At 45.8% G+C, this 144,179-nt stretch overlaps 1 non-coding gene and 1 pseudogene across 2 annotated transcripts; one reads left to right on the top strand and one right to left on the bottom strand.

The window, feature by feature from the left end:
- The first annotated feature begins 55,772 nt into the window (after positions 1–55,772).
- On the top strand, positions 55,773–143,946 carry LOC124000329 (annotated as a pseudogene). Its single transcript, XR_006832576.1, has 23 exons — positions 55,773–56,194; positions 70,036–70,053; positions 70,437–70,519; positions 81,462–81,566; positions 84,545–84,683; positions 94,828–94,908; positions 95,298–95,383; positions 95,711–95,866; positions 96,033–96,175; positions 100,742–100,908; positions 117,345–117,433; positions 122,627–122,729; positions 125,624–125,755; positions 128,918–129,037; positions 129,323–129,541; positions 129,914–130,249; positions 130,555–130,775; positions 130,884–131,086; positions 131,325–131,410; positions 132,358–132,491; positions 138,018–138,135; positions 138,236–138,353; positions 140,291–143,946. The product of XR_006832576.1 is annotated as a sarcoplasmic/endoplasmic reticulum calcium ATPase 1-like (transcript).
- On the bottom strand, positions 78,574–78,649 carry trnaa-ugc. Its single transcript has one exon. It is a non-coding gene; the product is annotated as a tRNA-Ala (tRNA).
- Positions 143,947–144,179: the final 233 nt, after the last annotated feature.

The raw sequence follows: 144,179 nt of genomic DNA, 5'->3' as shown, positions 1-144,179 counted from the left end.
TCCTTGAGTGGCCCAACCAGAGGCCGGACTTGAACCCGATCAAACATTTCTGGAGAGACCTGAAAATAGCTGTGCAGCAACGCTCCCCATCCAACCTGACAGAGCTTGATCTGCAGAGAAGAATGGGAGAAACTCCCCAAATACAGGTGTACCAAGCTTGTAGCGTCATACCCAAGAAGACTCAAGGCTGTAATCCCTGCAAAAGGTGCTTCAACAAAGTGCTGAGTAACGGGTCTGAATATTTATTTATTCTCTAGGAAGAGAATATTTATGTAAATGTGATATTTCAGTACAAAAAAATAAGAAAAAAGAAAATTCTAAAGACCTGTTTTTGCTTTGTCATTATGGGGTATTGTGTGTAGATTTAAGAGGGGAAAAAATTATTATATAATATAATAAGGACGTAATGTAACAAAATGTGGAAAACGTCAAGGGGTCTGAATACTTTCCGAATGCACTGTAAATAATAATTTGATCTTATTTGACTTGCCTAGTTACATAAAGGTAAAATCAAACATTTTACAAAAACACAGACAGTGTCTGTCTTCAGTCTGTGTGATCGCAGCCAAGAGCTGCAAACCGCAGATTCTCTGCTTTACTCTGCTTTACTCCATTTCAGTTTCCCCCATCTGATATGGGCACTGTGACTGTATGAATCTGTATGAATCTGTCGTGGTAGAATAAGAGCATCTTGTTTTTTTCCCCCCATCACAGAGAAATCAAACATTAAGAACACCTTTCTAATCGAGAGTTTTTTTCACTGTAATAATCTTAAACAAGTGACATCAATAAGGGATTATAGCGTTAACCTGGATTCACCTGGTCTGTCTATGTCATGGAAAGAGCAGGTGATCTTAATGTTTTGTACACTCAAGTGTAGATGTCAATATTGCAGTATTGTTATCTTGAATATCATGGATGTAGTTTGTCACAGAAAAAATATAAATACATAAATATATATACAGTACCGTTCAAAAGTTTGGGGTGACTTAAAACATTTCCTTGTTTTTTTGTTCATTAAAATAACATCAAATTCATCAGAAATACAGTGTAGACATCGTTAACAACATGATTGCTGATAATGGGCCTCCTTTGGCCTATGTAGATATTCCATAAAAAAAATCCAGCTACAATAGTCATTAACAATAACATTAACAACGTCGACACTGTATTTCTGATCAATTTGATGTTATTTTAACGCACAGAAAAAAAGTGAATTTCTTTCAAAAACACGGACATTTCTAAGTGACCCCAAAATTTAGAACAATAGTGTATGTATTTGAATATATATTGTCAATATTCATTCCATAAAACATGAATACAAGGCTGAACTGCTGAGGGTGATTTCATGTTCTCTCTCATCTCCCTTTCCACTTGTTCTACATTCCCCCCCTGGATTCAGGTCACACTTGGCTGAGCAGAACAGAAATGTGCTGCAGAGCAGCGGTGCTGTACACTACTTTATCATGGAGGTGCGTAAGCTGGAGAAATGTACTTTGTCGTCAGGAGACACAGTGTAACTCTATCAGATGGCACCCTATTCCCAATATAGTGCACTGCTTTTGACCAGAGCCCTATAGTGCCCTGTAGTGCACTATATCGGGAATAGGGTATATGGGCCAGGGTCAAAAATGGTGGTCTGTATAGGGAATAGGGTGCCATTTGAAACACAGGGAGTGTAACAATATCAGATGTCAGCCTGTGGCTCTGTGTCTGTGCTGTAGTATGGTCATCTAATAGTCTTTCTTGGTACATACCACATACACACAACAGACAGACCACAGACACACAATAGGATGGACAAAGTCAGAAGATGAAAAGAAAGACGTCGCTGAGAGATTTTAATTTGGTATTTTTTCCAGCCCCGAGGAGCGATCAGTGTTGTTTTCATTCATCAGAACTTGGGAGACAATGCAGCCGTCACATTGATGAACTGGAGCTGGTTAATACTTAATGACCCTGTCTATAACTGTGTTAACTTGAGCGTGTAGTCTGTACCGGCGCGAGGATATAATACTAATACACAGGGTGTGGAACAGTGCCAAATCCAATACAATTGTATTTGTCACATCCTTCGTAAACAGAAAGTGTAGACTAACAGTGAAATAGTGGTGTTTAAAGTATCCAATCGTCATACTTGAATAAAAGTAAAGATACCTTAATAGAAAATGCACAAGTAAAAGTGAAAAGTCACCCAATACAATACAACTTGAGTAAAAGTCTAAATATACTTAAATGTCAAATGCAAATGTAATTGCTAAAGTATAAATAATTTCACATTTCTTATATTAAGCAAACCAGACTGCAGCATTTTCTTTTTTTCCTTTTCTTACGGGTAGGCAGGGGCACACTCCAACACTCAGACATCAATTACAAACGAAGCATGTGTGTTTATTGAGTCCGCCAGATCAGAGGCAGTAGGAATGATCAGGGATGTTCTTTTGATAAGTGCGTGAATTGGACAATTTTCCTGTCCTACTAAGCATTCAAAATGTAACAAGTACTTTTCCGTGTCAGGGAAAATGTATGGAGTAAAAAGTACATTATTCTCTTGAGGAATGTTGTGGAGTAAATGAAGGAAAATAGAGAAAAAATAGAAGTGTAAAACACATAATAATAAAAGTAATAGAAAATACACAAGGAGTGATGTACTGGGCCTTACGCACTGCCCTCTGTAGTGCCAAGCAGTTGCCATACCAAGCGGTGATGGATCGGAGAGCCCATGCCAAAACTTCTCAACCTCCTGAGGGGAAGAGGCGTTGTCGTGCTCTCTTCACAACTGTATTGGTGTGTGTAGACCATGATAGACTCTTAGTGATGTGAACACAGAGGAATTTGAAGCTCTCGACCCGCTCCACTACAGCCCTGCTGATATGAATGGGGGCTTGCTCGGCCCTCCGTTTACTGTAGTCCACCATCAGCTCCTTTGTCTTACCGGCGTTGAGGGAGAGGTTGTTGTCCTGGCACCAATGTTACTAGGCAACAGGACAGATACTAAACAGTAACATCAGCGTATGTGATGACTCAAATGAGTTAGTGCAAAAAGGATCTTGTCCAGGTAGGAATGGGCAGTGTGGAGTGCAATAGAGATTGTCATCTGTGGATCTGTTGGGGCGTTATGTGAATTGGAGTGGGTTCAAGGTGTCTGGGATGATGGTGTAGATGTGAGCCACGACCAGCCTTTCAAAGCATTTCATGGCTACAAAACAGAGTCTTTATTCCAGTAAAACTCAAGACGAAAACAAAACAGGAAAAAACTTAAATCCACTCGTAGTAACGAGGACAGACTGGAGACTCGAGCATTGACTGCAGGTTGCTTCGGGAAGGCACCGACCGTAGCAGACTAAGGCACCTGCTCACACGCAGCATCTGAAGGAGACAAGACACGACAGGGCGAGACAAGGACACAGCACAGCGAACATCATACAAGGATCCGACAAGGACAGAAGCGGAAAACAAGGGGAGAAATAGGGACTCTAATCAGAGGACAAAATAGGGGACAGGTGTGAAAAGACTAAATGAGTGAGTTAGGAGAATGAGGAACAGCTGGGAGCAGGAACGGAACGATAGAGAGAGGAGAGAGAGGGAGGGGGAGAGAGAGGGATATAAAAAGGGAACGAACCTAATAAGACCAGCAGGGGGAAACGAACAGAAGGGAAAGCATAATGACAAGACAATATAAGACAAAACATGACAGCCACAGGGCAATAGTAATTTAGACAGGTTACCTTGGCGTTCTCGGGCACAGGGTCTGCTTGAGACATGTAAGTATTACAGACAGGGTCAGGGAGAGGTTGAAAATGTCAGTGAAGACACTTACCAGCTGGTCAGTGCATGCTCTGAGTACCTGTCCTGGTAATCCATCTGGCCCTGCAGCCTGGTGAATGGTAACCTGTTTAAAGGTCTTACTCACATTGGCTACGGCGAGAGTGGTCACCACCATCCCAGAAACCACTCCAATTTGCATACTGCACCAACAAATCCACAGATGATGGAATCTCTATTGCACTCCACACTGCCCTTTCCCACCTGGACAAAAGGACTGTGGGGGAAAAAAGGACAGTGGGGCAAAAAAGTATTTAGTCAGCCACCAATTGCGCAAGTTCTCCCACTTAAAAAGATGAGGCCTGTAATTTTCACCATAGGTACACTTCAACTATGACAGACAAAATGAGAAATAAAAATCCATCAAATCACATTGTTTGCAAATTATGGTGGAAAATAAGTATTTGGTCACCTACAAACAAGCAAGATTTCTGAGTCTCACAGACCTGTAACCTCTTCTTTAAGAGGCTCATCTGTCCTCCACTCGTTACCTGTATTAATGGCACCTGTTTGAACTTGTTATCAGTATAAAGGACACCTGTCCACAACCTCAAACAGTCACACTCCAAACTCCACTATGGCCAAGACCAAAGAGCTGTCAAAGAACACCAGAAACAAAGTTGTAGACCTGCACCAGGTTGGGAAGACTGAATCTGCAACAGCTTGGTTTGAATAAATCAACTGTGGGAGCAATTATTAGGAAATGGAAGACATACAAGACCACTGATAATCTCCCTTGATCTGAGGCTCCACGCAAGATCTCACCCCGTGGGGTCAAAAGGATCACAAGAACGGTGAGCAAAAATCCCAGAACCACACGGTGGGGACCTAGTGAATGACCTGCAGAGAGCTGGGACCAAAGTAACAGAGCCTACCATCAGTAACACACTACGCCGCCAGGGACTCAAATCCTGCAATGCCATACATGTCCCCCTGCTTAAGCCAGTACATGTCCAGGCCCGTCTGAAGTTTGCTAGGGAGCATTTGGATGATCCAGAAGAAGATTGGGAGAATGTTATATGGTCAGATGAAACCAAAATATAACTTTTTGGTAAAAACTCAACTCATCGTGTTTGGAGGACAAAGAATGCTGAGTTGCATTCAAAGAACACCATACCTACTGTGAAGCATGGGGGTGGAAACATCATGCTTTGGGGCTGTTTTTCTGCAAAGGGACCAGGACGACTGATCCGTGTAAAGAAAAGAATTAAGGGGGCCATGTATCGTGAGATTTTGAGTGAAAACCTCCTTCCATGAGCAAGGGCATTGAAGATGAAACGTGGCTGGGTCTTTCAGCATGACAATGATCCCAAACACACCGCCCGGGCAATGAAGGAGTGGCTTCGTAAGAAGCATTTCAAGGTCTTGGAGTGGCCTAGCCAGTCTCCAGATCTCAACCCCATAGAAAATCTTTGGAGGGAGTTGAAAGTCCGTGTTGCCCAGCAACAGCCCCAAAACATCACTGCTCTAGAGGAGATCTGCATGGAGGAATGGGCCAAAATACTAGCAACAGTGTGTGAAAACCTTGTGAAGACTTACAGAAAATGTTTGACCGCTGTCATTGCCAACAAAGGGTATATAACAAAGTATTGAGATAAACTTTTGTTATTGACCAAATACTTATTTTCCACCATCATTTATTTCTTTTTTTCTAATTTTGTCTGTCATAATTAAAGTGTACCTATGATGAAAATTACAGGCCTCTCTCATCTTTTTAAGTGGGCGAACTTGCACAATTGGTGGCTGACTAAATACCTTTTTGCCCCACTGTATGTGAGAATGCTATTCATTGACTACAGCTCAGTGTTCAACACCATAGGTTCCTTTGCGTAGTGATGAGCTTTGAGGGAACTGAGACTAAACACCTCCCTCTGCAACTGGATCCTGGACTTCCTGATGGGCCGCCCCCAGGTGGTGAGGGTAGGTAGCAACACATCTGCCACACTGATCCTCAGCACTGGAGCTCCCCAGGGGTGCGTGCTCAGTCCCCTCCTGTACTCCCTGTTCACCCATGACTGCATGGCCAGGCACGACTCCAACACCATCATTAAGTTTGCTGACGACACAACAGTGGTAGAACTGATCACCGACAACGACGAGACAGCCTATAGGGAGGAGGTCAGAGACCTGGCCAGGTGGTGCCAGAATAACAACCTATCCCTCAACGTAACCAAAACTAAGGATATGATTGTGGACTACAGGAAAAGGAGCAGCGAGGCCGTCCCCATTCTCATCGACGGGGCTGTAGAGGAGCAGTTTGAGAGCTTCAAATTCCTTGGTGTCCACATCAACAACAAACTAGAATGGTACAAACACACCAAGACAGGCGTGAAGAGGGTACGACAAAGCCTATTCCCCCTCAGGAAACTACAAAGATTTGGCATGGGTCCTGAGATCCTCCAAAGGTTCTACAGCTGCAACATTGAGAGCATCCAGACCGGTTTCATCACTGCCTGGTATGGCAATTGCTCGGCCTCTGACCGCAAGGCACTTCAGAGGGGCGTGAGTACGGCCCAGTACATCACTGGAGCAAAGCTACCTGCCATCCACGACTTCTACACCAGGCGATGTCAGAAGAAGGCCCTAAAAATTGTCAAAGACCCTAGCCACCCCAGTCATACCGCATGGTAAGCAGTACCGGAGTGCAAAGTCTAGGACAAAAAGTATTCTAAACAGTTTTTACTCCTAAGCCATAAGACTCCTGAACAGGTAACCAAATGGTTACCCGGACTATTTGCATTGTGCCCCCCCCCAACCTCTCTTTCCCTCTTTTACGCTGCTTCTATTCTCTGTTTATCTTATATGCATAGTCACTTTAACTATACATTCATGTACATACTACCTCAATTGGCCCGACCAACCAGTGCTCCCGCACATTGGCTAACCGGGCAATCTGCATTGTTTCCCACCACCCGCCAACCCCTCTTTTTACGCTACTGCTACTCTCTGTTCATCATATATGCATAGTCACTTTAACCATATCTACATGTACATACTACCTCAATCAGCCTGACTAACCGGTGTCTGTATATAGCCTTGCTACTCTTATTTTAAAATGTCTTTTTACTGTTGTTTTATGTCTTTACTTACCTACACACACACACACACATACTTTTTCTCCGCACTATTGGTTAGAGCTTGTAAGTAAGCATTTCACTGTAAGATCTACACCTGTTGTATTCGGCGCACGTGACAAATCACCTTTGATTTGACTATTCGATGCTAGTGCAGTACGCCACAGGATGTTTTTGTGCTGGTTGAGGGCAGTCAGTTCTGGAGTGAACCAAAGGCTATATATGTTCTTAGTTCTACATCTTTTGAAAGGGGCATGCTTATTTAAGATGGTGAGGAAATTACTTTTAAAGAATGACCAGGCATCCTCGACTGACGGGATGAGGTCAATATCCTTCCAGGATACCCTGGCCAGGTCAATTAGAAAGGCCTGCTCGCAGAAGTGTTTTAGTGAGCGTTTGACAGTGATGAGGGGTGGTCGTTTGACCACGGACCCATAACGGATGCAGGCAATGAGGCAGTGATCACGGAGATCCTGATTGAAAACAGCAGAGGTGTATTTGGAGGGCAAGTTGGTCAGGAAAATATCTATGAGTGTGCCCATGTTTACAGATTTAGGGTTGTATTTGGTGGGTTCCTTGATAATTTGTGTGAGATCGAGGGCATCTAGCTTAGATTGTAGGACGGCCGGGGTGTTATGTATATCAAATCAAACATCAAATCAAATGTATTTGTCACATACACATGGTTAGCAGATGTTAATGCGAGTGTAGCGAAATGCTTGTGCTTCTAGTTCCGACAATGCAGTAATAACCAACGAGTAGTCTAACCTAACAATTCCAAAATTACTACCTTATACACACAAGTGTAAAGGGATAAAGAATATGTACACAAAGATATATGAATGTGTGATGGTACAGAACGGCATAGGCAAAATGGAGTAGATGGTATAGAGTACAGTATATACATATGAGATGAGTAATGTAGGGTATGTAAACAAAGTGGCATAGTTTAAAGTGGCTAGTGATAAATGTATTACATAAAGATGCAGTAGATGATATAGAGTTCAGTATATACATATGAGATGAGTAATGTAGTGTATGTAAACATTATATTAAGTAGCATTGTTTAAAGTGGCTAGTGATATATTTTCCATCAATTTCCATCTATTTCCATTATTAAAGTGGCTGGAGTTGAGTCAGTGTGTTGGCAGCAGCCACTCAATGCCAGAGCGGCATAGACTAAGATACAGTAGAATAGGACAGAATACAGTATATACATGAGATGAGTAATGTAAAATATGTAAACATTATTAAAGTGACTGGTGTTCCAAATATTAAAGTGGCCAGTGATTTCAAGTCTATGTATATAGGGCAGCAGTCTCTAATGTGCTAGTGATGGCAATTTAACAGTCTGATGGCCTTGAGATAGAAGCTGTTTTTCAGTCTCTTGGTCCCTGCTTTGATGCACCTGTACTGACCTCGCCTTCTGGATGTTAGCGGGTGAACAGGCAGTGGCTCGGGTGGTTGTTGCCCTTGATGATCTTTATGGCCTTCCTGTGACATTGGGTGGTGTCGGTGTCCTGGAGGGCAGGTAGTTTGCCCCCGGTGATGCGTTGTGCAGACCTCACTACCCTCTGGAGAGCCTTACGGTTGTAGGCGGAGCAGGCGGAGCGGAGCAACTTAAAACATACTACCCTCTCCACTACTGTCCTGTCGATGTGGATAGGGGGGTGCTCCCTCCCAGTTTAGGTCACCTAACAGAACGAACTCTGAAGACAGATGGGGGGAAATCAATCCACATATGGTGTCCAGGACACAGCTGGGAGCTGAGGGGGGTCTATAACAGGCAGCAACAGTGAGAGACTTATTTCTGGAGAGGCTCGAACTGTTTGGGCAGGGTAGCCTAGTGGTTACAGCGTTGGACTAGTAACCGGAAGGTTGCAAGTTCAAATCCACGAGCTGACAAGGTACAAATCTGTCGTTCTGCCCTGAACAGGCAGTTAACCCACTGTTCCTAGGCCGTCATTGAAAATAAGAATTTGTTCTTAACTGACTTGCCTAGTAAAATAAAGGTAAAATAAAATAAAAAATAGACCTGGAAAGTATGACAGAACTTTGCAGGCTAATACTCTCACAGACAGCTAGTCTATCCCTCTGCTCAAGGGTCTGCTGTCTCTCGCTCTCGCTCTAGTGGTCTTTTGCCAAGAATAATTATCGTTCAAACAGACAATAGCAAGTGGCCAAATGTCAATACCGCTGCCTCACGATTGGGTGCTAATGACATAATCAAAGCAATTAGTTACTGTACAGCATTAACCTGGCATGCTCTGGAATACAAGACAGATAGCCTTTTTTATGTTATTTATTATTTGTATTATTTATTTTTATGTTAGTTAGTCCACTCAGTAACATTTGGTACTGCTTCTCCTCAATGTAGGATCTGAGGGTGTGCTTGTTCTTCTTGTCTGTATTGAGACAACAAAGATGTACAGTTAGCTGTTAAATGAGTTAACCTACTTGACCTTTCTCTCTCTCAATTCAAGGGCTTTATTGGCATGGGAAACATCTCTCTCAAATGTATCTCTCATATTTTCTCATGTCTCGCTCATATCTCTGGCAGGGAGAGGTTGGTCCTAGCACACATTAGTGAAATGGAGCAATATTCACTTTGGATTCCAGGCAACCTTTCACAAACCACTCTCATCTCAACCCTTTACTCTTTTGCATGGCTCTCCCAGTCTGCCATTGTTTGCCAGGCAAATATTATGCATCGATCTGACCAGTCAACCTTCCCCTCACTCCCTGTTACACAGGCAGTCAGTCTGCTCTAGAATGATGATTCACCCTAGCCTGGTCTCAGACTAGACGTAACATAGTAAATGTAAATCCAGGACACTCAAATGAGTATGATATGATATGTTATGTTTGGTATGGTTACATAAGACAGATGGTTTCTTAAGGCAACCTCAAAGGTTGCGAGTTCGAATCTCATCACATGCAAGTTCCGCATTTGAGCTATTTAGCAACTTTTTAACTACTTACTACTTTTTAGCTACTTTACAAAGAGTTAGCATGTTAGCTAACACTTCCTCTAACCTTAACCCTTCCCCTAACCTTAACCGTTTTAGCTAACCCTTTCCCTAACCATTTAACATAACACCTAAACTTAAACCTAACCTTAGCCACCTAGCTAGAATCCATAAGATATCATACTTCATGCAAATTTGTAACATATAGTAAGTTTTGAAAATGTGTAAGATATTGTACGCTTTGAAAATTCGTAAGATATAATACAAATTGTAATTCGTTACATATCATAAGAAATTGGTGACGGACATCCACAAATGAATACATACCATATGAAACGTAACATATCATACTAAATGGATTGTTCAGAATTTACGTACAGAATAATACCATATGTTCTGAGACCAGGTTGTTTGCTCTTATTCTCACAGGTTGGCTGTCAATGTTGTTCTTGTTTTTTAACCACCAACCAAGCAAGGTCATAGAAAGGTCAACTGTTGATGTAAAGCTACAAGAGTCTGTATGTTCAACGAACAAAGGTGAGGCTTTGGTCCTTCTTACCCTGATTATACAGTACCAGTCAAAAGTTGACACACCTACTCATTTAAGGGTTTTTCTTAAAATATATATTTTTTAAACAAATCTAAATATATTTTAGATTTGAGATTCTTTAAAGTAGCCATCCTTTGCCTTAATGACAGCTTGCACAATCTTGGCATTCTCTCAACCAGCTTCATGAGGTAATCACCTAGAATGCATTTCAATTAACAGGTGTGCCTTGTTAAAAGTTATTTTCTGGAATTTCTTTTCTTCTTAATGCATTTGAGCCAATCAGATGTGTTGTGTCATGTTTTGTCATTGGTTATCATGTCTTGTCTCTGTGCTTCCCTTCTATTTGTTTCCCTATGCTGGTCTTATTAGGTTCTTTCCCTCTTTCTATCCCTCTCTCCCCTTCCCTCTCTCCCTCTCTCGCTCTCTCTCTCTATCGTTCCGTTCCTGCTCCCAGCTGTTCCTCATTCTCCTAACTACCTCATTTACTCTTTTCACACCTGTCCCCTATTTTGCCCTCTGATTAGAGTCCCTATTTCTCCCTCTGTTTTCCGCTTCTGTCCTTGTCGGATCCTTGTATGATGTTCGCTGTTCTGTGTCCTTGTTCCGCCCTGTCGTGTTTTACCTTCTTCAGATGCTGCGTGTGAGCAGGTGTCATTGTCAGCTACGGCCGATGCCTTCCCGAAGCGACCTGCAGTCTGTGGTCGCGTCTCCAGTCATTCCTCTCTACTGACGAGTGGATTTCAGTTTTCCTGTGTTTGCTTTCACCTAGATAATATCCAGGATTATCGCTTTTGTCTATACTGGAATAAAGACTCTGTTTTCGTTAAGTCGCTTTTGGGTCCTCATTCACCTGCATAACAGAAGGATCCGACCAAGAATGGACCCAGCGACTACGGATTCTCGCAACACTGCCGTCGAGATCCAGGGAGCAATGCTCGGCAGACACGAGCAGGAATTATCTGCTGCTCGTCATGCCGTTGAGACCCTGGCCGCTCAGGTTTCCGACCTCTCAGGACAGTTTCAGAGTCTTCGTCTCGTGCCACCAGCTACTTCCTGGTCTTCAGAGTCTCCGGAACCTAGGGTTAATAACCCACCATGTTACTCTGGGCAGCCCACTGAGTGCCGCTCCTTTCTCACCCAGTGTGATATTGTGTTCTCTCTCCAACCCAACACATACTCAAGAGAGAGAGCTCGGATTGCTTACGTCATTTCACTCCTTACTGGTCGGGCTCGGGAGTGGGGCACAGCTATCTGGGAGGCAAGAGCTGAGTGTTCTAACAATTATCTGAACTTTAAAGAGGAGATGATACGGGTTTTTGATCGTTCAGTTTTTGGTAAGGAGGCTTCTAGGGCCCTGGCTTCTCTATGTCAAGGTGATCGATCCATAACGGATTACTCTATAGAGTTTCGCACTCTTGCTGCCTCCAGTGACTGGAACGAGCCGGCGTTGCTCGCTCGTTTTCTGGAGGGACTCCACGCTGAGGTTAAAGATGAGATTCTCTCCCGGGAGGTTCCTTCCAGCGTGGACTCTTTGATTGCACTCGCCATCCGCATAGAACGACGGGTAGATCTTCGTCACCGAGCTCGTGGAAGAGAGCTCGCGTTAACGGTGTTCCCCCTCTCCGCATCTCAACCATCTCCTCCCTCCGGCTCAGAGACTGAGCCCATACAGCTGGGAGGTATTCGCATCTCGACTAAGGAGAGGGAACGGAGGATCACCAACCGCCTTTGCCTCTATTGCGGTTCTGCTGGACATTTTGTCATTTCATGTCCAGTAAAAGCCAGAGCTCATCAGTAAGCGGAGGGCTACTGGTGAGCGCTACTACTCAGGTCTCTCCATCAAGATCCTGTACTACCTTGTCGGTCCATCTACGCTGGACCGGTTCGGCTGCTTCCTGCAGTGCCTTGATAGACTCTGGGGCTGAGGGTTGTTTTATGGACGAAGAATGGGCTCGGAAACATGACATTCCTCTCAGGCAGTTAGGGAAGCCCACGCCCATGTTCGCCTTAGATGGTAGTCTTCTCCCCAGTATCAGATGTGAGACACTACCTTTAACCCTCACAGTATCTGGTAACCACAGTGAGACCATTTCCTTTTTGATTTTTCGTTCACCTTTTACACCTGTTGTTTTGGGTCATCCCTGGCTAGTATGTCATAATCCTTCTATTAATTGGTCTAGTAATTCTATCCTATCCTGGAACGTTTCTTGTCATGTGAAGTGTTTAATGTCTGCTATCCCTCCTGTTTCTTCTGTCCCCTCTTCTCAGGAGGAACCTGGTGATTTGACAGGAGTGCCGGAGGAATATCATGATCTGCGCACGGTCTTCAGTCGGTCCAGAGCCAACTCCCTTCCTCCTCACCGGTCGTATGATTGTTGTATTGATCTCCTTCCGGGGACCACTCCCCCTCGGGGTAGACTATACTCTCTGTCGGCTCCCGAACGTAAGGCTCTCGAGGATTATTTGTCTGTTTCTCTCGACGCCGGTACCGTGGTGCCTTCTTCCTCTCCCGCCGGATCGGGGTTTTTTTTTGTTAAGAAGAAGGACGGTACTCTGCGCCCCTGCGTGGATTATCGAGGGCTGAATGACATAACGGTTAAGAATCGTTATCCGCTTCCCCTTATGTCGTCAGCCTTCGAAATTCTGCAGGGAGCCAGGTTCTTTACTAAGTTGGACCTTCGTAACGCTTACCATCTCGTGCGCATCAGAGAGGGGGACGAGTGGAAAACGGCGTTTAACACTCCGTTAGGGCATTTTGAATACCGGGTTCTGCCGTTCGGTCTCGCTAATGCTCCAGCTGTCTTTCAGGCATTAGTTAATGATGTACTGAGAGACATGCTGAACATCTTTGTTTTCGTCTACCTTGACGATATCCTGATTTTTTCACCGTCACTCGAGATTCATGTTCAGCACGTTCGACGTGTACTCCAGCGCCTTTTAGAGAATTGTCTCTACGTGAAGGCTGAGAAGTGCGCCTTTCATGTCTCCTCTGTCACATTTCTCGGTTCTGTTATTTCCGCTGAAGGCATTCAGATGGATCCCGCTAAGGTCCAGGCTGTTAGTGATTGGCCCGTTCCAAAGTCACGTGTCGAGTTGCAGCGCTTTCTAGGTTTCGCTAATTTCTATCGGCGTTTCATTCGTAATTTCGGTCAAGTTGCTGCCCCTCTCACAGCTCTTACTTCTGTCAAGACGTGCTTTAAGTGGTCCGGTTCCGCCCAGGGAGCTTTTGATCTCCTCAAGAAGCGTTTTACATCCGCTCCTATCCTTGTTACTCCTGACGTCACTAAACAATTCATTGTCGAGGTTGACGCTTCAGAGGTGGGCGTGGGAGCCATTCTATCCCAGCGCTTCCATTCTGACGATAAGGTCCATCCTCGCGCTTATTTTTCTCATCGCCTGTCGCCATCGGAACGCAACTATGATGTGGGTAACCGCGAACTGCTCGCCATCCGCTTAGCCCTAGGCGAATGGCGACAGTGGTTGGAGGGGGCGACCGTTCCTTTTGTCGTTTGGACTGACCATAAGAACCTTGAGTACATCCGTTCTGCCAAACGACTTAATGCACGTCAAGCTCGTTGGGCGTTGTTTTTCGCTCGTTTCGAGTTCGTGATTTCTTATCGCCCGGGTAATAAGAACACCAAGCCTGATGCCTTATCCCGTCTCTTTAGTTCTTCTGTGGCTTCTACCGACCCCGAGGGGATTCTCCCTGAAGGGCGTGTTGTCGGGTTGACTGTCTGGGGAATTGAGAGACAGGTAAAGCAAGCACTCACTCACACTGCGTCGCCGCGCGCTTGTCCTAGTAACCTTCTTTTCGTTCCTGTCTCTACTCGTCTGGCTGTTCTTCAGTGGGCTCACTCTGCCAAGTTAGCTGGCCACCCCGGCGTTCGGGGCACGCTTGCTTCTATTCGCCAGCGGTTTTGGTGGCCGACTCAGGAGCGTGACACGCGCCGTTTCGTGGCTGCTTGTTCGGACTGCGCGCAGACTAAGTCAGGTAACTCTCCTCCTGCCGGTCGTCTCAGACCGCTTCCCATTCCTTCTCGACCATGGTCTCACATCGCCTTAGACTTTATTACCGGTCTGCCTTCATCTGCGGGGAAGACTGTGATTCTTACGGTTGTCGATAGGTTCTCTAAGGCGGCACATTTCATTCCCCTCGCTAAGCTTCCTTCCGCTAAGGAGACGGCACAAATCATCATTGAGAATGTGTTCAGAATTCATGGCCTCCCGTTAGACGCCGTTTCAGACAGAGGTCCGCAATTCACGTCACAGTTTTGGAGGGAGTTCTGTCGTTTGATTGGTGCTTCCGTCAGTCTCTCTTCCGGTTTTCATCCCCAGTCTAACGGTCAAGCAGAAAGGGCCAATCAGACGATTGGTCGCATATTACGCAGCCTTTCTTTTAGAAACCCTGCGTCTTGGGCAGAACAGCTCCCCTGGGCAGAATACGCTCACAACTCGCTTCCTTCGTCTGCTACCGGGCTATCTCCGTTTCAGAGTAGTCTTGGGTACCAGCCTCCTCTGTTCTCGTCCCAGCTCGCCGAGTCCAGCGTTCCCTCCGCTCAGGCTTTTGTCCAACGTTGTGAGCGCACCTGGAGGAGGGTCAGGTCTGCACTTTGCCGTTACAGGGCGCAGACTGTGAGAGCCGCCAATAAACGTAGGATTAAGAGTCCTAGGTATTGTCGCGGTCAGAGAGTGTGGCTTTCCACTCGTAACCTTCCCCTTACGACAGCTTCTCGCAAGTTGACTCCGCGGTTCATTGGTCCGTTCCGTGTCTCTCAGGTCGTCAATCCTGTCGCTGTGCGACTGCTTCTTCCGCGACATCTTCGTCGCGTCCACCCTGTCTTCCATGTCTCCTGTGTCAAGCCTTTTCTTCGCGCCCCGTTCGTCTCCCCCCCCGTCCTTGTCGAGGGCGCACCTATTTACAAGGTACGGAAGATCATGGACATGCGTTCTCGGGGACGTGGTCACCAGTACTTAGTGGATTGGGAGGGTTACGGTCCTGAGGAGAGGAGTTGGGTTCCATCTCGGGACGTGCTGGACCGTTCGTTGATTGATGATTTCCTCCGTTGCCGCCAGGGTTCCTCCTCGAGTGCGCCAGGAGGCGCTCGGTGAGTGGGGGGGTACTGTCATGTTTTGTCATTGGTTATCATGTCTTGTCTCTGTGCTTCCCTTCTATTCGTTTCCCTCTGCTGGTCTTATTAGGTTCTTTCCCTCTTTCTATCCCTCTCTCCCCCTCCCTCTCTCCCTCTCTCGCTCTCTCTCTCTATCGCTCCGTTCCTGCTCCCAGCTGTTCCTCATTCTCCTAACTACCTCATTTACTCTTTTCACACCTGTCCCCTATTTTGCCCTCTGATTAGAGTCCCTATTTCTCCCTCTGTTTTCCGCTTCTGTCCTTGTCGGATCCTTGTATGATGTTCGCTGTTCTGTGTCCTTGTTCCGCCCTGTCGTGTTTCACCTTCTTCAGATGCTGCGTGTGAGCAGGTGTCATTGTCAGCTACGGCCGATGCCTTCCCGAAGCGACCTGCAGTCTGTGGTCGCGTCTCCAGTCATTCCTCTCTACTGACAAGTGGATTTCAGTTTTCCTGTGTTTGCTTTCACCTAGATAATATCCAGGATTATCGCTTTTGTCTATACTGGAATAAAGACTCTGTTTTCGTTAAGTCGCTTTTGGGTCCTCATTCATCTGCATAACATGTTGTGACAAGGTAGGGGTTGTATACAGAACATAGCCCTACTTGGTAAAAGACCAAGTCCATATTATGGCAAGAACAGCTCAAATAAGCAAAGAGAAATGACAGTCCATCATTACTTTAAGGCCCTAGTTGTCAATGCACAGACGGAGGGTCTTGTCCTTCTTCTCAACAAAAGAGGAAGCTGGTGCCGGCGGGGGAGGCAGATAATCCCTGCAGAGAGACAGTGCTCAATGTACCCATCCATCGCTTTGGTCTCCGGACCCGACAGGGAACGAAGTCGCCGAGGTGGCACGGTGCCCAGGAGAAGGTCGATTTCACAGTCGTAAGGCTGATGTGGAGGACGAGATATGGCGCGGGCAGAGTTGAAAACCTCCTGGAAGTCCTGGTACTCCATGGAAACAGCGGAGAGAGCCAAGCCCTCCGGCAGCCCACCTGGGGAAAGCAGTGCCGACTTCAGACAATGTGCATGACAAAACGGACTCCAACCTATGATGGAACCCATCGCCTAGTCGACAAGGGGGTTGTGCCTATGGAGCCATGAAAACCCCAAAACCATGGGTACATGAGGAGACTCCAGGAGCAGAAACTGCATAACCTCAATGTGGGTGCCTGACACTCGCAGGTTAATAGGAACCGTATTGTGGGTGGCTCTGCCAACAGAGCTCCCATTAAGCGTTCTGACATCCATCGGGATGGAAAGGTGTTGAATGGAGATACCCAGCTCCGACACCAGGGTAGTGTCCATAAAGGTCTCATCGGCCCCAGAGTCAACAAGCACCCGGATGGATTTGGACTGGTCTCCCCACAACAGAGTAGTGTAGAGGGGGTTACGAGTAGTGAGAGATTGGAAACTCCCCGTACAGCTCACCTGTGTACTCGTAAATACTGATGAGCCTGGTCTTTTATTTATTTAACTTTTATTTATCTAGGCAAGTCAATAAAGAAAAAAATGTATTTACAATGACGGCCTACCCCGGACTAACCCAGACGACGCTGGGCCAATTGTGTGTCGCCCTATGGGACTCCCAGTCATGGCCGGATGTGATACAGCCTGGATTCGAACCAGGGACTGTGGTGATGAGATGCAGTACCTTAGACTGTTGCACCACTCGGGACCAATAGGTAGGTAGATAAGAAATGTCCTGTAGCTTCTCGGCATTCAGTCTACATAATCGCTCAGGAGGAGTCATTCTAGCCCTGCCCAGTTGCATGGGCTCCAGAGGAGGAGAGTCGACAGCCCTTGTGATTTCCGAGGGAACTCGGGTGACACTGGATTCTCTCATAAACTTCGGGGATTTCCCGGGATTCGTCAGAGGTGAGGTGGAATTCGAGGACGAGCGAGGGCGTTCCCTTAGTCTTGACCATCCGGATCGATGGGTGGCTATGAGGGAGTTGAAGTCAATGGGCAGCTCCTGGGCTGCAAACTAGTCTTTAATCACCTCCAATAATCCGTGAAGGAATGTGTTAAACAGGCCTTCCAGGCATTCTTAGCCGCCATCGTGCAAAAATCCACAGCGTAGTCTTGACATAGTTGGAGCAGCTTACGAGCAGCCTTTCTCCCGAACAACGGAGAATCAGAAATTTTTCGGAGCACTGCCACAAACTCCTCCAGACTGAGGCAAACGGTTGATTGTTGCTCCCAAACAGGCGAGCGCCCTCCTGGACATCAGCGTTATCAAGTACGCCATTTTCGAGCGGTCCGAAGGGAACGAAGAAGGCTGCAGCTCAAAGATGAGGGAGCACTGGGAGTCTCCAGTGAAGCTCTCTGGAGGAGGTAAGCAAGGTTCTCGGGACATCAGGGTTTGCTGGGAGGAAGTGCCGCTGGTGGCGGGGTTGATGGGAGTCTTGGGGATTACTGTTGTGGCTTGTTGCCTAGTCAGGAATCCGCGGAATTACTCCAGCAATGTATTGAACACATGGTCATTGCGTTCTGACAGGGTATGGAGTTCCTCCATAAGGCTTTGCAGTAACTCCTCATGTCTTCCAATGGTGGCTCCTTAGGAGGAGACAGCTTTGTGGAGCTTGTCCGAGTCTGCTGGCTTAGTCATGGCCAGTTTGCACGATCACAGCTCAGGCTAAGACCCAGATTAAGACACAGGAGGTGGATAGTATGAGTCTTAGAGTTTATTAAAATAAGACATGAATGTCAGTCAATCCAGAAAATTTCAAGAACATTTCAAGTTCTTTCAAGTGCAGTCGCAAAAACATCAAGCGCTATGATGAAACTGCCTCTCATGAGGACTGCCACAGGAAAGGAAGACCCAGACTTACCTCTGCTGCAGAGGATAAACTCATTAGAGGTAACTGCACCTCAGAATGCAGCCCAAATAAATGCTTCAAGTAACACACATCTCAACATCAACTGTTCAAAGGAGACTATGAATCAGGCCTTCATGGTCGAATTGCTGCAAAGAAACCACTACTAGGACACCAATAATAATAAGAGACTTGCTTTGGCCAAGAAATACGAGCAATGGACATTAGACCGGTGGAAATCTGTCCTTTGGTCTGATGAGTCCAAATTTGAGATTGTTGGTTCCAACCACAGTGTCTTTGTGAGACGCAGAGTAGCTGAACGGATGATTTCCGCATGTGTGGTTCCCACCGTGAAGCATGGAGGAGGTGGTGTGATGGTGCGGGGGTGCTTTGCTGGTGACACTGGCTTCAGCAATCACCCAACCTCAACCCAATTGAGATAGGTTGGACCACAGAGTGATGGAAAAGCAGCCAACAAGCGTGGGAACTCCTTCAAGACTGTTGGATAAGCATTCCTTATGAAGCTGGTTGAGAGAATGCCAGGAGTGTGCAAAGCTGTCATCAAGGCAAAGGGTGGCTACTTTGAAGCATCTCAAATATAAAATATATTTTTATTTGTTTAACACTTTTTTGGTTACTACATGATGCCATGTCTTATTTCATAGTTATGATGTCTTCACTATTATTCTACAATGTAGAAAATAGTAAAAATAAAGAGTAACCCTGGAGTAGGTGTGTCCAAACTTTTGACTGGTACTGTATATAACATGATTATAACAATACCAGCCACCCTCTTCCCACCACAAACCCCAGCCTACATGAACGACCATTACCACCCCCATAACCCACCCCCAGCCCACATGAACAACAATTACCACCCCCATAACCTCTCTATTACCCTCTCTATGTCTCCCTCTCCACGTTGTGCTAGCTAGAGCACCTGTGGTTAGCTGGGCTGTGATGAATTTAGGCCAGCCTGCCTGTAGTGCCTGTGTGTGTTGGTGTGTGCGTGTTTCTGTAAGACTGTAATCAGGACAGTGCTTTATTTCAAGTCTGTTATCGTGGGCGGCAGTCCTTTGGGGCTTCACAGTTTCACTGCACAGCCCTTATAGAGGTGACGACAGTGACCTTAAAACTCACTGAGCACTTTCACCACCTCAGCCCTTTTCTCTCTGCTAACTTTTGGCCTGATGTAATCAGAGCTGTTGTGTTCAGGGCTTGGATTTGCGTTTCTTTGCTCTACAGTGTTTCTGCATCTTTATTTGCGATCTCTTTTCCTGTTTCATCAAAACATTCAACGCCATTCACTCTAACCCCTTTAGTATAGTTACGTGGCCAGATCAGTTATGATCCAGATCTCATACATATACTGGATATTGGTTTCATAACCACTACATACATAAATATCTCAGCAGCACGTAGATAAACAGCCTGTCCTCTGCCAAGCTGTAATTTGGCCGACTCTTGGATAAAAACCTACTCAGGCATGCTGTACGATTACTAACTGTTACTGCAAAACCCACACTGGCCACTGTCAGATGACTGTGTGTGTGTGTGTGTGTGTGTGTGTGTGTGTGTGTGTGTGTGTGTGTGTGTGTGTGTGTGTGTGTGTGTGTGTGTGTGTGTGTGTGTGTGTGTGTGTGTGTGTGTGTGTGTGTGTGTGTGTGTGTGTGTCTGAATGAAAAAGAGAGAAGGAAAGAGAAAGGAAGAGAGGGAAAGAGCAGTGAGCTACTATCCTGGCCTGAGCAGTAGCTGTGATGGGGCTTGAATAAAGAAAAATACATCTACTGTACTTTGCCTATGTTTGCATATAAATGCAGTAATGAAAACGTGTTGGAGTAAATATGTGTGGGTGTGTACAGAGTCAGTGACTTTATTTGCTCATGTGCTCATAGCTTGTGGGTATGTGTGAATGTGTGTGAGTGTGAATGTGTGTGAGTATGGATGTGTGCTCATGCAGTTGTGCATACATGCACATTTGTGTGTGTGTGTGTGTGTGTGCCATCTGTGTGATGCTGGCAGCTCTGTGAATCACTGGCCCCTAATCGATAATGGACCCTCCAGGTGAGAGGGAAGGCCCACCCACCTAGTCACTGTAAAACAACAACAACACAAAACACCCCAGAAATGACCGCCAGACATTATGCGCAGGAGGAGGGAGGCAGGGATGTGTTAGAGTTTTTGAGGGAGAGATGGCGGAATGGAGGGAGGGAGGGATGGAGCAAGGAGGGATCTGTGAGGGAGGACTGGACAAAAAAAACAATGAGCCTATGTCTGTAGTGACCCATACTTAGAAGAGGGGCTCTGGCAGGATGATTTGATAATGGAGATAGATTGGCATTTTAGGTGGGTTCTGCAACTGTATGTGTTTGTGTGTGTTGTAAGTTACAGGCCCTGCCTTCACACAACAGAAGGAGCCTGAAGGAGGTAGTGTCTTGATAACTGTGAGACGCATCATGAAGAGATGGAGAACATTAATTTGTCTCATAATCCACTTCTCTGAGATGGGATTGCCTCCAGACAGCACTCTGTTCCATCACATGTATAATGTCTTTGTCTCAGTGTACTACACATTGTGGTGGAAAAGGACGAGATCCTTGGGTTTCTGCTTTTTAGTTTTTCCATTGATCCAATCAATAGTTCAACTAATGGTCCTACCTAATCATAAGTGATTACAATCACCCCAGCCACCCAGTGTGTGTTGGACTTTGGACTTGAAAGATGATCTGATGTGAAAGCTTCATGATGAGTAATGATTAGTTGGATGTAAATGCAGTGGTCAAATTGCAGGTTAATAACTGGCATTGGCCTGTACTATGTTCAGTGGTCTCCATAATATCTGTTCTGTACCATGTTCAGTTCAGTGGGGGACCAGCGGACTGTCAGGAACCCTGAGGAGCTCTGATGAGTAGATCTACCCTGAGTATCACTGAGCTCCAGTTAATCAGACACATGACTGCTTCCTGCTGTACTTCCCTCGAGGGTGTCAACAGCCAACTAACTCTCTATAACTCTCCAGAGCCAGCCTGGTGTCAGTTTATGTCTAACTTTTTTATGCTTTTGCAAAAAGACATGCATCACAGTTAGAACCAACACATCAACAGAGAACCAACATGTCAACAGTCTGTCAGCAGCCTCCCTCGGACTGGCTTTTTACAGACCAATCAACCAACCGCCTTTGGAGAAATTCCAGAAATATATTCCTCTTCTTGGTCATTCGTGAACTGCTGCATAAATGTTGGCTTTGGATAAGACCTTGCTTGAACATTGCTGCAAATTCCTCCCTCTGCATGGCAGCATGTGCATATGTGCTTCAGGTTATTGAAAACAACCCTGAAAATAAATATAAAAATCATTTTACAACCTGTTTGCAACCTGACTATGACCTCATGACCAAAATAAAGTCATTGCAGACAATTTTGCCAACTGGGAGTGTGTGTGTGTGTGTGTGTGTGTGTGTGTGTGTGTGTGTGTGTGTGTGTGTGTGTGTGTGTGTGTGTGTGTGTGTGTGTGTGTGTGTGTGTGTGTGTGTGTGTGTGTGTGTGTGTGTGTGTGTGTGTGTGTGTGTGTGTGTGTGTGCAAAAATATGAGCCTGGTGACAGAAAGATACCCAAGTGCACAGGTTATGTAGGGCCATCTGCGGCTAGGCTACTTTGCATGCTGTGTTTTGTTTGCCTTTCCATAAAGAATCCTGTTTGTGTAGGGAGACATCCTCATAGGCAGCGAGGGAGGGTTTGTGTGCGTGAGACTGTGTTGTATAATTGACTGAGCTCTTGTATTGAACATGATATCCACTTGGACTGTGTTAGGTGTGCCTAACTAAACGACTTGCTCACCTCTGGCGAACCTACTTGTATTCTCCAAGACTAATGTTCAAATTCAATTATTCTCTCTGCTGTCTTGAAAAGTTGTGATGTACGTGCGTGCCACTGTTTCTAGCTTTGTATCTATAATCAATTCCCTTCCATTCCCACACATAACGTCTATAATTTTCTTTAAAAAATATATACTTATGTGCTTTGCATTACAACAGAAACAGTAAGGTACCTATCCACCCATACCCTGTAGAATACACGAGAAGAGACTGTTACCATATATACACATACAGGGCATTCGGGAAGTATTATTTTGAAATGGATTTAAATAGTCCCCCCCCCCCCCTCATCAATCTACACACAATATCCCATAATAACAAAGCAATAATTGTTTTTGACATTTTGCAAATGTATTAAAAATAAAAAACTGAAATATCACATTTACATAAGTATTCAGACCCTTTACAGTGCCTTGCAAAAGTATTCATCCCCTTGGCGTTTTCCTATTTAGTTGCATTACAACCAGTAATTTTTATTTGGAATTCATGTAATGACATACGCAATCTAGTCCAAATTGGTGAATTGAAATGAAAAAAAAAAGTTTAAAAAATGTCTAAAAAATGAAAAGTGGTTTGTGTATATGTATTCCCTGCCTCTGCTATGAAGCCCCTAAATAACATCTGGTGCAACCAATTACCTTCAGAATCACATCATTAGTTCAATAAAGTCCACCTGTGTGCAATCTAAGTGTCACATGATCTTTCACATAATTGTAGTATATATACACACACTTGTTCTGAAAGACCCCAGAGTCTGCAACACCACTAAGCAAGGGGCACCACCAAGCAAGCAGCACCATGTAGACCGAGGAGCTCTCCAAACAGGTCAGGGACAAAGTTGTGGAGAAGTACAAATTAGGGTTGGATTATAAAAAAATATCATAAACTTTGAACATCCCACGGAGCACCATTAAATCCATTATTAAAAGAATATGGCACCACAACAAACCTGCCAAGAGAGGGCCGCCCAGCAAAACACACGGACCAGGCAAGGAGGGCATTAATCAGAGAGGCAACAAAGATAACTCTGAAGGAGCTGCAAAGCTCCACAGCGGAGATTGGAGTATCTGTCCATAGGACCACTTTAAGCCGTACACTTCACAGAGCTGGGCTTTACGGAAGAGTGGCCAAAAAAAAGACATTGCTTAACCTCTTGAAGCTAGGGGGCACTATTTTTATGTTTGGAACAATAACGTTCCCAAAGTTAACGGCCTATTTCTCAGGACCAGATGCTAGAATAAGCATAGAATTGACAGATTAGGATAGAAATCACTCTAAAGTTTCCAAAACGGTCAAAGTATTGTCTGGAAGTGGCTTCTATTTTGAAAACTCCATGTTCCATAGCCTCCCATTGCTCCATTTAAAGGGATATCAACCAGATTCCTTTTCCTATCGCTTCCTCAAAGTGTCAACAGTCTTCAGACATAGTTTCAGGCTTTTATTTTGAAGAATGAGCGTGAACGACCACATTGCATAAGTGGATAGGTGGGGTCTTTCAGAGTGAATTGTGTGCAAAAGAGAAAGGCGGCCATTGTTACTCCCGGTCCTAGTGAAAAGCCAACTGTCCCGGTTGATATATTATCGAATAGATATTTGAAAAACACCCTGAGGATTGATTATAAAAAACATCTGACATATTTATGTGGTAATTATGGATATAATGTTGAATTTTTGTCTGAGTTGTCGTGACCGCTCTTTCCGGTGGATTCCTGGGCATAACGTACCAAATTAACGGAGGTATTTGGATATAAAAAATATCTTTATGGAACATTTGTTGTCTAACTGGGAGTCTTGTGAGTGAAAACATCCGAAGATCAAAGGTAAACGATTAATTTGATTGCTTTTCTGATTTTCATGACCAAGTTACCTGATGCTAAGTGTACTTATTGTTTTGTCGAGCGAACGATAAACTTACACAAACGCTTGTACTGCTTTCGCTGTAAAGCATAATAAAAAATCTGAGACGACAGGTGGATTAACAAAAGGCTAAGCTGTGTTTTACAATATTGCACTTGTGATTTCATGAATATGAATATTTTCTAGTAATATTATTTGACTGTGGTGCTATGCTATTCAGCGTTGCTGATGACAATTATCCCGGATCCGGTATGGGTGGTTCAGTGAGGTTAAAGAAAAAAGTAGGCCAACACATTTGGTGTTAGCCAAAAGGCATGTGGGAGGCTCCCGAAACATATGGAAGAAGTTATTCTGGTCAGATGAGACTAAAATTGAGCTTTTTGGCCATCAAGGAGAACGCTATGTCTGGCTAAAACCAAACACTTCTCATCACCCTGAGAACACCATTCCCATGGGGATTGGGAAACTCAGAATTGAAGGAATGATGGATGGAGCTAAATACAGGAAAATTCTTGAGGGAAACCTGTTTCAGTCTTCCAGAGATTTGAGACTGGAACGGAGGTTCACCTTCCAGCAGGACAATGACCCTATGCATACTGCTAAAGCAACACTCGGGTGGTTTAAGGGGAAACATTTACATGTCTTGGAATGGCCTAGTCAAAGCCCAGACCTCAATCCAATTGAGGATCCGCTGTACATCAGCGGAACACATCCATCTTGAAGGAGCTGGAGCAGTTTGCCTTGAAGAATGGGCAAAAATCTCAGTGGCTAGATGTGCCAAGTTTATAGAGAAATACCCCAAGAGACTTGCAGCTGTAATTGATGCAGAAGGTGGCTCTACAAAGTATTGACTTTGGGGGAGGGGGGTGAATAGTTATGCAAGCTCAAGTTTTTTGTCATATTTTGTGTTTGTTTCACAAGAAAAAATATTTTGCATCTTCAAAGTGTTGTGTAAATTAAATGATACAACCCCCCCAAAAATATATATTTAATTCCAGGTTGTAAGGCAGCCAAATAGGAAACATGCCAAAGGGGTAAATCCTGTCGCAAGCCACTGTACTCAGTACTTTGTTGAAGCACCTTTGGCAGCAATTACTCCCATTCCTCTCTGCAGAACCTCTGTCAGGTTGGATGGGGAGCATCGCTGCACAGCTATTTTCAGGTCTCTCCAGAGATGTTCAATTGGGTTCAAGTCCGAGCTCTGGCTGGGCAACTCGAGGACATTCAGAGACTTGTCCCGAAGCCACTCCTGTGTTGTCTTGGCTGTGTGCGTAGGGTCGTTGTCCTGTTGGAAGGTGAACCTTCGCCCCAGCATGAGGTCCTGAGCGCACTGGAGCAGGTTTTCATCAAGGATCTCTCTGTACCTTGCTCCGTTCATCTTTCCCTCGGTCCTGACTAGTCTCCCAGTTCCTGCCGCTGAAAAACATCCCCATAGCATGATGCTGCCACGACCATGCTTCACCATAGGGATGGTGCCAGGTTTCCTCCAGACGTGGCATTTGGCATTCAGGCCAAAGAGTTCAATTTAGGTGTTATAAGACCAGAGAATCTTGTTTCTTATGGTCTGAGAGTCCTTTAGGTGCCCTTTTCCTTTACTGAGGAGTGGTTTCAGTCTGGCCACTCTACCATAAAGGCCTGATTGGTGGAGTGCTGCAGAGATGGTTGTCTTTCTAGAAGGTTCTCCCATCTCCACAGAGGAACTCCAGAGCTCTATCAGAGTGACCATCGGGTTCTTCTTCCAAGGGCCTTCTCCCCTGAAACTTCCTCCATGTAAGAATGATGGAGGCCGCTCTGTTCTTGGGGAACTTCAATTGTACACTTACCCAGATCTGTGCCTCGACACAATCCTGTCTCAGAGCTCTATGGACAATTCCTTCGGCCTCATGGCTTGGGTTTTGCTCTGACATGCACTGTCAAATGTGGGAGCTTAAATAGATAGGAGTGTGCCTTTCCAAATCATGTCCAATCAATTGAATTTACCACAGGTGGACTCCAAGTTGTAGAAACATCTCAACGATGATCAATGGAAACAGGATGCACCTGTTATAGCAAATGGGCTGAACAATTATGTAAATAAGCTATTTCTGTTTTTTATTTTTTATATATTTGCACAATTTTCTGAAAACCTGCTTTCACTTCGTCATTATGGGGTATTGTTTGTAGATTGAGAATAAGGCTGTAACGTAACAAAATGTGGAAAAAGGGTAGGCACTGTCGATTCCATAAATACACAGTTCAATGCAATGCTCTGCCCCAAACTGTCCGGTAAATAAAGCACAATGAACCAGACGAAGAATGGCATGCATAATGTCATTGAGAGACACAAGATAGCTGGAGTATTATAAAGCCTTTATCTTTGAGGGCTGCTGTGTGTTGGTACTGTATGCAGGCCCTCAACTGTGTCTATAAATGTCATTCAGACTCTCTCTTGACAGTTACTTTCTGATGATCTCTGTGTAGCTGAGATAAAGGAAACAACACAGGGTTATAGAGCTCACCAGTTTGTAGTCCTAAAAACCGGAAGTGAGTTACCTCTGGTTCGTTCAGACAATCCTATGGGGAAAATGAATAGGGAAAGATGAGGTTTTTGTGATAAAAGACTAATAAGACTAAAATAAGGTCTGAGGTTAACACAGGCTTAGGAGATCGTATACATTTTGTTCTATGAGATATCAGTCAGTTAATGCTATTCATTTCCCTATAGGGTTTGTCCAATGAACCATTGCGGAGTTAGTGCCTACAAAAAGACGGCATTACTGTTTATCTCTATTCTATTCCCTCTCTCACAGAGCTCATTCTGCATAACTCTGGAGGTAAGTGTGAGCTGTATTAGAGCTGGGAGAAGAGAATGGAAAAGAAAGAGATGAGAAACAGCGAGAAAAGAGAAAAGGAGTCACCTGTCTAGCTGTTCCATCGAACAGTGCTACCAGAGAGCCGTGAGCCAAACCTAAACCCATCTCAGCTCTGCCCACTCATCTGGACCCACCCACAAACAAGATGTGGGCTGTTCCTGTACAGACGTAGGATCTTAATTTGATCACCCCGTTGCAGGAGAACTTGTAGTGTATTTGAGATTTAAAAAAGCTTCCGAAGTTTATAATTCCCACATTGAAATTTCCATTCATTATTGCCCACATAATAATTCACATTTCCTCTCGTGGCAGGATTTTTTTCCTGCTGTAGCAAACTGGCTCAAATAAAGATCCTACATCTGTACTGTGTGTGGTGGACTGTGCTCTGGGGGATGTTTTTGTGTGTGTGTTAGATGTGTGACTTTTTGTGTGTGTCCTATTTGTATTCATGAGTGTAGACTAGATGACTGTTTCAATGCCCTCAAGTTTGCCCATTTTTTAGATGTACAATATTTTGTAAAAAGACATTCATTTTTTGAAAAGACAATCCTTACATAACCAACGACCATTCCACTGTTCTTCTTGTATACAATCTCTCAAGGGTTTCAACAATTGCCCTCTCAAGTGCAGTGCAATAAAGAATGTTTATTTCTTACACCAGTAAGCTGTTGTCTGGCAGGGGAACAGAGTGCACTAATGGTACTGTATCACAGAGGGTTGGTACATCGGTCGGGTACAGAGGTGTTTATTTTACTCGTCCTCTCCCTAACATACACACTATGTCAACCACTGAGAGAGCAATGATGGTGAGACTGGAGCCCATTCAGAACCCTGCCTGCTTTCTGACACAAACATTAATTAACGTCAGACTGTACTACACTCCTTAACACTGATCTCTTTAGTCTAGATGGAGATCCATAGGTGTTTATGACACAAGGATGAAGGGGGCACCGGTCCGGACATAACCTGCTCCCAGATCTGTTTGTACTGTTTTGCCAACTCTTATATTATAATCCTTTAATATATATGAGTTGGCAAGACAGCACAAACAGATCTGGGACCAGGTATAAACAGGCTACTGCATTCATGGTGAACACTGCATATTTCGGCTCAATAGGAAATTACTTTAACATTTTTACGCGGATCTTCTGCGATACTTCTGCGATACGGATTGAATCCAGCCCAAAGCAGCCGTGGAACTAAAAACAGACCTAAGGACTAGAAACAGTGTGTCACAACGTGACACATCCCAGAAGACAACTGAAAGCTTAAGAATCCACATCTGCTGATCTCATCTCTGACCTTAATCATCAGTATTTATTTTCCCTCTCTCATGACACAATCCCCGGTTCCTTCATCCAGGTTACATTATATGAACTTTAGCAGGAAAGAGGTGAAGCATCAGATGTATAAAAGCTCGTGAGATTGTTTAAAAAGATCTGTATCTCCACAAATGAGGACTACTTCTACTTTACTTTGATTACAGTACAACTTGCCTAATTACTCTTGCCGCCAGGCAACCAAAATATACAGTACCAGTCAAACGTTTGGACACACCTACTCATTCAAGGGTTTTTTCTTTATTTTTACTATTTTCTACATTGTAGAATAATAGTGAATACATCAAAACTATGAAATAACACATATGGAATCATGTAGTAACCAAAAAAGTTAAACAAATCAAAATATATTTTATATTTGAGATTCTTCAAAGTAGCCACCCTTTGTCTTGATGACAGGTTTGCACACTCTTGGCATTCTCTCAACCAGCTTCACGAGGTAGTCACCTGGAATGCTTAATTTGTGGAATTTCTTTCCTTCTTCATGCGTTTTAGCCAATCAGTTGTGTTGTGACAAGGTAGGATTGGTATTCAGAAGGAGACTGCGTGAATCAGGCCTTGTGTAGAAAATAGTAAAAATAAAGAAAAGCCCTTGAATGAGTAGGTGTGTCCAAACTTTTGACTGGTACTGTATATGATCATTATGACTTATTATTAGTCCTGTGTCACATTGTCAGAGTAAATAGTGTTCTCTCTCTCTCTCTCTCTCTGTCCAAAGTGTATGTAAATTGTAAAGTATTTTGTCTGTAATGTATTCTTTGTTACATGTCGGCTATTGGGGATCCTAATAAATCAAATCAGAGTACAGAGAAATCATCACAAGCAGGACATAAGAAATCAGAGAGTAAAACACTACCGCATGATAAGGCAGCAGCAGAACCATCAATCTCAGACACAGAATAGGCTGGATTTCAGAATAGAAATTACCTCTTGAATTTCCTTTCAAAAGACGTTCTCTGAGCTACAAGATGTAGAGAAAGGCAGAGACAGAAAGGGCAGTTGCCTGGTTTTTAGACATAACCCTGACATTCAGGTCTTTCTTTGGGGTGTTCTGCCCCAAACATAACCATGCAGAGATGATGTTGACTTCAGGTCTGAGTGGATGTGCTTTGCTGCTCTGCTGTATTCAGACAGACTCAGGCACCAGAAAGGGTCTCCCCATCGCTCCCATATCACAGGTTGTCCTTTTGCAGCCTGTGTTCATTTCTGTTTCTTCAAAACATCCCTCCCTCCCTGAGAGGTCTGGCCAGAGGCTATTATTTCCCTCTTGATCCCCCAGACATCATGGTTGCGTCCCAAATGATACTCTATTCCCTAAGACGATCCTCACGCTGTTAGAATGTAATAGAAAAGAAAGAATCACTTGTGGTTTTTTATTGTAGGGTTTGTTAACTTTCTGTTGTACCAGGTGCAATGGTGCAATTTCCCCAATCTGAAGACAGAAATGACAGCTGGGGGGAAAAAAACACAGGCTATGTTTATTGTGCATCTCTCAAGCGGAACCCCTCCACCGCTACCCTGCTATCCACTGTTGCTATTGACACTTGCTGCAAGGTAACACTGCTGTTTGAAGACTGTCAAGTGAACATGAAGGACATTGTTCAGGTATGAGTCCCCCCTATTCACCTTTAAGAACACCTTCCTGATATTGAGTTGCACCTCCTTTTGCCCTCGGATCAGCCTCAATTCGTCGGGGCATGGGGATTCTACAAGGTGTCTAAAGCGTTTCACAGGGATGTTCTTTGGATGGTGGACCATTATTGATACACACAGGAAACTGTTGAGTGTGAAAATCCCTGCCGCGTTGCAGTTCCTGACACAAACCGGTGCGCCTGGTACCTACTACCATACTCCGTTCAAAGGCACTTCAATCTTTTGTTTTGCCCATTCACCCTCAATGGCACACTTTCACAATCCATGTCTCAATTGCCTCGAGGCTTAAAAATCCTCCTTTAACCTGTCTCCTCCGCTTCATCTACACTATTGAAGTGGATTTAACAAGTGACATCAATAAGGGATCATAGCTTTCACTTGGATTCACCTGGTCAGCCTGTCATTGAAAGAGCACATCAGTTGTATACTCAGTGCATGTCTCTGACCTTACCTACAGTATATTCACCTATTTCACTCTCTGATTGAAACTCACACATCCCAAGATGAGTATGAGCGAGTCTCCTCCCCTTTCCGTTGTTGCCGCTACGGTCGACTGCCTGTACAACTTAGAGTGACAGTACCCAACCCTCCCATAGCTGGGTTATAACAAACAACTCTGGGGTGCTTGAACAGATCCAATCACACACAAAAAAATAGACCTACTATAGGTCCTCCGGGAGAGCAGTTTGGCAGTGTACTGCAATTGGCTAGACGAACGTGAATAAACACTCCTTAAAGTGTACAACACAGGAGTACAGTATGATTCCCTGCAGTGCTGTTGATAAGCAACAGCTCCTTTAGACAAAGGGGAAGTCTGTCTCTATTGGCTCAAAAAGAGGAAGTGCTCCATACACAAAAACAAGGATATTCAAAAATATTAGTTTACCCATCCGCCTCCTCATGTGCTGCTGTGTGAGGCATTAATGTCCTCACAGACAGTGGCAATTTTAGCATGTACATCTTGGTGGGGCAAACTTTATTTTTGATTTTTATGCATGCCAGCAAAGCCACAACACTAAACAATACATTTATTGCACCATAACGCTGACAAACAGTGCCCACAAACGTTTAGGGCCTACTGTACATAAAGCTGTCGCAACAGCAGAGTTATCTTTTCAGCACCATGGAGTGAATCCTTACCACCACTACACCTGGCTTTCAGCGGAGCCTTGTCTGGCAGCTGCTGCCTTTAAAAAAAACATAGCTGATATGGCTGACTTTATTAAACAAATGTGGTTTCTTCTGACAATTGAGATGTACAAACTATGGCATAAGGGAACGATGAGCGGATACGAGGCCATCCGTAATTTCGATTAAGACATTAATGAGCGAGCTAAGACATATGTAGTCAAAATAACTATTTGTTCAGCACTTTTGAAATGTACAGTGACAGTATTCAGAAGATGGACCGTTCTTACAGTGTTCTCCCTATACACCACAGGATAAATAAAAGGTTCCTATAAGCAGACAATGAAAGCTCTTACAATATCCAATGATGATGACATTTCTCGAAAACAGGTTATAGGCAACATGTGCACCACCAAGTCAGAACAGTAAGCTAAGTTATGAGGGGGGAAGGCAACAAAGTATTAGAGTGAGGCACATGGACTACTAACAGCTTACTACACAACATACACTGTAGCTATGAAAGTAATCCTATCTCCCTGGCGTATTACATAATTTATGCAGCAGCATACGAGACATTTTTGGACTCACCGTTGCGCTGTGCTCACTTGAACAGGGAGGTGGCACGGCGGTTCTTCTTGTGGGCAAATTTTGTCAAGTCTGGCATTCTCTGGATTTATGGTGTTTCGAAGACAACTGGGAACTCTGAAAAAAACTAAGTAGAATCATGACATCAGTGAACTTCAGGTCGGAGCCCTAGAAAGAGACCTAAGTTCCCGACTTGGAATTCCGAGTTGGATAACTTTTACCGATACAGGTATCCTGTGTCTGTGTGTATATGTATCCTGTGTTGTTTTCTCTCCTTCTCCCCTCACAGGTGAAAATCATCACTCCCCAATCAGTCACCAATCCAATCATCAATCAGAAGACACACCTCCTCCTGTTTCCTACCCAATCACAGTTCCTTTCCCTTGGTTTAAAAACCCCATCAGTTGTTTGCTCTAGAGCTCAATCTTACTCTAAATGCCATGTCTGTAGGGCGCTGTGGTTCAATCTCTCGTTGTGTATTGACCTCTCTTTTGTTTGAGCACATCCATAGCACTTTGTCATCACCTGTGAGTATTGTTTTGGTTATGGTGTTTGTTTGTTTGCTGGTGGGAAAAGGGGGAAACCAAGACAAGTCGCCCATGGGCATACACTACCCGTAGGTAAAACTTTGTTAAATACACTAGTTAGAACTGGGTGGACCACCCGCTGTATTTTTGGTTAGTTAGCTGTTAAAGTAGGCTAGTCTAGCTTAGGGGTGTTTTTGAATACTTATTGTTTCTTTCCTTGGGTCCAGCTCAGCCCCTTTCTGCTCCCCCCATTACCGTGTGTTTATTAATAAACCCTGAGTTTGACGGTAGATTTCAGTTGTCGTGGTTATTCCGTTCTCACTTTTACTTTGTCACTATTATAAATTGCATGAGTTATGTTACGGGTCTCATTACCATCCCCCCCTAGACTGTCGGGGCAAAAGGGATTCGTAACAACCATTCAAAACATATTTTCACAGTCGGAGCTCATTTTTATCCGAGTTCCCATTTGTCTTGAACTCACTGAAGTAATGCTGGATTGACAGCATGGCCAATGTATTCAACCTTTTCTTGCCCATCATGTTGCGTGTGAATGTTTATCCATTTAAGCTTGGAAAAGAGACCATTATACCCAAACTTGGACCACACACCCTCTCCACCAAATAGCAGGCAGGGCAAGATAAATAGTAATTGCTTTATGGTGCTGGAGGAGATGGATGCCATTTTACGATCCCCTAACCAATTGCGGTAGTGTTCTTTTCACGTTATTTGTATCTTTTTTTGTGCATAATGTTTCTGCCACCATGTCTTATGACCGAAATGTGCTTCTAGATATCAGGACAGCCATTACTCAGCCCATACTGGAGGAATACTTTTTATTTAACGAGTCGGACAGGAAGGATTTACTTCAGACGCCCGACAAGGCCCACATCCCTATCATTCGCAGGAGGAAGAGACAGAGATCAGGGACAAAGGACTGGGTGCCTTGCAATGACTCAACAGCGAGTGGGTAATCTCCCTTTACCATCTGTACTATTAGCCTGCATACAATCAATGGATAATAAAATAGACAAACTACGACCACGTACGTGTATCCTACCAATGGGACATTAAACTGTAATATCTTATGTTTCACGGAGTCGTGGCTGAATGACGACATGAATAACATACAGCTGGCAGGTTTTACGCTTTTTCGGCAGGATGGAACAGCGGCCACTGGTAAGACAAGGGGTGGTGGTCTATGTATAAATGTAAACAACAGCTGGTGCATGAAATCTAAGGAATTCTCAAGGTTTTGCTCGCCTGAGGTAGAGTATCTCATGTTAAGCTGTAGACTACACAATTTACCAAGAGTTTTCATATATATTCTTTGTAGCTGTCTATTTACCACCACAAAACAATGCTGGCACTAAGACCACACTCAATGGGCTGTATACGGGAATAAGCAAACAGGAAAACACTCATCGTTTTACCTAATTTCTACCAGAAGGTTAAATGTGCAACCAGAGGGGGAAAAAACTCAAGACCACCTTACTCAACACACAGAGACTTGTACAAACTCTCCCTTGCCCTCCATTTGGTGAATCTGACCATAATTCTATCCTCCTGATTCCTGCTTACAAGCAAAAACTAAAGCAGGAAGCACCAGTGACTCGGTCAATAAAGTGGTCAGATGAAGCAGATGCTTAGTTACAGGACTGTTTTGCTAGCACAGACTGGAATATGTTCCGGGATTCTTCTGATAGCATTGAGGAGTAAACCACATCAGTCACTGGCTTCCTCAATAAGTGCATCGATGACATCCCCCCACCGTGACCATAGGTACATACACCAACCAGAAGCCATGGGTTACAGGCAACATCCGCACTGAGCTAAAGGGTAGAGCTGCCACATTCAAGGAGCGGGACTCTAACACGGAAGCTTATAAGAAATCCCGCTATGCAAAGTGTCAATACAGGATCAAGATTGAATTGTACTACACCAGCGCTGACGCTCGTTGGATGTGGCATGGCGAGCTGCCCAGTGACACGAGCCTACCAGACGAGCTGTATTACTTCTATGCTCGCTTCAAGGCAAGTAACACTGAAACATGCATGAGGACATCAGCTGTTCCAGACTACTGTGTAGTCACGCTCTCCGTAGCTGATGGGAGTAAGACCTTTAAACAGGTCAACATTCACAAGGCTGCAGGGCCAGACGCACTACCAAGATGTGTACTCTGTCCATGCGCTGACCAACTTGCAAGTGTCTTCACTGACATTTTCAACTGGTCCCTGACTGAGTCTGTAATACCAACATGTTTCAAGCAGACCACCATAGTACCTGTGCCCAAGAACACTAAGGTAACCTGCCTAAATGACTACCGTTGAGTAGCACTCACGTATGTAGCCATGAAGTGCTTTGAAAGGCTGATGGCTCACATAAACACAATTATCCCAGAAACCCTACATCCACTCTAATTTGCATACCACCCCAACAGATCCACAGATGATGCAATCTCTATTGCACTCAACACTGCCCTTTCCCACCTGGACAAAAGGAACACCTATGTGAGAATGCTATTCAATGACTACAGCTCAGCATTCAACCCCATTGGGCCCTCAAAGCTCATTACTAAGCTAAGGTCCCTGGAACTAAACAACTCCCTCTGCAACTAGATCCTGGACTTCCTGACGGGCCGCCCCCAGGTGGTAAGGGTAGGTAACAACACACCCGCCATGCTGATCCTCAACACGGGGTCCCTCAGGAGATGCGTGCTCAGTCCCCTCATGCATGGCCAGGCACAACTCCAACACCATCATAAAGTTTGCCTAGGACACAACATTGGTAGGCCTGATCACCGACAACAATAAGACAGCCTATGAGGTGGAGGTCAGAGACCTGGCGGTGTGGTGCAAGGACAACCTCCCCCTCAATGTAAACAAGACAAAGGAGATGATTGTGGACTACAGGAAAAGGAGGACCGAGCACGCCCCCCATTCTTATCGACGGGGCTGTAGTGGTGCAGGTTGAGAGCTTCAAGTTCCTTGGTGTCCAAATCGTCAATAAATTTAGGATTATTTTTTTAAACCTTTATTTTACTAGGCAAGTCAGTTAAGAACAAATTCTTATTTTCAATGACGGCCTAGGAACAGTGGGTTAACTGCCTGTTCAGGGGCAGAACGACAGATTTGTACCTTGTCAGCTCGGGGATTCAAACTTGCAACCTTTCGGTTACTAGTCCAACGCTCTAACCACTAGGCTACCCTGCCGCCCCAATGGGAGTACTTTCATGGTCCAAACACACTAAGAGTCATGAAGAGGGTACGACAAAGCCTATTCCCCCTCAGGAGACTGAAAAGATTTGGCATGGGTCCTCAGATCCTCAAAAAAGGTTCTACAGCTGCACCATCGAGAGCATCCTAACTGGTTGCATCACTACCTGATGTGGCAACTGCTCGGCCTCTGACCGCAAGGCCCTACAGAGCGTAGTGCGTACCACCCAATACATCACTGGGGCCAAGCTTCCTGCCATCCAGGACCTCTATACCAGGCGGTTTGTCAAAGACTCCAGCCACCCTAGTCATAGACTGTTCTCTCTGCTACCGCACGGCAAGCGGTACCGAAGCGCCAAGTCTAGGGCCAAAAGGCTTTTAAACAGCTTCTACACCCAAGCCATAAGACTCCTGAACAGCTAATCAAAGGGCTATCCAGACCCCTATTTAACACTGCTGCTACTCTCTGTTTATTATCCATTTATAGTTCCTTTAACCTATATGTACATTTTACTGGTTGTTATTTTACTGCTGCTGTTTAATTATTTGTTACTTTTATTTTCTCTTTTTTACTTAACACTTATTTTTCTTAAAACTGCATTGTTGGTTTAAGGCTTGTAAGTAAGCATTTCACTTTAAGGTCTACCTACACCTGCTGTATTTGGCACGTGACAAATACAATTTGATTGGATTGGCAACGCTTGCAGATAGCCCCTGAATCCTTCCAACCCACTCATTGTTGAATTTGTGATTTCCAGATTGTACATGAACATTACACAACAATGGCCCATGAGCACCGATATGATTTATTCATCATTTCTCTTCACATGACAAAGCTTGAGAAAGATTTACCAGTAGATTGTAAACATGATTCATGATGATGACTGCTTGTCTAGCTTGCTAGCTAAGATTTTGTAAGTGTGATGGTCAGTACAATCAAAGCTACGGTAGACATAACGTGATTTGATGTAATTTTATCTGTGGCCAATGACCTTGAGCCTTCTTGGATGGGCACTTTTAATGTAAATCTATGGCAGCACCCAAGGGGGCTTGAACTTTCTCACTCTCCCTGCAGATTTTGCGGTGATGAAGTGTCCCCATGAGTGACAACACTGAGCAACTAGAGAAGATTACCAACCCCTCCTCTCTGTATTTTCCACTGGCTGCCCCTCCACCACAAAAAACACTGAGCAAGGATGAAACACCTGCATTTTGGAGCTGCCTAACTTAATAAAGCAAAAAATAGACTGTTTGTACGCGGCTTTATTAACTCCATTTTTTTACATGTTTGCAAACACTTATTACTGACAAAATGGCATTCATCCTGCCCTGAATGACTGGTCGCCGCTGCTCATAAGATCATAACACAACATTATGTAACCAACTGTAGAGTTAGGCTGCAGTGCTTGAGTTGGGCCAGTGCTCACTGGAGTACAGAGTAACAGCACCTACTGTTGGATCCAAAATATGACGAGTACCGACACCTATACCAGCACCCAATATGCAGTGGTGTAAAGTGCTAAGTAAAAATACTTTAAAGTACTACTTAAGTAGTTTATCTGGGTATCTGTATTTGACTTTACTATTTAGATTTTTTTACAACTTTTACTTTACTGCATTCCTAAATTGTGCCGTCTGGTTTGCCTAATATAAAGAATGTGAAATGATTTGCAGTGAGGGGAAAAAAGTATTTGATCCCCTGCTGATTTTGTACATTTGCCCACTGACAAAGAAATGATCAGTCTATCATTTTAATGGTAGGTTTATTTGAACAGTGAGAGACAGAATAACAACAAAAATCCAGAAAAACCCACGTCAAAAATGTTATATATTGATTTGCATTTTAATGAGGGAAATAAGTATTTGACCCCTCTGCAAAACATGACTTAGTACTTGGTGGCAAAACCCTTGTTGGCAATCACAGAGGTCAGACGTTTCTTGTAGTTGGCCACCAGGTTTGCACACATCTCAGGAGGGATTTTGTCCCACTCCTTTTTGTAGATCTTCTCGAAGTCATTAAGGTTTTCGAGGCTGACGTTTGGCAACTCGAACCTGAAGCTCCCTCCAGATTTTCTATGGGATTAAGGTCTGGAGACTGGCTAGGCCACTCCAGGACCTTAATGTGCTTCTTCTTGAGCCACTCTTTTCTTTCCTTGGCTGTGTGTTTTGGGTCATTGTCATGCTGGAATACCCATCCATGACCCATTTTCAATGCACTGGCTGAGGGAAGGAGGTTCTCACACAAGATTTTACGGTACATGGCCCTGTCCATCATCCCGTAGCAGAAAAACACTCCAAAGCATGTTTCCACCTCCATTATTGACGGTGGGGATCGTGTTCTTGGGGTCATAGGCAGCATTCCTCCAAACACGTTGAGTTGATGCCAAAGAGCTCCATTTTGGTCTCATCTGACCACAACACTTTTACCCAGTTGTCCTCTGAATCATTCAGATGTTCATTGGCAAACTTCAGATGGGCATGTATATGTGCTTTCTTGAGCAGGGGGACCTTGCGGGTGCTGCAGGATTTCAGTCCTTCACAGCATAGTGTGTTACCAATTGTTTTCTTGGTGTCTATGGTCCCAGCTGCCTTGATCATTGACAAGATAGTAGTTCTGGGCTGATTCTCCACCGTTCTCATGATCCTTGCAACTCCACAAGGTGAGATTTTGCATGGAGCCCCAGGCCGAGGGAGATTGACAGTCATTTTGTGTTTCTTCCATTTTGCGAATAATCGCACCAACTGTTGTCACCTTCTCACCAAGCTGCTTGGTGATGGTCTTGTAGCCCATTCCAGCCTTGTGTAGGTCTACAATCTTGTCCCTGACATCCTTGGAGAGCTCTTTGGTCTTGGCCATGGTGGAGAGTTTGGAATCTGATTGCTTCAAACTGAGATTAGGAGCACTCCCTTTAAGTGTGCTCCTAATCTCAGCTCGTTACCTGTATAAAAGACACCTGGGAGCCAGAAATCTTTCTGATTGAGAGGAGTTCAAATACTTATTCACCTCCTTAAAATGCAAATCAATTTATAACATTTTTGACATGTGTTTTTCAGGATTTTTTTGTTCTTATTCTGTCTCTCACTGTTCAAATAAACCTACCATTAAAATTATAGACTGATAATTTCTTTGTCAGTGGGCAAATGTACAAAATCAGCAGGGGATCAAATACTTTTTTCCCTCACTGTATACTCACTGTATATTTTAGCAATTACATTTACTTTTGAAACTTAAATATATTTTAAAGCAAATACTTTTAGACTTTTACCCAAGTAGTATTTTGCTGGGTTACTGAGTCATTTTCTATTAAGGTATCGTTACTTTTACTGAAGTATGACAATTAGGTACTTTTTCCACCACTGTCAAAATGAGTACTGACACCTATACCTGTCATGTTTTGTCATTGGTTATCATGTCTTGTCTCTGTGCTTCCCTTCTATTCGTTTCCCTCTGCTGGTCTTATTTGGTTCTTTCCCTCTTTCTATCCCTCTCTTCCCCTCCCTCTCTCCCTCTCGCTCTCTCTCCCTATCGTTCCGTTCCTGCTCCCAGCTGTTCCTCATTCTCCTAACTACCTCATTTACTCTTTTCACACCTGTCCCCTATTTTGCCCTCTGATTAGAGCCACTATTTCTCCCTCTGTTTTCCGCTTCTGTCCTTGTCGGATCCTTGTATGATGTTCGCTGTTCTGTGTCCTTGTCTCGCCCTGTCGTGTTTTACCTTCTTCAGATGCTGCGTGTGAGCAGGTGTCTTAGTCTGCTACGGTCGGTGCCTTCCCGAAGCAACCTGCAGTCTATGGTCGAGTCTCCAGTCAGTCCTCGCTACTGACGAGTGGATTTCAGTTTTCCTGTTTTGTTTTCTCCTTGATAATATCCAGGATTATTACTTTTGTCAAATACTGGAATAAAGACTCTGTTTTCGTTAAGTCGCTTTTGGGTCCTCATTCACCAGCATAACAATACCAGCACCCAAAATGAGTACTGACACCTATACCAGCACCCAAAATGAGTACGGCCACCCAGTGTTGTAGTACTCGAGACCGGTCTCGAGTCCGGTTTTGAGACCACATATTAAGTGTCTCGGTCTTGTCTCTGTGTTGGATACATTTGTGCTTGGTCTTGACCCAGTCTCTGACAGTGAGTACTCATAATTTCTTCCCGAGACCGGCCCGAGACCCGCAGAGTAAAATAACTTATAATTATCAGCTTCCATTCAGTCAGAGCATAAAATCGCTTCGCCAGGCCAAATATATAAACCAAATATATATATAAATCAAATACTGTAAACCATATACCCACTTTTTTCAGTGGGCATTACGTACTTCTTAATCCCCACTGATGTGTATCAAAGTAGCGTAGTGGAGGAAAATTATTCATCAATTATGTAGGACAATAGAGAAATCATGCACAATGTAGCCTACACAAACTAGCCTAGTTTCAGCGGAATGCAGGCAGCACAAGTTTGCAGCTCTCAACTGATTTTGGCAAGGAGCAGCTCACAGAAGAATGACATCGGTAGCCGGTAGGGTAGGAAAGACGTTTCAACTTGTGATATCTACCAGTAAATGCTAACTAAGGCAACAATGGGTATGCAAACCAGTGTTGATTAGTAGGCTATTTTTGATGAGCAATTGTCATCATCCATTGTTTCCATCAGGGGTGCAGACATAGGTGGGCCTTGGTGGACACAGGCCCACCAAATGGGGAGCCAGGCCTTGACACGCCCACCCACAATCTGATTGGTTTAACCATTGTTGTGGACTTATATAACAAAAAAATGTGAGATTTTGAGAGTGAAAATCAGACAAATCTATAAGACATTTCATTAAAAAACGATAGGATTTTTCACACAGGGTGGCTTTTGATGGGAGGGCTGTTTGGGAACTTTTTGTCCAAATGATAGTATACCCACTTCTCCAGGCACCACTACACCGCTGCATAGGGCAGATGGGAAGACAGCAGTCACACATAGCATGATGTTAAAGGATACATAGTCCATAAACTCTGACAAAATAAACCAGCAGGTCCCAATTATAAGAATACAAAAACACAACCATTAAGCATTTCCCAATCGAAAGGTACAACAATTACTTCCCGTCACAAAAAACATTTCACGTTTAGCAAGTAACCGGTGACCTAAAGGTTAAACAGGAACGGACACCATTTGAACTACTTTGCAGATAGTAATTGCTCCTCAGTGTGTTTGGGTTAGTAATAATTTGTAGAGTGGCTCTATTTTTCCTCTGCATGCATTTTTTTTCCAATATTCTGAATGTCTAAAGAATCCATACACTGTTCTGAAATATTAACACAGAAATTAATCATGGCATTAAAATGACATTTCTTGCCTCGGTCTTGTACCCCTTTTCCCTCTCCCGGTCTCGGTCTTGACTCGGTCTTGTACCCCTTTTCCCTCTCCCGGTCTCGGTCTTGACTCGGTCTTGTACCCCTTTTCCCTCTCCCGGTCTCGGTCTTGTACCCCTTTTCCCTCTCCCGGTCTCGGTCTTGACTCGGTCTTGCACACCCCCCAAATAACTTCCCAAAGTAGGCTACCTGGACAAGTTCGTCCATTCCAAAATAATTCCAGCTTCCAAAATCCAAACAGTAAACTGTGCACACGCCATTTGATGAATGGAAAGAGACATCTGTTATAGAGCACCGAAAAGTGACATTCGGCGATTGTCATTAGACCTCGACTCTTGTAGCCCAAATTAATTGATGTGTTTTGAAAATGGACCTTTTTGTAAAAAGAAAAGTCAAGGCACTCTATTACAGAATCTATACATTTTCTAAAGGTACAAATACTTATAACAATAACAATCAATGTCATTACATAGTCTATGAAATTCTTAAAACACTGACACTGTATGGCCAATCTTGACAAATTGTCGATAAAATACAAAACGTTTATTTGAGATATTAATTTCAGCTACAAAAGATAAACAAATAAGGAACACACAAATAAACAACTCCTTTAGAAGCACAATCCAAAATGTAAAAATCAAAGCAGCCCTACCAATTAAAGCTGATGAAAGGGGCTGAAGAAAAGTAAACACTTTACCCTCTATTCCCTCAACCCCGACCAGGTATCAATTTTCAATAGGAATATATGTAAAACAACAACGAAATATATCTTCTGCTCCAGAGCCTGCCCATTCATGAATGCCAGGGAGAAGAAGCGATTGTCCCCGAGTCTCAGAACAAAGGGTTCGAGTCTCTTGTTCTTTGTTCGCCTAGTGTAGATATGGGGATTAAAGAATATGCTTATAAAATGTTGAACAATAATAAAGACACTCATCACACTCACACAATGTGTGTGTGCACACATGCACACACACACATTGTGGACTTTCCCATTGTTCAGAACATGCCATACAGTCCATTGCTGTTAGCCGGATGTTATTCTGGATTGAGTTGAGGACAGACGAAATGGATGAACATTTGATAAACTACTTTCATTTCAATATGGTGTGGTGAAGCACTCGAATGGCCATGCAGCCTCTAGAATCTGGGCTTTGGGGTACAAAGACCTGATGTTCACACAGTTTAAGTGGAGAGCAGAGTAACTGTGCGCATCCACACTGAGACTATCTATCCAGCTAGCTAGCTAACTCAGAAACAATTAGGCTATAAAAACCTACAGTAACTGAACCACCATAAAAGTAGGAGTTAGCTACAACCATGTTAAATTACTCAGAGGCAGGGAATAGGGGTAGCTAATTTAGTATAATAAGGTGGTTAGGAATCTAAAAAAAAGCAATGAAGTGATCAATGAAGCAAAAGGAAATGACAAAGCAAAATGATTTGTGAAAATCTCAACAAACTAAACAGGGAGAGGAGCTGAAACGTCCAAAAAACCTCATGAATTATAGGTTAATGGGATTCTAATTCAAGACTCCAATTTCATATCCACCACCTTTAACAATGTTTTTGTTGTACGGTCAGGGAACTGGCTCAAAGACTTTCAACCAAGACCACAGTAATAAACCAATATTCAGAATTCCTGAAATCTCAGCGTCAGCAGTGGACAGCTACTTCAAGAGCTCTAGATCAAAATATGCACTTGGTCTAGACACTGTATTCCTGAAGAGACACAAATATTCTCTGATTGTACATCTAGTTAATCTGTCCAACAAATATGGTTTCTTCCCCAATGCTTGGAAGTCTGCTGCAATGATACCTGTTTTAAGATCTGATGACCCAACACTGGTGGAAAATGACTGACCTATAAGCATTCTTCCAGTGCTATCAAAAGTAGCTGAAAGATGGTTGGCTGATCATCTGACTGATCACCTCATTCAGTGCAACTCCATACATCAAATGCAATTTGGATTCAGAACTAACCATTCTACCGAAACAGCCAATTGCTATTTTCTGGAGTGCATTCAATCTAAACTGGACATAGATGGTGATGTCAGAACAGTATTTTTGGATCTTAAAAAGGCCTTTGATACTGTGAATGTCACGACTTCTGCCGAAGTCGATGCCTCTCCTTGTTCGGGTGGTGCTCGGCGGTCGACGCCACCGGTCTTCTAGCCATCATTGATCCATTTTTCATTTTCCATTGGTTTTGTCTTGTCTTCCTACACACCTGGTTTCAATCCCATCCATTACCTGTTGTGTATTTAACCCTCTGTTTCCCATCATGTCTTTGTCAGAGATTGTTTTATGTTCAGTTTCGTGTTTGTATTTGGTGCGCGACGGGTCCTAGTACCCAATTTGTTTCATTTGTGTTTATGGTTTTTGGAGTTGTTTTATTAAATTACTCCATTTTACCAAGTTTAATTATCCTGGGGTTCAACAGCTGAGAAAGTGCAAACGCAAAACACACTAACTCTAAATATACTACCCGCTGATAGTAGCCATGTATTCATCAAACAGTAAATGTTATGTTCCAAAAAATTACTTTGCAGTTGTCGGCTACTACCCATGAGACCTATGCCCTTGCAATGGCCGGTGCACATTTCGGGTTGGGAGTTGAGAAGAATAGTTGCTGATGAGCTGAATATTAATTGTTGAGAAGAAAAACATTATACTTACCGAAAGCTGAGGCCCTCCTCTCATTGACAAGGACAAGGAGACTGTCACGCCCTGCTCTGTTTCACCTGTCCTTGTGATTGTCTCCATCCCCCTTCCAGGTGTCGCACATCTTCCCCATTATCCCCTGTGCATTTATACCTGTGTTCTTTATGTGTCTGTTGCTAGTTTGTCTTGTTTGTCAAGTCAACCAGTGTTTTTCTCAGCTCCTGCTTTTCCCCAGTCTCTTTTTCTCGCCCTCTTGGTTTTGACCCTTACCTGTCCGGACTCTGAGCCCGCCTGCCTGACCCCTCTGCCGGACCCTGAGCCTGCCTGCCGTCCTGTACCTTTGCCCCACCACTCTGGATTATCGACCCCTGCCTGCCTTGACCTTGTTGCTGTAATAAACATTATTACTTCAACACAGTCTGCGCTTGGGTCTTACCTGAAATGTTATAGTAGGAACTGGCCATGACTGACCCAGCAGACTTAGATCAGCTCCGCAACGCCATATCCACCCAAGGAGCCACCATTGGTAGGCATGAGGAGTTGCTTCGCGGTCTGATGGAAGGGTTCCAGGCCGTGGCCAAACGTCATGACCTAGCTTTGGACGCATTGCGGGAGCAATTCCGTGGGTTGCCTACTAGGCAGCCTACCACGACGATAACCTCCCAGCCCCTCTGTAACCCGGCTGGTTGCAGCGCCGTCACCCCGGTTTCACCCCCCTCCCCTGGAGCGCTACAATGGAGATTCCAGAACCTGTCGGGCCTTTCCCTCCTAGTGCTCCCTCATTTTCTAGCTGCAGCCTTCTTCGTTCCCCTCAGACCGCTCGAGGATAGCGTACATCATTACGCTGATGTCCGGGAGGGCACTCGCATGGGCCATGGCGGTGCAGGGCTCCCTCAGTGTGGCAGACTATGTGGTAGTCACAGAGGGTGCCTGGAACCCGGAAGCGCTGTTCGACACGTTCCTGCACGGAGTATCGGAGGAAGTAAAGGACAAACTTGCAGCCCGGGAACTACAGATGGATCTCGACTCACTCATCTCTTTAACCATTCGGATCGATGAATGGCTACGGGAATGTAGGAGGGAGAAGAGGTCTGATTGCGGTTCCAAACGCTCACGCAAAGATCCCATCTTGCATCTGATGGACTCCAGATGTCCCCAGCGTCTATGTCCCCGAGAGGATCCGAGCTTTACAGAGTTCCTCCAAGAGCCTTCAAAGACTGCTGATTTACCTCTTCCCAAGCCGATGCCGCTCGGCAGAGCTAGGCTGTCTCCAGCCAAACGCTTACACAGACTTAACACCCAGAGTTGTATTGCGGTACTGTCGTGTCTACCTGTCCCTTCAAGAGACCTAACTCCTTGGTAGGAATGAGTACTCTGGTGGGTCCTAAGGACAATTTAGCTTCTTCCTCTACTCGCCCCCCTCTTCATGCCACCCTGCGGTGGGTTGATCAGTCCAAGTCTCTCCAGATACTCATCGACTCAGGGGTTGATATGAGACTTATGGACGTTACCCTTGCGTCCAAGCTGGGCATCCCCACTCCACCCCTCTCCTTTCCCATGAATGTTAGAGCGCTGAACGGGCGTTCTATAGGCCAGGTCAACCACCATACCACCCCCATCAGCCTACAAGTTTCGGGGAACCACATCGAGACAATCCAATTCCTGCTAGTTGAGTCTCTGCAGGTTCCTGTGGTATTGGGATTATCTTGGCTCCAGCAACACAATCCCTCAATTCTGGTCTACTTGTGCCATTGTAGGCTGGAGCCCGTTCTGCCATACTCATTGCCTGAAATCAGCTCTGCCTGCCCCGGACCTCTCTGCTATTCTTCCTGGGGGCTTGTGAATTTCCCCGGACCTCTCTGCTATTCCCGCGGAGTACCAGGACCTCCGGGAGGGGTTCAGTAAGACCCGGGCCACTTCGCTTCCACAACACTGACCGGTACCCAAGGATGTTAAGCCGGATGCGCTGGCACACCACCTTAGCCCAGCGGCTACACCCCCGGAAAACGAGACCTTCCTCCCTGCTCCAAGATCATTAGACCCTCTGCTGTTCATCATCTGTTGCCCCGTACCCTCTGTATACTTCCTACTTTTCATGTGTCTAGATGTAAATGTCTCACAGCCGTGTCTCCTGTTTCCAGGCCCGCCCCTCTCATCGACGGCCAACCAGCGTACAGGGTGAGACGTCTCCTGAAGGTTCGACTTCGGAAAAGGGGTTTCCATCCCAGTACCTGGTTGACTGGGAGGGTTATGCCCCAGAGGAGAGGTGCTGGGTCTCCGCTAGGGACATCCTGGACCCAGGCCTCATCTCTGAATTCCAATGCCGACACCCCGCTCAACCATTGTATGCGTCCAGGTAGGCACCCGCCTGCCTGACCACTGCCTGACCTGACCCTGCCTGCCGTCCTGTACCATTGCCCCACCAAATAAGGGTTTTAGCTGTCCAAAATAGGACATTTTGAATAAGGTGACAATGTAGAATGTGGTCTTCATAAGTTTATAGGAACCCTTTCTGTTTTTTACAATCCATGATCTTGACTGTCTAACTGATGTCAGAGCAGGTCTCTTTGCTGATGCCGTGTTAGAATTTGAATCTAAGTTTGCGTGACCACAGCCTATCAGAAAACCCTTGCCCACTTATCAGCCAAAGGCTCATTATAGATTAGTATAAGAGAAATTGTGCAAAAATATTTAATTTAAAAAAAATATATATTTTTTTAACTAGGCCACCGGCCATGTCACCTTTAATTTTTCTATATGAAAAAGCCCACCCAACTAAACAATGGTCCATTCCATCTGGCATTTGTCCGAATTGCCATATGGCCAATCTATCCGAGGCTCCTTGGGCCTTGCAGTGACTACTCTGGTTTGGGTGTCCTCGGTAGAATGGTGTCGCTGTAACCAAGTGGTTATATATCGTTCTGGGTTCCACTGTGCAGTGCAAGAGGGGGTCCGTGGAGTTTTATGAACACCAAGGCAGACACACGGTGAATCCGGATCCTTGATCTCATTGGTGTGTTAAGGTTAATGTGGCTAAACCCGCTCTCACATTTTGCCTATAAGGGCACAAGGCGAGCCCCAGATGCAGACACAGGAGGCAGATGGTTAGAGTCCAAGATGTTTATTTACAATCCAAAAGGGGTAGGCAAGAGAATGGTTATGGACAGGAAAAAGGTCAAAACCAGTTCAGAGTTCCAGAGGTAAAGAATGGCAAGCAGGCTGGAGGTCAGGCAGGTTGGAATAGAGTCCAGAAAAACAGGCAAAGGTCAAAACTTGGAGGACTAGTAAAAGAGAATAGAAAAACAGGCGCACAGGGAAAAACACACTGGTTGACTTGACAAACTAGCACAGACAGACAGGAAACACAGGGATAAATACACCAGGGGAAATAAGCGACACCTGGAAGGGGTGGAGACAATCACAAGGACAGGTGAAACAGATCAGGGCGTGACACTGCCAAGTGTTTAATTGGCCAAAGTGGTCAAGCCTCAGATGGGCCTCCGCATTGCACACAAGTAGCCTACACTGCCAGAGAGAAGACAGAGAAGAAACCACCATTTACCTAACTCTAGGCTGCTATACACACAGTATTTATTTGTTTTTTCATGGAATTTTAGTGGTAACTAAATATTTATTTGGAATTTATTAGAATATATCTTCCAGAATTAGTTTTACCAGCCCGGTGTATTCTCAAATTGAAAAAAGTGAGGGTGTTCCGCCACGTTAACCACCTCTGTCCGTTCCATCTGGTGCAACCTTTATTCACCAGGGAGCCAATCAAATTCCAAGCTCTGTCAAGTCCTTCTGCACCTTCAGGGGGGATGTTAGGTACGGAGAGTTCTGGTTTTCAGGGGAAATTGAAAGAGATCTGTGACCGGACTAAGGCTTTTGGATGATAACAAGGCGACACTCCATCTTACCTCCTCCACATTTACCGGATTGGTTGAACAGTGCAGAAGAGAACCTCCCCCAACAGGACCAGAAAGAAAGAAACGCCACTACGTTACGTTAGTCCTTCTGAAACCGCAGCTTTAGTCTGACAGGTCACCTGCTAGGACAAAAAGCAGAGAACTCTGCCTGCTCTTCTCTGATCATTAGAGAGCAGGGACACTTAATTCAGTGAGAGGGGAAAATGGCATACACTATTCGACTGGCCAAAGGTAAATGAAGCTGTGTGCTATGTCGATGGAGTGGATTTCTTCAGGACTTGGCTAACCAGTTAAACAGACAGAGTACCATGTAATAGGATGGGTCATTGCCATTCAATCCCCATGGAAAACCAAACATTTTAGGAAGTATTTTAGTTCTCTAAATTGTGTCAATAATGAATCTGTATCAGTGAGGTGGCAATAACAAACATCACCTTGCCTAATAAGGGCTTGTCACGATAACATTTCAACATTGGATAAAAATACCTCATAATTATGCTCCTGGACACATAATCAGTGATATAATCAAAAGGTTATTGATCCAGTTTAGTTTTTCGAATAAAGCAATTTGCTAAAAAGGTTTGATGTGCATTGTCATTAACGACCCATCTCCTCAGGTCACTGAATGACAGCTCCAATTACCAATCAGTGACAGCAATGCAGGTTCTTGTTTACCTCTTTTTTTCTTTTTCTTTAACTAGGCAAGTCAGTTAAGAACTAATTCTTATTTACAATGACGGCCTAGGAACAGTGGGTTAACTGCCTTGTTCAGGGGCAGAATTACAATTTTACCTTGTCAGCTCAGGGATTTGATCTAGCAAACTTTCGGTTACTGGCCCAACGCTCTAACCACTAGGCTATCTGCCGCCCCGTGTTTGTGTACAGGTAACTGCCAAAATAAAGGAAACTCCAACAAAGTGTCTTACGAGGGCCTTGGGCCACCACAAGCCACCTGAACAGCCTCAGTGCGCCTTGGCATATAGATTCTACAAGTGTCTGGAACTCTGTTGCAGGGATATGACACCCTTCTTCCACGAGAAATTCAATAATTTGGTATTTTGTTAATGGATGGTGGAAAACGCTGTCTCAGGCGCCACTCCAGAATCTCCCATAAGTGTTCAATTGGGTTGAGATCTGGTGACACACAAAATATACTCCTGAGAGACCCCTCTTAAGTCACTGAGATCTCTTCTAGCCATTGTAGCCAAAATAATGGGTAACTGGGCATTTTTATGCATGACCCTAAGCATGATTGGATGTTAATTGCTTAATTAACTTAGAAACCACACCTTCAATGTACTTTGTTTCCCTCATTTACTCAAGTGTTTCCTTTATTTTGTCAGTTACCTGCATGTGTAAAACCAAAACAAGACGAGTCTAGTCAGCAGGGTGACAGCACATGTGGAAGGCAGATTTTGTGCCTAATTCTCTGTCACAGACAGCTAGTCTGTCCCTCTGCTCAAGGGTCTGCTGTCTAACGCACCTGCACACACGCACAGCTCTGAATCCTTTCCTATGACTGTTTTCCTCGCTCTGTGTGTGTGTTGATGTTATTGTGTGTGTGTGTTGTTGATGCCAACCAGCGTCTTCAGTGGATAATTAGCACAAAGCCTCCTGGGTAATGAGACTCAACATTTGATCAACATTTGATGGCTCTGTCATTCACCTCCTCTGTTTGTTTGTGTGTGTTATGTATGTGTGTGTCTATCCCCTCCTCAGTGTGTGTATGTGTGTGCATGCATGTGTATGTGACTCCTCAGGCTTGGAACATGAGTGGATTAGTTATGAGGGTCCACTGCTAAGCTCCTACAGCCTTACAGGATCAACTCCTTATTTGTTTTAATATGACAGGAAATTACTACTTTGTTCCATGCCTTTCACCCCTATGCAATCATCTGTACCCTTTCCCATACCCATCCACAGCCAAAATGGTGGATTACCTTACATTGAAAAACTTTGACTTCCGTCTGAATTAAGCTCATATATGCATAGGAGAAATCTCTAGGCCTTTTAGAATACACATTAAATAATGTTTTTTTTTTCTCTGAAAAAGGCTATTGATATAGACTGATATTCTGACTGATACAGTGCCTTGCGAAAGTATTCGGCCCCCTTGAACTTAGCGATCTTTTGCCACATTTCAGGCTTCAAACATAAAGATATAAAACTGTATTTTTTGTGAAGAATCAACAACAAGTGGGACACAATCATGAAGTGGAACGACATTTATTGGATATTTCAAACTTTTTTAACAAATCAAAAACTGAAAAATTGGGCGTGCAAAATTATTCAGCCCCTTTACTTTCAGTGCAGCAAACTCTCTCCAGAAGTTCAGTGAGGATCTCTAAATGATCCAATGTTGACCTAAATGACTAATGATGATAAATACAATCCACCTGTGTGTAATCAAGTCTCCGTATAAATGCACCTGCACTGTGATAGTCTCAGAGGTCCGTTAAAAGCGCAGAGAGCATCATGAAGAACAAGGAACACACCAGGCAGGTCCGAGATACTGTTGTGAAGGATTTGGATACAAAAAGATTTCCCAAGCTTTAAACATCCCAAGGAGCACTGTGCAAGTGATAATATTGAAATGGAAGGAGTATCAGACCACTGCAAATCTACCAAGACCTGGCCGTCCCTCTAAACTTTCAGCACATACAAGGAGAAGACTGATCAGAGATGCAGCCAAGAGGCCCATGATCACTCTGGATGAACTGCAGAGATCTACAGCTGAGGTGGGAGACTCTGTCCATAGGACAACAATCAAGTCGTATATTGCACAAATCTGGCCTTTATGGAAGAGTGGCAAGAAAGCCATTTCTTAAAGATATCCATAAAAAGTGTCGTTTAATGTTTGCCACAAGCCACCTGGGAGACACACCAAACATGTGGAAGAAGGTGCTCTGGTCAGATGAAACCAAAATTGAACTTTTTGGCAATAATGCAAAATGTTATGTTTGGTGTAAAAGCAACACCCTAACCCTAACCATCCCCACTGTCAAACATGGTGGTGGCAGCATCATGGTTTGGGCCTGCTTTTCTTCAGCAGGGACAGGGAAGATGGTTAAAATTGATGGGAAAATGGATGGAGCCAAATACAGGACCATTCTGGAAGAACCTGATGGAGTCTGCAAAAGACCTGAGACTGGGACGGAGATTTGTCTTCCAACAAGACAATGATCCAACACATAAAGCAAAATCTACAATGGTATGGTTCAAAAATAAACATATCCAGGTGTTAGAATGGCCAAGTCAAAGTCCAGACCTGAATCCAATCGAGAATCTGTGGAAAGAACTGAAAACTGCTGTTCACAAATGCTCTCCATCCAACCTCACTGAGCTCAAGCTGTTTTGCAAGGAGAAATGGGAAAAAATTTCAGTCTCTCGATGTGCAAAATTGATAGAGACATACCCCAAGCGACTTACAGCTGTTATCGCAGCAAAAGGTGGCGCTACAAAGTATTAACTTAAGGGGGCTGAATAATTTTGCACGCCCAATTTTTCCGTTTTTGATTTGTTAAAGTTTGAAATATCCAATAAATGTCGTTCCACCTCATGATTGTGTCCCACTTGTTGTTGATCATTCACAAAAAAATACAGTTTTATATCTTTATGTTTGAAGCCTGAAATGTGGCAAAAGGTCGCAAAGTTCAAGGGGGCCGAATACTTTCGCAAGGCACAGTATGTCTATAAAAACTATCTTCCACAGAGACAGGGAATGTTGAATACTTGATTCTGCAAACCAACCCAGCACTCTATTTTGGCAGGGGGTAGGTACTGCAGCAGTGCAAGCCAAGTAAATGCCGTGAGAAGGCAGAGGTGTCGATCTGTCAATTCTGGGGTCTGGGCTGCCCGTCATGTTGGCAGCTTGTCATGCTCACAGTAATTGGTCTGGAAGAGAAGACCTGCAGCCTGCCATGCTCTAGGACTGTGCCACTGGGTAAAAGAGAGGTGAGAGGACCAGAGGTTCACAGGAACCTGTGTCTCAGGATTCTCTTCATCAATCATAATTTAGTTTTGACCCAAGTTTGTAATGAAAGCTGTCTTGATTTGTTTGTATGATTGGGCTGATCTGCATTCTGGTAGAACTCTCTGGTAAAAGAAGAGGAACATCAAAAAGCAGTCTGTGAAGAAGGATTGAGGGCAGTGCTTGAAGTGACGCCTTAGACAAACACACATGGGCTCAGTAATAACCCAGTCTGGTGTTATCTTCCTCAGAGAGGGCTGTGCTGTGAATAAAAACCACAGTGATGCTGCCTGAGCCTGCTGACTGTCTATTGTAAATCAAGGATGGATGTTTCTGTGAATCAATCTTTACTCCAGCCCTGTTTTTAACACAGCACCCAGGTGTCCGTCAGCTTGGGTCTGCCTGTCACTGGCATCACCTTAAAGTCTCTCTCTCTCTTTCTAGTCCTCTCTGTTTTCATCTGTCTTCTTTAGTCCTCCTCTGTCCCTCTCTGTTCTTGCTGTATGCATGTCTTTCTCGATTAGCTCTCTGTGGAGCATACACACATTATAAGAGAACTAGCTGACAAAAAAAAGAGAAACTTCATGCTGATCTGACCAATGGGCAGGTCGAGCAGCACAGATCCTGCATTTGAAAATCATTGATCCCAGTTAGAAAATAAGCGATTTCCTTCATGGTCTTGGTCCTTGACATTGAAAGTGTGTGTGGTTCTGGCTCATTGTGTGTGTGTTATTTATATGTGACCTCTATTGAATAGGGAACGTGAGTGTATGTGAGGTGCATTAGAATGGTGCAGGAAGCCGTGTAGGAGCCCACTGATTTGCCTGTGGGGAGATAATAGTACAGAGTTCTCATCAGACACTGAGGGACACAGGGGTTTGGTGCAGTTTGTGTTTGCAATGATAGGGTTTCTGTCCACCTTGTTTAATGTGTGTGGTGGCAACTTCTTAATAGGGGCAATAAACAATGAACTTTACTTTATAACGTCTCAAACTTTGACAAGAAAAGTTAACGTTGAAATATATTCAGAACTATAAACCGATGCAGACGGCAACAGTAGGCACATAATGTAGGAGCGGGATTCCTCACCGGATCTTTTCCGAGATGACAACATGACATACCTTTTGGATGAAAAAGAAAGATTAAAGACAATGTGATCTAGAGATGTGGGGACATTTATTAAATAATAGCCTATGTGAATGATGAGTGATGTGAGCCTGGCTGTTCATCCCATGGAGATAAAACTGTCTATCTCTATGGTTCATCATCCAGAGATGATTCAGCTAGTTTTTCTCCATCTGTCTTCTGTATTTACAAGGTCCTCCTATCAATTTGTCTGGGACATCAAGTCACACAGCCCTCACACACACACACACACACACACACACACACACACACACACACACACACACACACACACACACACACACACACACACACACACACACACACACACACACACACACACACACACACACACACACACACACACAGTGCCATTTAACAGACATCATCTGGATGGTGTAATTGCCTCCTTTACAATGTTTGATTCCATTAATGACTGAGTGACAGTTTGAGATTGGCCAGGCGTCGCAGTGATGACTCATCCTCACCAAAAAATGATTAGGTGACAAATAGAGTCGTGCTTGGACTGGGCAGACAGGAGGACGGTGTGTGTGCGTGCGGGGTCAGTTTTGATTTGAAGTGTTGACGTAGAGGGAACTGAAAGTGAAATTGAGTATAGGAAGGACGTGCAGAAAAACTGCCCGGTCAAAAGGCCCAATATTTGATCCCATCACACAGAGATACAGTATATTAAGATAAATCAAAACCAATGGAGTAGAGAAAATGAAAGTTTTTGTGCAATCGGTTATTCCCACAGCTAGATTTATAGCTCATCTCTCTCCCTCTCTCTTTTCTCTCTCCATCTTTACATCTCTCTGTGTTCCCCTCAGTTTTCTTATCTTTGTTTATGAATAAAAATGATGTCATTTTTGCCCAATCAGAGCACACACTACTATCAATGAGATGCTATTGGACCAAACCATTATTGTCAGGTTGAAGGGGGGATACGGGGTTTAGTTGTAAATGATACATAACCTGGTATTAAGATGCAGTAGAAATGAGCCCCCCTGCTTCTAGATTAAACATTCCTATTCATAGGGCTGTGAGGCAGAGTGGAATTCCTCTGTGGTACCCTGTGAATTGAAGACTGCGTCACAAACAGTCCCTGAGAGCTCCGTGCAGGAAGGGAGGGGGGGCTTTGAGAGAGGAGGGGGAGACCTATTAAGGGGAGGGAGGCGGGTGGGGACGGGGGTGCTAACTTGCTCCTCAGTGTGCTTGTCAGGTGCAGCTGCTGCAGAGTGCAGACTGTGGTTGAGTCTCACTTCAAGTCTCCTTGTTTGAAAGTCAATGGCAGCAGCAGCCGTCAGTCCTTACACAGGGCACTGTGGATCTGTCAGGGAACACACTGGCAGGATTAAAACAACTGAGGGACTGAGGTTCTAAGAAACTGTAAGGGACATCTACTGTATTTGACGTTACCATGAAGTGACTATTCAAGCACACAGACATCTATTCCCAAATTCACATGCACCAGAGACGAAACTGAACTGTGGATATAAAAACGGAAGGCATCCAAATAAGTTGTAATCAAAGATGCCCATATAAGTACAAAGGCAGCCTGCACTAGACCTTTTACAGACATCCATTCCAGAGAGACTCACTCTGAACAAGGTAGTTGTGTGGCATACCACACAGGGATGCAAGAGGGAGGTAAAATATCTCTTCACGCATGGATGGCCACGGCTTATTTCCATAATGCAAAATGCAGGCTGTGACTAAAAAAGAAGGCAAATGCTGCTGGAGGGCTTACAGACGGACAGAGCTGTATGGAAAATGTCGTGTGACTGGAGTGGTGGCTAGGATAGGCAGCCATTGTGTGGAGAGAGGGAGGGAGAGAGAGAGAGAGAGCGAGAGAGGACAGAGAAGGGGAGGATTTCCCTTGCGTAAGAACTTTGGAATCCAAGGGGTTCCTTAGAAATGTGTGGAGCCAGAAGTGCTCTCTATTGTTTCACACATGGCTTTCATATTGCACATTAATAAGACAACCACAGACACAATCACAAATACAATTCAAACAATGTCGGTTGTTTATGTGCTGGTATGTCAAGAGCATGTGCATCTATTACTGACTTCAGAATCAGATGAAAACTTTTGCAGGAGAGTTTGAGTCTGTCTGTGACTGAGAGGTGCCTTGAACTGTGGTCACTGTATCTATCAGTCGTATCCATTGCACGGGTGTCTGACTGTGGGTAGGACAAGGCATGGCTGCAGTGAGGTGAAGTCTAATTGGCACATCATCACCCAGACAGGGAGTCAGACCTGGGGCCCAAACCTGGCTTTGACCTGATTCAGTGTGAGGGATGTATGACTTGCTTTTCATTTAGTCATCTTGGCCCCATTGGACGTATAGGGTGTCCACCATAGCTCCCCACCTCTAGTGGGAGGCCTGTTTCTCAGCGTTGATCTATACCGTATAGTTCTGAAAGTTATGTAAGCGCTTTAAGTTATAAATAAGTTGAGAGCTGTGAGAGATAGAGGAGCCCAGCTGTGAGACAGGACATAACTAGAGCACCTTGTTCCCTTTATACCTCTCACTCCAAAAGTAGTCCTCCCAGCCACTGCCTACTGCTAGAAACCTATCCTACAGTACAGTACTGGGCCTTCTCATCTTCTGCATAGCCAGGGATAAGGAGATCGAACTGCAGTAGCGTCACATTGATGAGTCTTACATAAGTGGATACAACTTGGACCTACACCTTCCCCTTCCTTGTATAGGTTACTCCTGCCGCAACGTCTGAAATGAACAGTTTCACTACATCAGTAAGTGGTGGGGTCAGAACTGAGAAAGGGTCAGAATGATTGAAGGATGACTCGGGTGCAAGGCCTTTCAAGAACACTAAACGCACCTACTTCTACCTCATAGTGTGACGTTAAGTGCTGTGTAGGAGTTGCGTGGTACTGGTAGTATTAGATCAGGCAATATTTGATTACACTCAATTGGCAAACTATTTAGAGAGATGTAGGCCACCGCTATCCCGAGATGTACAAGAAAAGTAAAGATTCATTTAATGTTAGTGTGTTTGGAATTATTTAAGTACCAGCATGAAGATGATGCACGTAGGCCTACTCTTGTGCCAAAGGGGAAGAGAACCATAACCTTGGTTTAAAGCATTAACTAATGACATATATGAAACATATGTAACTTGAGAATGATATAGTATTACCTCCTGTGACTTTTCATATGCAGTGCATAAGATATATAAACCAAGAAGACAAGGACTTCCTTATTTGGCTTACCAAAAGGATGTATTGTCAAGGATGTGGGAGTTGAGCAACGCTCTCCACTCAGGTAATGACAACCAATAGGAACGCAAGGGAGTGCTCAAACACGCTCACTTGTGGAAGAGGCAGTACCAACACAGCACACCTTCTGATTTTGATGAAGCGCGGACTGCAATTGTATTTATTGGGAAATAGCAGCGTCGCGAACAGGAATCCGGAATCAAATCGTCGGCTCGCAGAAGAGGAGGCAGGTGACCGTCTACGCAGGCAGATCCACCTCCGCTTGGCAGTCTGAACGCAAGGCACATCGTTAGAAAACGACTTGTTTATTAGTCCTTTATTGTCGTAATATATGTTATATATTTAACTACATGACTTTTAATTGTATTGTTTAGCTAGTCAGTTCTCCCTCCGAGATGGATAACGCGCACACTAAATCCTCATCTGAAGTTTTTGAAAACTTTAGTGTGAATGAAAACACTGGACTCGCCCTTGAACAAGTGAAATCCAATTTAGAAAAATATGGACCTAACGGTGAGTAACAAACATTGTTTATAATGTTGTATTTTCACTGTTATTCAGTTTACCTGCGTGAGTGTTGAATGCAATTCGATCACGGGCATGGATATCATTGCCCAGTTTAGGGAAATTGGTGAAACTATTTCCCCGCGCCTTATTGTAAAACAAACAGGTTGAAAACACCAATATCAGTATTTTACAGCCTGCAATTGTTCCTTCCAGCCTACATATTTAGACAGATCTTATGCGTGAGGCTACTCAACCCTGTTTGAAGTCCTTTGTCGTACTTTACCGAGCTACATTGCGTTTCTCGCTCTGCACAAAGTTGCGTGTGTGTGTGTGGGAAGGATGCACGATCGAGTCACTGAACCCGAACGCTTTTCATCACGGTTACGGACTACGTGTAAAAACGAGACCCAGATTATCAATAGGATATGCTATTAATCTAACGCCTGTATTGAGGCAGGAAGTGTATCACATCTGTTTTGCCATGCATTTATGGGGAGGCATTGGGGTATAATAATTGTCACGTTCATTAACGTCAACACATTAAGAGTAGTAGTATTGTGTACTACTGTAACAGTTTCAATTAGGGTTTTATGCTATGTTAGGCAACTGTATCAAGGGGAAGAGCGTGGCATTAAGTGATATTTCAGGTGATAATTCTGTATTCCACTATGACACCCCCATTGGAGGGACAGAGGGGGGGCAAAACGACATTCTTAACACAGCACACCACCATAGTTAGTGCCATAATGACAATGAGAACACTTGATAAAATTAGGAAACTCTCTTACTCTACTTCTGAGAGAACGCTATAGCTATACCTTTGTGTGAGATCTGCATACACAATTCCAGGGCCCATCGCTCAATGTGCACAAGGTTTTTTTTGTAGGCTACAAGGTGTTGATGCTGCAGCAGCCAAATGCTTAACTTCTTCTGTTCCATGAGTTTATTGGATATAATCCCCCAGTTAAAGCCCTAATCTAGAATGTAGACCTGGTGCTCTTTAATTTGTGTTGTATTGGATTTGGCACCTGTCAACACCGTTACTACTTTCCTTCTGAGTCTATGGCCCTGCCATTCATTTGCATGGTGGCTTGTGTCGTTAAGCCATAGAGGAGAGCCACTGTGTTGTAGGAGTGAAACAGCAGTCCTTTGTTGCGCAGACCTACCCTGTGGCTTTGATGACTTCATGGAAAAATGTCTTGTTGCAGATAGCATCTCAAACTTTTAGCTGTGTGAACTGACTTCCTCTCTCTCGCTCTCGCTCTCTCTGTGTGTCTGTCTGTGTGGGTTCTTGCGTGTGCAGAGAAAGGCTTAAGGGAATACCCTTTCCTTTCTTGGCTGTAAACCAGGGTCACGTTCACCAAGGCACAACATTGTGGAACATTCAGATATAAATATATTGAGTAGAACAAACATGACTATCTGACATGTAGAATAAACAATCTTGTCAATTCTATTCATGACATTTCTATCTGCAACATTACACACTGTTTGCCTACTGAACGTGGCCTATGTCTTTCTCATCACAGTCAACAACACATTAAACAGCTGTGTTATTGTTATTAGCTGTTTTAGTAGCAACATGTCTCAACTGAGTATGTGTGTAGAATACTGAATGGCTCATTCCCTCTACTGACAAACCGACCACAATTTACCTTTTGTTGTTGACTGCAATGACTTGATGTGTGTTTGGTGTTTGTTGCAGGGAGGGAGCCACTGTTCTGTGTGTGCGGCATGCATTTCTGTTACAAATCATCATTACTTCTCTCTCTCTCTCTCTGACACGAGGACAGGTTGTTTCCATACAGGAGCTGTGCAGTAGACTTATTATAGAGCCATAATCATTACACAAAGACATGGCCACAAACAGGTCCTGTAATCTAACCTCTGGGGGTACCTGGACAGACTGGCCTGTCCTTAGGGGAATGCTGATAAGGGCATATTTATGGCAGAGAAACATCTATTGAATAATAGATTGGGGGTTACAGTAACCAAAAAGGGTTATGAACTAGGGAAACCCCCTCTGATCACTTTGTTTCCTGCTCCACTGTAGTAGGTACTAGCAGCGTTCCAGTGGGAGATATATGGCGTGCCAGTTTTGTAGACAGAGGCATAACATTCCTACGGGAGGCCTATTTCACGCTATGTCTGTCCCTGGAACTCCCCTGCGTGGAGTGTCTTACCACCCGGGGTCGTGTTCATTAGGCACCTAATGGAAACTAAAAAGGACTGGTCTATCTGGTCTTGCTCTTTTTGTGTTGTAAATGTTTTGCCAGATGTATTCCCTAATTATCACGACCATCGGCAATGGAGGGGAGACCCCATTTGAATCCAGATCGTCACGGTTGGTATTACTGTCCGAGGTTAAAGATGTAACCAATGCCCTGGCAGTGGTGGTTGGTGGCTTTTGTTATCGGAGCTTAGCACACAGACTTGTGTTTTAGGCCCTCACCCCTAGTCAAACCTGTGCTATCATTGTGGAGGCCATATCCTCTTTTATTTTGAAACTGTTAGGGGTGGAAAAGCCTTTTTGTTATGGCTTTCTGGTCTGAGGTCAGACTAGACCAACAATGGGTTTTATCTCATACTCAAAACTGGGACGTTTTGGTAGGTTGATGACTTGAATATGGTCTCAACTTGCTTGTCAGTTAATGAGTTGGATTTCATTATTTGTTATATACACACAGTGACACTAACAAGCAGAGTATTTCTCTTTCCTTCCTGTTAAGAGGAACAGCCAAACTAGTGAAATGAATTTGCACTAACTGTCTACTGTGAAACAGGATGTTCTACACTAGCTGATGTGGTCTCTTCACTTCTATCTTGAAAAGGGCATTTCAAGCAACCTTGATCTCGATCTCCCAAATGTCATCCGCATGTCATTTCTCAGCAATTCATTTTCCGAAAATAAAGTGATTTGATTGATCAAACTGTACTTGTTTTTGTGTGTTGACCTGGTACATTGACAGCAGCTCCAAACTGTACTTGTTGTTTTTGTGTACTACTGGTGCGCTGAGATCAACTCCTAGCTCCAGATGCATCATGTTTTAGGTACAGTACTGTAGTTAGCTGTAGCTGTGTTGGTCCCACTCCCAGATGTTGGAAAGTTGGCCGGGTCTTAGCACCTCCGTGACCTTCTCTACAAAGCCATGGGGGGAGTTTGCAACACATCTAGCCGTACACACTTGCGCGCACAGCCACTCTCATAAGCATTCATGTGCACAGCCAGACACTCACTTTTTGTCTGCTGGTGTGACTTGTGAAGACTGCAACTCGGTGTGTGCATAGTAAAAGAAGCCACTCTGAATGTGCAGTGGTGGACTTACCATTAGGCAGAAGAGGCAATTGCCTCTGGACTCACATCAAGGGGCCTTGTGAGCTGGGCATAATTTTTTTACATTTTAATACTAATAAAAAAATACAAAATATTTTCTCCGCTTTAGGACCCCCAATGCTCCACTCGCGTTCCTGTACATTGTTTCACACGATATGATTGCGAACGTGACATTCATTGAAATGAATCTGCTTTCAGGATGGGGCAGGAAAAATAAAGTAACAAGACAGGAGATGCTGATAATACTGCAATCTTGTCGAGGCAGAGGACATGTATGGTGTAGCCCATGTATCGGATTCTGTCTGACCAAAGAGTATGACATGTCATATTCTTTTTGGCCAGACAACATCACATATTGTAAGATGGTGGCGCTGTTTCGCTCGCCTCTCACTTTCTCCCGTGAGAGAGTTTCAGCCAATTGCGATTTGAAAGAAAGTTGGCGGGTTCACAGTGTACTGTTTGGATGCTGGAATTATTTTGAAAGAACGTGCGAAGGTCATCTACCCTTTTTTAAAGTGATTTGTTTGACAATCAGATGGCAACATGACTGGTTGTGTTCATGCCAGATTAAAAGGTAATATGTTTTTACCGTTAAATTACATGTCTTTACTATAAAACCCATATTAATCACTAAGTCCGCCCCTGAATGTGTTAGAAAGGATGTTGTTGCGTTGAGAACTTGCAGCGGCATGAGTGGTGACTTGAGTGTGCAGCATGCACGCCCACCCCCATAGAGGGTGGTTAAAAATGATAATTTGTACCCCTGTGTTTGTAAGGGAAATGGGTCAGCAAGCTGATGCTGCTGACTTAAGTTTGTAAAACCCTAACCCTGCCGTGTGTAAAACGGACCCTAACCCTACCGTGTGTATAACGGACCCTAACCCTACCGTGTGTAAAACGGACCCTAACCCTACCGTGTGTAAAACGGACCCTAACCCTACCGTGTGTAAAACGGACCCTAACCCTACCGTGTGTAAAACGGACCCTAACCCTACCGTGTGTAAAACGGACCCTAACCCTACCGTGTGTAAAACGGACCCTAACCCTACCGTGTGTAAAACGGACCCTAACCCTACCGTGTGTAAAACGGACCCTAACCCTACCGTGTGTAAAACATAGACCCTAAACCACAGGAGTTTGATGGCACCTTTATTGTGACCGACCGGCTTGGCAACAATTGAAATATGTTTTTTTTGCCAACGTTTACTGACACCGGCCATATTCAACGGGCATTGAGCATTCGTAAATTCCTCAGTTATTCTGTGCTCTGTCACACTTACGAGAATGCTCTGAAATCGGAATAAATAGCCAGAGCGAATTTACCGGCTACGTCTATCAACAGTTGTCACAGTGACATCATGAACATTTGAATTGAAATGGTTACTTGCATAGTGGAGTCTTTTGTTTAGACATGTAGCTAGCTAGCTAAACAATGAGCCATCATCCAAGTTCTTAATGTTACTACCCTGCATGAATCTGCAGATAGCTAGCTAGCTAACATTGAACCTGGATCGTTAGCTAACATTAGGCTATAACTAGCAATGCAAATGGCTCTGAGATACGTATAATATTACTACACAGATCATACATGCAACGTTAGCGAGCCAGCTAATATTAGCTAGCTAACAGTACGCTTTAACATGTGATAACTACTTTGACTAAATTAGAAATGTATAATCTGAAAATGTAGCTAGCTAAACTATTTTACCCTTATACATGGATGGATACTTCTCCATCTCAGTCACAGATTCCATGGTTGCCCTTAGTTTGAAGATGTAATCCGGAGACAGGTGTTTTATACAACAGCCTTCTGGGAGTTTTATTTTTGACTCCCTCTGCATATTTGCAATCAAACGCCAGAATTCTCAGCTTTCCTTAACTCAACCCAGTCCTCCAGAAAGTGGAGAGCAACACATTTGCAGTTCTACTATATATCTTTAAAAAAAGCTGTGTTAGAAAGGATTACCTACACATACTGACCAGCTCATGTTATAGACAAAAACGTGCTACATGGCAGACCAATCCAAACTCCTCCATTGGCATGTTCAGCCCACACATTATCTCAGCCAAACATGGCTAGCGGGGAAGGTTCCTGGCTTTTTTTTTGTGGCTAAACCAACTAGGCTCCTGATTTAACAATTGTATTTACAGATGGCATACACGTTTGTTATTAAGGCACAGGAAAGTGCACATGTTCCAGAAGGCATTTCTGCCCAAAAACACAAATGCTGTGAAGTAGTGACATAAGCCTAGTTTCCTGAAACGAGTCACAATTGGGGAGGATTGGCTCGTGGTTATGGCTGTAGAGGAAATGTGTCAAATACAATAAACACATGGTTTCCTTGTGTTTGATACCATTCCATTCACTCCATTCCAGCCATTATTATGTGCAAAGATGTCAAGGCAAAATGTGTCTACTTTGAAAAATCTCATATTTAGATTCGTTTAACACCTTTTGGTTACTACATTATTCCATCTGTGTTACTTCATAGTTCTGATGTCGTCACTATTATTATACAATATAGAAAATAAAGAAAAACCCTGGAATGAGTAGGTGTTTCCAAACTTCTGACTGGTACGGTAACAAAACTCTTCATGTTTTGATGTTTGTTCCTCAAATGGGGTTAGGGTTTGGCTTCTGTTAAAACCATCCTGTTTCATTTTAATTCTGTAGCGATAATATATCATTGGGCAATACATTACTCAATATTACTGTGTAACCACAACTCTTACTCACATTTATGACTATTTTCTTGTTGAAAAAGGAGCATAGTGTTGATGCATATCTTGTGGCGCAGCTCTTTGGTGTATGGCCAACCCTGACTTCCACTGTAGAATGTGTACCGTATGGGAGAGTTCAACCTGGTCTCAGAGCATTATATGTTACTGAAATCTGTTCCTTATCATTTAGTATCATATTTATCATTACATTAGCCTACCAATGTAATAGGGGTCGTACAATATAATACGAATTCTAGGATGTATAGTACAAATTGCAATTCATACAATAAGTTATGAATTTGAAATACCTTTGTTAGAATTCCAATTTGTTGTGGCTAACGTTAGGTAGGTGGATGGGTCGCCAACTTTAGCTAGGCTAGGTGTTAGTGGAAGGGTTAGCTAACATGCTACGTAAGTAGTTGGCTAAAGTTTCCTGTGACGAGATTAGAACATGCAACCTTTGGGTTGCTAGACATTTGCATTTTATGCCCAACCGACCACCCTACTTTCATTTTCGGCCTTAAATAACCTACTGTCTTATCCAACATAATGTCATACTAAACGGATCAAATAATGTAACATATCATACTAAACAGAGTTACAGGGATTCTAGTAACATATAATACGTTTTGCTCTGAGACCAGGCTGGAGAGTTGCCAGTTATCTACCATTTCTTGCCATACTACTTCCTGTCAAACTAACCCTGCCCCTTACACACTTGCACTCTTCATATCACTGTTTATTATTTTAATTATATTGCAATGCAACTGCAAATGATATTATTCCTTCCTCTTTAAATAGACCAGATTTATATAACATTTTGGACTTTTCTATCGGAGATCCGAACGGAGAGGCGAGTTTAACAGAATGTCTTTAGTCCTTGAGGTGTTGTCTGGCTCTGTTCTGTTATGCATTACTCTGCAGAGTATCAGGGATCCTGTGCTAACTTGTCCCTCTTTTTTTTGATTCTCTCCTCCCACCTCTGCAGTCAGTCACAGACTCCCTGCAACCTTCTTGAGATATATGTTGAGTCACTGAGCTAAGCAGAAGCAGCTCAGAGCTGAGCTGCACACGCACCCACGTGTGTTTGATCAGCCATTCAGTCAAACTGATTAACCCTCATACTACCAACGTATTTTACAAGCATGGATTTCCATGGAACTATTGGGGGGAAAAAACAACAATCATACCAAATTATCAACTTAATTATCATGAAAACATTATATATATATTCTTGTTTTACAGAATATGCAAATGTGCTGTAAAACAAGAATATAAATGTTCCCTTAAATAATGTGCAGCTTTTTTTCCAAAGTACACAATACACATTAGTACTAAAAAGCTGATGTACAATTTTGATCATTTTGTTTTTTAACATTTCAAGTAAACATAAACGTTTGTCATTTGTGGTAAATAAGAACTGGATAGAGGACCCAACCTCAATGTAAGACATTTTAGCATGCCCATTGCCATTGAGGGCTTCCACCATTTTAAAGGGTGGGTATTCCTATGAGTTGGGAATAATCAGTGAATGATCATAGCGTTGTCTTTATCTTCAAATTGGGTGCTTTTGTTTCTAAATGGTTTTAACAGTACCATCTAGTGGCCACAATAAATGAATGGTTCAGGACTCCAACACTGCAGGTGGCAGTAAATCACCAAAATAAGATGTATGCATTTATCAAACACAAAATAAGAAAATTGACTACTTCAAAATGGAGATTGCCTCAATGGCGCTACCTGTGTGTTCGCAGCCGTATAATGGGGACCGATTTTTATAATGATAATACTGTATCTCTATCCATCTATGTGGGTAAAAACTATTGCCATTTGAAGGGCCAGCCTTTTAAATGTACTTAATTTGATTGACAAAGTGATCTATCCATTGCTCCTGAGAGAAAATCACCAAAAATACGGCTTTGTTTTATTTATTTACTTAAAGGGATGCTTCAGGATTTTGGCAATGAAGCCCTTTATCTACTTCAGTCCGATGAACTCATGGATACCCTTTTTATGTCTCTGCCTCTAGTATGAAGGAAGGTAGAGGTAGTTTCGCGAGCCAATGGTAACTAGCATTAGCGTCATGACTGGAAGTCTATGGTTTCTACTAGTACGTTAGCAGTTGCATAGACTTCTAGTCATTGTGCTAACGCTATTAATCAATTGCTCGAAATGCTAGTTAGCAACTTCCTTCAGATTGCACGCAGAGACATGAAAAGGGTATCCATGAGTTCATCTGGGAGGTGCGTGTCAATTGGGCAGATAAGCCTGGTGTTAAACCGGTTCTGGGCTTTTGAATAAGTAAGAGCTAAACATCTGGCCTGTCACAGTGGTGGCCCTGATTCATCTTCCTCAGCAACCCCACCCTTAGCGGTGTTGACAAAGTGTGTGTTTCTGGTTTTCAGGGAAACAGTATTTTCAACCTAACTTCCGTTTCTCCTGAAAAAACGGAAGTGGGTCCTCCGCACAGGTGTCTTTCTACGCCTGCTACATTCGTTTAGTCACCCTGATTATGATTCTCCCATACAGATACTGTGAGTACTCCCCAACTGTACTGTAGCATAGTAATGACTGACCTACTGACTGAACTTCATCCCCTGCGCTCACACTAACCTGATAGGTGCTATCCCATCATGCAGTCACACAGACACTTACACACTCGTGCTTACACACCCCTGCCTCTCCTGGGAATGAAGGTGCACCCTCCTCCAACCTCCATTTCTATTAATATGAATGAGTGACATCCATGGCGTAGTCACACTATCATAGTGTGTTAAAGTCTATGGCCCTTATCATTCACATCTAATACATGATGGTTAATGCATGCAGACCTTTGAGACAGACACAGGAAGGTGCAAGAGTTCACCATTCTACCATTTCTAGACCTGATTTTGTATTCCCACAGCATAGCCACTGTCAGACTGACTGGGTCTCTCTCAGACAGAGTGCTATAGCTGACTGCTCTGCTCTCTATGACCTTCTGCTATTTTTTTGAATAACACGGGCTATTTTTCTGAGTGCGGCACTAGACCAACTCTACGGGCTGACCGAGCGAATCTCCTGGCCACCGGTTTTATTATCCCACCGTAAATGTATTTTATTTAACCTTTTTTTGTTTAACTAGGCAAGTCAGTTAAGAACAAATTATTATTTACAATGACTGCCTAGGAACAGTGGAATAACTGCCTTGCTCAGGGGCAGAACGACAGATTTTTACCTTGTCAGCTTGGGGATTTGATCCACCAACCTTTTGGTTACTGGCCCAACGCTCTAACCGCTAGGCTACCTGCTGCCCTGTATTTAACTAGGCAAATCAATTTAAGAACATTCTTAAACTACTGCCCGGGTGGCACAGTGTTTAAGGGCGCTGTACTGCAGCGCCAGCTGTGCCACCAGAGACTCTGGGTTCGCGCCCAGGCTCTGTCGTAACCGGCCGCGACCGGGAGGTCCGTGGAGCGACGCACAATTGGCCTAGCATCGTCCGGGTTAGGGAGGGCTTGACCGGTAGGGATATCCTTGTCTCATCGCGCACCAGCGACTCCTGTGGTGGGCCGGGTGCAGTGCGCACTAACCAAGGTTGCCAGGTGCCCGGTGTTTCCTCCGACACATTGGTGCGGCTGGCTTCCGGGTTGGATGCGCGCTGTGTTAAGCAGTGCGGTTGGGTTGTGTATCGGAGGACAAATGACTTTCAACCTCAGTCTCTCCCGAGCCCAAACAATTTGATGCCACGAAATTGGGGAGAAAAAGGGGTAAAATTTTTAATTTGAAAAAGAACATTATTATTTACACTGATGTCCTGGCAACAGGGCTCCTGTGGCGCTGGGATTCAAAATGTAGGACAAAACACGTGATGACGAGAGACCTAAGACAGCCAACACAGCATGGTAGCAACACAACATGGCAGCAGCACATGGATGGACAGTAGCACAAATGGAAAGAAGGTAGAGAACACATCGTGTTCATATAGTGCATTATATTGAGAATAGGGTGAATAGGGTGCCATTTGGGGTAGTGTGGAGATTTATCAAGTTCCTACAGTACGCACTGTTATACGCATAAATTATTTTGGGTGTTTTTTTTTGTTGGTTAGACGCTGGTGACTTATCCAATGAAACACTGTTTTCCAGCAGTGTCTACAAGCAAATTACCCATGGCAAACGTTCACTTATTTACAGTTGAGGCTGAGGGCCTCTATAATCTAGCCCTGTTGCTGTGCATTCCATATTATGATGTGTAGTTTATTAGTCTGCCTAGTGATTACAGCTATAATGCTTTTAAAGGAGAAATTAAGGAAGTGTAAGTGCATCTGAGTGTACTAGGAAGCTATAGTGAAAGCTTCTGTATCAGCACATCCCATGTCCTAGTCATGATGGTACATTTCCTGTTGCTTCTCCTGGCTCTCTGTTACTATCTCTGATCATCAGATCTGGGTTCAAAAACTATTTGAAATCTTTTAATTACTTTAAACATTTGCTTTAACCTGTCTGGAGTACCAGGTGGGCAGGGTTTGCACTTTTGCAAAGATTCCATTTGGCCCATTGCAACAAAGCTTGATCAAGCACTGCTAAAGTATTTTAAATTATTTCAAATAGTAGTTGAACCCTGGTCTTGGACATGGATCCCTCTGTTCTGTTGTTGGCTACTGTAACCAGGAAGTGGTTCCCCTCTTGTTGGACTGGTAGTGTCAAAACAGGCTGGCTCTTGTTTTCAGTCTGTCTGCACTCTGCACATGGGGGCGGGGGGGGGCATGAGAGTTTGTTGGGGGGGCGGGGCAGAAAAGGAGAGCCAGTGAGAGAGAGAAAGGGAGAGCCGGCAAGAGAGACGGAGGGGAAAAAAAAGAAAGGGGCGTGGTGAAGTCTGTTGGAATGTGCCTGGGCAGTCTGAGGCTAACACAACCCAGATGACAACAGTAAGGAGGGAATCCTTGGCACAGTGCACGCTGGGGAACCCCATTCAACCCCCTCCAGCCCTCCCTCCCTTGCTCCTGGCTAGCAAGCCTCCCTTTGTCTCTTTCCAGGCCAGCCTTCAACAACTGGGGAGGCACAGTCAGAGGGACATGGGCATATTAAGACTGGCAGTACAAGGAAAACAGTGGGACATTTTCCTCTAGTTTGCAGGAGCCTCTGGAACTGAGAGGTTCTCTATAATGGTTTACCATGTTCAGGTCAGAGAACTCACCTTGAGTCTCTATATGACGAAATACGTACTCGGTTACATTGAGTCATCGTAGCTATACAGATTACTCTGTGAAAATGAGGCAAAAATGATGATGAAAAGACGCAAAAAAAATAGACAGACAGATAATTGGTTAGGAACTAAGAAGAAATGCCAAGCTGTAAGGCTATGACTGAAATTGCGTATTTTTTTTATTGCATTCACGAGTTGATATTTATGGTGCAGTTTTCAATGGCAGTTTTCTCCTCTCTGCTTCATCTTACCCCTCCACTCTGCCTACTCGGATAACATAATAAGTGGAAACATTGAAAGACAGACTGTTCTTCAAAGCACAATACCCCCCTTTGTATTGCTACAAGCCATTACATTATCAATGTACTGTACGGACTCTGTCAATACAAAGCAATTGAATTAAAGGGCATTTTAACATGAAATGATTAAAATACTTCTACTTTTTCCTTCTGGTCAATCAGAAAGTTGGAAGAATTTAAAAGCTCCTGATTTAACTCTAATTCCAATGGTCCTGAAATTGTATTATTTTTATTTATTTCCGTTGCATGTGTGTGACGTTTGATCCCCATATGAAACCTCCGATGCAGTCCTACTGTAGCAGAATCAAAACACGGGATATTCATCGTGCTTTTAAACTGCCAGGATTTACAGTATTAATTTAGAGTAAGATGTTTTTCAATTTTTTTCAATTTTACCCCTTTTTCTCCCCAATTTCATGGTATGCAATTGTTGTAGTAGCTACTATTTTGTCTCATCGCTACAACTCCCGTATGGGCTTGGGAGAGATGAAGGTTGAAAGTCATGCGTCCTCCAATACACAACCCAACCAGCCATACTGCTTCTTAACACCGCGCGCATCCAACACGGAAGCCAGCCGCACCGATGTGTCGGAGGGTACACCGTGACCTGGCCACCTTGGTTAGCGCGCACTGCGCCCGGCCCGCCACAGGAGTCGCTGGTGCGCGATGAGACAAGGACATCCCTACCGACCAAGCTCTCCCTAATCGCGAACCCAGGGACTGATGGCACAGCTGGTGCTGCAGTACAGCGCCCTTAACCACTGCGCCACCCGGGAGGCCAGAGTAAGATGTTTAGCACTCAATGTGAGTTAGTGTTTGTGTGCTGACCACAGTATTGATGGATGGTTGGTGCTGTAAAGAGGGGTGGTTGTGGTGGGTGTTGTACTGTAGCTATAGTTGTGATCTCCATTCATTGTAGGCCAGCTGCAGTGTGTTCTGCTGCCTGTCTCCCTCCCACACGCTTCCTGCTTTGCGTCCATTGCCACACACACACACACACACACACACACACACACACACACACACACACACACACACACACACACACACACACACACACACACACGCTCAGGCCTGGGAAGTGACTAAACAACAGTAAACACCCACACTCCATGTGTTACACAGCACATATACACACTCCATGTGTTAAGTGGCACATACTCCTTGTGTTACACAACACACACACCCATTTGTTACACATCACTCAAATTTTACAACTACATAAGTACAGTCATTTCAGTATTCAAAATTCTAATCTTCATCAGTTTGTCTATCAAATTTCACAGTACATGACGCTCAGCCTCATCAATTACAGTGCCAGCCTCATCAATTACAAGTACCAATCAAAAGTTTGGACATCACCTCATTCCAGTGTTTTTCTTTATTTTCTACATTGTGTGCCAAGCCTTTTGCCTAATGGTGTTTTAGAGGTTGAGTAACTCTGCAAGATCACGGTCGAATCAGGGTCTGAACATGTTTTTAATTCTCATTTTCTTTGTGTTTGTTAACAATATCACTGAAGATATAAAAAGAAGATATAAAAATTTAAAAAAGAAGGTCCAAGCTTCTTCGACCGAGGGGATCAAGCTGAATCTATACTAATTTACAGAGACCAGGTCAAGTTTTTTACAGAGCGTCTGACAAATTAGGACCGGATGTTTCACTGAGCAGCCATTACGAACACCGGCTGTAAAACAGTGATCACAAAGGTCATTACAAAAAACACCAGACTGATAACGATCACGATTATTTGTGTGGATAACATTGAGGAGAGTAGCCTTTTCTGGGTGTTTGGGGTCCTACCTTGTGGGATTTGTAATGATCAAGAGAGATTTAGGGAGTCCTATTGTTTTAAGACTTGGTCAGGTGGTTTAAGTATGTCCAAGTTTAGGTCACCTAGCAGGACAAATTCAGACTTAGGGCAGGTAGGGTACAGGCTGGTGCTGATGGATGACGATAACACCCAGCAACAGTCAACAAAGAGCTAGTAGAAAGCTTAATGCTTAAAACCAACAAATCAAATTGTTTGGGGACAGACTTGGTGGCGACAACTGAGCACTGACGGTGTTCCTTGGTAAAGATTGCCACCACCACCTTTGGAAACCACAATACACATGTCAAACGCATTTCAAAGCCTATTCTAAGTTAATCAAATGGTATTAACTTGTCTTTGTTTGTTCTGTTCCCCCTCCCTCTCTCTGTTTTACTCTTTCCCTATCTCTCATTCAACTCTCCCTATCTCTCATTCAACTCTCTGTCTCCTCTCTCTCCATTCCTCCATGGATATGGTGATGTGACACTGACAGAGCTCCCGGCTGAAGAAGGTAAATATTGACCTTTCCAGTGTAATTCTGGAGCCTCCTTCATAAGCTGACAATTAGCCCTATAGCCTAGGGATCATCTGTGTTGTACTAGAGAGATACAGTTAGGGAAAACCCTCAGAGTACACACGGACTGTTGTAGCCCTACCCATATAGATACATAGACACACTGCCAGTAGAACAGGGCACCATAACTGGAAGAACACAAGTATGCCTATAGAAGTCCCATATCATCAACAGATGGGGAGCTACATTTACTGTAGTTCAGATTATCATATGTACAGTACTTTTAGGCCTTGACTAAGTTGTTAGGCATGTGTGACACGATGATGTATAGCCGGACAGCCATGTGACTGACTCTCTCTCTCTGTGTGTCTGTATTGCAGGCAAGTCCCTATGGGAGCTGGTGGTGGAGCAGTTTGAGGACCTCCTGGTCAGGATCCTATTGCTTGCTGCCTGCGTCTCCTTTGTAAGTAACCACTATAGACCAGAATACCCATCAACAGGATGTATCGCTGACTGCTGCTCATCACCGTATCTCTGTTTGCTCCACTCATTCATATTACATAGAGTTGAGTGTTTTGGGCTTTTGCACAGTGGATGCGTCACTGAACGTCTGGCTTTGCAGCTTGGCCGATAGCGACAACTAGTCTGCTCTGGCCTGACAGTGGGCATCATGTAGCCATAATGCTCTGACCTGACTGTGGGCATCATGTAGCCATAATGCTCTGACCTGACTGTGGGCATCATGTAGCCATAATGCTCTGACCTGACTGTGGGCATCATGTAGCCATAATGCTCTGGCCTGACTGTGGGCATCATGTAGCCATAATGCTCTGGCCTGACTGTGGGCATCATGTAGCCATAATGCTCTGGCCTGACTGTGGGCATCATGTAGCCATAATTCTCTGCCTGAAGGCAGTGCTTAGCATACCACCTCTGTATTTCCAATAATATTGAAATGCAAATGGTATGTTCAGACATTTGAAATTCCTAGATTTTCCTCAGCTCTGCCTGCTTTTTAAAATAAATCTCTGAAACTGGAGACTCATACATCCCTCACTAGCTTTAAGCACCGGCTGTCAGAGCAGCTCACAGATCACCGCATCTGTACATAGCTCATCTGTAAATAGCCCATACCTCATCCCCATACTGTATTTATTTATCTTGCTCCTTTGCACCCCAGTGTCTCTACTTACACATTCATCTTCTGCACATCTACCATTCCAGTGTTTAATTGCTATATTGTAATTACTTTGCCACCATGGCCTATTTAAATAAAGGTGAAATAAAATAACTAAATACTGCATAATATCACTTTAGTATTTAGAATAATACCAGATAACCTGCACTCTGACACATACGATTCCTTGAAGTGGAACTGACAGTTTTTACTACTTTGCAGATATGCAACACAGACAATCAAAATATCAAATTCCCAGTTTATGCTTCAAAACCAACTTTATAAGAGGTTTTAAAAATATGTTATATTTAACTCAACTTTCCATGATGTACAGTAAGGCATTGTTGGCAAAATAGATTGATGCTGTTCAATGCATGAGTCATATAATTCACCAATACGTTTCTTGGTAGTCCAAAACATATTGCTAACAGGTTGTAAATCTAAGCTGGTCTGGTACAGTAAATTGTTTGCTGCCTCCATTTGGGATGCACTATTTCAGTTTCAATGACTCTATTTTGGACATAAATGGACAAATGTAACGAAGACTGGGAAAGTTAATACAATGAAACTAGCAAGGGCAATGATCATAACGTGGCTAATAGGCTAGCGTATCTATTTATATACCAAGCTAAAAACACAGCCTAATGTTAGCTATATAGCTAGCTAGCTGCTAGGAGAATGTAATTTCATGCAATTGGAAGTGGGTGAGTGACTGACTTTCCCCCCCCCCATGTTGTTTTTTTGGTGGCTATACACAGCTAGAGATGCAGGTGTTATTTGGTTAGCTAGCAAGAACTTCAACGACTGTTATACAGTTAGCCAGACAATTTGCAAACACGAGATATTGTCACGCCTTGGTCATTGTATTGTAATGACCCGACTAGATCATAAAGGAACAATTGTCCAGACAGAGGCTTGAGTTTACGAATTGACGGTTTATTACACCAACTTTACACAGGCTACTGTTTGGGCCGTAGCACACGCCAAATAGATGACACAAGCCAATCGTGACCTTCTCTTGTGAAGCCCAGACGTAAGAGAGAGAGAACAAAAGCTGAACCTGGTCTTAACTTCCAATGCTCCACCCCCCTGCCCAACCCCCCCTCCACGCCACTCCACCAACCACCAGGATGCCCGGCATCAGAACATTCCAGGCATTCCCGTGATTGGCAGATAGCAGGTTGATTGACAGGTTGGACCCCGCGAACACCGTGTACTGGTCAGTACAACACAACCACCTCCTAGCCTAACACATAACACACAGCTGTCTGTGCGGGTCGCTACAGTATCTTGTGTTTTTGTTATATGTTTGGGTAGGCCAGGGTGTGACATGGGTTTATATGTTGTATTTCGTATTGGGGTTTGTATTAATTGGGAGTGTGTATTAGTAGGGGTGTGTCTTGTTAGGCTTGGCTGCCTGAGGCGATTCCTAATTGGAGTCAGCTGATTCTAGTTGTCTCGGATTGGGAACCGTATTTAGGTAGCCTGAGTGCGCGTTGTATTTCGTGGGTGATTGTACCGGTCTCTGTGTTAGTCACCAGATAGGCTCTATTAGTTTCACTCGTTTGTTGTTTTCATATTTTCTGTTATTTTCATGTACCACATTATCTTTATTAAAAGTCATGAGTAACCTACACGCTGCATTTCGGTCTGACTCTCTTCAAACAACAGACGAACTACGTTACAGATATGCTATCTCCAATTTCAGAGCACTCTTTTCTGAGCTCTGGCACACTCAGACCTGATGAATTTATGAACTCTCAATTTGACCGGTGTCAGTGAACGTAGGCAAAAAAAGTAATAACGTAAACAGCCTAGCCAGTTCTGCTACGGCGAGTAAAATGGTCAGAGAGAGGTGTTCATCTGTGTCTGGAAGTGGCTAGCTAGCCAGTTAGCTTAGGTGCTTGGTTGGGACAAGCATGCATTGGCAGACGGATGAGGAGGCTACAATTCCCCATCGTTTATGAGTGCAATTTTTACGGTCAACTAGCTGAAACTTTGAGGGTTTATCTACTGTTCCTTCGTTAGATTTGAGTTCATCTTGCTGTGTCTAGCATTAGTTGTTGATGTGCATAACGGAGGGAGCGAGCCTACCTTTTTCATGGTGGTTTGATCAATAGGACTGTAAAGTTCCCAAATGTAAGAGGACTCCCGTAGTGTTAACATATTTGTGGAAATCCATTCAGGTGTATTTTGTGGCTTTTGTTGAATGCGTTCTAGCTAATGATCTAAAGTTGTGCTGTTGCAACTGCCTGTAAACAAACAGTCCAGTTCAAGGTGAGTGATGGCTGGCCAGTGTGGGAAAATGGCTTGTTTGTATAATGCCTGCTGCTGCTCTGATTGGCTACAGCACAACGGTCTGTGTAGACTTCGGTCTTCGACGAGACAGATGTTTTTTTGTGTATTTTATTTGCTGCAGTGTCCTATTAATTGTCTAAATGTTCATCTGCTTTCCCACTCTATATTGCTATAGATTTTTTCCATAAATGCCTTACTATATGTAATTCCCAAACATTCTAAGAATTTATGATACTGAAAATAACCATATCTAAGTGTTTGCTGATCAGAACATGTTTAGGAAAGTGTCATTCTTCCTGGGGATGTATATGAACAGATTTTAATAAGATTTCATGTTGCTAAAATGCTGTCAGTTCCACTTTTAAATAGTAACCCTGTTTTGGGCCAGATGGTAAGGTAGAGTGGGATGGGGTGAGTGTCACGACCAAGGGAAACCTGCCTGGATAATTATTTTATTTCCATCTATTACTGTTACTGTCCCCAGTGCCACAGAATGGAATTACTGGGCACTTCTGGGAAGTAGGAAAACGTATATGATAGAGTATCTGCACTAATTGCCTGTGTGTTGATCCTGATGCCTGGTGTTTAAGTGGGAGTCTGTGAGTCCAGACACGCCTGGGGTGGATTGGGCTGCCTGTGTCTGCAGAGTTAGTTTTTCCTACTTTTAAATGTAAATGTGTTGTTTACAGTGGAACAGAGCCCCTGTTCCATTCAACTGATTTCCAGCTCCCAAAGCTTTACCAAACTCAGCAACAACAAAAAAAACGTCCTCACTGTCATCTGCGTTTATTTTCAGCAAACTTAACATGTGTAAATATTTGTAGGAACATAACAAGATTCAACAACGGATACATAAACAGAGCAAGTTCCACAGACATGTGACTAACAGAAATTGAATAATGTGTCCCTGAGCAAAGGGGGGTCAAAATCAAAAGTAATAGTCAGTATCTGGTGTGGCCACCAGCTGCATTAAGTACTGCAATGCATCTCCTCCTCATGGACTGCACCAAATTTGCCAGTTCTTGCTGTGACATATAACCCCACTCTTCCACCAAAGCACCTGTAAGTTGACAGACATTTCTGGGGGGAATGGCCCTAGCCCTCAGCCTCCGATCCAACAGGTCCCAGACGTGCTCAATAGAATTGAGATCCGGGCTCTTCGCTAACTGTGGCAGAACACTGACATTCTTGTCTTGTAGGAAATCACACACAGAACAAGCAGTATGGCTGGTGGCATTGTCATACTGGAGGGTCATGTCAGGATGAGCCTGCAGGAAGGAGGAGGATGTCTTCACTGTAACGCACAGCATTGAGATTGCCTGCAATGACAACAAGCTCAGTCCGATGATGCTGTGACACACCACCCCAGACCATGACGGACCCTCCACCTCCAAATTGATCTCGCTCCAGAGTACATGCCTCGGTGTAATGCTCATTCCTTTGACTATAAACGTGAATCGGACCATCACCCATGGTGAGACAACCGCGACTCGTCAGTGAAGAGCACTCTTTGCCAGTCCTGTCTGGTCCAGCAATGGTGAGTTTGTGCCCATAGGCAACATTGTTGCCAGTGAGGACCTGCCTTACAACAGACCTACAAGCCCTCACTCCAGCCTCTCTCAGCCTATTTCAGACAGTCTGAGCACTGATGGAGGGATTGTGCGTTCCTGGTGTAACTAGGGCAGTTGTTGTTGCCATCCTGTACCTGTCCCACCGCAGGTGTGATGTTCAGATGTACTGATCCTTTGCAGGTGTTACAGATGGTCTGCCACTGCGAGGATGATCAGCTATCTGCCCTACCTCCCTGTAGAGCCGTCTTAGGTGTCTCACAGTACGGACATTGCAATTTATTTCCCTGGCCACATCTGCAGTCCTCATGCCTCTTTGCAGCATGCCTAAGGCATGTTCACGCAGCTGAGCAGGGACCCTGGGCCCTGAGTCAGTAGAAAGGTCTCTTTAGTGTGCTAAGTTTTCATAACTGTGACTTTAATTGCCTACCATCTGTAAGCGGTTAGTGTCTTTACGACTGTTCCACAGGTGCATATTCATTAATGGTTTATGGTTCATTGAACAAGCATGGGCAACAGTGTTTAAACCCTTTACAATTAAGCTCTGAAGTTATTTGGATTTTTATGAAATATCTTTGAAAGACAGGGTCCTGAAAAAGGGACATTTCTTTTTTTGCTGAGTTTATATACCAAGCAGACTGAGCCACTGAGGCTGGTTTCACTACAGCTCCCACAGCGTTACTATCGTTGCTGGTTTCACTACAGCTCCCACAGCATTACTATCGTTGCTGGTTTCACTACAGCTCCCACAGCGTTACTATCATTGCTGGTTTCACTACAGCTCCCACAGTGTTACTATTGTTGCTGTCTGAACCTTGTAGCTCCATTTTTGCATATTTTCATTGTCTTCCATGTATTGAAACAATAACTTTCCTCAATGTCCTTAACATTTCATGACTAGTACCACAAATGTATTCGAAATAGCTTCTAAGGTTTTGAAACTATGTTCATTAATGGTAAAATATGGTAGTTTCTTTTCCAATTTCGTGAAGTTTATGTTTTGGAGATGAGGTTTTCTTCAAGCAGACTCTGAGCTGCCTCGGCTAGTTTCTCTACTCCCACAGCTTTACTATATACTACACCAAGCACTCTGAGCTCCTCGGCTACTTTCTCTACTCCTACAGCTTTACTATATACCAAGCAGAGCTGCGTAGGCTGGTTTCACTACACTTCCCACATCTTTACTATATACTACACCAAGCACTCTGAGCTGCCTAGGCTGGGTTCTCTACAGCTTTATTATATACTGTACTACACCAAGCAGTCACTGAGCTACCAAAGCTGGTTTCCCTACAGCTCCCACAGCTTTACTATATACCAAGCAGAGCTGCGTAGGTTGTTTCCACTACAGCTCCCACAGCTTTACTATATACCAAGCAGAGCTGCGTAGGTTGTTTCCACTACAGCTCCCACAGCTTTACTATATACCAAGCAGAGCTGCCTAGGTTGTTTCCACTACAGCTCCCACAGCTTTACTATATACCAAGCAGAGCTGCGTAGGTTGTTTCCACTACAGCTCCCACAGCTTTACTATATACCAAGCAGAGCTGCGTAGGTTGTTTCCACTACAGCTCCCACAGCTTTACTATATACCAAGCAGAGCTGCGTAGGTTGTTTCCACTACAGCTCCCACAGCTTTACTATATACCAAGCAGAGCTGCGTAGGTTGTTTCCACTACAGCTCCCACAGCTTTACTATATACCAAGCAGAGCTGCGTAGGTTGTTTCCACTACAGCTCCCACAGCTTTACTATATACCAAGCAGAGCTGCGTAGGTTGTTTCCACTACTGCTCCCACAGCTTTACTATATACCAAGCAGAGCTGCGTAGGTTGTTTCCACTACAGCTCCCACAGCTTTACTATATACCAAGCAGAGCTGCGTAGGTTGTTTCCACTACAGCTCCCACAGCTTTACTATATACCAAGCAGAGCTGCGTAGGTTGTTTCCACTACAGCTCCCACAGCTTTACTATATACCAAGCAGAGCTGCGTAGGTTGTTTCCACTACTGCTCCCACAGCTTTACTATATACCAAGCAGAGCTGCGTAGGTTGTTTCCACTACTGCTCCCACAGCTTTACTATATACCAAGCAGAGCTGCGTAGGTTGTTTCCACTACAGCTCCCACAGCTTTACTATATACCAAGCAGCGCTGAGCTGGGTTCACTACTCAGTTTCCTGAGAGTACCATAATTTCCCTCCTGAATTTGAGACCCTGTTTGAAACTCCCGTACATCCTTTGAGACTTGATGCTGATGGATTCTTTATGGATCAAACATATCAGTCAGTCATTTAAAACTGTTGTTGGAAAGGACAGTAGCAGTAACTTTGCCAGGCCTCTCAAGAGAACCGCAACGTGAGCTCCCAGTGCAGTGCCTGCTTGTGCTGGTGGAGAACGTGACCTGCGGTAGTATCTGAAGGAGAGGCTAACCTATATAAGGGCCGAACCTCAATGTGGAACTCCTTTGTGTGCCTATTTGAATATGTTAATAGAGATATTGACCTGCCCTGAATCTTTGCATGACATGAGAATAAAGAGCCTTGTAACCAGGCGACAGGAGCAGAACAGAGGAGAAAGTGTTGCTGTGTTTTGAAGCTGGCTCCAATATGATATAATCATATACTGTACATTACTATGGAGAGAAGTAGCAGAAGAGTGAGAATGCTCAAGTCTACTATTGTCGGCTCAATAGCTGTTATATTGGACTGGACACAATGCTTACGATAGTTTTGTAACATGAAATACTGATAAGGCTACCTTTTTACTCTAATTGTTTTACTGATATTGTTTTTGAGCCAATTTGATCACTATTATCCATCTATAAGTATAGAGAGTATAGACCGGGCCATACCAAGTCAATCACTACAGGTTCAAAGGTAACAGAAGCTGTGCAGAGCTGCGTTGTAGTGTTAACACTCCCCCGGAACATTTCACTTAAACTCCCCACCGGAGACCAGGGTTCAATCGATGCGTCCACCCTTCTCCCAATTGCTTGTTTCCCCACCTCATTTCATTACTGTCTGAATAAAGTGTTAAAACACCCAAAAATATACACTGAGCGTAATTTTTCTTTTTTAGGATCACCTTCCTAATATTGAGTTGCACCCCCTTTTGCTGTCAGATCAGCCTCAATTGATCTGTGCATGGGCTCAACAAGGTGTTGAAAGCGTTCCACAGGTATGCTGGCCCATGTTGACGCCAATGCTTCGCACAGTTGCCATGTTGGCTGGATGTCCTTTGGGTGAGTGGGACATTCCTGATACACATGGGGAAACTTTTGCGCTTGAAAAAAACAGCGTCGTAGTTTTTGACACACCCGACCGGTATGCCTGGTACCTGCTACCATATCTCATTCAAAGGCATTTAAATATTTTGTCTTGCCTATTCACCCTCAATGTCACACGTACATAATTGACTTTTTTGTTGTTTAGCAGATGAGCGACTTACAGTTCTGAGTGGATACATTTTCATACTGGTCCCCTGTGGAAATCGAACCCACAACCCTGGCGTTGCAAGCGCCATGCTCTACCAACTGAACCACACGGGACCCCATTCCATGTCTCAAGGCTTAAAAATCCTTCTTTAACCTGTCTCCTCCCCTTCATCTACACTGGTTTTCTGTGACCTCAATAAGGGATCATAGCTTTCACCTGGCCAGTCTGTCATGGAAAGAGCGTGTTGTTTCTGTTTTATCCACTCATTGTATTTGTTGAAGGTCACAAAGTCTCACCCAATAAACCGAGGTGAACATTTGTACACTTCCTCCATTTTGATTCTAATGAAAGGTTAGCTTGCCTTTATTTATTTTTCCATGGCATTATGTGAGAAAGGGAGTGTAGGTTAAGGTTCTGGGTTGTACAGGAAAGGAGGGAAAAAGTCAGTGGCCTTTTGAATTGGGTTAAATTTGGATCTCATTCTTCTCTTGTTCTCCTTCCACATCTTGGTAAACCGTCTTTGGCGTTGTTTTTTTTTCTCTTCCGTTTGTTGACTCTTAATGTTGGAAATCTGGACATTCAGTCAAAACTTAGGTGGAGATTTGAAATGTGTGTAGGAGTTGGTCTATCGCTTAGTGTATACGTTTAGGTTTGTGGAGAAACCCCTGTGATAAGTTGAAATGGACTCCTGCACTGATACCTTAAACCCTGTGTAAACCTCAGCCTGCTCATCATGCTTCTCTCTCTAACTCCTGTCTGCTGAAAAGAAAAATATTCGCTAAGTGTCAGAATTGCAACGGAAACGTGTGTGCGTTTCAGCTGGCTAGGTAGGCTGAATGAAAGGACTGATCAGAAGGAGTCCCCCCCCCCCCCCCCAATCAATGTTCTCTACACTGAGCAGTAGAGCGGAGGGAAGGGGATATTTGCGGGCCCCAAATGACTGTGAATGATGAGTTATCGACCGGGGCTTGAGCCACTGATCTGCCGTACCTCGTTCTGCTCGCTCCTCCTCACTACTCACTGTGGAGAGGACAACTTTTACTGGGTATGTGGTTAAGCTCAGTATTATCACCAACGGTGCATCTCGTTGTCTCCTCTTCGAATCCACAGCATTCCGGTGGTGACTTTGTACCTTCTCTCCCACATATACATAAGGACCTAGCTTTTAATGTTGTTAAAGTCCACAATTTAACCTACAGAAATAAAAGAACAACCGGAATAGCTAACTGCTATACAGTTGTTGAAATCTGTGTCCCAAATGGCTGTGAAAGCCCTATGGGCCTTGGTTAAAAGTAGTGTGTTATGCAGGAATAGGGTGCCATTTGGGGCTGCAGGTAGCCTAGTGGTTAGAGCGTTGAGCCAGTAACTGAAAGGTTGCCGGCTCGAATCCCCGGGCTGACAAGGTAGAAATTTGTTGTTCTGCCCCTGAACAAGGCATATACACCCACTGTTCCCCGGTAGGCTGTCATTGTAAATAAGAATTGGTTCTTAACTGACTTGCCTAGTTTAAAAGAAAGTTACATGACAAATGTGGGATGCACCCCGAACCTAGTGGAGAATGTTGCCCTCAGTTTTTTGTTCACTGCTGACCTTTATGCAGAAATGCTACCCCTTCCTGCCTTTACACGTCATCCATTTCCCTGCTGCCATTTTGGGTCGGAAGGGGCTTTAGTTCCTATATAGTATACGTACTACCACTCACTATAGGTGGAGACAGGACCAAGGCCACAAGGAGACTACACCCTCTACAAAGAATTTCTTGCTGTTGATAATTTGTGATTTTTTTCCAAACTGTTTTTATAGAGCTATAAGAGTTAAATGTATTTTTAAAGCTGCATAAACAATGTGTGATGTTCACAAATACAGACCAATATATTAGGTCAGAACTAGGGTCAAAGGCGACGGAATTGCTGTACACTGATAATGGTTCTCTCGAGCCAGGAGACTCATGTTGAGGCTACTCTCTCTGTCCAGGAGACTCATATTGAGGCTACTCTCTCTCTCTGTCCAGGAGACTCATATTGAGGCTACTCTCTCTCTGTCCAGGAGACTCCTATTGAGGCTACTCTCTCTCTCTCTCTGTCCAGGAGACTCCTATTGAGGCTACTCTCACTCTCTCTGTCCAGGAGACTCCTATTGAGGCTACTCCCTCTCTCTCTCTGTCCAGGAGACTCCTATTGAGGCTACTCTCTCTCTCTCTCTGTCCAGGAGACTCCTATTGAGGCTTCTCTCTCTCTCTCTGTCCAGGAGACTCCTATTGAGGCTACTCCCTCTCTCTCTCTGTCCAGGAGACTCCTATTGAGGCTACTCTCTCTCTCTCTCTGTCCAGGAGACTCCTATTGAGGCTACTCTCTCTCTCTCTCTGTCCAGGAGACTCCTATTGAGGCTACTCTCTCTCTCTCTCTGTCCAGGAGACTCGTATTGAGGCTACTCTCTCTGTCCAGGAGACTCGTATTGAGGCTACTCTCTCTGTCCAGGAGACTCTTATTGAGGCTACTCTCTCTGTCCAGGAGACTCGTATTGAGGCTACTCTCTCTGTCCAGGAGACTCGTATTGAGGCTACTCTCTCTGTCCAGGAGACTCGTATTGAGGCTACTCTCTCTGTCCAGGAGACTCGTATTGAGGCTACTCTCTCTGTCCAGGAGACTCGTATTGAGGCTACTCTCTCTGTCCAGGAGACTCGTATTGAGGCTACTCTCTCTGTCCAGGAGACTCGTATTGAGGCTACTCTCTCTGTCCAGGAGACTCGTATTGAGGCTACTCTCTCTGTCCAGGAGACTCGTATTGAGGCTACTCTCTCTGTCCAGGAGACTCGTATTGAGGCTACTCTCTCTCTCTCTGTCTCTCTCTGTGTGTGTCCAGGATACTCCTATTGAGTCTGTTTTATCTGGAGAGGAGTCTCATATTTCTCTCTGTCTGTGTTCCAGGTGCTGGCTCTGTTTGAGGAGGGAGAGGAGACCATCACAGCCTTCGTAGAACCCATCGTCATCCTGCTCATCCTCATCGCTAACGCTGTGATTGGAGTCTGGCAGGTGAGACCCTCTCTTAGTGTGTTTGTGTGTGGATGCATGTTCACCTGAAGAGACTCATATTGATTGTGTATTTGTTCTCAAAATGTGTGAGGTATGTCACCGTGTGTGCATTTTCAGACCATTTATATTTGTGTATCCTTTGCTCACCTGTGCGCGTACAGTATCGCTCCTACCCAGCTGGTATTTGCCTGGAGCAGATAACAGATGAGATGGTGCTAAAATACAAGGTATTATGGTGTGTCACTTCGGGTGAGGAGGTCATTATATAAAGTGTCCTTTATCCTATACGGAAACCATAACCTCTGTTTGGCTTTCGATCATCATGCGTGTCAGCAGGGCTTTATTGATGTACTTTATTGTAGGTCAGGAGAGACTTCTCAATCGAAACCATGGAACCCAAGTTTAAGACTACAGCCAATGCCAAGCTCTTGGAAAGCTTTTAAATCGCCCCGTTGGCCATGCATTAATGCCGAGACGATACCAGTATCGTGATACCCGTTAGTATCGTGGCAATGACGCAAAACACAAGGCAGATTTAACATCTTTAGGAAAACAGCCCTAATGTTGGAAACGAACATCATTATGTTGTCATCCAGAGTCGCATTTAATTATTTTCCAAGTTATAGCACACTATTTGACATACGTTCAATAGTAATTAAAGGACCAAAGAGTTTGTGTTAAAATTTTAGCCATGGAAAGATACTGGTATACGTATGACAATGTACATATCTGCTTCTAGAGGTGCCAGTAAAACAAGCCATTTATGACATAAATGCCATTTCTGTAGGCCTTTTAGTCCGTGAATGATGACATGTTGTCTGCAACCTCTGGTCTTTTGGCCCTCCCAACCCTACGGGAGGGCAGCTTCTGCTCAGCTGTCCAAGCTCTTCTCTGTCCTAGTACACCAATGGTAGAACCAGCTTCCCCCTGAATCTAGGACAGCAGAGTCCCTGTCCATCTACCAAAAGCACTTGAAACCCTACCTCTTCTTAAATAATCACCCTCATCTCAATTGAATAATACTAATAATTCCTCAACCAACACTTCCACTCTACTCCGTAGAGCTCCAAGACAGGATTATGCCGAGTCACAGATCTGGGGAAGGGTGCCAAAGAACATGTAAGGTCCCCAAGAACACAATGGCCTCCATCATTCTTAAATGAAAGAAGTTTGGAACCACCAAGACTCTTCCTAGAGCTGGATGCCCAGCCAAACTGCGCAATCGGGGGAGAAGGGCCTTGGTCAGGGAGGTGACCTGATGGTCACTCTTCAGTAAAAGGCACGTGACATCCCGCATGGAGTTTGCCAAAAGGCACCTAAAGGACCATGAGAAACAAGATTCGCTGGTCTGATGAAACCAAGATTGAACTCTTTGGTCTGAATGCCAAGCGTCACGTCTGGAAGACGCCAGGCACCATCCCTACAGTGACGCGTGGTGGCAGCCGGATCTAGGGAAGACCTGAAAATAGTTGTGCAGCGACGCTCCACGTCCAACCTGACAGCGCTTGAGAGGATCTGCAAAGAAGAATGGGAGGAACTCCCCAAGTACCGGTGTGCCAAGCTTGTAGCGTCATATCCAAGAAGAAGATTACAATGCTGTAATCACTGCCAAAGGTGCTTCAACAAAGTACTGAGTAAAGGGTCTGAATACTTATGTAAATGTGATATTTCCGTTTTTTTTAAACATGGTTTTGCCTTTTCATGTATTGTGGGATTGTGTGTAGATTGAAAAATAAAATAGTCAATTTTAGAATGAGGCTGTAATTTAACAAAATGAGGAAAAAGTGAATGGGTCTGAATACTTTCAGAATGCACTGTACAGTATGTGGTTGTCCCACCTAGCTATCTTAAGATGAATGCACTGTACAGTATGTGGTTGTCCCACCTAGCTATCTTAAGATGAATGCACTGTACAGTATGTGGTTGTCCCACCTAGCTATCTTAAGATGAATGCACTGTACAGTATGTGGTTGTCCCACCTAGCTATCTTAAGATGAATGCACTGTACAGTATGTGGTTGTCCCACCTAGCTATCTTAAGATGAATGCACTGTACAGTATGTGGTTGTCCCACCTAGCTATCTTAAGATGAATGCACTGTTGGTTGTCCCACCTAGCTATCTTAAGATGAATGCACTGTACAGTATGTGGTTGTCCCACCTAGCTATCTTAAGATGAATGCACTGTACAGTATGTGGTTGTCCCACCTAGCTATCTTAAGATGAATGCACTGTACAGTATGTGGTTGTCCCACCTAGCTATCTTAAGATGAATGCACTGTACAGTATGTGGTTGTCCCACCTAGCTATCTTAAGATGAATGCACTGTACAGTATGTGGTTGTCCCACCTAGCTATCTTAAGATGAATGCACTGTACAGTATGTGGTTGTCCCACCTAGCTATCTTAAGATGAATGCACTGTACAGTATGTGGTTGTCCCACCTAGCTATCTTAAGATGAATGCACTGTACAGTATGTGGTTGTCCCACCTAGCTATCTTAAGATGAATGCACTAACTGTAAGTGTCTCCTAAATGACAAATCTAAACTTGTCTTTGTTCTTTTCAGTCTGTAGATCTGCAGACGGATAATTAGGTGTTAATTGAAGAACTTTTAAACGAAGCCAAATCAGAATAGGTCCCTGAATAGAGCACTTTGACCCTTGAGGGATGGGTAGGTAGAATAAGATGTGTGTTAAGAGGTTTTAAACTGGGTTTATAATAATGGTTTGTAAGGAACAATTTGAGAGGGAGCGAGCGTGAGTACACTGGGTAAGCTCAGTTTGGATATTTAGTTTGTAGACATCGCCTTTCTAGTAGGTGTTCATTTTGGGATTTAATTTCAAGTTGACAGGAATATACAAATGCTGTACCATGGTACAAAATGGGGCTTCAGTAAAGCATCAACCTTTTGGCCTTTGTGTTGGTATTGAACCTGCCACTTGTTGTGTCCTTCTCATGCCGCTCTCTTTGTGATCCAGGAGAGGAATGCAGAGAACGCCATCGAGGCTCTCAAGGAGTACGAGCCAGAGATAGCCAAAGTGTACCGCATGAACCGCAAGGCAGTCCAGAGGGTCAAGGCCCGGGAAATAGTGCCTGGGGATGTTGTAGAGATTGCCGGTGAGTAGAGGCTGTCCCTGGTGTCACAAGTTGGGGGAAAGGTCTTTTCAGTGGCAGTCTTTCTCTATGTTCCCCCTCACCATATGCATGCTTGCCCTTACCCAACACACACACACACTCTCGTGTGTAAGGCCCCATTTCCAGTGCTGGAAACATTGCTCAAAACTAAGTTGCATAACAGCCTTTCCTCTGGGCCCACAGGTGCCAGCCAGGACCACAGCTGTGTGTGTGTGTGTGCACGCACGCTAAACTGCAAAGTGGCTGTGGTCGTCCCTGTATTTAGGGCCCTATTTGAATTTCCAAAGAATTTCCCTTGGCATTTCCATGGTCTCAGTTTTACCACCTGGTCACTGCTGCTGGCTGTTTGTCAGCTATACACTCACTCACACTATGCCCTCTGTCTAAAAGTAGTCTTGTTGTCTGGTTCCAGAACATCTGTGTATCTCTCTCTCTCTCTCACACACACAGTCTCATAATCAAAGTGATTTGTGTTTCTTTGTCTAACCCTTGACTTTGCCTTTAATGATCTCTCTCAGAAGCAGCAGCAGTGTGTCTTTGGGAGATGGGATAAAAAGGGGTAGGATGGAGGGATTGAGACTGGAATCACAGTTTTCATTCATAATCACTGCACTGCGCACCTCACAACAGGGGAAAGGGATTGCGTGCTCTGAATGGGTAACGTGCTAGCTTGAATGAAGCCACCGTGTTATTGTCAGGTAGCATGGATTTGAGAATGAAAGGAATTCAACCATTGACCGACTGAGGATTTCAGATGGGAGGCTGTTTCTTTTTCCTTTTTGCGATCTTGTGTATGTTTCTGGTAGAGGAGGAGAGAGAAAGGAGGCGAGGTGGTGTAAATGACATGCCCCAGTGCCATAGGAAACACTCTTTGTTCAGGTGTGTGGGTGTCTGAGCTTGTGTATGCGTGTTGACTGTCAACCAGGCTGTGACAGGCCCACATTTAGTATTTATTAGGATCCCCATTACACTTCCTGGGATCCTAAATGTACAATAGAAAATCCACAATACCACATTAATGTGTGTGTGTGTGTGTGTAGAGTGCGTGTGTGATTTCACTGCTCGCTTGAGTTACTTGATGTGGAAGAGTTCCATGTAGACATGGCTCTATGTAGTACTGCATGAGTCACATAGTCTGTTCTGGACTTGGGGACTGTGAGGAGACCTCTGGTGACATGTCTTGTAGGGTAATTATGGATGTCCGAGCTGTGTTTAGCTGTTTTGAATTGCCAGTTTAGTGCGTTCAACACATCAATGCCTCTCACAAAGACGAGTAGTGATGCAGTCATTCTCTCCTCTAGGAGAGATTGACATGCATGTTATTGGCCCTCCGTGTACATTTAGAAATGCCAGCTGTGCTGCTCTGTTGGTCAACTGTAATTTGCCCATGTTCTTCTTTGTGGCACTTGACCATATAACTGAGCAGTAGTCCAGGTGTGATAAACCTGTCCTTGTAGAACTCTTGTTGATTGTCTGTGATAACGCGCTGCTCTGATTTCACAGACCTCTCCCCATCTTAGCTACCGTTGCATCAATATGTTTTGACAATGTCAGTTTACAATCAAGGGTTATACTAAGCAGTTTAGTCTCCTCAACTTGCTCAATTGCCACATTATTTAATGATTTATTACAATATTTAGATGAGGTTTAGGTTTTAGCAAATTATTTGTCCCAAATGCAATGCTTTTAGTTTTTTATATATTTACTTATTACTTTCCACCTATTTTAGAAAGGACCGCAGCTCTAAGTGCTGACGTGTATAATGTTGAATCATCAACATACCCACAGGCTTTACTCAATACTAATGGTAGGCCAGTAGTGAAAAATTTTAAAAGCAAGGGGCCAAGACTGCTACCTTGAGGTATGCCAAACTACCTGGTTTATGTTAGAGGCTTCTATTAAAGAATACCCTCTTTGTTCTAGGCAACTCTCGATCCACGATATGGCAGAGGATGTAAAGCCATAACATGTTTTTTTCACCAGCAGACAATGATCGGTAATGTCAAATGCTGCACTGAAGTCTAATGAAACAGATCCCACAATCTTATCAATTTATTTAAGCCAATCATCAGTCATTTGGGTTAGTGCCGTACATTTTAGTGCTCTTCCTTATACGCGTACTGAAAGTCAGTTTTTGTTTACTGTAAAATAGCCTTGTATCTGGTCAAACACAATTTTTTTCCCCCAAATGTTTATTAAGAGTTGGTAGCATCCTTATTGGTGGGCTGTTTGAACCAGTAAAGGGTGTATTGCTATTATTGTATAACGGAATGACTTTTGCTTCCCTCCAGGCCTGAGGGCGCACAAGTTCCTGTAGGCTTAGATTGAAGAGATGGCAAATAGGAGTGGTTATGTGACATGAGCTATAAAAATAGGTTGCGCTAGCTGATCAGCTTTTTTTATAGTCAAATATTGGTATGGTCTGTTATTGGAATTAGAACAGTGGTCACCAACAAGTCGAGCAATTTTTTGCAGTCAAAAAGCAAGTATATTAAAAAATAATAATAATGTAACATTTAACCTAATAAAAAGAGTTCTGTAAGAAATGAGGTTTGTGCAGTAGTACTAATACATTATCACACCATATTGGCTATATGCCTGTCCTGCCAATGTTGTTCTTCTCATTTATTTTTTATTTTTTTTATTTCACCTTTATTTAACCAGGTAGGCTAGTTGAGAACAAGTTCTCATTTGCAACTGCGACCTGGCCAAGATAAAAGCATAGCAGTGTGAACAGACAACACAGAGTTACACATGGAATAAACAATTAACAAGTCAATAACACAGTAGAAAAAAATGGGCAGTCTATATACAATGTGTGCAAAAGGCATGAGGAGGTAGGCGAATAATACAGTTTTGCAGATTAACACTGGAGTGATAAATGATCAGGTCATGTACAGGTAGAGATATTGGTGTGCAAAAGAGCAGAAAAATAAATAAATAAAAACAGTATAAAAAACAGTATGGGAATGAGGTAGGTGAAAATGGGTGGGCTATTTACCGATGGACTCTGTACAGCTGCAGCGATCGGTTAGCTGCTCGGATAGCTGATGTTTGAAGTTGGTGAGGGAGATAAAAGTCTCCAACTTCAGTGATTTTTGCAGTTCGTTCCAGTCACAGGCAGCAGAGTACTGGAACGAAAGGCGGCCAAATGATGTGTTGGCTTTAGGGATGATCAGTGAGATACACCTGCTGGAGCGCGTGCTACGGATGGGTGTTGCCATCGTGACCAGTGAACTGAGATAAGGCGGAGCTTTACCTAGCATGGACTTGTAGATGACCTGGAGCCAGTGGGTCTGGCGACGAATATGTAGCGAGGGCCAGCCGACTAGAGCATACAAGTCGCAGTGGTGGGTGGTATAAGGTGCTTTAGTGACAAAACGGATGGCACTGTGATAGACTGCATCCAGTTTGCTGAGTAGAGTGTTGGAAGCCATTTTGTAGATGACATCGCCGAAGTCGAGGATCGGTAGGATAGTCAGTTTAACTAGGGTAAGCTTGGCAGCGTGAGTGAAGGAGGCTTTGTTGCGGAATAGAAAGCCGACTCTTGATTTGATTTTCGATTGGAGATGTTTGATGTCTGGAAGGAGAGTTTGCAGTCTAGCCAGACACCTAGGTACTTATAGATGTCCACATATTCAAGGTCGGAACCATCCAGGGTGGTGATGCTAGTCGGGCATGCGGGTGCAGGCTGCGATCGGTTGAAAAGCATGCATTTGGTTTTACTCGCATTTAAGAGCAGTTGGAGGCCACGGAAGGAGTGCTGTATGGCATTGAAGCTCGTTTGGAGGTTAGATAGCACAGTGTCCAATGACGGGCCGAAAGTATATAGAATGGTGTCGTCTGCGTAGAGGTGGATCAGGGAATCGCCTGCAGCAAGAGCAACATCATTGATATACACAGAGAAAAGAGTCGGCCCGAGAATTGAACCCTGTGGCACCCCCATAGAGACTGCCAGAGGACCGGACAGCATGCCCTCCGATTTGACACACTGAACTCTGTCTGCAAAGTAATTGGTGAACCAGGCAAGGCAGTCATCCGAAAAACCGAGGCTGTAGAGTCTGCCGATAAGAATATGGTGATTGACAGAGTCGAAAGCCTTGGCGAGGTCGATGAAGACGGCTGCACAGTACTGTCTTTTATCGATGGCGGTTATGATATCGTTTAGTACCTTGAGTGTGGCTGAGGTGCACCTGTGACCGGCTCGGAAACCAGATTGCACAGCGGAGAAGGTACGGTGGGATTCGAGATGGTCAGTGATCTGTTTGTTGACTTGGCTTTCGAAGACCTTAGATAGGCAGGGCAGGATGGATATAGGTCTGTAACAGTTTGGGTCCAGGGTGTCTCCCCCTTTGAAGAGGGGGATGACTGCGGCAGCTTTCCCAATCCTTGGGGATCTCAGACGATATGAAAGAGAGGTTGAACAGGCTGGTAATAGGGGTTGCGACAATGGCGGCAGATGGTTTCAGAAATAGCGGGTCCAGATTGTCAAGCCCAGCTGATTTGTACGGGTCCAGGTTTTGCAGCTCTTTCAGAACATCTGCTATCTGGATTTGGGTAAAGGAGAACCTGGAGAGGCTTGGGTGAGGAGCTACGGGGGGGGGCGGAGCTGTTGGCCGAGGTTGGAGTAGCCAGGCGGAAGGCATGGCCAGCCGTTGAGAAGTGTTTATTGAAGTTTTCGATAATCATGGATTTATCGGTGGAGACCGTGTTTCCTAGCGTCAGAGCAGTGGGCAGCTGGGAGGAGGTGCTCTTGTTCTCCATGGACTTCACAGTGTCCCAGAACTTTTTGGAGTTGGAGCTACAGGATGCAAACTTCTGCCTGAAGAAGCTGGCCTTAGCTTTCCTGACTGACTGCGTGTATTGGTTCCTGACTTCCCTGAACAGTTGCATATCACGGGGGCTATTCGACCATATTATATTTCAAACTTGAGCTTTGATTACAAAATGGATCAGTCTGTGTAGCATTTGAGGCACATATTTTGCAAATACTTAGCTATTTTTTTTATTTTACTGGACTAATGTTACCTACATCTGATGGTCATGGTGATTTCAAGATAACTGGGAATGCAGAAAAAAACAAGGTCAAATCATGGTCCCTGCTCTTTCCTTCCTTTCCCCCTGTTCTCTGAACAGCTGATCAGGGATACCTCTGTTATAACTAGCTCTAGGAAATTAGCTTTAACAATTTTGAGAATTGATATACAAGTTGTTTTGAAGCTTTGAATCTCTTAAAAAAATGTATATAGCTCAGAATATATGTTGGGGTCAATGGTCCGTAACCATCCTTTGTAATTGTCCATCCAAGTTGTCTGTACCAGGTGGTTTGCCATTATTGATAGACAACCAATCAGTCTCTTCCACACTCACATTATAGAATACACACACACACACACACACACACACACACACACACACACACACACACACACACACACACACACACACACGGAACATAATTGGGATATTTCCAGGCTCTGAGATCTAGCTACTCCGTTCCTGTTTATTATCTCCATGGCAATCTGGCATCTTTAAGCTGGAGTGGAGAAGGAACTATTTTCTGTTGAAATGGGGTGTGACCCCAATCTGTCCCTGGCACCAGGGTCTCCTCTGTGGATGGCTAGTCAGAGTATCTCTCTCTCTCTCTCTCTCTCTCTCTCTCTCTCTCTCTCTCTCTCTCTCTCTCTCTCTCTCTGTCTCTCTGTCTCTCTGTCTCTCTGTCTCTCTGTCTCTCTGTCTCTCTGTCTCTCTGTCTCTCTGTCTCTCTGTCTCTCTGTCTCTCTGTCTCTCTGTCTCTCTGTCTCTCTGTCTCTCTGTCTCTCTGTCTCTCTGTCTCTCTGTCTCTCTGTCTCTCTGTCTCTCTGTCTCTCTGTCTCTCTGTCTCTCTGTCTCTCTGTCTCTCTGTCTCTCTGTCTCTCTGTCTCTCTGTGTCTCTGTCTGTCTCTGTCTCTCTCTGTCTCTGTCTCTGTCTCTGTCTCTGTCTCTGTCTCTGTCTCTGTCTCTGTCTCTGTCTCTCTCTACAGTAGATGAATGATGGCGTTCAGTTAGACTTGCCCACCCAGTCCCTGCTGAGTAGAGGGCAGGGCCATCATATTGTTCATGCGAACGCACGCATGCACTCACATGAAATATGTTAGTGGGCTGTGAGAGGACATAAGTTAAAGCTAATTTCCTACCATACAGGATAGAGAGGCTTTCGGCTTCATATAGTGTTCTGCATGTATTGCCTGAGCAGATGAAGATCAGAGGGATATCTACCCATCCCTTTTCTCTGGTTATTAAGTGCTATTAGACATGAGTAAGCACTCAGGGCTATGTATTTTGTCTCTCAAAAAGTGTCAGTATCTTGAGAAGCGACTATGATCCTGGCTAAAAACATGTTCAGAATTTGAGAGAGAAAATGATTTGCTGTTCCATTTCTTGTCTTGATGTGCATGTTGTTCATCTCTTTCCTTTCTTGGATGTTGGATTAGCAAGTGTCCGTTACAGTGGTGGCTCCATGGGAACTCAAGACGAAGGGTAGAACAAGTGTCCGTTACAGTGGTGGCTCCATGGGAACTCAAGACGAAGGGTAGAACAAGTGTCCGTTACAGTGGTGGCTCCATGGGAACTCGAGGCGAAGGGTAGAACAAGTGTCCGTTACAGTGGTGGCTCCATGGGAACTCGAGGCGAAGGGTAGAACAAGTGTCCGTTACAGTGGTGGCTCCATGGGAACTCGAGGCGAAGGGTAGAACAAGTGTCCGTTACAGTGGTGGCTCCATGGGAACTCGAGGCGAAGGGTAGAACAAGTGTCCGTTACAGTAGTGGCTCCATGGGAACTCGAGGCGAAGGGTAGAACAAGTGTCCGTTACAGTGGTGGCTCCATGGGAACTCGAGGCGAAGGGTAGAACAAGTGTCCGTTACAGTGGTGGCTCCATGGGAACTCGAGGCGAAGGGTAGTACAAGCGATCTGGAGGGATCAGAAAAAGGACATTCTCAACCACAGTGCATTTGAGGAGAGGGGAAAAATCAATATATTTACACTAGTTTCCACCCTGCTTGCCTGGCTGGTTTCACATTATCTGAAGTGCCACGGTTATGATTGTGGAACTTTCCCAGCTTTTCTTTCCCAGCTTTTTAAAATTACAGATGGAAATAGTCTGTATACTCGACAGGCAGGGACGTAGGAACTTTTTCAAGATACTTAAATCAAATAAGACCATCAGATCAACCAGGGTTTGGTCTGATCGATACTTAGTTACAGGAGTAAAGGTGAAGTTAAAGCTAGAACCCTTAGTTGCTACATCCATTTTTGAACTTATAAATTGAATGATATACCCATTGATTCTTGAAGAATATAACTTATAAATGCCTCATGAGCGTAGTTCAACTGTCACACTCCACGAGCCCAAAATGTCTTTGTTTTTCTCCAATATTAGTAAACGATGCAAATGTAAGCAAACACTGTATAGCCTCAACATGGTTAAAAGTAATTTTGATTTCATGGATGGTCAGTCATTGCATCCATAGCTCTTTCTATGCATTTGAGTGCTTACATTTCTCCAGGCCCATCCCTCTGCTTTTTAGCAAAACGGAGGTGGGGTTCTCTGCTTTATTGTTTCAACTGCGTATTCTGACTTTAAAGGGATAGTTCACCCAAATAACACAATTGCATATTGGTATGCCAGGTAAACAAAACCAAAGCATGGATTGCTGTCATACCTTCTCCATAGACTGCTTACAGGGTAAGAAAACCAATATATTGTTTTGTAATTTGGGTGAACTATCCCTTTTAGCCCACTTTACTAGATGAATCGCAAGGCTCCATCCAGACCCATTTGTTGATGCCTGGTATTGGGCCTCATACAGTAATGGCGTAGGCTGCATTATGGTATAGTATGTATTCTTTGTCTGAAATAGAATATGTTCTAATGCTCCTAGTATTAGCATTTAGATTGCGTCTGGGCAAATCTTAATAGAGAGAGGGAGAAAGATGGATAGAGATGAGTGGGAACGAGAGAGAGAGAGGGAGGGAGAGTGTCTGTGGGAGGCGAATGGAGAAGAGCGAGGGGTGAGTTGGAGGCGATAAGACTACATACAGTAAGTGAGGAGGATGCTGGGAGTGGGAGTTTCAAAAGCCTCTTGCTGCTGCCCTCTGCCTTGCCTGCCTCCTGTGGAGCTACTGCCCCCAGCTCCCACACACACACCTCCCTCTCTGAATCTATCTTTTTCTTTATCTTTCCATCTCTCTTTCTGGTTGTTGAGGAAGAGTGAAATGGAGTGTTGATACAATGTAAGAGATTGGGAACTTGTCATAATGTATGAAGATGAGAACTCCCAAGCACAAAAGACATGGAAATGGCATGATTATAGGGGAATCTGATTAATTATAAAAACACAGGATGTTTTCTGAAATCATCAAACTAGAGATTTGCCATAGTCCTACTCATTATGCACACATGTATGTGATTTATGAGGTACTGAAATGTTCTTAATCAATACCTTGGGTTTGGTCAGTGCTTCACTTCCTGATGGAGACAAATATCGTTCCCACACCATGTAGGTCATGGAACATCACTAATCACAGTCAGGTTGCCTTGCCAAATACTGATCATCCTGCACTACCAGACAAGGGAGAAGACAAGATGGAGCCTTTTCCAAAGGAATCACCTTGAAAAGCGTACTTGGTGCATTCTGTTATTGGCCTGGTTTTAGTGTTTTACTGAACAGCAATTAATTAGGCTGTCTGATGACAGGATTTGCTCTTTCTGGAGAACATCTTGTACAAAAGGCTGTGTTGAGATGTGTTTACCTCTGCAAACCAAGTAACTTCAAACCATTACACAATGGCATATTGATTGTGTGCTCAACATCCGTTGCAACAGCGCTAGTTATGAAGATTTCGGGCTCCTTCTGACTTGTTGTAAACCTCTTACTTTGAAGATATAGTTGTATTATAGAAGATTGCTCATCTTCGTAAATATGGCCCAATCATTTCAATGTAAACAGTTTATCAAACTTCATTTGTATCAGCCAATTGAAATCGTTGACTTACGTGACAACACTAAATTGTAGCTAACTTCATTACGTGATTATATCCTGGAACAAATATACGCGATGGCTGCTTTGATGATCAGAATGTGCTGAAGTATGTCAAGGATGCTTCCATGAACATGTGTTGGAACTAAGTTGACTATTTTAATTGGCTGATGCAGAACTTGTTTGAATGATATAATCACTGCCACCTGGTGAGGTTAGCATACTGCCATTTTTTTTTTATCTGGTGGGCCCAGCTACAATTTTAACGTTCTGTCGTCGTGCAAGTAAATTGACAATTTTAATTGGCTGAAACTCTGAGCCTGAGAAACTTTTACAATTAAATGGTTGCTTTTGTTCGCAAGTATGCCCCCAATATCTCTGTATTATAATTTTACTCCATTTCTGGAGCTTAGTTAAAGCAGTTCCAGCATAACTGTCCTGGTGTAACCCAGAAAACGCCCCAACATTGTTTGTGAAGCTGTGACAAGTGTGCAGTGGAAGCAACGTGCATGGCTCAAAAGACGTTAGGCGCCACAGGCCCATGACACCTAAACACCCTGTCCTGAAATATGACTTTCATAAACGACAGCCAAAGAGGAGAAAACAGATTAAAGACATTACATGCATTAATCCAAGCTGCTTGTATCTGGCTTCATCGCGCTGTGATATGGGAACTAAAAGATTTCTCTGATGCAGAGTGTGAGTGTGGAATCAATTTGTTGGGATTGCGTTATGACTCGATCTGTGTTGGTGCCTGCTGTTCGTTGACTTGTGAGGCTAAGCCGGGGCTCTCATTTTTTTGCTTGTGGCTTTGTGTGAATGCTGCGAGGTTGAAAATGAGTGGTCACCTGGGGACAGCTAGGCCACTGTCTTCTCGTTTCCTTTGCCATTACATCTCCTGGCCCGCCAGACTCACACTTTCCCAGGTCACTACAGAGAGCAAAGATATAGTCATTTAAAATCAAACACACCTTTTTGCTTTTTGTCTCTCTTCCTCCCCTTCGCTTCTGCTTTCTCCCTCTGTAGAATGTTAACCTAATTCTTTCATTCAATGACTTTGTTTGACTATCTGTCTTCTAAACCTAGCCTGTACTGTTGTGTTGTCTAGTTGGTGACAAGGTCCCTGCTGACATCAGGATCACCTCCATCAAGTCTACCACCCTTAGAGTGGACCAGTCTATTCTCACAGGTAGGCTACATTCTGGCTGGCTGACTGACTGTCAGCATTTTGTTGCTTGTCCTGTTTTTGTGTGGACCCCAGGAATAATAGCTGCTGCTTTGGCAAAAGCTAATGGGGAACCATATTAACCAAACAAACTGAATGACTGACTGGGTGGTTGGCTGGCTGACTTGCTGCATCTTGTGAGATTCCAAAGCATGCTACAAATGTGATGGGCCGAGTAGAATAGACTTTTAAAACAGTCGACAACATTGTCAAACGAATACAGAATAAGATTAAACCTCTGGTCTAGGTGTTCCTCTTACGATTAAATACAATGTTCTAAAACCTGTGTAACATTTGACTGTTAATGGCTTGTAGGATCTTGTGTAACAGTGTGTATTAATCTGTCTCTGCAGGCGAGTCTGTGTCTGTTATCAAACACACTGACCCCGTCCCTGACCCCAGAGCTGTCAATCAAGACAAGAAGAATATGCTGTTTTCCGTAAGAGATACACTTCCTGTTTGGAGCCAACTCTACTTCCTCTCTTTTACACACACACACACACACACACGCACACAGGCACACTATCTCTCTCTCTCTGCTGCATTCATCAGCCATATCAGGAATTCTCCCTTTTGAATCAGCTGTGTGTGGTGTTTCAGCTCTGTTCTCTATGCATCATTTCTTTTAGATGTGTTCAGCAGATCATCTGCGTACCTGAAGGAGTTAGTTGCAAGTAGTGGTCCAATATAGATGCAGTATGCATGGTTTGATATCAGTGTGTACTCTATCACCATATTAACTCTGTGCTAACCTCTTCCTGCTCAGGGCACTAACATTGCTGCGGGGCGAGCCGTCGGCATCGTGGTCTCCACCGGCGTGTCCACGGAGATCGGTAAAATCCGGAACCAGATGGCTGCCACGGAGCAGGAGAAGACTCCTCTGCAGCAGAAACTGGATGAGTTTGGAGAGCAGCTCTCCAAGGTGGGTTTTACTATGGTTGTTGTATTAGTTTATTTATTATATAGATATTATCATATCTATACGTCTTCTGTCTGTGTTTGCTGTGATGTGTATGAGCCATGTGACTTGAAATCCCAGGACAAATGTACATCTTCACCAAAATACAGACCATATTTTGAACTTGAAGGTCATCTCCCTGATCTGCGTGGCCGTCTGGGTCATTAACATCGGGCATTTTGGGGACCCGGTTCATGGGGGTTCCTGGATGCGGGGGGGCAATCTACTACTTTAAGATCGCTGTGGCCCTGGCTGTGGCCGCCATCCCTGAGGGTATGTGAGAACAGCTTATTTCCTTCCATCTGCCTCTCTCTCGACCCCCCCCCCCCCCCCCCCCCCCCCATTTTCACTTTTTTCCCTCTCACTTTCCAAATACCATGTAAAAAATGAATTATCCTATGCTGTCCATTAGTGATGCTTGAGTTGAATATGGAGAACGATACATTCAAAAAAATCTATCAATGTGTAATTCTTGTACAATTTATAGGCTACATTTAAGATTATTCTTTCATTATTTTTAGGTTATGTCAATAGTGCGTAAGCCTAAGCTTTAATTCAAATCACATTTTATTTGTCACATACACATGGTTAGCAGATGTTAATGCGAGTGTAGCGAAATGCTTGTGCTTCTAGTTCCGACAATGCAGTAATAACCAACGAGTAATCTAGCTAACAATTCCAAAACTACTACCTTATACACACAAGTGTAAAGGGATAAAGAATATGTACATAAAGAAATATGAATGAGTGATGGTACAGAGCGGCATAGGTAAGATGCAGTAGATGGTATCGAGTACAGTATATACATATGAGATGAGTATGTAAACAACGTGGCATAGTTTAAAGTGGCTAGTGATACATGTATTACATAAAGATGCAGTAGATGATATAGAGTACAGTATATACGTATACATATGAGAAATAATGTAGGGTATGTAAACATTATATTAAGTAGCATTGTTTAAAGTGGCTAGTGATATATTTTACATCAATCCCATCAATTCCCATTATTAAAGTGGCTGGAGTTGAGTCAGTGTGTTGGCAGCAAGCCACTCAATGTTAGTGGTGGCTGTTTAACAGTCTGATGGCCTTGAGATGGAAGCTGTTTTTCAGTCTCTCGGTCCCAGCTTTGATGCACCTGTACTGACCTCGCCTTCTGGATGATAGCGGGGTGAACAGGCAGTGGCTCGGGTGGTTGTTGTCCTTGATGATCTTTATGGCCTTCCTGTGACATCGGGTGGTGTAGGTGTCCTGGAGGGCAGGTAGTTTGCCCCCGGTGATGAGTTGTGCATACCTCACTACCCTCTGGAGAGCCTTACGGTTGTGGGCGGAGCAGTTGCCGTACCAGGCGGTGATACAGCCCGACAGGATGCTCTCGATTGTGCATCTGTAGAAGTTTGTGAGTGCTTTAGGTGACAAGCCGAATTTCTTCAGCCTCCTGAGGTTGAAGAGGGGCTGCTGTGCCTTCTTCACGATGCTGTCTGTGTGTGGGTGGACCAATTCAGTTTGTCCGTGATGTGTACGCCGAGGAACTTAACTAACTTAGGGCCCAACTTTACATGCTCCAAATTTCCAACACACCAATCACCAAACTCTTTTTTGGTAACAGGCAGAAAAAGTTATGCTACACTATACAGTGCCATCAAAGTATTCAAACTCCTTTTTCCACATTTTGTTACATTACAGCCTTATTTGAAAATGGATGAAATAAAAACAATTCCTCAGCAATCTACACACAATATCCCAAAATAACAAATTTAAAAAACATTTTTTTACTCGGGCCTTACTGAAGAGCTCAGCTCAAATAGGCAAAGAGAAACGACAGTCCATTACTTTAAGACATGAAGGTCAGTCAATGTGGAAAATTTCAAGAACTTTGAAAGTTTCTTCAAGTGCAGTCGCAAAAAACCATCAAGCTCTATGATGAAACTGGCTCTCATGAGGACCGCCACAGGAAAGGAAGACACAGACTCCTCTGCTGCAGAGGATAAGCTCATTAGTTACCAGGCTCAGAAATTGCAGCCCAAATAAATGCTTCAGAGGTCAAGTAACGGACACATCTCAACATCAACTGTTCAAAGGAGACTGCGCGAATCAGGCCTTCAATTGAATTGCTGGAAAGAAACCACTACTAAAGGGCACCAATAAGAAGAGACTTGCTTGGGCCGAGAAACATGAGCAATGGACATTAGACCGGTGGAAATCTGTCCTTTTGGTCTGATGAGTCCAAATTTGAGATTATTGGTTCCACCTGCCATATCTTTGTGAGACGCAGAGTAGGTTGAACGGATGATCTCCGCATGTGTGGTTCCCACCATGAAGCATGGAGAAGGTGTCTGGGTGCTTTGCTGCTGACACAGTGATTTAGAATTCAAGGCACACTTAACCAGCACTGCTACCATAGCATTCTGCAGCGATACGTCATCCCATCTGGTTTGGGCTTAGTGGGACTATAATGTTGATTTTCAACAGGACAATTACCCAACACAACTCCAGACTGTCTAGGGGCTATTTCTTCAAGGAGAGTGGTGGAGTGCTGCATAAGATGACCTAGCCTCCACAATCAGCCAACCTCAACCCAATTGAGATGGTTTGGGATGAGTCGGACTGCAGAGTGAAGGAAAAGCAGCAAACAAGTGCTCAGCATATGTGGGAACTCCTTAAAGACTGTTGGAAAATAATTCCAGGTGAAGCTGGTTGAGAGAATGGCAAGTGTGAAGAAAGTCAATGGGTGGCTACTTTGAAGAATCGCAAATCTTATATTTATTTAACACTTTTTGGTTACTATGTGATTCCATATGTTATTTCATAGTTTTGTTGTCTTCGCTATTATTGTACAATGTAGAAAATTGTAAAAATAAAAACCCTTGAATGAGTAGTTGTGCCCAAACTTTTGACTGGTACTGTAAGACCCTTTGCTATGAGACTTGAAATTGACCACAGGTGCATCCTGTTTCCTTTGATCATCCTTGATCTTTCCACAACTTTATTGGAGTCCACATGTGGTACATTCAATTGATTGGACATGATTTGGAAAGACACACACCTGATTCATGGGGGGTCCTGTCTATATACGGTCCCACCGTTGACAGTGCATGTCAGAGCAAAAACCAAGCCATGAGGTTGAAGCAATTGTCCGTAGTGCTCTGAGACAGGGTTGTGTTGAGGCACAGATCTGGGGAACGGTACCAAAACATATCTGCAGCATTGAAGGTCCCCAAGAATACAGTGACCTTCATCATTCTTATATGGAAGAAGTTTGAAACCACCAAGACTCTTTCTAGAGCTGGCCACCCGGCAAAACTGAGCAATCGGTGGAGAAGGGCGTTGGTCAGGGAGGTGACCAAGAACCCGATGGTCATTCTGACAGAGCTCGAGAGTTCCTATGGACAACCACCTCTGCAGCACTCCACCAATCAGTCCTTTATGGTAGCCACTCTTCAATTAAAGGCACATGATAACCCGCTTGGGGTTTGTCAAAAGCCACCTAAAGACTCTCAGACCATGAGAAACTTTTTTTTCTGGTCTGATGAGAGGAATTTGGCCTGAATGCCAAGTGTCACGTCTGGAGGAAACCTGGCACCATCCCTACGGTGACTCATGCTGGTGGCAGCATCATGCTGTGGGGATGTTTTTCAGTGGCAGGGACTGGGAGACTAGTTGGGATCGAGGCAAAGATGACCGGCGCAAAGTATAGAGCTCCTTGACGAAAACCTGATCAGGACCTTGGACTGGTGTGAGGGTTCACCTTCCAACAGGACAATGACCCTAAGCACACAGCTACGACAACGCAGGAGTGGCTTTGGGACAAGTCACTGTATGTCCTTGAGTGGCCCAGGCAGAGCTCTCTGTGCGTGTGTGTGTGTGTGTGTGTGTGTGTGTGTGTGTGTGTGTGTGTGTGTGTGTGTGTGTGTGTGTGTGTGTGTGTGTGTAGATTGATGAGGGGGGGGGAATGAATCCATTTTAGAATAATGTTGTAACCTAACAATGTGGAAAAAGTAAAGGCCTGAATACTTTCCAAAAGTATATGTATATGCAAAAGTATGTGGACTGGACACTGACTGCAGGTCTGTAACCCTCACATTGCCTTAATAATAACTCCTGTAGAATTAAGCATTTCTTGCAGTAAAATGATACACCAAATGTACATTTTGTTTCGGGAACAGGATGGAGAAACAATGATTTCTTTCAGCGTCTTGGGAGAATGTGAATGCACAGTTAGGACCTCTACAGACGGTCCCTATCTTTTCAAGCACATAAAATATGCATCCAGGTTAAACTGAAATATTATCAGAAACACTTTTGGTTGTTTTCACAGCGTTCTATTTCCTTACTACCGGTCAAATTGATATAGTTTTGGACATTTTATAGAATTTTCAGAAGCAGAGATTGTCAACTAGATTGAAGCATTCTTTCCATCATTTATGCTATTATTCTGGTGAGCAAGGGTTTATTTAGTCTTCTAGGGCAACATAAAATGGCAGAAGAGAAGCTTCCCCTATCTAATTAAAGTTGAATAACTAATATCCTACCAAAATGTCAGAAATTATAAGCAGAAACATATCTAAATTAGGCACCAAAAAACTCAACCTCCTGTCAAAAAAATCGTTACGCCATCTCTGACTAGCCTTTTGTGCAATTTCTATATTTGCAGGTTAGTCTGGTGCGGCTCTCAGATTTGTACTATGTCACATAGTTGGGAGGTTGTGGATGGATAATTAGCAATTGCGGGCGACTAGTGGTGAACAAACAGCTGACCCGTGCACCACTACTGTCCATGTTACTGTACTGTATTGGTCCATTCCACTCTATCCAATCCTGCCTCTCTTACCCCCTCAGGTCTACCCGCTGTTATCACCACCTGCCTGGCGCTGGGGACCCGACGCATGGCCAAGAAGAACGCCATCGTCCGCAGCCTTCCCTCTGTGGAGACCCTGGGCTGCACCTCTGTCATCTGCTCTGACAAGACTGGCACCCTCACCACTAACCAGATGTCTGTCTGCAGGGTGAGTCTGGGAACACTTTCAAGGGATATTAGTGTGAATGGTTTGATGTGCGACTGTAATATTAGTGCGATTGACAGCTGTTCACATGCACTGTGATGACGCTTTGACGTAAAGAAAAACACGTTTAAAGTGTTAAGTGCTTTTTTGGTCTTGGGATACTACCCGACAACCTTTTGGTTGCAGGCCCACTTATCTAACCACTAGGCTACCTGCAGTTGTAGAGGATGCTTTGTCATTGTACCGGCCCAGGATATTTAGTTTCATCGAGTTTAGAGAAAAACCAAAGCATTGTAATCCACTTTCATCTTTATAAATGATTGACACTTCCTTCATACTGAGACGCCTTCAGTCAGTCAGATTATATTCTGTGTTAAGATTAGCCAAACTCTTAAACAACCTAATCTCAAAAGCACATCTGTGTTCTTTCCAGTGAAATACTGCTAGTGTTGGGTTTGGACACGCAGTCGCGTGTGCACACACACACACACACACACACACACACACACACACACACACACACACACACACACACACACACACACACACACACACACAGAGGTTTTGGATGGGGGACAGGTGGGGTTAGTGGTGATGGAAAATCCCTGCGATGTTGTAATGTTTACCGTCAGCCAGCCATTTGAGAGCTGGTGTAGCTAGCCTAGACAGGGCAGGCATGCAGGCTGGCAGGACCAAGCGGCACACTGTACTGTAGGTCACAGTACTACATGGCCCTCTCACTGACCCTGAGAGAGGCTGGCACAGACAGCTAGCAGGTTGGAAGCTCAGAGCACAGATATGTTTTCAAATGTCAAACCTGCAGCTGCTAAATAACCATTGGAGACCTTTATGTACAGAGAAATAGGCTACATGCACAGTGCAAGCACAGGAGTCAGAGTACACACCCATATTGTCACTCTTGTGGAATCCCACAGCTCATCCCATTCCTCTCCACACCTTGGTCGGGTGGGTGTGTGGGTGTGTGCCTGCTCTGCTCTACCACAGAGGAAATGCCAGGGCCACTGTTTGTCTTGGCTTCCATTTAGCCTCTGGAGCAGGATCTGGCTCACACCCCACCCAGCGTGTGCACACACACACACATACACCGCCTAACCACAGTTAACTCCTCTTACCCTCACCTGACCTCTCACCTATGAGAAAGATCAAACTGCATTTCAAATTTGTACCTCTAAATTGTACATGCTGGCCAGTGGTCATGTTATTTGGAATATGAAAGTTGCCTTTAAGTCAATATTTTAATCACATTTGATGACTGAGATGAAGCCTGTTCCCTGTAAAGGTAGCCTAGGCAGCTGCTAGTGGGTGCTAGAGCTCCACGATCTTCAAGGCTTAATATGCTCAGCTGGTAATACACTCGTGTCACGCAGTGATTGGTTCATACACAAAACATGATTAACGGGGGCTGAGCTCGAGCGGTGTTTGTGAGACAAGGGCGGATCCCGAAAGGGCCCGGGGCCGCGTCTTTTTACAAAAGTCCGAATGTTTTGAACTACAAACGATTTAAAAGCTATCCATGAAAAGCTGAGACTTTTCATGGATAACGAACATGCACCTGTTTTGCTCTATGACGCTCACAAGCTACAAGAGTCGTTAGAAGATCATAGGATATCCCAGGACATAGTGTCTAATACTGTAATAAGCTCACACACTGAGCAAACAACGGTTATCATTCATATAAAATCATTATTATCAGGTTTTTGCTTTGGCGGACCATTTTTTTATTTTATTGTCATTTGTCAATAATTCATGGATGCAACTATTTGTCAAGTTGTTTTGTGTTGTACTTGTAGCCCTGGTTGTCCTGAGAAGGAAATGGTAAAATACTTCATTGTGAGGCTAAATATAAGGGCTGGACATGCAGATAAAGGAAAGTCCGATACATGGAAAGCTGATTTTTGCTGGGGTCTTGGGACTGATAGGGTTAACTAGCCGCTGCAGAAAACACAGGGAAAAGATGCATACTGTCATAATAAAACAATTTCCCACCGCCGTGCTAGATGCTACTTCCTGATGTTGTGCCCCGCGTTCAGCCAGGGGTAAACAACACTGTTGCAACCTGATTGGCTAAACGCGGTGTGCAACATCCTGAAGTTGTCATAAAATTCCAAAATGGTGGTATTTGAAGACTGCATGCGTAGCATATATTCTGTTTTTTTTTTGGGGGGGGGGGTGTGGCACGCCATTAAAGCTAGTTAAGGAGGAACCGATGCCTTGGCAACCTGAATGGATGATTTATGTTGGAAGAGGTTACCGGAGGACACAAGTGTATTACCAGCTGAGCACATTAAGACTAAACGATAGTGGAGAACTAGCATCCACCTGTGCCTGTCTTAAAGGGGGTTTGCCACACTGTTCAGTTACAGTGCTGTACAGCCAGTGTGCCAGGCAGTGCTTTTACATACAGGCCATACAGAACATGGTCTATAAAAACGTCTAGTGTTTGTTTTAACTGCAGTGTAGTTGTATCTGGACTTGACGTGTTGCTTCCTGGGCTCTCTCGCTCTCTCTACCCTCGTGTGTGTGTGTGTGTTATCTGTCTGTCGTGGAGTCCATGTATTTGTATTCGCTTATTGATGTGAAAACTAAGAGCTTAACCCAGGTCACCAGTTGGTGTTTTATGTGTAGACCTGAGGGTGCAAAGGGCATTGTGTGTGTGTATAACATTTGATGACTGAGATGTAGCCAGATCCCTTCACACAGACTACAGTTTAAAGGTTTGGGGTCACATAGAAATGTCCTTGTTTTTAAAGAAAAGCTCATTTTTTTTGTCAAATACAGTGTAGACATTGTTAATGTTTTAAATGACTATTGTAGATGGAAACGGCTGATATTTGAGTATCTACAGAGGCCCATTATCAGCAACCATCACTCCTGTGTTCCCATGGCACGTTGTGTTAGCTAATCAAAGTTTATAATTTTAAAAGGCTAATTGATCATTAGAAAACCCTTTTGCAATTATGCTAGCACAGCTGAAAACTTCTGATTTAAAGAAGCAATAAAACTGCCATTCGTTAGACTAGTTGAGTATCTGGAGCGTCAGCATTTGTGGGTTCGATTACAGGCTCAAAATGTCTGTTTTCAAGCTACAATATTAATTTACAACATTAACAATGTCTACACTGTATTTCTGATCCATTTTGTTAATGCTATTTTAAAATGGAACAAAATGTGCTTTTCTTTCCCAAAAAAACAAGGACATTTCTAAGTGACCCCAAAACTTTTCTGTGTTTGTGATTGCATTTCTATTTGTTTGTCCCTGCTGTTTCACTGTGTTTGTATGATATTCTCAGGAGGTTCGCTTCCGTGCTGCTCTGCTGCCTTTCCTGTATGTTTTGTTTCAGCATGCAGTGCATCTGTGTGTATAAGAAGCTCCAGAGGGTTGCACAACTGCTGTTTCCTGCTGAGAGGATGCTGCTCTCTTGCCCCTCTTTCGCTCTTTCTCTCTGTATCTCTTGCTCTCTCTCCCTTACCCTCTTTGTGATGACGTGGCTAGTAAAAAACGGACCGCTTGCTCCAGTCAGTAAATGTGTATACATTGTTCCAACCATCAGCAGCATTCGAGGGAGAGCGGGAGTTCACTACTGTCCTCTGGAAGTATAGCAGAACTGGGTAATCTCCCTGAGCTGAGCTAACCGCTATCCCTGGTCACTCTTTACCTACCTAGGAACCTGACTGCTGGAAAGAGACCTGGGTTGACTCTCAAACCTATGGTCTGTGGTCAAAAGTAGTGCTCTATAAAGGGAAAAGGGTGCCATTTGGGACTCAACTGCTCTGCTCTCTCTGGTAAATATTTACCCTCAGGGCCCAGGGTATATTAGCTTAATGCAGCTAAGAGATTAAGGGAAACACAGACCTGCTCTCCCTCCTCAGTCTTCACCGTGGTGCAGCATTGTTTTTCCATCATAGTTTTGAGTGATAGAATTTACCTGATATGAAACGCCAGGGGAAATGGTCCCTGGCTTACTGCTGCCATTTTGAACCTAGGTCTCTCTTCTATTATAGATTTTGTCTCTGAGACTAACCTCTATAAATCAAGGTTAACAAAAATAAATGAAAGCAACTCTCTCCTCAGTCCTAACATTGGGTTATTTGTGTTTTTCCATTTTGTTTTGGAGTGATGATGGAACCTTATAAGGGCATTTCAGTGTTTTCAGGATGCCAGTCCAGGAGCAAGGAAAAGATATGGATTTGTAGAGCTTTAATTTGCAATATATTTGACTTAAAAAACAAAAATAAGTATCCTACTCTAAATTTTTCCGTGTGTGTGACTGCCTGCCTGCCTGAGTGAGCGCGTCTGCCTGCCTGCCTGAGTGAGCGCGTCTGCCTGCCTGCCTGAGTGAGCGCGTCTGCCTGCCTGCCTGAGTGAGCGCGTCTGCCTGCCTGCCTGAGTGAGCGCGTCTGCCTGCCTGCCTGAGTGAGCGCGTCTGCCTGCCTGCCTGAGTGAGCGCGTCTGCCTGCCTGCCTGAGTGAGCGCGTCTGCCTGCCTGCCTGAGTGAGCGCGTCTGCCTGCCTGCCTGCCTGAGTGAGCGCGTCTGCCTGCCTGCCTGCCTGAGTGAGCGCGTCTGCCTGCCTGCCTGCCTGAGTGAGCGCGTCTGCCTGCCTGCCTGCCTGAGTGAGCGCGTCTGCCTGCCTGCCTGCCTGAGTGAGCGCGTCTGCCTGCCTGCCTGCCTGAGTGAGCGCGTCTGCCTGCCTGCCTGCCTGAGTGAGCGCGTCTGCCTGCCTGCCTGCCTGAGTGAGCGCGTCTGCCTGCCTGCCTGCCTGAGTGAGCGCGTCTGCCTGCCTGCCTGCCTGAGTGAGCGCGTCTGCCTGCCTGCCTGCCTGAGTGAGCGCGTCTGCCTGCCTGCCTGCCTGAGTGGGCGCGTCTGCCTGCCTGCCTGCCTGAGTGAGAGCGCGTCTGCCTGCCTGCCTGCCTGAGTGAGCGCGTCTGCCTGCCTGCCTGCCTGAGTGGCGCGTCTGCCTGCCTGCCTGCCTGAGTGGGCGCGTCTGCCTGCCTGCCTGCCTGAGTGGGCGCGTCTGCCTGCCTGCCTGCCTGAGTGGGCGCGTCTGCCTGCCTGCCTGCCTGAGTGGCGCGTCTGCCTGCCTGCCTGCCTGAGTGGGCGCGTCTGCCTGCCTGCCTGCCTGAGTGAGCGCGTCTGCCTGCCTGCCTGCCTGAGTGGGCGCGTCTGCCTGCCTGCCTGAGTGAGCGCGTCTGCCTGCCTGCCTGCCTGAGTGGGCGCGTCTGCCTGCCTGCCTGCCTGAGTGGCGCGTCTGCCTGCCTGCCTGCCTGAGTGGGCGCGTCTGCCTGCCTGCCTGCCTGAGTGAGCGCGCTGCCTGCCTGCCTGCCTGAGTGGGCGCGTCTGCCTGCCTGCCTGAGTGGGCGCTGCCTGCCTGCCTGCCTGAGTGAGCGCGCTGCCTGCCTGCCTGCCTGAGTGGCGCGTCTGCCTGCCTGCCTGCCTGAGTGGGCGCGTCTGCCTGCCTGCCTGCCTGAGTGGGCGCGTCTGCCTGCCTGCCTGCCTGAGTGAGCGCGTCTGCCTGCCTGCCTGCCTGAGTGGGCGCGTCTGCCTGCCTGCCTGCCTGAGTGAGCGCGTCTGCCTGCCTGCCTGCCTGAGTGGGCGCGTCTGCCTGCCTGCCTGCCTGAGTGAGCGCGTCTGCCTGCCTGCCTGCCTGAGTGGGCGCTGCCTGCCTGCCTGCCTGAGTGGGCGCGTCTGCCTGCCTGCCTGCCTGAGTGGGCGCGCCTGCCTGCCTGCCTGAGTGGCGCGTCTGCCTGCCTGCCTGCCTGCCTGAGTGAGCGCGTCTGCCTGCCTGCCTGCCTGAGTGGGCGCGTCTGCCTGCCTGCCTGCCTGAGGCGGCGCCTGCCTGCCTGCCTGCCTGAGTGGGCGCTGCCTGCCTGCCTGCCTGAGTGGGCGCGTCTGCCTGCCTGCCTGCCTGAGTGGGCGCGTCCTGCCTGCCTGCCTGAGTGGGCGCGTCTGCCTGCCTGCCTGCCTGAGTGGGCGCGTCTGCCTGCCTGCCTGCCTGAGTGGGCGCGTCTGCCTGCCTGCCTGCCTGAGTGGGCGCGTCTGCCTGCCTGCCTGCCTGAGTGGGCGCGTCTGCCTGCCTGCCTGAGTGGGCGCGTCTGCCTGCCTGCCTGCCTGAGTGGGCGCGTCTGCCTGCCTGCCTGAGTGGGCGCGTCTGCCTGCCTGCCTGAGTGGGCGCGTCTGCCTGCCTGCCTGAGTGGGCGCGTCTGCCTGCCTGCCTGCCTGAGTGGGCGCGTCTGCCTGCCTGCCTGCCTGAGTGGGCGCGTCTGCCTGCCTGCCTGAGTGGGCGCGTCTGCCTGCCTGCCTGAGTGGGCGCGTCTGCCTGCCTGCCTGAGTGGGCGCGTCTGCCTGCCTGCCTGAGTGGGCGCGTCTGCCTGCCTGCCTGAGTGGGCGCGTCTGCCTGCCTGCCTGAGTGGGCGCGTCTGCCTGCCTGCCTGAGTGGGCGCGTCTGCCTGCCTGCCTGAGTGGGCGCGTCTGCCTGCCTGCCTGAGTGGGCGCGTCTGCCTGCCTGCCTGAGTGGGCGCGTCTGCCTGCCTGCCTGAGTGGGCGCGTCTGCCTGCCTGCCTGAGTGGGCGCGTCTGCCTGCCTGCCTGAGTGGGCGCGTCTGCCTGCCTGCCTGAGTGGGCGCGTCTGCCTGCCTGCCTGAGTGGGCGCGTCTGCCTGCCTGCCTGAGTGGGCGCGTCTGCCTGCCTGCCTGAGTGGGCGCGTCTGCCTGCCTGCCTGAGTGGGCGCGTCTGCCTGCCTGCCTGAGTGGGCGCGTCTGCCTGCCTGCCTGAGTGGGCGCGTCTGCCTGCCTGCCTGAGTGGGCGCGTCTGCCTGCCTGCCTGAGTGGGCGCGTCTGCCTGCCTGCCTGAGTGGGCGCGTCTGCCTGCCTGCCTGAGTGGGCGCGTCTGCCTGCCTGCCTGAGTGGGCGCGTCTGCCTGCCTGCCTGAGTGGGCGCGTCTGCCTGCCTGCCTGAGTGGGCGCGTCTGCCTGCCTGCCTGAGTGGGCGCGTCTGCCTGCCTGCCTGAGTGGGCGCGTCTGCCTGCCTGCCTGAGTGGGCGCGTCTGCCTGCCTGCCTGAGTGGGCGCGTCTGCCTGCCTGCCTGAGTGGGCGCGTCTGCCTGCCTGCCTGAGTGGGCGCGTCTGCCTGCCTGCCTGAGTGGGCGCGTCTGCCTGCCTGCCTGAGTGGGCGCGTCTGCCTGCCTGCCTGAGTGGGCGCGTCTGCCTGCCTGCCTGAGTGGGCGCGTCTGCCTGCCTGCCTGAGTGGGCGCGTCTGCCTGCCTGCCTGAGTGGGCGCGTCTGCCTGCCTGCCTGAGTGGGCGCGTCTGCCTGCCTGCCTGAGTGGGCGCGTCTGCCTGCCTGCCTGAGTGGGCGCGTCTGCCTGCCTGCCTGAGTGGGCGCGTCTGCCTGCCTGCCTGAGTGGGCGCGTCTGCCTGCCTGCCTGAGTGGGCGCGTCTGCCCTGCTGCCTGCCTGAGTGGGCGCGTCTGCCTGCCTGCCTGAGTGGGCGCGTCTGCCTGCCTGCCTGAGTGGGCGCGTCTGCCTGCCTGCCTGAGTGGGCGCGTCTGCCTGCCTGCCTGAGTGGGCGCGTCTGCCTGCCTGCCTGAGTGGGCGCGTCTGCCTGCCTGCCTGAGTGGGCGCGTCTGCCTGCCTGCCTGAGTGGGCGCGTCTGCCTGCCTGCCTGAGTGGGCGCGTCTGCCTGCCTGCCTGAGTGGGCGCGTCTGCCTGCCTGCCTGAGTGGGCGCGTCTGCCTGCCTGCCTGAGTGGGCGCGTCTGCCTGCCTGCCTGAGTGGGCGCGTCTGCCTGCCTGCCTGAGTGGGCGCGTCTGCCTGCCTGCCTGAGTGGGCGCGTCTGCCTGCCTGCCTGAGTGGGCGCGTCTGCCTGCCTGCCTGAGTGGGCGCGTCTGCCTGCCTGCCTGAGTGGGCGCGTCTGCCTGCCTGCCTGAGTGGGCGCGTCTGCCTGCCTGCCTGAGTGGGCGCGTCTGCCTGCCTGCCTGAGTGGGCGCGTCTGCCTGCCTGCCTGAGTGGGCGCGTCTGCCTGCCTGCCTGAGTGGGCGCGTCTGCCTGCCTGCCTGAGTGGGCGCGTCTGCCTGCCTGCCTGAGTGGGCGCGTCTGCCTGCCTGCCTGAGTGGGCGCGTCTGCCTGCCTGCCTGAGTGGGCGCGTCTGCCTGCCTGCCTGAGTGGGCGCGTCTGCCTGCCTGCCTGAGTGGGCGCGTCTGCCTGCCTGCCTGAGTGGGCGCGTCTGCCTGCCTGCCTGAGTGGGCGCGTCTGCCTGCCTGCCTGAGTGGGCGCGTCTGCCTGCCTGCCTGAGTGGGCGCGTCTGCCTGCCTGCCTGAGTGGGCGCGTCTGCCTGCCTGCCTGAGTGGGCGCGTCTGCCTGCCTGCCTGAGTGGGCGCGTCTGCCTGCCTGCCTGAGTGGGCGCGTCTGCCTGCCTGCCTGAGTGGGCGCGTCTGCCTGCCTGCCTGAGTGGGCGCGCCTGCCTGCCTGCCTGAGTGGGCGCGTCTGCCTGCCTGCCTGAGTGGGCGCGTCTGCCTGCCTGCCTGAGTGGGCGCGTCTGCCTGCCTGCCTGAGTGGGCGCGTCTGCCTGCCTGCCTGAGTGGGCGCGTCTGCCTGCCTGCCTGAGTGGGCGCGTCTGCCTGCCTGCCTGCCTGAGTGGGCGCGTCTGCCTGCCTGCCTGCCTGAGTGGGCGCGTCTGCCTGCCTGCCTGCCTGAGTGGGCGCGTCTGCCTGCCTGCCTGCCTGAGTGGGCGCGTCTGCCTGCCTGCCTGAGTGGGCGCGTCTGCCTGCCTGCCTGCCTGAGTGGGCGCGTCTGCCTGCCTGCCTGCCTGAGTGGGCGCGTCTGCCTGCCTGCCTGCCTGAGTGGGCGCGTCTGCCTGCCTGCCTGCCTGAGTGGGCGCGTCTGCCTGCCTGCCTGCCTGAGTGGGCGCGTCTGCCTGCCTGCCTGCCTGCCTGTGGGCGCGCCTGCCTGCCTGCCTGCCTGCCTGAGTGGGCGCGTCTGCCTGCCTGCCTGCCTGAGTGGGCGCGTCTGCCTGCCTGCCTGCCTGAGTGGGCGCGTCTGCCTGCCTGCCTGCCTGAGTGGGCGCGTCTGCCTGCCTGCCTGAGTGGGCGCGTCTGCCTGCCTGCCTGCCTGAGTGGGCGCTGTCTGCCTGCCTGCCTGCTGAGTGGGCGCGTCTGCCTGCCTGCCTGCCTGAGTGGGCGCGTCTGCCTGCCTGCCTGCCTGAGTGGGCGCGTCTGCCTGCCTGCCTGCCTGAGTGGGCGCGTCTGCCTGCCTGCCTGCCTGAGTGGGCGCGTCTGCCTGCCTGCCTGCCTGAGTGGGCGCGTCTGCCTGCCTGCCTGCCTGAGTGGGCGCGTCTGCCTGCCTGCCTGCCTGAGTGGGCGCGTCTGCCTGCCTGCCTGCCTGGTGGGCGCGTCTGCCTGCCTGCCTGCCTGAGTGGGCGCGTCTGCCTGCCTGCCTGCCTGAGTGGGCGCGTCTGCCTGCCTGCCTGCCTGAGTGGGCGCGTCTGCCTGCCTGCCTGCCTGAGTGGGCGCGTCTGCCTGCCTGCCTGCCTGAGTGGGCGCGTCTGCCTGCCTGCCTGAGTGGGCGCGTCTGCCTGCCTGCCTGCCTGAGTGGGCGCGTCTGCCTGCCTGCCTGCCTGAGTGGGCGCGTCTGCCTGCCTGCCTGCCTGAGTGGGCGCGTCTGCCCTGCCTGCCTGAGTGGGCGCGTCTGCCTGCCTGCCTGCCTGAGTGGGCGCGTCTGCCTGCCTGCCTGCCTGAGTGGGCGCGTCTGCCTGCCTGCCTGCCTGAGTGGGCGCGTCTGCCTGCCCTGCCTGAGTGGGCGCGTCTGCCTGCCTGCCTGCCTGAGTGGGCGCGTCTGCCTGCCTGCCTGCCTGAGTGGGCGCGTCTGCCTGCCTGCCTGCCTGAGTGGGCGCGTCTGCCTGCCTGCCTGCCTGAGTGGGCGCGTCTGCCTGCCTGCCTGCCTGAGTGGGCGCGTCTGCCTGCCTGCCTGCCTGAGTGGAGGCGCGTCTGCCTGCCTGCCTGCCTGAGTGGGCGCGTCCTGCCTGCCTGCCTGAGTGGGCGCGTCTGCCTGCCTGCCTGCCTGAGTGGGCGCGTCTGCCTGCCTGCCTGCCTGAGTGGGCGCGTCTGCCTGCCTGCCTGCCTGAGTGGGCGCGTCTGCCTGCCTGCCTGCCTGAGTGGGCGCGTCTGCCTGCCTGCCTGCCTGAGTGGGCGCGTCTGCCTGCCTGCCTGCCTGAGTGGGCGCGTCTGCCTGCCTGCCTGAGTGGGCGCGTCCTGCCTGCCTGCCTGAGTGGGCGCGTCTGCCTGCCTGCCTGCCTGAGTGGGCGCGTCTGCCTGCCTGCCTGCCTGAGTGGGCGCGTCTGCCTGCCTGCCTGCCTGAGTGGGCGCGTCTGCCTGCCTGCCTGAGTGGGCGCGTCTGCCTGCCTGCCTGCCTGAGTGGGCGCGTCTGCCTGCCTGCCTGCCTGAGTGGGCGCGTCTGCCTGCCTGCCTGCCTGAGTGGGCGCGTCTGAGTGCCTGCCTGCCTGCCTGAGTGGGCGCGTCTGCCTGCCTGCCTGCCTGAGTGGGCGCGTCTGCCTGCCTGCCTGCCTGAGTGGGCGCGTCTGCCTGCCTGCCTGCCTGAGTGGGCGCGTCTGCCTGCCTGCCTGCCTGAGTGGGCGCGTCTGCCTGCCTGCCTGCCTGAGTGGGCGCGTGCCTGCCTGCCTGCCTGAGTGGGCGCGTCTGCCTGCCTGCCTGCCTGAGTGGGCGCGTCTGCCTGCCTGCCTGCCTGAGTGGGCGCGTCTGCCTGCCTGCCTGCCTGAGTGGGCGCGTCTGCCTGCCTGCCTGCCCGAGTGGGCGCGTCTGCCTGCCTGCCTGCCCGAGTGGGCGCGTCTGCCTGCCTGCCTGCCCGAGTGGGCGCGTCTGCCTGCCTGCCTGCCCGAGTGGGCGCGTCTGCCTGCCTGCCTGCCCGAGTGGGCGCGTCTGCCTGCCTGCCTGCCCGAGTGGGCGCGTCCTGCCTGCCTGCCCGAGTGGGCGCGTCTGCCTGCCTGCCTGCCCGAGTGGGCGCGTCTGCCTGCCTGCCTGCCCGAGTGGGCGCGTCTGCCTGCCTGCCCGAGTGGGCGCGTCTGCCTGCCTGCCCGAGTGGGCGCGTCTGCCTGCCTGCCCGAGTGGGCGCGTCTGCCCGCCTGCCCGAGTGGGCGCGTCTGCCTGCCCGCCTGCCCGAGTGGGCGCGTCTGCCTGCCCGCCTGCCCGAGCGGGCGCGTCTGCCTGCCTGCCCGCCTGCCCGCCTGAGTGGGCGCGTCTGCCTGCCCGCCTGCCCGAGCGGGCGCGTCTGCCCGCCCGCCTGCCCGAGCGGGCGCGTCTGCCTGCCTGCCCGAGTGGGCGCGTCTGCCCGCCCGCCTGCCCGAGCGGGCGCGTCTGCCCGCCCGCCTGCCCGAGCGGGCGCGTCTGCCCGCCCGCCTGCCCGAGCGGGCGCGTCTGCCCGCCCGCCTGCCCGAGCGGGCGCGTCTGCCCGCCCGCCCGCCCGCCCCCGCCCGCCTGAGTGAGTGAGTGTGCCTGCCCGCCCGCCCGCCCGCCCGCCCGCCTGCCTGAGTGAGTGTGCCTGCCCGCCTGCCCGCCTGCCTGAGTGAGTGTGCCTGCCCGCCTGCCCGCCTGCCTGAGTGAGTGTGCCTGCCTGAGTGTGTGAGTGTGCCTGCCTGCCTGCCTGCCTGAGTGTGTGAGTGTGCCTGCCTGCCTGCCTGAGTGAGTGTGCCTGCGTGAGTGTGCCCGCCTGCCTGCGTGAGTGTGCCTGTGTGAGTGTGCCCGCCTGCCTGCGTGAGTGTGCCTGCCTGCGCGCGCCTGCCTGCCTGAGCCTGCCTGCCTGCGTGAGCCTGCCTGCCTGAGTGAGCCTGCCTGCCTGCGTGAGCGAGCCTGCCTGCCTGCGTGAGCGAGCCTGCCTGCCTGCGTGAGCCTGCCTGCCTGCCTGCGTGAGCCTGCCTGCCTGCCTGCGTGAGCCTGCCTGCCTGCGTGAGCCTGCCTGCCTGAGTGAGCCTGCCTGCCTGCGTGAGCGAGCCTGCCTGCCTGCGTGAGCGAGCCTGCCTGCCTGCGTGAGCCTGCCTGCCTGCCTGCGTGAGCCTGCCTGCCTGCCTGCGTGAGCCTGCCTGCCTGCGTGAGCCTGCCTGCCTGCGTGAGTGAGTGAGTGTGCCTGCCTGCCTGCCTGCCTGCCTGCCTGAGTGAGTGAGTGTGCCTGCCTGCCTGAGTGAGTGTGCCTGCCTGCCTGCCTGCCTGAGTGAGTGTGCCTGCCTGCCTGCCTGCCTGAGTGAGTGTGCCTGCCTGCCTGAGTGAGTGTGCCTGCCTGCCTGAGTGTGTGAGTGTGCCTGCCTGCCTGCCTGCCTGCCTGAGTGAGTGAGTGTGCCTGCCTGCCTGCCTGAGTGAGTGTGCCTGCCTGCCTGCGTGAGTGTGCCTGCGTGAGTGTGCCTGCCTGCCTGCCTGAATGAGTGTGCCTGCCTGCCTGAGTGAGTGTGCCTGCGTGAGTGTGCCCGCCTGCCTGCGTGAGTGTGCCTGTGTGAGTGTGCCCGCCTGCCTGCGTGAGTGTGCCTGCCTGCGTGAGCCTGCCTGCCTGCCTGCGTGAGCCTGCCTGCCTGCCTGCGTGAGCCTGCCTGCCTGCCTGCGTGAGCCTGCCTGCCTGCCTGCGTGAGCCTGCCTGCCTGCCTGCGTGAGCCTGCCTGCCTGCCTGCGTGAGCCTGCCTGCCTGCCTGCGTGAGCCTGCCTGCCTGCCTGCGTGAGCCTGCCTGCCTGCCTGTGAGCCTGCCTGCCTGCCTGCGTGAGCCTGCCTGCCTGCCTGCGTGAGCCTGCCTGCCTGCCTGCGTGAGCCTGCCTGCCTGCCTGCGTGAGCCTGCCTGCCTGCGTGAGCCTGCCTGCCTGCGTGAGCCTGCCTGCCTGCGTGAGCCTGCCTGCCTGCGTGAGCCTGCCTGCCTGCCTGCGTGCGTGCGTGAGCCTGCCTGCCTGCCTGCGTGCGTGAGCCTGCCTGCCTGCCTGCGTGAGCCTGCCTGCCTGCGTGAGCCTGCCTGCCTGCGTGAGCCTGCCTGCCTGCGTGCGCCTGCCTGCCTGCGTGAGCCTGCCTGCCTGCCTGCCTGCGTGAGCCTGCCTGCCTGCCTGCCTGCGTGAGCCTGCCTGCCTGCCTGCGTGCGTGAGCCTGCCTGCCTGCCTGCGTGCGTGAGCCTGCCTGCCTGCCTGCGTGCGTGAGCCTGCCTGCCTGCCTGCGTGCGTGAGCCTGCCTGCGTGCGTGAGCCTGCCTGCCTGCGTGCGTGAGCCTGCCTGCCTGCGTGCGTGAGCCTGCCTGCCTGCGTGCGTGAGCCTGCCTGCCTGCCTGCGTGAGCCTGCCTGCCTGCCTGCCTGCGTGAGCCTGCCTGCCTGCCTGCCTGCGTGCGTGAGCCTGCCTGCCTGCCTGCCTGCGTGCGTGAGCCTGCCTGCCTGCCTGCCTGCGTGCGTGAGCCTGACTGCCTGCCTGCGTGCGTGAGCCTGCCTGCGTGAGCCTGCCTGCCTGCCTGCCTGCCTGCCCTGCCTGCCTGCCTGAGCCTGCCTGCCTGCCTGCCTGCGTGAGCCTGCCTGCCTGCGTGCCTGCGTGTGTGCGTGCGTCTGCCTGCGTGCCTGCGTGTGTGCGTGCGTCTGCCTGCGTGTGTGAGCGCGCCTGCCTGCCTGAGTCTGTGTGTTTGACTGTGTTTGTCTGTGTGTGTGCAAGCGTGTCCTTGACCTTAAACTGGGTCTAGCTGTGCCATATGGTTCTGATAAGAACGTCTGTGTCCCGTAGCCCTGTCATATCCTGCTTTCCCAGCCGAGGGGATATCCCAGGGCACGGTCACACACAGGAGTGAATACCCATTATGACGACATACCATTTAATTTCCAGTACACAGAGCAGGGACACTCTCACTTTGGTACTGCTGCCAACACAGCACAATACACACAATATAGGGCAAGTCAAATTGTATTGAGGAGAGTTTCAACTTCTACAGACGGGCACCATTGGTTCATATGAATCGTGTAGTGCCTTGTTTCCATGGAAACCACATCTCTGATAGTGAGAGAAATATGCCATGACAAACATGACCAAAACACTGAAATAGCAGTTGTTACAAATATGCTAATAGCAGTCCTGATAGGCCATGTGGTAAAACGTTATCTCAGTAACCTGTAACCCAGCACATTGACTATATTCTTAACTCTTCTTGAACTGCACTGTTGGTTAAGGGCTTGTAAGTAAGCATTTCATGCTAAGGTCTACACTTGTGGTCTTTGGCGCATATGACACAGTTTGATTTGACATGTATTTTATGTTGTTAGCTTACTTATCAGGGACTATGCACAATAAGGGGCAGCAGGTAGCCTAGCGGTTAAGAGTGTTGGGCCAGTAAATGAAAGGTTGCTAGATCGAATCCCTGAGCCGGCAAAGTGGAGAAAATCTGCCGTTATGGCCTTGAGCAAGGAAGTTACACCCCAACAACAACTGCTCCCTGGGCACCAATGACTTGGACGTCGATTAAGACAGCCCCCTGCACATCTAAGATTCAGAGGGGGTTGGGTTAAATGTGGAAGACACATTTTGGGTGGGTATGCATTTAGTTGTGCAACTGGCTAGGTATCCCCTTTCCAATAATTACTGCAGTCGTCTCCTGGGCTCCAAGGTCACATATCCAGGATCAGTGAAAAAAGACCCAGAATCCAGCTCCTATCATCTCCTAAAGAACAGTGTATGATCTGGGCCACAGACACACTGGGGCACCAATCACAGCGGTTATTTGTCAGTCTAATCATTTTTCTCATTCACATTATTCAGTTTGTTACTCAGTTACTGTTTGATGAGGACTTGAGGAGGCCCAAGGTAGGTAGATTGTCAGTAGATAAAGCTTCTGTGGCAGAGGAGGGTTGTTGTTCTTGATGCTCGATCTATCCTAGAGAACCTGTATGTCACCTGAGCATCCAGCATCGCCTAGAACTAGCCATCATAGTCAGGTTAGACCCTAGACTGACTAGATGGTTACATTGTTTGCAGTGTCTTTAAATTGATAGATAGCCAGTGTTATTAGTTAGTCACTGTTAGTTTGAAACGACCGGAGTTGGACTTCCCATTGTCTAAATGAGCACCTCCAGACATGATGACTCTGATCTGTGTAATGTTAGACCTTCTCAGCTGGAGTAGATTTCACACACGTGTTTTGTAAACTACTCTCGGTATAAACAGAACACACACACCATCTAGAAGCAGTAGCAGCGGATGTACTGAAGGGAAAATATATATATATTATTCTTAATTCTTTAATCGTCTGGATTGAATTGACTTTAAAGTCGAGTAAAGCCCGGACAGGAGGGAGTATTTTCCTTAGTGTGTGTGCACGACCTGACCGCCCTAGCCAATCTCCTCCCTTCTCTCCATGGTTACTATGGTTGTGTCTGGTCCAGATGGCAAGTCTGTGATTACAGAGAGAGAATATTGCTGTGAGGAAAGTCAAAGGCTGCGTGTCTGTTTGTAACCTCCTCAGTGGTCCCAGCCAGTGTGAATGGAACAACAGACCCCCTGTGACAAGCCAATCGATTCACTCCCATAAATGAACCTCATCAGATCCATTCCACCTGTGATCACCGCTGCAACCCAGAACAAGAGAGAAAGGAGAGGGCCAGATCGAATGCATGTAACACACACACACACACACACACACACACACACACACACACACACACACACACACACACACACACACACACACACACACACACACACACACACACACACACACACACACACACACACACACACACACACACACACACACACACACACACACACACACAGGAGAGAAGGGGCAGATCCAAGGCTACAGTAGAACCCTCACCACTGGGCTGCCAGCCTAAAAGACCTGCCAGCATAGCCAAACCCTAATTGTTCTGGGCTGGGCTCTCTACACAGGACATCAATACATGAGTGCAGACAAAGCAGAACTCTGGGCAACACCGTAGTCTGATCACTGGGAAGGGTGGAAAAGACCTCAAAACAAAATTTGACCTGGGGAAACAACTTACTCTCTCGTTCTCGCTCGCTGCCCCCCCCCCAAGTCTTAGCCTTCCACTAACAGTGTGGTTAGTGATCTATGCTATGTATGCCAGGATTACAGACTGCTTAGGGTATAGTTTGGTCCCAAGGTCAGTAAACACAGGAACCAATGCCTGCTGGAAAAATAGAGAAGGAAAGAACAAAAACTGCTGTGTGACATTATGTGGTGGGAAAGCCCTTAGTTGAGTGGCGCTACAACTGAATGGGAGTGTGGGAGCGTGCGTGAGTGTGTTTCCCTCCGCGTCAGCGGCCCGGGGCGGGAATGTCCTTCACCTCTCCCATGGCCCTGTACAGAACTCTGGGAATCCCTGGCACAGAGTTTCTGTATACTCTTTGACGATATCCTAGCCTACATTAACCTGCTTTATCTATCCCAACTCTCTTCTCTCTCCAGATGTTTGTGGTGGACAAGGTGGAGGATTCCAGCTGTGCTGTCCATGAGTTCTCTATAACTGGCTCCACCTATGCCCCTGAAGGGCAAGTGTGAGTGTCCCCTCCTACCTTTCTTTGTATTAGTGTACATAGTGCAAATGACTGTAAGTGTGATTTCAGGTTACAACTCGTGGTGACTGTGATTTCAGGTTACAACTCGTGGTGACTGTGATTTCAGGTTACAACTCGTGGTGACTGTGGCATCAAAGTGGGGAAACATGCACCCATGCGTACACAAACTAACACACACACACTATGAGGTTTATCTCTGACACTTCCCAGTAAATTGTGTGTTGAGTGTGGTCCAGAGTCTGAAAGCACTGAGCCCCAGAGGAAAGTTAAGGCTGGCCATTGTTAACCTTCCCTGTCCGTGGACAGACAAACACCTATTTGTACAGGCGGTAGTGGAAAAGCCTTGGTCCCACCACGACCACGTTCATCTGGCTGGCCTGCTGTTAAAAGCCTTGGTCCCACCACGACCACGTTCATCTGGCTGGCCTGCTGTTAAAAGCCTTGGTCCCACCACGACCATCTGCCTGGCCTGCTGTTAAAAGCCTTGGTCCCACCACGACCACGTTCATCTGGCTGGCCTGCTGTTAAAAGCCTTGGTCCCACCACGACCACGTTCATCTGGCTGGCCTGCTGTTAAAAGCCTTGGTCCCACCACGACCACGTTCATCTGGCTGGCCTGCTGTTAAAAGCCCCCTAACCTCCTTTTTTTCCATTTGATGTAAAGGGGTTTCTTTTGAAGTCTCCTTCCTTCCCCATTCCCACCCCCAGCCCCCATAGGTTTACTCTGTTTTTCTCTGTCGCAAATGGTTAACAGCTCTGGGGAAGTTTAGGGAGAATGCAAATGATGTTTTCCTGAAGCATGTGAACTTTTTCCATGATGGAACAGATCAGCGCAGAGAGGAAAGGACACCGACCTGACAACTACTAAAATAGTCTCACTGTGGAGGAATCCTAGAGGAATAGATGACAAATAGCTCTGACTAGAGCGAGAGATTGGGAGAGAAGAACACGGCGAGAGATGAGGGGTGTAGCTGGGCCAAAGTCATAGTGTTCCAAACTTGATCGCAGTCCTTCCCTTCCTGTATAATGTCAGTTATAACCTGATTGACGACCTCCTCTCTCGCGACCTGGAGTGCCCACTCTAGTCTAATTCCCCAAATGACTACCTGCAAAGGCCCAGAACTAGATCTTCTTCAGTATTCATCCCTTCTGCTTTTCATTCGAAAATTAAATACAGAAAGTCATAAGTTGAGAGCACGTTCTCTTTTACAATAACAACTTCAATATCAACCTCTGTCATGATTTTGAAATGCTGAGGTATTTATTGGTAACTACATTTACATTTACATTTAACATTTACATTTACATTTAAGTTTAATGTAACACTTTTCACTCACAGCCCCTGTTATCCTGTATACGGTTTGAAAAATGGCAGTTTTGTCATTGATAAGCACCTAAATTGGAACACAGTGGCTGTACGGTAACATGCTATACATGTCAGAGCTCAGGTTCTCCACTTCGCAGCTCACGCGACAAGATGCCCCCATCCCTCCCACTAATTGGGATTCTTTTGCACATTTGTTGGTCTCAGTGAGGGAAATGCTGTACATCGGGAATGGTTTGTGTTCTGAAAGATGAGACTGCGTTATAATAAATACAGTTTTGATGTCATACAAGCAAACCACATACCCGGAAGTCCAAATGTGTACGATTGCGTTTTTGGATTGTGTAAACAACAACAGTTGTTGTGTGATGCTGGGGACTCAGGGCTGTGTTCCAAACAAAAATCTAGTGTGCTTGCTTATATTCCTCAATGGCAAAGCTAGGAGAGAGTATAAAAGCACCTTATAGTTGACAGCTCTTTCCTTGAGTTACTTGGGAACTGCGCACAGTTTGGAGAGGTGTGTGATCACTGGGACACCAGTTAGACCTCTCACTCAAACCCTTGTAATAGTTTTTTCGTATTGTGCACATTTCAGTGAATAGTCTTATGTTACTGAATGTACAGTATCCAGAGTGTTTTCAGATTTCATTATTGACAAATGCTGTGAGAAGTACAGTAAATAGAAAATCAACCGTGTAATGTTTGGATTCAGTCTTGTTAGGGGAACTGGTTTCCTCACCTTTGGTCTGATAATTTCCCCATAATCTCCAAAGTGTTCTCTTTCAATTTCTACCATGGTTATGCATATGCTTTTTATAGTTCTTCTGGTTCGAACATTTACATTTGGGAAGGGTTAAGTACTATGCTCTCATGATGTCTTACCATGCCAAATGTTCCCCTTCAGACTGTTCACTCGTTACAATTTCTCTACTGAAGTTGATTAAAACCTCATGATTATATCCAATATAATGCAACATGATGATACTGTGTTTTAGAAAGGTGTATGAAGTCCTAATCACTGTTCTGGTTGGTTTGTGGGTGTGAAACTGAGATGTTATGAAATCTCAGGCTGGCATGCCTTGCGGTGCAGTGCCATTCAGCGTGGGTTGTTGTGTGGGCTGTTACTCTACTAGCAACTGTTGCTGCCTCTAGTGGGTTGTGGGCCATGTGGTCATGCAACCAACCAGCAACTGCTGCTGCTCCCAACGCACACACAAACACACTCACATTAACACGAGTTGTTCCATGTCATTACAGATTGATCTGAAACAGGATTGGCATTCCTAAAACATTATTTTGTTAATTTTATTTATAGGATAATATTCAATAAATATAGTACCCAACATCTGATTTGGACCAAATTTCTTCCTACCAATGAGTAAGACGTGAAAAATTGTCAAAAGCCACCCACGTACCCTCCACCCAATGCCAATCACACCCCAACAACCAGTATACAGTATCAGTTTTCAATGTTTGACAAGTAGAATGAAGCTGTTGCTTGGAGTATTGCTTCTCCATACTATGTATTGTATTCCCTGTGAACCTGGTGATGTTTTTTCCCTCCCACTTTTCAGAGAATAGCAATATTCTCTAGGTTTTGCCCACTAAATGTCACTGTTCCTGCTTTACTGCAACACTCTTATCCATTTTTATCAATTTTATTCTAGTCTATTTAGTCTATTTCGCACTATTTATGATCTCAATTAGCCGTTGCACTCTTCCTGGGGTTCGAACAGGAAACAAAAAAACATAAATAAAATAATAACATAATATACAAAACACTACACTACTACATCATTTCCTGCTTCTGCCTCACTCTTCATAAACAAGGGAGCTCCTGCCCGTACAAGGCCACCCACCTACGAAATACAAGAAATGATACAGTACAAAATATATCCACAGTCCCCGTTATGCCGTAAGGTGTTTCCATTTTTTATTTATTTTTATTAACCTTGTTTTTGTTTCTGGTTTTATTGCTAGCTTGAGTTACCTGGGGTGGCAGTTACATTTAGTCATGGTTCTATTTAATACTGTGTGCTTCCCAGCCTCTGTTCTTGACCAGGGAACTGTGAAGAGACCTCTGGTTGCATGTCTTGTGCTATGCCGATGAGTGTCCGAATTGTGTGCCAACTGCTTGAACAGACAGTTTGGTACCATGATAAAGCGTTAGCACCAGCCTATTGCTAGTTACCCATTCTAAAACTGACTAGGAGCTCTATGTTATGGGTGTCATTTATATTACTGTCATTGCTGACGTACACTGAGTATACAAAACATTAAGAACACCTGCTCTTTCCTTGACAAAGACTGACCAGGTGAATGCAATGATCCCTTATTGATGTCACCTGTTATTAGGATGACTACCTGTCTCAGATTGTGGAGATTCCCTCATTTTGGCCATTTGTTCCGCAATCAAACAATCATGTACTGTATTTGATCAACAAATTCAAATACCACTAATTTAGAAAAAGAGTCAGACATTCCAACCGATCTCTTGGTCATGTTGCACTTATGACAAGATGTATATCATAACGATGTGGCACTGGTGATATTCTGCTCAATGCAGGACGCGAGGTAGGCCAATTTCATAAGCCTTATCGTCAACCAATCGGGTTTCTCAAATCCTTTCTGGTTAAATTACAGCAAAACATTGGAGAGGACAGTTAGTCCTAACTATTTACAAAAAGCATGCTTCTGATGCGCTACAGAAGTAGGCCAAAATAAATAGCCGTATTAGACTGAAAGAACTACGGTAATTTGGTCAAACTTGAGGCTCTCCATGCTCATTAGTTGCTCATTCAACATATTTGCTGCTACTTCACTCGATCCTGTTTTAACTGTTTTAGACCAGTCAAAAATGTTTCATTGGTCAAATATTCCCAGATTTTCATAAAACAGACACACGTGGTCACGTTTGTGCATCACCAAATTTTGCATTTGGCAAAAGAGTAGGCTAGGTGTGCTTCAATTAGCTCGTTTGGTGCAGTGGGAGCAGGGGCTTAGTGCTGCTGGCGTGCACCGGAGTGTCGCTCAACCACTTCTCACAACGGTGCTTGTTTAGTGAAGTTAGATCAAAGCAGCTGAATCAATTTCTTAGAAGACCACATAATGATTCATTAGTATTCTACATAACATTAACAAATATAGTAATGTCATTGTTGCATCGAAAACACCACCTAATTTCTCATTAGATTTTAGGATGGTTAACTGAAGTCACACTTTTTTTTTCCTGTGGCCCAAAGTCAACCTTGCGTGCCACAAGGCAGAATGTGCTTGAATTGAAAGAAAATACAGCACGGCTAGGCTATAGTTATAACATCACCTATTCTAATTTGTTCATGGAACAGTAATTCAAGCTCTAAATGCATATTCCTATGAAACGATTGAGATCAAATGGCTGGCATGTAGATGCAGTTAGTTTGGACGTTTCACCGGTAAAACGTGATGAAGATTTATAATTCACGATTAAAGGTGATGGTGGCCTATTTTGAAATTAGGAATGCCTATCTTGGTATTTGAGGGTATTAAAAATAGAAAATATTATTGAGACGATATGTGTGGGCATAGGCAAATGTTGCAATTGGAGGATGCATTTAATGCATATTCTATAATGAGATTCAATAGCCCAGCCACCCCCCCCCAACAAAAACAACAAAAAATAAGTAATGTAGGCTACATTTGGGTGTTTTTAAATGGGGGGGGGGTGTTACTATCCTTGTGAGGACCAGAAGTCCCCCAGAACGATAGTTTTAGGGGTTTGGGGTTAAGGTAAGGTAAATATAATTTTGAATGGGAATAAATTCTCTGGTCCCACAAGGATAGAAAGAAAAGTGTGTGTTCTCTTCCAGGTTGAAAGGGGACAAGGTGGTCCAGTGCGCAGACTATGATGGACTACTGGAGCTGGCCACTGTGTGTTCCATGTGCAACGACTCCTCACTGGACTACAATGAGGTCAGTGCTGACACACACACACACACACACACACACACACACACACACACAGACACACACACACACACACACACACACTGTTTTTGTGAGTCATTAAGGCACTCTTCTGCAGCCTGACACTCTCTGTTCCTGTCCTTTCACCCTGTTTTCCTTAGTGGTAAGAAGCCTTCGCTCTGAGCAGCTGTGGCACACACACTGAGCCGTAGACATGGCTGCACATCTGTTGCTGCCTTCTCCTAGGTTTGACTGATGTCATCATTAATGTTGAGTTGGACTAACCTCTGTGATACACAAATGAGTGTGTGGTTTGCCATGCAAAGCAGACTTCACTCGAAGAGAGGTTTTGTGAAATTAAGACAGGCTTGCAAATTTCTTCATAGACTTAGCTAAGTATACAGATTAGGTATTACATTATGCCAAATGCATGAATGATAACGAAGACACACACACATATCCAGGCCTCCTACAGTAGCTGATCTAATTTTACTCTGTGTGATTCTGTTTCTCTAGTTCTCTGATTGCTTTTCTCACCTCTGTCATCACCATGGTGTCATGGTAACCATGCTGTGTGTAAATGAAGCCAAGGACACAGCAGTTTAATTACAAGCTATTCAAACACTGAGAGGAAATTGTGATTGTTTCCCAAAAAGACTCGTTGTAGAACTGAATTAGCATGCCATTTTGTAGAAGTGTGTCTTTCCCGACTAGAGATAATGGATGGTGGGAGGAGGGAAGGGACGATAAAGGTAGAGCAGCTGTGTGGACAGAGTGGTGTGAGATTAGTGGACCCTGATGGCGGTGGAGGGCAGTGGGGGTTTATTGACCATGTGGTGTTCAGTGGGGCAGACAGGTACAGTGTGGGCAGGGCTGTGTCCTATTAAAACATGATGGGCTCCACCTACTCACGTCATAATAATATACAGTATAATAATGAAAGCTATTGCATTCATTTTACGTATGGTTGGTCCCGGGAATCAAACCGACTATCTTGGCATTGCAAGCGCCATGCTCTACCAACTGAGCTACAGAGGACATTACCTGGCTGGTCAGGTCAGCCAGCTATGAAACCACACCACTCACTCACTATGACTCAAGTCATCTAATGAGAACTAGAGAAGGTTGATGTGAATTACTGAGAGAATGCACTCACTAATTGACGTGCACACACACACACACACACACCTTGGTTAGTCAGACTTTTAGACGTCACATCAGTGCTTATCAGAGGTGGGACCGAGTCATTATTTTACAAGTCACAAGTAAGTACCAAGTCAAGTCTCAAGTCCTAAACTTTAGGTTTTGAGTCCTAAACAAGTCATAATGTGCTCTTCACCAAATGTAATACCCTTTCATATTTTAAACAAGAGTAATAGTTAGTATATTACATTTACGCAAATCATGAATGCTTTTAAAAATATCTATATATTTATTACTTTCAAAATAAACGTTATATTTCCAGGGAAGACCGATTCAAACTGTAATCCGTGAAATGAAGAGTTGATGCGCTGCACACTTGACCTTTTTTTTATTTATAGCATCATTTTTTTATATTTGGGCTTGGAGGGTTTGCTGATGACCCAACAGTGGTAGGCCTGATCACCGACAACGATAAGACGGCCTATAGGGAGGAGGTCAGAGACCTGGCAGTGGGGTGCCAGGACAACAATGTCAGCAAGACAAAGGAGATGATTGTGGACTACAGGAAAAGGAGGGACGAACACGCCCCCATTCACATCGACGGGACTGAGGTGGAGCGGGTCGAGAGCTTCAAGCTCCTTCGTTTCCACATCACCAACAAACTATCATGGTCCAAACACATCAAGACAACACCATTCCCCCCTCAGGAGGCTGAAAAGATTTGATATGGGTCCCCAGATCCTCAAAAAGTTCTACAGCTGCATCATCGAGAGCATGGTTGCATTACCAGTTGGTATGGCAACTGCTCAGCATCTGACCGGAAGGCGCTACAGAGGGTAGTGCGTACGGCCCAGTATTTCACTGGGGCCTAGCTTCCTGACATCCAGCTAAAAATTGTCAGACTCCAGTCACCCTAGTCATAGATTGTTCTCTCTGCTGCTGCATGGCAAGCGTTACCGGAGCACCAAGTATAGGACCATAAAGCTCCTTAACAGCTTCTACCCTCAAGCCATAATAAGACTGCTGAACAACTAAACTAATCAAATGACGATCCGGACTATTTACGAACCCCCCCCTTTTTGTTTTTACACTGCTGCTACTCGCTGTTTGTCTATGCGTAACCACTTTACAAATGACCTCAATTAACCTGTACTCCCATACATTGACTCAGTACCGGTACCCCCTGTATACACCACCGTTATTGTTTTGTACAGTTCTTGTTACTTTGTGATTGATTAGATTTAAAAAAAAACTTTTTCTTGAAGCATTTCACTAAGGTCTACACATTGTATTCGGCACATGTGACAAGTGGCTGTGTCCGAAATCTGTCTGGCCTAGATGTCTTACATACTAATTGTACCACATACAATATGCTATTTAGAACGCACAAAGTAGTCACACCTAATGCAATAAGCAACAAATATCAACATACTAGACTCATCCATACTGAGAATGTGTCATTTAATGCACAAATGCATTGATTCCAGCCATTCATTCATTTTTGTATGGCACATCACCTTGTGATTTTATCAGCTGTTGTCAGACACACGTGGGTCTCAAAGATTCTCCTCCTTAATAGGGTGCAACCAATTCTACTAGATGAAAAGCCCAAATTAGTTTATCCTGGCATTTAAAAGCATACTCAATTCTCTATTTTCTCATACCCGAAATGCCTACAATTTAGAACGCAAATGAGTGTATTCGAGTTTCAGAGTTTCTCCGTGCTTTTGACTAACCAATCCTCTCCCCTCTCCTAGGCCAAAGGAGTGTATGAGAAGGTGGGTGAGGCGACAGAGACGGCCCTCACTACCCTGGTGGAGAAGATGAATGTGTTCAAGACTGACATGTCAGGCCTCAGCAAGGTGGAGCGCGCCGGAGCGTGCAACGCAGTAAGCAGCTAGGGAAAACACTGGGGGAAGTGGAGGGATTGTGATTGGGATGTATACAACACATCTATCCGTGCATGTCGTGTGTATTAGTTCATCTTCATATACGTATTTAATTATGTATCTAACATATCGTCCTGAACACAGTGATTAAGCAACTGAACTTGGACAACAAGTTTCAACAAGGTAATGAGGGCATTTACCTATTGGCTTTCAACGCATCGGACAATGATCTCCAGTAAGATCACCTCAGCTCCTAGTTTAGCACTTAAATGGGTTTCTCGCATAAAATTGATTATTTAATGAAACCAGTGATTGCTCCATCAGTAGTCCGAATTGCATTGGTAACTGGCTGGACCGCACTAAGGGTGTTCGTACTCCCCGAGAGAGAATGTGTGAGAATATAGATTCTCGGGTAGCACTTTATAATAACACCAAGTAAAAAAGCATTTATAATGGCTAAGTGAATAGCATATTCATAAATGAATAATTACTCCCACATTTGTACATTTAGTAACCTAGTTATTCACACATTTATCAATCACTTTTAACATATTGAATTATGATTTCATCAAATCATTCATAAGATGTTTAATATAAGTTATTTAAAACCATTTACTAATCATTAGTTGAGTATTTTAGCGTGGTCTCTTCTAAAGTGTGGGATTTATTTAACTTTATTTATACTGTATAAATGTTTTGAGCAAATAGTGTGATTTCTCACAGAAAGATGGACATGCCATTAGTGGACATTCCAGCAGTACCTGATGCTCCTTAAGGTCTCAAAATGACCCCTTGAACATATCAATGGTTAAACAATAAGCACACAATACAGAGGATGTTTATGAAAATATTGTGAACACAAGCATTTCTTGGCAGGGAATTTCCTGCAAAAACCAGTGTGGATTGCAGTCACTCCTTAGGACAGTCTAATTAAGCAATAAGGCACGAGGGGGTGTGGTATGGCTGTTCTTATAAATATAATAATAATATATATGCCATTTACACACCACAACTGAGTGCCTGGACACAGCACTTACTGTGGTATATTGGCCATATACCACAATCCGCTGAGGTGCCTTATTGCTATTATAAACTGGTTACAAATGTAATTCCGAACAGTAAAAATAAATGTTTTGTCATATACCACGGCATTCAGCCAATCAGTATCCAGTGCTCAAACCACCCAGTTTATAATCTTGGTTAACCCACAACTAAAAGGTTGCGTGATTTAAATTTAGCTGTGTGATTAAGACAGGCTTGCAAATATCTTCTTAGACTTGGCTAGGTATACAAACTAGGTTTTACATTATGCCGAATGCACGAATGACAACAAAGATGCGCACGCACACATAGTGGTCACTTAAAACATTTATAAAGTATAAATAGCCCACACTTGAGACGATGCAGTCTTAACTAATGATTAGTAAATTGCATTAAACGTCTTATGAATTATTCATAAATGAACTAACCCATTATATATTCTTTGTGGAGTTATATGTAAAGTGCTACCAACTGACCTAACTGCCCTGTGGTGAATTCCCAATGATGGGCTCTGAGCTTCCATCTGTGCGAATGACGCCTTTCCTCGTGTGACTCTTCTCTCTGTCTTTGTGAATGACCCGTGACAGGTAGGCGGGAGAGAGAGTCTAACTCCCTGTGCTCTTGTCAATGACCAGCGGTTCCAAGTGTTTCCACTGAACCCCAGATAAAGTACCATTTTAAAATTCCCAACAGTCCCACGACAAGAAAAAACACTGTCACTTACACAAGTCATCCTCAGAGGCTAGAGATGATAATATTTAGACAAGCCAGGGAGTTTATGAAGAGGTTAGCTAAACTTTCCAGCCCTCTGTTAAGGGCTTTGAACAGAAAATAAATAGGATGTCGTTTCCTACTAATGCACTAGTAGTCGGTGAAGTGTGTAAGACGATGTTTAGCTTCCTCCTCTGCCGTCACTAGACCGACTCGGCTCACGTTCCTCGTCTTTTGTTTTACGACGGGAGGAAGAGAGGGATTTTGGCTTAATATGGGCTCAGTGTCTCAGTGGCTTAATGATGGGAAGAGGGGTCTTTTGGCTCAGCGGCTCTCTGTCTGTGAGGACATCTGTGAAGTGTCTATGGAGGCCCCTGGCATCATGTCTCCACGTCAGAGATGTCTGAGCTGAGAAGGGGAGAGCTCATGGGAACTGGAACGAGGGTGACTCCTAGTGGTACTTCATAACTAGACACTAGGAAATGGAAAGCGTGGGAAATGGGTCTCAGTATCCACAAATGAATGACAATGCAAACCTAACCAACCATTTCTGATTATTTACAGCTTGATCAGTATGATGCATGTTAGTCAGACATTTTGCTGATTTGTAAGGATGTGAACACAGGGCTGTATACGTTCTATGTTAACCTTGCACTTCATTACAAGTTTATGCCTTAAGGCCAAGTTGAGTTGCACCCACTAAATGGCCTGTGTCCATGTAAAATCAACATGGACCACCTGTTTGGCACTAGAACTCACATAGACAGAGGGTCCTGTCTGGCCCAGATTGATCCTGGCCCTTCATATACAGACTTGCTCAGTTGTGTCTGGTGCCTTTGGCTCACTCTGAGCCCAAACAGGATGTTAGAGTACCATCCACCCAGTGTCAAAAACACAGCCAAACCTCTGTCACCCATCTGGGCCCAGATCCACAAATCAGGAGTGCTGATCTAAATAAAGGTTAAATACAAAAATCTAGGATCTGTCCATATAATCTTATTCATTATGATGTAAAAGGCTAAACTGATCAGAGATCAGCGGGTCTACTCTGAAAGGCTGTGTGGATACGGGCCATAGTCTGATAAAGCCCCTTCCATCAGAAACACGACACAGCCTCCCAGTCCCAGTCCAGAGTAGATAGGATGCTGGAGTGTCTCATCCATCATGTTAGCATCACAGCCAAAGAGAAGCCTCCCAGTCTCAGTCCCACACCTGGCCCATTAGAGCCCCCTCCATCAAAACAACAACACAGCCGAGGCAGAGTCAAGCCTCCCAGTCCCCCACCTGGTACTGAGAGGATGACCGCTGCCCACAAACATGCCTGTCTGGAATAAACACCCGGTCTCATCTTCTCTTTTGCTCTCTTCTTTTCTTCTCTCTCTCTCTTGGTGTCTCTCTCTCTCTCACAAGGTCATCAGGCAGCTGATGAAGAAAGAGTTTACTCTGGAGTTCTCTCGCGACCGCAAGTCCATGTCTGTGTACTGTACCCCCACTACCAAACCAGGCTCTGGGAGCAAGATGTTCATCAAGGTACACACACACAAACCCCTCAGTCAACAGATCTCTCACATGCTTTAATAATACATTTTCTCTGTCAGCCAGAGTGATTAGGAGCTTGGATGTCCAACTTGTTTTGCTGTCATTTTTTTTTTTACCTTGTGTGTCCTTTGACCCCTGTACCCCCACCCTCTCTCCACACACACACACACACACACACACACACACACACACACACACACACACACACACACACACACACACACACACACACACACACACACACACACACACAACCTCTCCACTCCAATCTCACAGGGTGCCCCAGAGAGTGTGATGGAGCGTTGCCAGTACCTGCGTGTTGGCACAGGGAAGGTGGCGCTGACCATGCCCCTGAGAGAGCAGCTGACCTCCCTGATCAGGGACTGGGGCACCGGCAGGGACACACTGAGATGCCTGGGCATGGCCACACGGGATTTACCACCAAAACGGGAAGACATGGATCTGGAGAACGCCACTAAGTTCGCTGAGTATGAGGTACAAGAGAGAGATGGAAAACCTTGGTGTTTGTAGGTTTCTGTGTGCTATGTCAGAGACTGGGCATGGACAGAACTGGGCAGGGAGAGTTATTTGTTTTGTTTTTATAGACATGTCCTATGTAAGGAGAGTTCGTCCACCTTACAAATTATGATCATTATCATTGTATTTATGTGGTGCGCTCCCTCTACTCTGACACCCTTTATCCTTTAGCTTGAGCTACATCCAAGTTGTATTCTGATGCCTGACTGGGTGCTGCTTATTCATCTATCTGGTGCTCACATTCTGTCTTCGACATTCCCTCATCCTCTACCTGCCTCCTACCCCTCTTCTCCTCCTCTTTTCTCTGCATCCTCTCCTTGCTCTCTCCAGACGGGCCTAACGTTCGTTGGCTGCGTGGGCATGCTGGACCCGCCCAGGAAGGAGGTGATTGGCGCCATCCAGCTCTGCGCCGAGGCGGGCATCCGTGTCATCATGATCACCGGGGACAACAAGGGCACGGCTGTGGCCATCTGCCGACGCATCGGTATCTTCGGCGAGGATGAGGATGTGGTGGGCAAGGCCTACACCGGCAGGGAATTTGACGACCTACCCATAGAGTCCCAGAGAGACGCTGTAAAGCAGGCACGGTGCTTTGCCCGTGTGGAGCCAGCCCACAAGTCTAAGATCGTGGGCTACCTGCAGTCGTTTGATGAGATCACTGCCATGGTGAGGAGAGTTTTAATGCACAGCTCCACCCATTTCTCATTCAACTGCCTGGGAGCTCAGTGCCTCATTTCAGTATAATTTTGACAAGATCTTGATTTGATGTTGACTTTACTTCATTTGTGTGCAAATACATCAATGAATACATAGATCAAAGGTTAGATCTAATTCTTTGAATAACTCACTTATGGGCCAATCTATTCTGACTTGGCTTGACAATGAAGAGTTCTGCGAACTATCAAGTTTTCTCATCGCATGTCTGTATAACACCCTATTAAATAATGAAATACTTTTGCTTTCCTCCACAGACTGGTGATGGGGTGAACGATGCGCCAGCCCTGAAGAAGGCAGAGATTGGCATTGCCATGGGCTCGGGCACGGCTGTGGCTAAGTCGGCCTCTGAGATGGTTCTGTCTGATGATAACTTCTCTACCATCGTGGCGGCTGTGGAGGAGGGCAGGGCCATCTACAACAACATGAAACAGTTCATACGATACCTCATCTCCTCAAACGTCGGCGAGGTCGTCTGGTAAACAGATGCATGCACTGCACACAGAATCACACATTTTCCTATGTCAAGAATGCTGACTGTCGTTGTTTTCTTTGTATTTCTGATGTGTGTTTACTCTGTCTGAAGCATCTTCCTGACGGCCATCTTGGGTCTGCCTGAGGCTCTGATCCCGGTACAGTTGCTGTGGGTCAACTTGGTGACAGATGGTCTCCCTGCGACTGCCCTGGGTTTCAACCCCCCAGACCTGGACATCATGGACAAACCACCCCGCAACCCCAAGGAGCCCCTCATCTCTGGATGGTTGTTCTTCAGATATCTGGCCATTGGAGGTGAGACACTGTCTGGTCTACTGGACACTGGTTATAATACAACAAGAGTTGCTCATTCATTCTTTTTATCTCTCATGTAGTCTCGCAAGTCATAATCAAAGTGTCACGCTAGGTAGTTGGAGACTACCCTAATCTGACTTTCATTCCTAACATGGGGGGGTTAAAACGTGATCGACCTGGCTCTCACGGTTGCTTGGATTCTGACTTCTTGCCTGACTGTCTCTGTGTGTTCCTGCAGGGTATGTTGGTCTGGGCACGGTGGGTGCTGCCACCTGGTGGTACCTGTTTGATGAGGAAGGCCCTAATGTGACCTTCTACCAGCTGGTGAGTGGAAACAAACACACCATTCCAATGACTTCATTAGGGTCCTATTCATTAGCCACCGGGTGGAAGAAAACCGACTAAAACAAGGAGGGACTGCTTGAACATGTCCAGTTAGTTAAAAACCATTTTTGCTACAGTGTATCCTAATAAATAGGACCTAGGTCAACCCCTTTTCTCTGCTGCCTCTAGAAATGGATATTCTTCTCAGGAAAACCAGTAACTTTTCAAACACCTCTTGTTTATGTGTTTTCAATAGCATCCATCCCCAGAGGATGGTGCTTAATCACTTAGTACAGTTCTGGGCTATATTTGGTTGTTCTTATGGTTAACCCTATCAGCTATTTGCCATGACGACAATCTCTGGGATCATACAAGGAGACAGAAATAGAATTCAGAGAAAATAGAGAGTTCACTGGTGGAGAATAAGACACATGTGGTCTGAGGGAAATAGGAATGCTAGAGAAAGAGAGTGAACAGAGGAGGGAGGGAAGAGTGAACTGAGTCCAAGGGTCCCCAGAAGGGAAAATGTCAGAAGGAAAGGGGGAACAGAGGAGGAGCCGAGTCGAGGGTTTCCTGCAGCTGCTGCAGTATCAGATCAAATCTGGGACCCAACACAGCAGGTCGCAAGGTTAGGTCACTTCCTGTGCACAAGTGCGCACAGTGCTTAGTGTTTTGGTTGTTGACTTGCTTGAAGTCAGTCTTGGTCATCTAATGCCGTGTAAGAAACTTTGGAATAATACTGACTGTATCTAGATGGAATGGAAGAGAATTAAGTTTTAATAGTGCAACACAAAGCCCATTCCATGGTGCTATTTTGTCTGTTGTAAAGCCTACCTCACCACTCTCCTCTACCTCTCCACAGAGACCCAAACAGTGTATGCAGGTCAACCCCATGTTGGTTATATGCTGTGAAGCCTGCTTACCTAACTTCTGTCCTCTCTTCACAGAGACACTTTATGCAGTGCTCAGAGGACAACCCCATGTTCCAGGGTATCAACTGTGAGGTGTTTGAGTCCCGCTACCCTACCACCATGGCCCTCTCTGTGCTGGTCACCATAGAGATGTTCAACTCCCTCAACAGGTCAGTCAGCAGCATGTTGTACTTGGGAGGGCAACAGAACTATATGATTATACATGAATATATTTTGGTCCATATCTGGTGGTCCTCTGTAGCACAGTTGATAGAGCATGGCTCTTGCAGCGCCAGGATAGTTGGTTCAATTCCCGGGATTACACGTACCGTAATTGCTGGACTATAAACCGCTACTTTATTCCCACACTTTGAACCCCGCTGTTTATACAATGACGTAGCTAATTTATGGATTTTCCCCGCCTTCGCAAGATTCATGCCACCAAAAAACTGAGCATCGTCACATAATGTGACGTAAATCGAGCGCGCTCAAACTTCCCATCATTCTGATTACGGTAGTAATTTTGTCACCCTCATCATGGCAAAGACACGGAGAAATGCATATGATGCAGCTTTCAAGTTGAAGGCGATCGATCTGGCTGTTGGAAAAGGAAATAGAGCTGCTGCACGGGAGCTTGGCCTTAATGAGTCGATTATAAGACTTTGCAAACAGCAGCGTGAGGAACTGACTCCGTGCAAAAAGACAACAAACCTCTGAGGGAAGAAAAGCAGATGGCCCAAAGTATTTGCAGCCACTCAACATCAGTGTAAATCGTGCATTTAAGGTGGCCTCCGTGTTCAGTGGGAAGCTTGGATGACAAGTGGGGAGAAATCCTTCACTAAAACGGGCCGCATGCGAAGAGCAAATTATGGTCAAGTCTGCCAGTGGGTCCTGACAGCGTGGAGCATTGTCAAAAATCCACTATCATCAACGGGTTTGGAAAGGCTGGACTGCTGCGTGTTGAAGAGGGCAGCATGAGCTCAGCAGGGAATTTGCCTCCGGATGAATGTGATGAGAGCGACAATGAAAACGATCCAACATCGGATGAAGCAATTCTGAGGCTATTCAACTCCGACACCGAAGGAGATAACTTCAGTGGTTTCAGTGCACAGGAGGAGGCTTGGTAGGCTACTGTTTTAATTTTTGTTACAAGCAGTGTTTCGTTTAAAAGCATATTTATTTTTGTTACAAGCCGTGTTTCGTTTAAAGGCTGTGTAAAGTTAATTTGTTTCAATGTACCGGTAGGCACCTGCGGCTTATAGACATGTACGGCCTATTTATGTACAAAATACATATTTTTCAATAATTCAGTGGGTGCGGTTTATATTCAGTGTGTGTGTATATATATATGTATATGTGTATATATATATGTATATGTGTATATATATATGTATATGTGTATATATATATGTATATGTGTATATATATATGTATATGTGTATATATGTGTGTATATGTGTGTGTATATGTGTGTGTATATGTGTGTATATGTGTGTGTATATGTGTGTATATGTGTGTGTATATGTGTGTATATGTGTGTGTATATGTGTGTATATGTGTGTGTATATGTGTGTATATATATATATATGTGTGTGTATATATATATGTGTGTATGTATGTGTGTATATATGTGTGTATATGTATACATATACATGTACATGTACATGTATATGTATATATGTGTGTATATGTATACATATACATGTACATGTACATGTATATGTATGTATGTATATATATATATATGCGCCTTGCGAAAGTATTCGGCCCCCTTGAACTTTGCGACCTTTTTAAAGAATCAACAACAAGTGGGACACAATCATGAAGTGGAACGACATTTATTGGATATTTCAAACTTTTTTTAACAAATCAAAAACTGAAACATTGGGCATGCAAAATTATTCAGCCCCTTTACTTTCAGTGCAGCAAACTCTCCAGAAGTTCAGTGAGGATCTCTGAATGATCCAATGTTGAAAAAAAAAGTGCAGAGAGCATCATGAAGAACAAGGAACACACCAGGCAGGTCCGAGATACTGTTGTGAAGAAGTTTAAAGCCGGATTTGGATACAAAAAGATTTACCAATCTTTAAACATCCCAAGGAGCACTGTGCAAGCGATAATATTGAAATGGAAGGAGTATCAGACCACTGCAAATCTACCAAGACCTGGCCGTCCCTCTAAACTTTCAGCTCATACAAGGAGAAGACTGATCAGAGATGCAGCCAAGAGGCCCATGATCACTCTGGATGAACTGCAGAGATCTACAGCTGAGGTGGGAGACTCTGTCCATAGGACAACAATCAGTCGTGTATTGCACAAATCTGGCCTTTATGGAAGAGTGGCAAGAAAGCCATTTCTTAAAGATATCCATAAAAAGTGTTGTTTAAAGTTTGCCACAAGCCACCTGGGAGACACACCAAACATGTGGAAGAAGGTGCTCTAGTCAGATGAAACCAAAATTGAACTTTTTGGCAACAATGCAAAACGTTATGTTTAGCGTAAAAGCAACACCCTGAATCCACCATCCCCACTGTCAAACATGGTGGTGGCAGCATCATGGTTTGGGCCTGCTTTTCTTCAGCAGGGACAGGGAAGATGGTTAAAATGGATGGGAAGATGGATGGAGCCAAATACAGGACCATTCTGGAAGAACCTGATGGAGTCTGCAAAAGACCTGAGACTGGGACGGAGATTTGTCTTCCAACAAGACAATGATCCAAAACATAAAGCAAAATCTTCAATGGTATGGTTCAAAAATAAACATATCCAGGTGTTAGAATGGCCAAGTCAAAGTCCAGACCTGAATCCAATCGAGAATCTGTGGAAAGAACTGAAAACTGCTGTTCACAAATGCTCTCCATCCAACCTCACTGAGCTTGAGCTGTTTTGCAAGGAGGAATGGGAAAAAATTTCAGTCTCTCGATGTGCAAAACTGATAGACATACCCCAAGCGACTTACAGCTGTAATCGCAGCAAAAGGTGGCGCTACAACGTATTAATTTAAGGGGGCTGAATAATCTTGCACGCCCAATTTTTCCGTTTTTGATTTGCTAAAAAGGTTTGAAATATCCAATAAATGTCGTTCCACTTCATGATTGTGTCCCACTTGTTGTTGATTCTTTACAAAAAAATACAGTTTTATATCTTTATGTTTGAAGCCTGAAATGTGGCAAAAGGTCGCAAAGTTCAAGGGGCCTAATACTTTCGCAAGGCACTGTATATATGAGGTTCTACGCATAAAATGTTGGGCAGATTTTCTTCATTTTAGGCTCAAAAGAAGCATATCGTCCTCTTACATATACAGTCCTAGTCAAAAGTTTGGACACTTGCTAATTCAAGGGTTTTTCTTTATTTGTACTATTTTCTATACTGTAGAGTAATAGTGAAGACATCAAAACTATGAAATAACACATGGAATCATGTAGTATCCAAAAAAGTCTTAAACAAATCAAAATAGATTTTATATTTGAGATTCTTCAAAGTACTCACCCTTTGCCTTGATGACAGCTTTGCACACTCTTGACATTCTTTCAACCAGCTTCATGAGGTAGTCACCTGGAATGTATTTCAATTAACAGGTGTGCCTTGTTAAAAGTTAATTTGTGGGATTGCTTTCCTTAATGCATTGGAGCCAATCAGTTGTGTTAGGGTGGTATACAGAGCAAGTCCATATTATGGCAAAAACAGCTCAAATAAGCAAAGTGAAATGAGTCCATCCTTTAAGACATGAATGTCAATCAATCCAGAAAATTTCACGTTTTGTAACGTTACAGCCTTATTCTAAAATGGATGACATTTCCCCCCCCTCATCAATCTATACACCATAACCCCATAATGACAAAGCAAAAACACATTTTGGGGATTTTCAGAAAGTATTCAGACCTTTCACTCAGTATTTTGTTTTAGTACCTTTGGCAGCGATTACAGCCTCGAGACTTCTTGGGTATGACGCTATAAACTTGCCACACCTCTATTTGGGGAGCTTCTCCCATTCTTCTCTGTAGATCCTCTCATCTGTGTCAGGTTGGATGGGTAGTGTCGCTGCACAGCTATTTTCAGGTCTCTGCAGAGATGTTTGATCGGGTTCAAGTCCGGGCTCTGGCTGGGCCACACAAGGATGTTCAGAGACTTGTCCCAAAGCCATTCCTGCGTTGTTTTGGCTGTGCTTAGGGTCGTCGTCCTGTTGGAAGGTGAACCTTCACGCCAGTCTGAGGTCCTGAGCGCTCTGGAGCAGGTTTTCATCAAGGATCTCTCTGTACTTTAGTTTGTTCATCTTTCCCTCGATCCTGACTAGTCTCCCAGTCCCTGCCGCTGAAAAACATCTCCACAGCATGATGCTGCCACCCCCATGCTTCACCGTAGGTATGGTGGCAGGTTTCCTCCAGACGTGACGCTTGGCAGTCAGACCAGAGAATCTTGTTTCTCATGGTCAGTCTTTTAAGTGCCTTTTGGCAAACTCCAAGCACGCTGTCATGTGCCTTTTACTGAGGAGTGACTACCGTCTGGCCACTCTACCATAAAGGCCTGATTGGTGGAGTGCTGCAGAGATGATTGTCCTTCTGGAAGTTTCTCCCATCTCCACAAAGGAACTCCAGAGCTCTGTCAGAGTGAACATTGGATTCTTGGTCACCTCCCTGACCAAGGCCCTTCTCCCTCGATTGCTCAGCATGGCCGGGCGGCCAGCTCTAGGAAATGTCTTGGTGGTTCCAAACTTCTTCCATTTAAGAGTGATGGAGGTCACTGTGTTTTTGGACCTTCAATGCTGCAGAAATATTTTGGTACCCTTCCCCAGATCTGTGCCTTGACACAATCCTGTCTCGTAGTGCTACGGACAATTCCTTCGACCTCATGGCTTTTTTTCTCTGACATGCACTGTCAACTGTGGGACCTTGTGTTGACGTGTGTGTGCCTTTCCAAATCATGTCCAATCATTTGAATTTACCACAGGTGGACTCTTATCACGTTGTAGAACCATCTCAAGGATAGTCAATGGAAACATAATGCACCTGAGCTCAATTTCGAGTCTCATAGCAAAGGGTCGCAGTACTTATGTAAGTAAGGTTATTTTTAATAAATGTGCAAAACATTCTAAAAACCTGTTTTCGCTTTGTCATTATTGGGTATTGTGTGTAGATTTGAGGAAAAAATACATCTTAGAATAAGGCTGTAACGTAACAAAATGTGGAATAAGTCCAGTGATCTGAATACTTTCCATGTTTTGGCCTTCTGCTATGTCACCCTTATTCTGAGAGTTGTATTAGTTTTTTATTAGGCCAGTAATTTGAGTATAGACTACTGTAGTAAATCAGGGACTTTACCCACTCAGACTCTGAGTTGGAGTGTTGATCTAGGATTTTTATTTTTATTTATCCATTATTTTACCAGGTAAGTTGACTGAGAACAAGTTCTAATTTGCAGCAACGACCTGGGGAATAGTTACAGGGGAGAGGAGGGGGATGAATGAGCCAATTGTAAATTGGATCAGTTTCACTTTTCAGATCATAATGAATACGATATTATATCCTAAATCAGCACACCTACTCTGAGACGCTTTGTTGATACGGGCCCAGACCTCATACATCTGCATCGTAATAATTGTCCTGTAGACCATGTTTTGGGTCCAGTAGTTGTCTATGAATACAGTAATTACAGATTTTGTGTTTTTTTTCTAATGTGGCTTCTCCTCCTGCCTCTAGTCTGTCTGAGAACCAGTCCCTGATCAGGATGCCTCCCTGGGTGAACTTCTGGCTGCTGGGGGCCATAGTCCTCTCCCTGTCCCTCCACTTCCTCATCCTCTACGTCGAGCCCTTGCCTGTGAGTACAGCATATACATAGGTTCTGTCTGTCAGCAATAGTTTGCTTTCTAGTGTATCCCTCTCTCTGACCTGGTCTACCTCTTTTCTCTGCTCTCCAGCTGATCTTTCAAGTGACCCCTCTGTCCTGGTGCCAGTGGATTGTGGTCCTAAAGATCTCCATCCCCGTCATCCTTTTGGATGAGGCCCTCAAGTACATCTCCCGCAATCACTTAGACGGTATGACTCAGTTTCTAAAAGTAGCTTCCTGTTCAAAAACAGGAAATACAGTGCATTCGGAAAGTTTTCCGATCCCTTGACTTTTTCCACATTGTGTTACGTTACAGCCTTATTCTAAAATCAAATTAATTCCTCAATCTACACATGTATAATGATAAAGTGAAAACAGGTTTTTATCAATTTTAGCAAATAAAAAATAAAAAACATTATTTACAAAAATATTCAGACCCTTTACTATGAGACTTGAAATTGAGCTCAGATGCATCCTGTTTCCATTTATAATCCGTGATGTTTCTACAACTTGATTGGAGTCCACCTGTGGTAAATTCAATTGATTGGACATGATTTAGAAAGGCACACACCTGTCTATATAAGCTTCCACAGTTGACAGTGCATGTCAAAGCAAAAATCAAGAATTGTCCATAGAAGCCTGAGATGGGATTGTGTCGAGGCACAGATCTGGGGAAATGTACCAACATTTATTTGCAGTGTTGAAGGTCCAAGAACACAGTGGCCTCCATCACTCTTAAATGGAAGAAGTTTGGAACCACCAAGACATTTCCCAGAGCTGGTCGCCCGGCCAAGCTGAGCAATGGAGGGAGAAGAGCCTTGATCAGGGAGGTGACCAAGAACCCGATGGTCACTGACAGTTCTTCTGTGGAGATGGGAGAACCTTCCGGAAGGACAATCATCAATGCAGCACTCCACCAATCAGGCCTTTTATGGTATTATGGCCAGATGGAAGCCACTTCTCAGTAAAAGGCACCTGACAGTACCCTTGGAGTTTGCCAAAAGGCACTTAAAGACTCTCAGACCATGAGAAACCTGGAGGAAACCTGGAGGAACCTGGCACCATCCCTACGGTGAAGCATGGTGGCGGCAGCATCCTGTTGTGGGGATGTTTTTCAGTGGCAGGGACTGGGAGACTGGTCAGGATCAAGGGAAAGCGGAACTGAGCAAAGTACAGAGAGATCCTTGATGAGAACCTGCCCCAGAGCGCTCAGAACCTCAGACTGGGGTGAAGCTTCACCTTCTAACAGGACAATGACCCTACGCACACAGCCAAGACAACGCAGGAGTGACTTTGGGACAAGTCACTGAATGTCCTTGAGTGGCCCAGCCAGAGCCTGGACTTGAACCTGATCAAACATCTCTGGAGAGACTTGAAAATAGCTGTGCAGTGATGCTCCCCACCCAAGCTAACAGCACTTGAGAGGATCTGCAGAGAAGAATGGGAGTAACTCCCCAAATACAGGTATGCCAAGCGTTATACCCAAGAAGACTCTAGGCTGTAATCGCTGCCAAATGTGCTTCAAACAAAGTTCTGAGTAAAGGGTTTGAATACTTATGTGATATTTCAGTTTTTTGTATTTTGTTTAAATTTGCTAAAATGTATAAATACTGGTTCTTGCTTTGTCACGATGGGGTATTGTGTGTAAATTGATGAGGGAAAAAATTATTTTAATACATTTTAGAATAAGCCTGTAATGTAACAAAATGTGGAAAAAGTCAAGGGGTCTGAATTCTTTCTGAATGCGCTACATGTGACTCTGTTTGGTTTTCCCTAGAGATTTCTGATTGACTTTGGTAAGAAAATGGGTTAGGGTTAGCATTTCTTCTGGAGCTTGCTTTGGAAACCCCCCAAAAGTGACGTTCCTCTCTTTTTCTGCATTCCTTATTCAGCCTAAACATTGTCTCCTCTCGCCTTCTGTAAAAGGTACTTTATCATTTGGGTTTTTCTCATTGTTTCTTTCCTTTTCTCCCATCTCTCCCATGCCTCCTCCTTGCACCTCTTTGAAACCTGTATATTGTAGCTAAAATGTGCTAGATTTGGACTTTTCAGTTTACCCTTCTCATGAATGACTTTTTATGCCTCATGGTTAAGCTCTATGCATGTAGACGCTAATGTTAAAACATTTTGTTTTTCTCCCCAATAGACAACGAGGACAAGAAGTACAGGAAGAGGCAGCTAAAATATTAAGACCCCCCCCACCCCACCCCCCACACACACCTTTCCTTTTTAAAGAAATGCCCCTCTCCTCCATTCCCTCATTCCCCCCAGTCCTGCATGCTCAACCTCCACTAGAAAACGAGCAGGGCATGCATGAGACCGAGAGTACATCTGTGCGAGTGTGTGCGCATGTGTTTGTATGCGAGCGTGCGATGGTGTACATGTGTGAGAGTGAATGAACGAGTTAGTGTGTTTGTATATGAACCAACGAACGAATGCATGCCCATGTTCACGTAGGCCCAGGAAAGCGTGACGACAAACTGCAAAACACATCCAGGACTCCTGTTGCTTTTTAAAACTTTCAGCTCATCGCTTTTGACTCTGTACAGTAACATGCAATAGGTGGACCGTGGGGGGAGTGAGGGAGAGGTTTAGGAGGAGAGGGGTCAATCAGCTGGGGGATTGTTGTGTCTGCGGGGAGAGGGAGCTGGTGCAGCATAGAGAGAGAGGGGTATACCCTGGCAGAGACTACGTAGTCTTGATGGTACCAACAACCGACAAAGAGCCTGACATGCTAACTGGTGAAGATGCTAGTAACGGGCAGCTAGAGGAACCACATTGCTTGGCCTAAGGTGCTGCCCAGTACCCATGTGTCCATCCCACCCCTTAGGAACCCCTCTGTCTGCCAAGGCTTCTGTCATCCAGATCCACAATGTTGGGGAAGTTGTCTGGACCACTGTCTGGCTCATGCTAGTGGCCATCAGACCATCGCATCACAACTACATGCGCCTCTGGCTACAGTATACCACCACGTTCCTCTCCTTCCCTTTCTCTCCACATGGACCTCTGGCTACAGTATACCACCACGTTCCTCTCCTTCCCTTTCTCTCCACATGGACCTCTGGCTACAGTATACCACCACGTTCCTCTCCTTCCCTTTCTCTCCACATGGACTTCTGTTTGCTGTATATTGAGCTGATTTCTGCTCTTTAGCTCTCTTCTCTCCCATCGACCTTTCTCTTCTTGCTCTTTCATTCTCTGTTTAGGAAGCAGGTAGGCAGCATTGGCCCTGGGTTCTGACTCATCCGGGCTTGGGCGGTGCAGTGTGGTGTGCGGAGGCGTGTGCCTCTCTGTCCTGAATGTGTGAATAGCTTTTTGCTGCTTGGCCGCTTTCTTTAGTTCTTACTGGGGAGCCGGAGTCAGCCCAGAGACATGGCAACCAAGATTAAATGTGAAATGATGACTACACCCACTTTGCCCAGACTATTCTGATAAACCCATCCAGCCTCACAATCAACCTTCAGTTTTGCGCATCCCTCCCCTCCACCCATCTCCATACCACAAGAACTCTGTTCCTAAATCACAATTGTAGTTGCGGAGTACTACTACCACAGAGTAGATACACAAAATATACTTATACTTTGGAAAGGATGCTTAGGAGGGTGAGGAGGAGAATTGGCAAGCAAGGCAGCTAAATTGGCCAGACTTCATCAGTCGGAGACCTTTGTCTCTCCCAGCACATATCAATCAAATCAAGACGCTAACACTCCCAACATGCTGTATGTCGACTTGGACCTAGTAGGGTCAAATAATGAATGTATTTTTGTGCCAGCCTATTTCCCATACCTTCCCACTCTACTCCCAGGCCACTCCCACGAACCCTGGTTTACCACGTGAACCCTCTCTAGCCCTTTTAGTTCGGTGCAGTAAGGTCATTTCATCCCTTGTTACTTAGTTTTCATCTTATTGAATAATTAATAATAACACACCATCACTATCAATAGTGCATGTCCAGTTAGACAAGCTTAATACAAGCTCTTTCCCCTTATTGTTGTGCTGCTCCCTGGGTTCTCCACGCTACCGCCAGTGCTCTTTGCATTACAGGCTAACTATTGGCTATTGTTTTTAAAATAAGTAATAATAATGTATTTGACTGAATGAATGAATTTTGGATTGTTGCTTTAGCTCTTGTTTTGGGGTTTGCTGTGGAGCCATTGTGCTCTGCGGGCTGGGGCCAGTGGATTAGCTGGAGGGAAGCAGAAACACAAGGGCTCAATCACAAATTGACCCCTAAGCACAGATCTGAGGGATTGGATTGATATAAACAACGTGGTGAAACTTCCACCTAGCCTATCAGAGGGCAAGGTGGAGCTATTACCATATTGCTTACACCTGTCATCCAGTCAGATCTCCACAAATGTGTAGGGCAGAGGGGTCGATTTTGGGATTGGGTCTAGTAGTGTTATGTGCTTGTTAAGCCTTCTGACACTTTCTAAGTCTGCTTGGGTGAGAGCACCAAAGCAGTATGACCAAAGTCCACTTTCATTTTCATCAAGGAACTGCATATACTGTAGTTGTGATATGCAAACAGTTGTGACTGGCACTTAAGGTAAACATTGGACGACCAGTTATCTCGAACCACTGACCTAACACCTTGACAGAAAGGAGAGATCTTGGTCTTTCTGTTGCTCTTTAATGAATATCTACCATGGTACTCTTGTTAGCTAACCAGCACAACTTTTGATTCAGAGATTACTACCAGGCCAATACAGTAGCTCTCTACCTGTTCTATAGCCTAACAGTGGCAGAAGGCTTCAGGACCCCCGATGTGCTTCCTAGCTGGTCCTCAGCCTCGGATCATGATGGCGATATAGCATGCTGGCACTCAGGCTGTCCAGCAGTGATGTGGGTTTGTACAGTACCTTGTTATTTACTACTGAATCCTTGAACTCTGTAAAAGAAAAAAGATTGCATGGATACCTTGTTACTGTAATTAATATTCTATACAGTATATTAGACCTTTTTGATAACTTACATGGCATCAATGAAACCTACTTAACAGCAAGAGAACCAACTGCGAGAAACCATTACATATTTTCTTTGAGCACATCTTGGCATCTAATGATCTACATTTTTTTGTAGACTAGAAAAAGGTTGTTTATTCATCGTTACTGTTTGTTTTCTTGGTTTCTGGGGTTTTGTCATACTTTAGGGAAAGAAATTACAATGTGTAAAATAAACAACAAGAATCATGGTTATGATGAGAAATAATTATGATAATGATGAAATAATTTATTTCACTAATGGTAATATGGTTTTGAGAATTATTGTTGAGAATTTCAAAATTAATTGTTTGGCTTAGACAGTGCGATGAACAGTGATGAATCCTGGGTAATGAAGTTGTGTGTACATTGAAGGGCTTGGTGTGACTGCAGGCTCCAGAGACCGCATGTTAGCCATTTGGGTCAGACCATTAGGAAGGTGGTCCTAACCATGGTACGCTTGGATAGCCTGGTCCCAGATCTGTTTGTGCCGTCTTGCCAATTGACCACAGCCATAGGAGTTGGCAAACCGCAGTCCCAGATCTGTTTCTGTCAGGCTAATGTTTGGCATCGTGTGCTGTAGAAACATAAGCACCCATGTGTGTATTATCAGTGAGGTAGTCGCCAATCTAGAGGTGGCTCTGCTCCTGTTGGACCTTTCTCCCTGTCAACCAATAGTAAACATTCACAGGTTGCTGGAGCCTGAATTTCGCAACACAAAAATAAAGGATTCTCGTTATTGCATTGTTAATATTAATTGTGGACACAATTTTATATATGACAAAGACATGGAAATAAATATTATTTATCTTGTTAGTTATTCAGAGGTTTGCTTTCTTTCATTTTTTAAATTATGTTGGATCAGATGAGTTGGGTTTGCTTGTTAAATTTAATGGAAGGACAAACACGAACTGTACACTTTCTCAAATCAGTAGAGCATCGTGCTTGCAATGCCAAGCGATACGGGGTCAATAACTGCTGGCGCCACCTTTGACATAACTGTTTGCACACATGTCTAAGTCACTTTGGACAAAAGCATCTACTTAATACTAT

This window comes from Oncorhynchus gorbuscha, linkage group LG16 (assembly GCF_021184085.1).
Source record: "Oncorhynchus gorbuscha isolate QuinsamMale2020 ecotype Even-year linkage group LG16, OgorEven_v1.0, whole genome shotgun sequence".
NCBI classification, from domain to species: domain Eukaryota; kingdom Metazoa; phylum Chordata; class Actinopteri; order Salmoniformes; family Salmonidae; genus Oncorhynchus; species Oncorhynchus gorbuscha.
This window is presented reverse-complemented; position numbering and strand designations above follow the sequence as displayed.